Source organism: Hetaerina americana, unplaced genomic scaffold, assembly GCF_022747635.1.
Source record: "Hetaerina americana unplaced genomic scaffold, ioHetAmer1.1.p SCAF_1, whole genome shotgun sequence".
NCBI lineage: Eukaryota > Metazoa > Arthropoda > Insecta > Odonata > Calopterygidae > Hetaerina > Hetaerina americana.
Genome location: NW_027286069.1, coordinates 84432622 through 84566424, shown reverse-complemented (window position 1 = coordinate 84566424; position 133803 = coordinate 84432622). Strand labels below are relative to the sequence as shown.

General features: G+C 37.9%; 1 protein-coding gene and 1 long non-coding RNA gene across 2 annotated transcripts; both read right to left on the bottom strand.

Moving 5' to 3' along the window:
* Positions 1-12145: 12145 nt before the first annotated feature.
* On the bottom strand, positions 12146-104815 carry LOC139687477 (organic cation transporter protein-like). Its single transcript, XM_071584694.1, has 11 exons — positions 104720-104815; positions 103919-104355; positions 33501-33738; positions 29146-29252; positions 26541-26695; positions 21511-21679; positions 19342-19516; positions 16391-16497; positions 15606-15823; positions 14176-14360; positions 12146-13287 (listed from the first exon to the last, which is right to left on the bottom strand). Exons 1-11 carry the CDS (start codon positions 104813-104815, stop codon positions 13120-13122), a joined length of 2055 nt encoding a protein of 684 aa, XP_071440795.1. The 3' UTR covers positions 12146-13119.
* Positions 104816-122430: 17615 nt separating this feature from the next.
* LOC139694153 (uncharacterized) lies at positions 122431-129273 on the bottom strand. The gene is made up of 3 exons (XR_011702093.1): positions 129223-129273; positions 122733-122832; positions 122431-122542 (listed from the first exon to the last, which is right to left on the bottom strand). It is a non-coding gene; the product is annotated as an uncharacterized lncRNA (long non-coding RNA).
* Between the last annotated feature and the right edge of the window lie 4530 nt (positions 129274-133803).

Here is a 133803-nt window from a genome sequence, read left to right as displayed (position 1 = left end):
ATTCCCTCATTGACTCTTTTAAATACCTCAAAAACTTGCGAGGAGGATAAACATTCACTTCCGTTTACATGACATGAGATTCTGTCGCAGAGATCCCCAGTATCACTAGAACCTTAAGGTTAACTCGTTGCTCCATCTGAACACTACATTTTTTCGACAAGACGACGATAGAGGTAGGATTGGAACGGGTGATTGCTACAGCGGGATTAATCGAGGTTTGAAACCGATAGTTAGGACCATTGGAGTAAATTGCTAAAATGCAATAAGGTCCCGCAAAAACCTAACGAAAATACTAATAGATGCGAGCAATCAAGGTTTTAGCACTTTTTGTTAACCCTGAGAGAGAGCAGCGAATCATAAGAATTGTAGTCCTCCGTAGGTCTCATTCAGGGTGTGACACAAAAATAAGTAGTATTTTCCCATTGTCTTCTCCGATTCAAAAGACGTAGGTTTTGAGTGATAGTCATCGAACGCCTGGGGAGGAAGGGTACCACGAGTCAGGAAGGAGATCTTTGCCAACTAGAGGTTGCACTAGGACATCGGGCAGTCCCAGACTGCCTTCCTCGTGCCCGAGCGAGTACTTGGCCAAGTTCAAGGTGGCAAGCTGGACACCAGCCGCCCTACAGCCCCGATATAGCACCGCCGACATTCTTTTTGCTCTCAGGAATGGAAAGAGAGTTCGAAAAACAACCATTTAGGAACGTAAGGTGGGGTGAAATAGACCGTGACGAGGTGCTTGAAGGCAGTTCCCGTCGATGCTTCCAGGAATAGTGCCGCGGCTGGCATCGGTGTGCAGATGCACAGGTATGCTTTTTTGCAAAATTTAAGTAAATTGTACATTAATCTGCAATAATTTTACCCTGATCCATTCTACTTTTTTTGGTAGTTCATGTTTCTCAAAAGTTTCCTGAGAACTAATGCGCTCAACCGTGCGAGTAGTCTGATTTGAATTTTGTAAGAGCCTAATGCTGGTCGTTGCAACTCATAATGTCTTTATTTACTACTTTCGCTGTGAAATTAACAAATCAATTTTTTACTCAATGATTTCTTTCGATAATAATGAAGTTAGAGTAAAGTGTAATAATCATTCCGGTACTAAAAACGACAAGCATATAGCACTTGAAAACGTGCACCATAATTCACAGAGAGCTTGACAAAACATTTCTGAATTTCGAACAGAAAAACGGAGAGGAAAAACAAACTGAATGAGCCTAAAGACATTACTGTGGACTTACAAAATTAGCAATTAGATCCATAGTTGTTTTCAAGGCCGAACACATCAACATCGAAAACAAAATTATGGACTGCAAAAACCACGCATGTGAAATTGCACTTTGAAAACCAATAAGACTACACTTGAGTTCAGTAAAAATTTCAAGGCAATAATTGCGGTGATCAATACACCAAAGATATGGTCCAAAAATAGTAAATGTGACCCTCATGTGCATGAATGAGCATTCTGAAAGTAAGTAAGATGACCCACAAGTGGTTTCAGATACTAAAAGTAAATTACTACATAGACCAGTAATACGAGGGTTGCTAAATTCCAAAGAAACTGCGGGAGATGCCGCAACAGTAACTTTTAACGGAGTCATCCGCTAATGTGCATATCAATGCAACAATTTCAGAGTGTAAAAATCATTCGCCTTGACTGGGATTCGAACCCAGATCCCTCAATATCCGGTCGAGTGCTTTAGCCACTTAAGCTACCGCGGCGTCCTCTTAAACTCTGAAAATTTGGGGCTTTTAAAGGAACTAGATGACATCTACTACATCACTCGACCGGATATTGAGGGATCTGGGTTCGAATCCCAGTCAAGGCGAATGATTTTTACACTCTGAAATTGTTGCATTGAAATGCACATTAGCGGATGACTCCGTTAAAAGCTACTGTTGCGGCATCTCCCGCAGTTTCTTTGGAATTTTTCAAAGTGTAAACACCATAAGTGTTTAAAGTTGGCTTTAACCTCGTGGACAGTGGCGCCTCGCGCACGAATACGAATGCCTGTGACATTGTATGTACGGTATTTCGTCACAACATCTAGTTCCTTTAAAAGCCCCAAAATTTCGGAGTTTAAGAGGATGCCTCGGTAGCTTAAGTGGCTAAAGCACTCGACCGAATATTGAGGGATCTGGGTTCGAATCCCAGTCGAGGCGAATGATTTTTACACTCTGAAATTGTTGCATTGACGAGGGTTGCTATTTATATTTTCAGCCTAATAATTAAACGACAGGTATTTATCGTTTAAAATGGCTTTATTGTTTTTCGAAGTATTCTCTATGATAATCAATACACGTTTTCCTACGCTCAAACCAATTTACGTAACACTTTTTCCACTCCGATTGAGAATACCTCCAAAATATGGTTTTCGAATGCATCAACGTCTTCTTCAGGCGCCAAAAACGCTAGCCACGCAATTTTTTCTCGATTAACGGAAATAAAAAGAAGTCATTTGGTGTTAAATCAGGGCTGTACGAAGGATGACCCATCAATTCGACGTTTCGGCCAGTAAAATAGGTAGTTGTTCCAGCCGATCTATGAGAGCTTGCATTTTCATGATAAAGAATGATCCTTCGTCGCCGCTTCTTTTTCCGTATATCACGAAACACTTGAAAACAAACGCTCGTGTACCATTCAGAATCCACGGTTCTACGTTGCTGTAACGATACGGTGGCCAGGTGCCCAGTAATCCAGTAGAAATAGGCGATCTTTGGCTTCGATGTGCTTCGTGCACGAATCGCTTTTGTCGGATTTGGCTCGTCTTGAACGACCCATACTGTTTCAGATTGCTGTTTTGTTTCATACGCATAGATCCAAGATTCGTCACGTGTGTAGATGTCATACACAGCTTTTGATGCACCGCGACTGTACGATTTGTTGAGCATTTCTTTGCACCGATTAAAATGAACATCTTCTTGATTTTTGGCCAAATTAGGCGGGATCCAACGAGAACAAACAAATTTTTTTCACAGCTAAATGTTCATGCAATACCCTATTGATGCTCGTCATACTAATATCCGAGGAGGCCTCTACGTCACGATAAGTCATATGACAATCTTCCTTTACCAGTTCTTGCACAGCATCAATGTTTTCTGGCACAACAACTGATTTTGGACGCCTTACACGACTTTCGTCGCTGAGCGAACGGCCGTGATGGAAATCGTTTTACCAGCGTTTCACAGTGGCAAAGGATGGGGTTTCATCGCCAATAGTGGAAGTAAGTTGATCGATGCATTCCTGTCTTGATAATCCACGTCGAAGGTGGTAAAATATCATCGCACGAAAGTGTTCACAAGTTAGCTCTATTTTTTCGCTGAGACAAAATTATCGAGTCACTGTAAACAGCAAAAGCTATGATCAAACGACAAAATGTTCTGAAGAAAGTAAGCGATAAAACGGTCAAACAATCAGATTGAAATTTCAGATGGTGCCTAAAACACTTAGTGTTGTCAAGGCTCAAAACAAAAACATTATCCCTCGTATCGCAAACGTTGCTGCCGAATATCTCAAGAAAATCAATGACTGAAGTGAGCTCCTCATCCTCAATACAGGCCAGACCTAGCTGTGGCATTTTATTGCACTTCAATTTGAAGAAACACCTTCAAGAAAATTGTTTTCCGTCATCGGAAGCAGTGGTGAAGGCGATTACAAGGACCTATCAATAAATAACTTCCAGTACGTCAGTGAAGGCTGGAAATAAAAGCAGAAAATGTGCCATGAATTTAAAGGGGGTTACTATGAAGGGGCCCATTAAAATTTTGTGCATGCATCCAGGTATGTTGTTAAAAATATTATTCTTATTTTTTAGTGGCAAGCCGCTATCTAAATTTGAACCCGAAGTCATTATTTATACAAAGCTCCACTATTAATTATACATTCACTGATTTTATGCATACAAATTACTTATTTAGGAAACCATACGAGGACTTAATTACGCAAAAAGTATGAGTTCACTTGGAGTACATGGAAGAAAATAATAAGAAGGCCATATGCGACAGCAAGGGCGTGTATTCGAGTAGCTACAGCGTCAAAACAGCTTATTTTTGACCAAATGAAAATAAGGAATGACGTACCACCTCAACCGGTTTTACTACATGTGCTCGCACATGTATGCTTACTCGACCGGTGGGGAATCCGATCAGGGAAAAACATCTTTCGGTCACAATTTCTAATTGGTCACCACATGCCCTTGAAGGCGTCAAACTAAAATGATACCTCTCGTATGTGCCACAATATTAAGTCAAAATGAATCATAATCAACGAGACCTTAATCTAGCATAGCAGGGTTATGCAACTGGTTGCCCGGGGGACAAGCTCTCTCGGGCAGTTTACATTAAAAGCGCTGCAGAGTCAAATTCCTAGAGAGGAAGCTAGTTTAGTTGAGTTCATGAGATATAATACCTACTGTATAATACAGTTCTCACCCGTTTTACTGAAAACGTGAGCCATCCTTATACATGCATACCTAAAGGTAACGCAATAACAATCATAAATTACGATGGCGGTTCAATAAGTACCCGTTTTTGACGACAAAGGGCGTTCCTGGGGGAATTTTATGTTATCATCGTGTGCTGTCATCTGTCAAACGACGGCGAAACAAATTTCAGACAGATTTAAAGGTTTGTTTGGATTTGGCAGCCCTTCGAAAAATATGTGTTTCGTGATTTTTGCTAAGATGGAAAAAGAGCAGTAACGTTCGTTAATTCGCTTTTTGTTTTTGGAAAGGAAGAAATGCGAGGAGATAAAAGCAAAGTTGGATGCTGTTTATGGGGACACTTCGCCATCTATGACCACATTTAGTTTTGGTTCAACGAATTTAAACGTGGGCGAACATCTGTTTTTGATGAGGAGCGACCAGGACGCCCGGCAGACGTGGTTACCAAGGAAATCATTCGAAAAGTCCACGCCATGATCGACGAACGAAAGTGCGCGAAGTAACAGAGGCCGTGAATGTGTCGACCGGAACGGCAATTAATATTTTACATAATAAGTTGGACAAGGTGAAAAAATTGTCGCTTCGATGGGTGCCGCGATTGGTCACGGTGGACAACAAGCTGATCCGGCTGTCAACTTCGCAGCAGTGTTTGCAGCAATTTAAGCGAGATCCGAAGGTGTTTTTGCGTCGAGTTATCACTGTTGATGAAACCTTGATTCATCATTACACACCATAAACTAAGTAACAGTCAAAGCAATGGATTTCTCCCGGTGAATCTGCTCCAAAGAAGGCGAAGATGGTCCGATCGGCCGGAAAGGTCATGGCGACGGTTTTTTTGGGATTCAAATGGCGTCATCCCCATGGTTATTTTAAAAAATGAAGAAGGAACACTGGGAAATCCTTCCGTGAGTTATTGGACCACTTTGACAAAAATTTGAAGTAGACACGGCCCCATTTGGCGAAAAAGAAGGTGCTGTTTCACCACGATAACGCACCAGCACATTCATCCGGAGTTGTCGCCGCCAAACTGCATGAACTAGGCTATAAATTGCTGCCGCACCCCCCGTATTCACCCGATCTGGCTCCCAGCGACTTTTTCTTATTCCCCAACATTAAGAATTGGCTCGCGGGAGAAAATTTAGCTCAAACGAGGAAGTTATCGCCGAGACAGAAGCGTATTTTGGAATTTTTTTTAAAATGGTTTCTTCATATCTAACACGGGTACTTATTGAACCGCTCTCGCATATCAAATCCTTGTGATGAACTTTCTACGAGTACCATGCATGGCAGTTAACCTGAAATGTTTTGCAGATAAAACGTAATCATGTACTCTATATTGCGCCTTTATTTAACATCATAAAGACCATATATATGCATTCATAAACGCATAAACCTTTCTTCTAATAATATATAGTTGAATTATCTCTTCTCTCCGGTTTCACACACTTAACATTGACAGTGTGGATTTTTTTCTCCACTATTATTACCACAAATGACCTAAATAAAAGTTAATATAGCGAATTCGAGAACAAAACATAAATTGCAGTTGGAATGCAATTAAAGGAGGCTCAAATTTATTTCGGACATAAGATAAATGCACTATAAATATGAATTAAAAAACTTACAAGAAACCATAGCCAACTCGATAAATTAACAGCATAAGAGACTGCACAAAATCACAATTAACTCATCGTTAATGCCTTAACTCACCCAGTAACGTATGATACAGTTATATCAGAGGTTGACAGAAATATACCTGGTGTGTCTTGAATTTAGGCATACGGACGTAGCCAAGGGAGAAATTAAAGTGGCTCCGTTCTAAATATCATTCACATCTTCCACCCCCATGTTTGTGTTGAATATGATACATCAAACATAAGATTATTTGCTAGAGAATTCAAAATTATAAGGGCTATATGCAATTTTTTTACTCCAATAAATTTTAAACTATTAAAATGACAAAAAAATCAATTTATAGAAAGTAAACTAAATAAACAACGGTTTTACAAATTTTACGCAGTATCACGAAATAAGACAAAATACAGACATGAAATTACGGATTAAATTAAACTAATCAAATTTTTTCTTATTTTCATAATTCCATCAAATGCTCTAAGTCATTTAAAATGGATAAGCAAATATCCTCACAGCAAATGGACGGCACCGCATGAGATCGTTATTTTATCTCACTTCCTCTACCACCCTTATATAATACTTTTTTAATGACTCCATTTTGGTGTAATAGAATTAGATTCCCTATAATAGCTCAGTATTTCAATTCGTACCTCAGTAGATCCAGCGGTTCTACACCCAAATCTCCATAACAGTAATGACAACTAATCTAATTTCGGCGTCGTTATCCCTCAACAAGAAAATGGAAATATGTAAACACAGAGTTAGGCAAAATGAAGTACCAAGATTTAAATAATGAATTTCGACGGGCAGCAAATAAACCAAAAGAAGCATGGTGGACACCGCAGTGCGAGGATATGGAAAGTTTGCAGAGGAAGGGTGAAATAAGTGCGCTATAAACCAAGGTTATGTCACTATGGGGAAGTAACAAGGGAAGATCTACGCTAACATTTAGAGTTAAGGCGGGTAAGATTATAATTGACAGAGAAAAGATCCAAGAAAGATGAAAGGAATTTATAGAAGCACTATATGGTAAAGAACTTAGGCCAACAAGGTTAGACAGAAAAGGAACATGACGTAGATGAAGATGGCTTCGGTCCAGACATACTCGACGATGAGAAGGGGTTGCAAGCATTGCTGAGTGAATTGGAAATTCAGTGCGACAGGTATGGGATGAGAATTAATATTAATAAAATAAAGGCAATGCAATTTTCTAGAAAGAAAAACGCTAAGCTAAACATTTAAATAGGACGGCAAAATCTAGAGCAGGTAGAACAGTTTACGTATCTCGGTAGTGTTTTGGACCAACACGGTCAGAGTAGTAAGGACGTTTGGAGAAGAATTGCGCTAGGCAAAGAGGCTTTCACAAGGAGGAGGGAGTTTTTGACGGGGACGTTGAGTAATGATGTTAAGAAAAGACTCGTAAAAACTTCGATATGGAGCGTAGCTACGTACAGCGCGGAAACGTGGTCATTGAAGCAGGAGGATAGACGTAGACTGGAGGCTTTTGAAATGTGGGTGTGGAGAAGAATGGAGAAGGTGAAATGGACAGAGAAGAAAACAAACGAGGAAGTACTTGGTATGGTGGGCGAAGAGAGGGGTTTGTTGGGAGAAATCCTATGGAGGCAGGAGAAGTGGATGAAGGGGGTATTGACCTGCAGCGGGATGTTGAAGGCTGTAATTGAGGGGAGAATGTTAGGCAAACGAGGAAAGGGAAGGAACAGGATAAGGATGTTGGACGGGATGAAGGGAGGAAGAAAGTACTAAGAGCTGAAGATGGACCTGATGTAAAGTAGGATGTTGTGTTTTGCTAGGGGTCGCAAATTATTTAACTAGTAATTATGTCCATCCAAAAACCTACCTTTACCAGTAGATTACCTATTACCTTAAAATAATAATAATTCTCGAACACCGAAAGGGCATGTTTTCAATTGCTAATCATTCCTACAGTAAATACGAAATCACATACCATGCCTTATTTAACCACTCATCTGTAATGTTACGCTTTAACATTAAATAGCTGGATATTTACATGTAATTTCGCATCTTGTTTCGCCATCAAATTCTTGTCTAGGATCATAACAGGTGATGAGTCATGAATTTATGGAGATTTAAACGAGAAACAAGCTCTATCTTCACAATGGATTGGTGAAACATATTCCCGCCCCAAAAGAGCTCGGCAAGTTCGCTCTAATGCCAAGGTGATGTTGACATTTTTTTTCGATGGAGAGGAAATTGTTCATCACGAATACCTACCTGAAGGTCAGAGAGCCAACACGGAGTACTATCTGTAGGTTATGAAACGCTCAAGAGTGAGAATCGGGCGAAAGAGAATCGAACTTGGGGGAGCTGCAAGAGTTTTTTTCACAACGACAACGTACCGGCTCATTTGACTCTCAGAACTCGAGAGTTTTCAGCCAAAAACAAGACCGCTGTGCTTCCCCATCCACCCCGCTCATCAGACCTAGCCTTATTTGACTTTTTCCCATTCGCCAAACTAAAAATCTCGCTCAAAGTGTCTCGTGTCCCATCCCTGTCACATTCCCATTCCCTGTCACAAGCAGTGGCTTTCAAAGTACCATGCATGGATGAGTGAAAACATCATTGAAATCAAGTATTCAGGAAAATTAACCCAGTTAAAAAACAATAGACAGAATTAGTCCTTACAACACCTAATTGTGCGTAAAAGGTTAATCACGGAATTCCAACTGCCTTAAGAATTAATATTTCATGGGAACATTTCCACAAATTGGAAATTTTTCAATCTAACATTGGAGATTTATCTTATGGCATCGGTAAATAATAATAAGGGTGATGACGTCCAGGTTGATGTACTTCTGAATTGAATACGTGTTAATAACAGAAATCAAAGGAAATACAATAATGCACTAGTCTGAACCGAGAAAAAATAATAGAGAAACCGGTAAAAATTAAATTAGCTCAAAAGTTTGTGAACAGTTTCCTCATAGCGCTGGCAAATAAACATTGCAGAATCATACCATTCCAAGAATCCAAGAGGGATCTTACTATTTTAATCACTGTAAATCTGTTATTTGCTCATAAGGGAAACTGGGGAACGTCTGATTTCCCAATTGAAAACGCGCTAATAATTAAATTTCATTGAAAATTAAATATCGGATTGAAGAAATATTATAATACTTGGCATAAGAACAATAATTTTCTTGGTTCGCAAGCTTTTCAAATGTGCTCAAGCAATGTTATCAATTCGTGTGTGAGTTACCTGCAAAATTTCTCCGCTCCTGGCGGCCTTGCTGTAAGCTACACGGTCTTAATCGTGGCATTGAACTAATTCTGAAGACATCTCAGCTTTCTTGCTGAGGTGACTTTATGCTTGAGTAACTCCATCTAAATGAACAGTATTTATATTCTAGCACTGTTAAGGAAAGCCATGGACGAGACAATATCGAGTTCCGTCTTCATTGCTCTGCAGTTACCATTTCCACACTAATAGTATCTTTTAAACAGGACCACCACTATATATCTCTGATTCGTTCTCTATACTAACACGTTCCTTCATTTCACTCTACTATTAACTATTTCCTTTGCATTCATATATTGCTGAATATGATTAAGGAAATCATTCTCGTTTGCCCCTTCAGACGAAGAAAGAGATACGCCACACCCTAGCAACGTACGTACCTACTAAATAACCTGTAAAACAGATTTCCCGGGGATGATAAAACTGTCACTGACTCACAGACTAACGTTTAGTATTACAATTCCGCGATAGGATACTAATGAGTCTCCTGGAAGAGTGAACATGGACAAACATTCAAATAGTCACCCCTATCCATCTATTCAGATTGGTACTCCAATCGCTGTTGACACTGCAAAAAAATGCAACGTGAAAAATTTCGACATCGTTAACAACAATATTAATATATTCATATTTCCTTGATTTTATTCGCATAATTTAGAGACGGTGAAAGGTATTTCAGCAGTACTTAAGGACGAAAAACTTTAAATTTAAACCAATTTCATATAGGCCACAAATTACAGACGTAAATGAAGTAAATCATCGCCAAATCCTTAATTAGTGTTTCGACTCGTTAAGTCTGTCACCTTCCGTCCCCAAGGAGCCTTTTCTATTGAGCAAGCATTCGGCGATTTCGAATGGCTGCAACGAAGGAACTTTAATCAATAGTTTCCTGGGTGTCTGTACCATATGTTTCGACTTAAAATGCATTCGTTCATGTCAAATCTCGCAACACACGGGTTTTGATTCGACAAGTCTATCAGTCTTAAAGGCATAAGGCTAACAACTACCACACCACTCCATTTTACTCATTACCTATCAAAAGAAAAATTCCGTATAGGGACTTTCGGTCTAGTATTTTACAGGTTTAAGAGATTTTCGAAAATAATCCTACTTATAATCACATCGTAGTATATAAAGGTTTCCTCCACCAATCAACAAAGAGCAAGCTCAAACGTCAACTTTCTCGAGAGGTTCGTTTATCTTCGACGGAGCGGGTTAAGTACCAGAGTTTGGAGTAGACGCCCACCAAAAAAACCAACGAGGCTTATTTACAGCACTGAAGTTGTTAGTACGAAAACAAGAATAATATATGATATCACTGACGTCAGAAGCTTCGAAAATATTTTATTTATTCGACTAGGACTACATTAAAAATTACGCGAATAATGCCTAGGCTCGGTTTATTATTTCCTTTCCTTTGTGATCTCCAGAGAGTTTTCGAAGGATGAATTTTCATTCAATATGTTTAATTATTTCCTTTTGAATTTGTTTTCCAATACGCATTCAGTGTGATACAAAGCGAAAATCTTTATCAGTTCAACACTTTGCTAATTAAGGATCAATAAGCATGTGGAACGCAACAGAAATATTATAGATGACGCACTTAATACATCTTGAATAACTTTTCATACGACAAGGTGTCAACTGAATAGATATGAAAATAGTGGAAATGTGACAGGGACAAAAGATGAAAATTGAAACATTGCGTAAATTTGAGGTAAGAGTGAATTTTACAGTTCTTATAAGGGTCCTGAAATATAACAAAGTTTTGGAAAGCTAATATACACATATGAAGAAAATGAGAAATTGAAGATAAATCAATTGGTTAAAAAAAGGTTTTGGATCATTTTTATCTTTGTGAAAGGCCATTAATCTTTATATTAGTTGGAGGGACTTCTCCACTCATTCAACCATTCAGCAATCCTCACCTTGCCTTCAGAGTTGTTCGTTTTCTCGTCTGTCGTTATTTTCTCTGTTCGTAGAGCATATTTTTTAAGTGAAAATTTCTTTCATGTACTCTACCAATTCATACTCCCTCCGTAGCCGCCTATGGCAATAGTAAATGGAACTAGAAGAAATCATAACAACAAATAATATCTATATTCTTACCTAAGAGCTTGAGAAACTGTTCTTTGCGCGCTTGGTGAAATTAGGCGTATTACTAGGAAGGACATTACAATAAACGTTAGCCCAATTTTAGGGTACACATTTCGCTATGAACAGTGGAAAAATTATGCATCGAATTGAATTCAAAAGCGCAATATCATATAATTCGTAATTGGAGGTTATAAGTAATTGGAAATAGTTTTAAAAATAACAGTCTCGAAGAGTAGAAATATTTAAATATTGTAAATGGTACAAATGGTACAAATTAATTAGTACGAGGTAATTGAAATACCTTTCATTTGCACCACTTTGACCTCGTTATCCAAAAAACAAATAAATAAGGTGTTTGAGAATTAATTAACTAAACTAATGAACATATTTGTGTGCTCTACTGTGTGTAAGAGAGGGCAAAAAATCCATCATGCAAAAATCTGGATGAAAATGTGAGAAAACACCACATCAAGTATAAGAACGAATATTTCCTTAGGAAGAAAATTTTGGAAAGAAAATCAGCCGAAGGCAATCTGTCAAAAAAAGAAGGTGAATTGAACCATCTTCATATACGTACATTCAAATTAGGTAATTTAATTATGCGGCAGCATTCCTAATTCGTCATAATACATCTCCATGTACAAAAATTAAAATACAAGTTATGCAATACTAACAACTGTTCAATACAGACTAAAATACATTGCTGTTAATACTTACCGGGCCATAACTTACCCGAATATCACGACCTGTCAACCACCAAGCATAGGGAAAAAGAAGAAAATGACTAAGGGTAATGAATTCCTTTTCCCAACAGAGTGGAAAGGGGAGAAAATACTGGCCGCACTCCTGGATTCATCTGATAATGCTCGCGATGCACTGAGCATGAGACTATGATACGGAGATTTCTGCGTTAGTGTAGATGAAACGTTGTTTAAGGGACGGAATTCAACAATTTTTCATCGTAAAACACAACAGAGGACCATCTAAAAACATCCACATCACCAAAATACTCACAAGTCGCAACTTTTGTTTCGTGCGCAAGTAATTCATATCGAATCTAACCCGACTAACAAAATTCGCCACGAATACATAAATCCATGCGATCTTCATTCAGTAGGTTAGACATTAACGCACCATTGATATGAACTGCTGAAGGAGGTCAGTATTAGGGGGAATCACACTCCTATAGAGAGGGATGCTGTCCAATACTCCCACAGTCATTCCGCTTTCAAATACCGAAGTGTAAAAAGAATTATTCGGATGATGTGCACAAAAAACCAATCGATGAAACGATGATGTCCTCGAGCCAATGGAATATAGATGGGTACACTTCATCTCTTTCTCCAAGAACACGGACAAGTTGTTCACCGATGTTCCATCCCAAGCATCGCGTCTCCCATAACAGGACGTTCAGTGCTGTACGAAGGGAGCACGAAACATGGACCGATCGATTTTCTCTCTCACAGATGGATTTCAAGTACGGCAGGTATGTTAAAGTGCCTGTTATTAAAATAAATAACCGGCAGTTGAGTAAATTAACACGACAGTTCATGAAAATTCACCAGAAATGTTCCACCGAAAGTTCTGAGAATTCGATTGTGGACACCGCCGCCCTCCTGCTGAGGAGGCGGTACGGATCGAAGGAAGACGAAGACGAGAACGGATCTTTCGGCTTCAGATCTGAGGGATGCTTGTCTTCTTCTTCCTCCCCAGGTGCTCCGCTTCCGCCACGGTTTCCGGGAGTTTGGCGTGCAGCGTCTCGGGGAGAACGAGGGACGAGAAACCAGCGAGCATCGCTACGGCACCAAACACTATGTACGGAAGACTCGCACCATACACGGCCTGCGGACGGAATTGAGCTCCATCAGCGCTTGTGATACAGCTGGGAAACCATTAAGCGGAGGGGCATGAAACACCCTAAGAGCCTTCGGCACAATACATTCGGGCCGAAGCTATTCTAAGGGATTTTTCATGAATACATATATTCGCCTGTCAATTCCAATTTACGCCAATTATAGATATACAAGTCCGATATTTTTATCGCCACTTAAGATAGTAAGGTAATGAGAGATAAAGTTTGTTAAAGCAAATGGCTTCTTACAAGGTCATAATATTCTTAGGATCGAAGTTTTTTGAAGTTTGATAGATCCTAATTCCCCACTACCAAAGTCCTTTTATTCGTCTAGGAAAGTAGAAAATTACTTTTTGCCCAAAATGCTCTATAACTAATCCTTGGAAGCCAATTATTATTTATTTCAGCACTGGTTTCCCCATCGTCGGAAGCTATTCAGTTTTCAATAATTCACTCCTTAGCCACGAAAAGTCCACGGACATTAATTTAAATTAGTCTTTTCAAAAAAACCAGACTAAATTTTGGTAACATCATCATGCACCGAATCCTTTTAAGTACGACAGTCAATTTGGTAAATAATAGGCGAAAATGACATGTTACACCGAACTTCGGATGATGTGTGCTTGACTAATCAATACCTACGATATGATCTCATTAAACGTTCAGATGCTGAATTCAATGTTGAATTGGTAACTTACAGAGGAGTGATAAATGCGTGGAGAATTTCCGATTTCTCTTCTTTAATAGTTTCTAGTCAGAATAAAATGGAAAACCAAAACTACCGGCAGTTGAATCAACACGTAGTATCTGACAGGACACCTGTTATCGGGCATTTGCCAACTAGCGCCGATTACATGGAACATGAGACCTCAACTCACCAATAGAGGAGCTTGTGGAGCCAGCATGGATCCAACCCTCCCGAACGTTGAACAAGCGGCGAGCGAGGAACTTCGAAGGCCAGTGGGAAACATTTCTGAGGAATACGTGTACAGCGTGTTAAACGAGCCGGTGATGAAGATCTTTCCCAATAGAAATGCCACAGTAGATAGCCATGATTCTCCACCTGCGAACAGTTGAATTTAAAACCAAGTCAAAATGACATTATAAGAAAGAATTGCGCCAGAATCAGTAAATGAAGGTTAAGCACGAGGGCAGAACCTCATTTTCTAAATACTCCAAGGAAACCATTATAGACTAGTGCATCCATTTGAAAATACTTGGAAACGCAGGATCAAAAATAGGCAATCCGAGACTACTAAAAAAGAAATATCAATCACAATGGCCTTTCACGTGCGGATATCAATGAGAATGCAGTTGAGGGAATTTGCGAGAGGAGGGTTTAGGGATGATTTGGCAGTGTTCAGAGTAATGCCGTATAAGGATGTAACTTATCGCGTCATTTTATTTTGCTTTTCAACTGCCATTGGAAATTTCAAAAAGTACGATTTAAACAATGCAGGTAAGGAGTTTTCAAAGCCAAATAGAAGAAAATTCTTTGATACATTTATCAAGAATTAACATTTATTTGGCTGTCAAATAAAATATTAAATCACTATTTATTAATTTAGCATTAGTCAGAAAACAGCACTTTGCAGCCTTTACGTCGGACTATTAACAAAGATAACAATGGACACCATGACAAACACCCAAAATCTAGGTGGAAGAACACCTACACCGGCGGGAATCGAACCCGCGACCTTTGGGTTGGCAGAAAAGAGTGTAACCCCGCCGCCATCGAGGTCCCGCAAACGGCTACTACAGCATACTTCGCGTGACGTGGTGATGCGTGTTTAACATAAATGTTACTGCCCTTATATGCAAAACTCATTTCACCTGTTAAAAAAACATATGCCACATTTGATATTCCGAAATGCAATTTTGAACAACACGTACTCTTGAATAAATGAGTAACTCCAATAGCCGTAAACAGTTTACCTCTCAAAACAAAATACAAATGACATTATTTGGCTAACGCCACAAGTCAAAGGGTAAATGGTAAATCAGGAAGGGGATAAGAAAGGTGTAACCTAACCAAATAATCTCATTTGTATTTTGTTTTGAAAGGTAAACTGTTAACGGCCATTGGAGGTTTTCATTTATTCAATACTACTAGCCGTAAGAGCTCAATTCTATCAACATGTACTCTTTTGCCTATACCAAAATACATTTTTATGAAGTTTAGAATGGCTTGGGCCACTTACAGCGACGCCAAGTTTTGGTAAAAAACGCCATTTACAATCCGGCTTTGCCAATTTTATTGGCCAAAGGGTCACGTACACACCATTAATTTTTCTATTGACGGTCTCACCTTCATGTGGCAGGAATGGCACGGCGAGACAGGTGATTCCGGACAGAATGAAAGTCAGAGCGGCGGAAGTTCTCCTCCCTAAACGCTCCATCACGGGCAACACGAGGATGTTGCCGGGCATCTCGACCAAGGCCGTCACTGCGAAGTTCACATACCGATTGCCAGACAGGGTCACTGCCCCGAGCGAGAGGCCATAGTAGACCATCGTGACAGCCGTCCTATGAAAGGTAACGAAATGTGAAAAAGATTACCTCTCCCATGCTATAAGGTAAAACATTAAAACACTCAACTCCACTACTCTTGAATGTGGTTTAAGAAATGATTTTCCGAAAGCTGGTTACTATGGTGATAATGTAACAGATGGACTACTTTTGGCTCGTTTCCCGATTTCCTATCAGCCCACTTTTCCTAGGTAAAACAACAGCAAAGCTGAGATGGGATTCGAACTAGAGATTTTGTGTGTTATCAGTTGGGCCAATTCCTCACCAGAACAACCCGGTCTATCCAAAATCAACCATCAAAGGTAAAGTGTAGAAAAATACAATAATAATAATACAAAATTTTACCTAATTTTTTTACGATTTCTGCTGGTGATAAATGTAAAAGAAACTGGAATTTTCAGAAAGATTTGAAAAACAGGCTAAAATATTTTCTACGGTGGGAACTAGTGAATGAATACATTAACCCTTCAAAAACCACAAACAGAAAATATTCTGGGATATTAGTAGAGCTGACACGAGAGTTGATCACTGGATATACTGCCTCCGAATCGTTCCAACACTCACCAGCATAAACAGTTCACGAAGAGACGTAGAAGGAGCGTCTTTGAAGCCACCATTTCTTTCGCCATGTTCTTTCGTAAGGTCTTAGGTATCTCTTCACCCGAATTCACCTTAGAAAACAAAAAAATATTAATTATAAGCAGAAGCGGGAACTAACTCTTCAAAGAAACTATTCGCGTGAGCTGTATACCGAAATATATTAGCGAATTTTTTCCGAATTGGTGGTTACGTAAGGTTAACTGAAGTACTAATGAGATAATATCTCAAAAATAAATCAGAAGTTTAAATTTTGTTTAAATAATGCATCAGACAACACTATCCATTTCAAATTGGGATGCAAACTATTGAAGGGAATTCATGTGAACAATTATTATAGGTAAAGGTACCTAGTCTGCAGGTAATGAGTCAGACAACGAAGAAGAATGCATCAAATACCATCCAAAATTTTCATGTGGTATCCCAGGGATGGAGTTCCTGAAGACTTTCTACGATCAAAAAACACACAAGAGTCGAGAGAAATTTTAGTTCGGGCCTACGTTCGTCAGCAGCATACCTATAGAGGAGCGAACTGAGGGCAGGCATCCCTGTGTAGAGGTCCTTCACTCGGGCTCCAACCCCTTCCAAATAGTCTATGATTTAAGTTCCAGCATCGTACCAAGAGTTTCTGCATTTAATAAGGAGGATCTCAATTAAAATTTCGACGTGCATAACGAATAAACAAAATACATTACGTAAATTACAAATTACGCAACGCAACCTAAATTTTTATATCAGAGTTTATCGAATTTTCTAATACCGTGCTAATCATTTATTGCATGGGTAGTTTGAAAAGCTCTCGAAATCACCACTAGGTGTCAGCATTAGCGCAAAGAGTTTCCCGGGTAGTAATAGGTAATCCTTCATGAGTAAATACGTAACGCGTTGGTGCTCCGGGAAGAGATCTGCGGTGTGGACGCCTCTCCATTGTTGTTCCCATGTAGTGATTCGTGACGATGGAAAACATTGAGATTCGAGCAATGATAAAATACTTCGCAAAGAAAGGTATGAAAGCAAAGAAAATTCATGCCGACTAACAAAACACTCTCGGGGATTCTGCTCCTTCATATTCAACTGCTGCCAAGTGGACAAACGAGTTTAAGTTTGGAGCTTAGATGATGATCCGCGTAGTGATCGGCTAAAATGTGCCACTACCACAGAAATTATTGCATAAGAGCACAAAATGTTCTTGGAGGCATATCACATTTTAGCAACGGAATTGGATATGAGAAAAGTATATTTAAGAAGGGTGCCGCGACTTTTAACGCAGGATAACAAACGCATCAGAATGTAAATTTCCGAACACGGTTTGACCCGTTTTAAGAGCAACCATCAAGGTTATCTGCGTCGATTTGTGACCATACATGAAACTTGGGTCTACTACTATACCCCAGAGACAAAAACAGTAATCGAATCAGCGGAAATATGTTGATTCACCACCACCAAAGGAAGTAAAAACAATACGGTCGGTCGGGAGGGTGATGGCTTCAGTTTTATGAGATATGAAAGGGATACTGCTGATATATTTTCTGCCCACAGGTCAAAAAATTACTGAATAATACTACGCTAACCTCCTCGCCTATCTAGAGCAAAATATAAAGAAAAAAGCCAGGTTTGGCGAGGAAGAAAGACATCTATCATCAAGGCAATGAACGCCCACACACAAGTGGCGTTGCCATGGAAAATATACGCGAATCAGGATACGAATTGTTGCCACACCCGCCTCATTCGCCTGATTTCATTCCATCAGATTTCCATCTCATCTCCAAGCTGAAAAATTTCCTCAGCGGATGGAGATCCTCTTTAAACAAAGAAATAACAGCCGAAGTACACGGGTATTTTGAAGGCCTGATGAAAACTAATTTTCAAGATGGGATCAGGACATTAGAACATCGCTGGACCAAGTGAATTAGCGTATAAGGTTTAATAAAAATAGTTTCACCGAGGTAAGTCGTCTATTTTTAATTCATTGTAACAACTTTTCAAATTACCCCGTTATAAATAGTATTGAAATCCTACATATAGTAAAGCAACTATTTCGTATTATGAATGCGTGAAGCTCACACAAATGATTTAACGAAAGTTTAAAATTTTGTAACAGGTTATACCTAATCGAAATCATTACAAACGATTTGAAACGATTAACAACAACCGATTATTGTAAGACCTTACGAGGGGAAGGCCTTGGGAGAAAGCGTAATCCTCACCGGTAGGCTAAGACAGTCTGTGCAGTTTTGGCGTCCTTATAAAGCAAGATATGTAGCGGGAGGAGAGAATTTTAGTATGCCGCCTACATTCCAGAACGCCAAGGAACATGTCCCTCAAATTTTGGCCGAAATCGTACGATTCCTCGCCAAATGAATCGTAAAAATTGTTTATAAAGGCTCGAGAGCGCTTCACTCACTTTTCAATATTTTTCTGTTTACCTTCTCTATTTCTGAAGTGCCTTTTCAAAAATTCCAGTTTAAGATATCGATGAGCTAAGAGGAAGTGATTGCCCAACTCCTGACCACGCGCTAGTTACTTTATTTGCGGATGACAATAGAGCTGACGCCCCGCGAGATTCCACAATCAAGAAGTAACGGTCGGTATTATTACCTTTCTGCGTCAGCGATAACCATGGCGACACCAGATCTCGCTACTACATTCATACTGTCAGCCAAATCAAATGCGCCACACAAAGCCGATTTCCTCACTATTCGAGCAAATACGAAAATATATTCAATGAAGGAAATATTTCGACATATTTGTGCACCCCAAAGAAGATTTTTTAACCTAGATAAAATCCTTCGGCGCCAACTCGTTTTACCCCTTACTCTCCCGAGCCTTGCAATGCTTTGTGGCTTTGCTTACTAGCAATGCACCATTGTGTAAACACAGGCACAAGAAAATAATAGGAGAAGTCAGTATGTGCTCACCTTCGTACCGCTGCCGGTATCCTCGAAATCTAAGGTATTATTATTATTATTAAAAATGGACATCGCTTCATCCGACAACACAACGCCATTGCGGACAGCAGCTTTCTTAACCACTTCGCAGGCTTCTTCCACTCGACCACGGGAGATCAGCCAGCGCAGCGATTCAGGGATCAACCTTAAATTTAGGTATAGCCGTGAGACGCAGTGCAGGAAAATTTTATGGGCGTCAAACTCAATTTTGAATAGAGGCGAGCAAATACAGCATGACGCTATAATGATTTCACAACTTTATAATTAATTAATAAAATAAATTTATATCTAATATTTTATAATTAATTATATTTACCAGCTTAAATACCCGCTTTACCTCAGTAAGTGCGCTTCCTTTGAACACTGTAAATTAGGTCTAGACATGTGAATATCACAATCTGCAAGAATATTATCAACGCTAAAAAGTTTGGAAATAACATTCCTACGGAAAATCATAAAACAATATGATCCTCCATACTTAAAGTGGAAATTATAATACGGGAGACAAAGGCCTTCCTTCTCAAATCGCCTGATTGTTATTTCAACAATACTTACTATTCATAAATAAAGTAAGGCATATTTATGTTAACATTGAGTACTCTAAGTAGGAATTACGTGGAAAAGGTTCAACAGGGGCGTAGCTTAGTTTTAATTCCTAAATCGACAATCGGCAGCGCCTCCGTCAAATGTCTCAGAAAATGGAAATCATAGCGATTCAACACACTAATAATAAAATCGTCTGCATCGTAAATATACGCCTAATATCACCCACATGCAAAATAATTTTAAGGGTTAACAAAAAAAGAACGAATGATTTTGAATCTAAGATAAAAGAACTTTCAATAAAAATATTCAAGGTCTGCATACAAAAAAGATATGACTGGTCTTTCTACGTGCGAACTGCTCAATGAAACACAATCGGCGATATGAAACCTTATAGCGGCGCCTATGAGAAGTAAAACACTACCTTACTCGTGGTCCTATCACAACTTGTCTACGTACAACAGCCATTCTCGTCTGAGCTTGCTCACGATTGCTGTACACATTCTTGCGTCAGTGAGAAAGAAAGTGGTTCCGCGTCCATTTAATTTTGTTTTAACCTTTATAAAACTGCAACTTAAACTTATGCAATGATTTAAAAAGCATTCGGAAATGAATCTACGACTCTGGCACATTGTAGGCGGCAGGGGGGGGGGGCATCTTTCCCGTGACCCAAAAATATTCGGATGTCGCGATCGAACGTGAAGGACATGTTGATCATTTTCTTCGATTGGGAAGGGATTATTCATTATGAATATGTCCCCGAAGGGCAAGCAGAGAATGGGCAGTACACAGATTTGGAATTCACACAACAAGTTTGGACAGCACGCAAATAATGTGGGATAAAGGTCTTGGTACTTTCATCATGGCAATGCACCGGCACACGCATCATTGATTATTACCAAGTTTCTGGCCGAAAAGAGCACAACTACGATTCCCAACCACCTTATTCTTTAGGTCTTGCACCAGCAAATGTTTTCCTATTCCCTCAGCCTTTGCATATGTATGGAAATTATTTTGGTATCATTTCTACAGCAATTAATAACAAATGTGAAGTGATCATTTTAGTAGTGCATGTACTTAATTTAGATTTACTTTCATTAAAAAGGGCCCAGATCCCTTTTTCAACACTCTCGACTTACATTAAACAAATTTTGTCAGATTTTAGGCCCTGAAAATTCACAATTATTCCACCCTTTATATTCATTGGCGTGGGTCGCAGTAGTCCAGGGGTAGAGTATTGGACCACTGGCGGAAGGGCATGCATTCCATTAGTGGGCATGCCTCTCCGAGGACTCTCAGCTTCACAAGCTTTGTGATATTTAGGACACCAGATCTTCTTGGGAAACCATAAATGGCAAGGGAAAGGAACTGGCCCTTCTACCCTGATTTGTGAATTTCACATGCTGTCGGGCTTAATATTGGGTGAAAACTATCATCACCTACCTAACCGACCTTAGGGTTGATGAACCTGCTTCCAATATAATTCCAATAATAAAAATATATATAAGTTCAAAAATAGATATATGAAAATCACACTCAGAATGAATAATTATGTTACATAATATAAGAGGATTTAAGAAGTGAGAAATCACTCACCACAAATACATAATGGTGATAAGGGCTGGAGAATAAAGGGCAAGCAGCATGTGTCTCCAGTAAGGCAAGGCCCAAGCGATGAGGGGCAAATATGCAGAGCCAACAGAGTATGCCACATTTATACAGACACTACAGAATGCTCGACGTGATGGACCCACTAGCTCCAGGGCTGAAAGCAAAGAAACACATAGATTACAGAGAGAATTTCATTACTGAGAGTTGCCATATTATTACAGTGTCCTACATTAAGAGTGTGTGTGGATGTTATCTCCTCTTTCTTCTATTCTATCGTGCATTAATAGTGCCAACAATTGGGGAAATCAGCAGCAAATGCAATTCCTAAATTAAAGGATGTTCTCATCTGATTTTAGGGATATTGTGCCATGCACAAAAGGGCCTCAGCATATGGGTAATAAATAAAATTAAACCACCACACTCAATACATTTCCTGGCATTGTAAACCTCTGGCACATAATTGAATTGGCATAATATAATTGAAAACTTGGTGCATATTATGTTTGCTAATTAATATATCAAGCTGAAGACCATCACAACAATGCTATGGAATTAACTTGGAATATGAAATAAAATTTAGAAAAATATCAAAATAAAACAATTTCTTCATCTGGAAAATACCTATTTATTTATTTTGCAAACCTTGCACACCCTACCTTTTATTGCCTACTTACCAAGGTCTTCCAAAATCATCAAATGATTTAAGTCATGTGGGATATCAGAGATTATATACGATTAACCCATTAAAAGACAGGCAAGGGAATTCTTGGATAATCAGTCCCTTGAAATGTGACATGGTGGGAAGGAAATATGGAAAATATGCTAAGTGAATGAAATTATTGCAAGAGGATGTGGTCTAAGGAATTCTGTTAAACTAGGGATAAAAAAGGTGATGTTGTTGAAATTAATGTCATAGCATTATGATGAGAGGTTAATGATATAAGGTACAATAGGGTGAAGTCTGATTCTGAGTGTGATGGCTAGGATGCATGGGTTATGAATAATTCAATGGCATAACAGTCTCAGGATGATGGACAATGAGAGATGACATAAAAGAGAAAATAACTAAGTGTAGCCATACATATGAGAGAATAGAAAAGGAAGACTAAACAAGGAATCTTGAATAAAATATAAGGAAAAGCTCAACAAGAAGAAAGAAGGATAACACTCATGAAGGCTGAATAATGAAAAGTGTCATCAGCTATAGCACATAGGCACTTTAATCAATAATTAATATGAAAATTACATTCCTACAGCATTTGAAATTTTTTATTCCTCTTGCATAGGTAATTAAATGCATATTTTGAGTAAAATATACCTTCCTTATATTTTATTAATATTGGTGTTGTACCGGTCAAGGTGTGTTTTGGATGGACAGAGCAATATAATTGTGCAACAACATATTTACTAGCATTTCGTAACTAAAAGAAGAACCCAATATTGGACAATACAGTAGGTCCCTTCTACAAACTTCTTTCCTCCCTTCAATCCATCCAAAATGTCTACGCTATTCTTTCCCTTCCTCATATGCCTAATGTTCTCCCTTCTATCACAGTCTTAGGTATCTCATTCCCAATCCACTCTGAATCCATCTCTCCTGCCCTTTTTTATTTTCTCCCAACAATTCTCTATTCTCCTATTCCATGCCTTGCTCTTCTTTGTTTGTTTTCCTTTCTGTCCATTTCAACTTTTCCATTCTTCTCCCAACTGAAATGTGTTTCCTGGCTTGAATGTTTGCAACAATTTTCCCTATTTATATTTCCCGAGTGTTTTAAGCTTCTTGTACTAGGCGCCAATTTCACCCTTTTATCCATAAACTTTCCATATCTTGACTCTACATCTTTCACCATGCTTTGCCCTATTCTTATGAATCTCAGTTTATTATATAACTCTTTATACTTCCTTCTACCTAACTCAGTATTGACATTCTTCCATTTCCTTCTCTTATCCACCATTCTGTTCATTTTATACGTAATCCATGGTTTCCTTGGACTTTTCCTGTTTCCTATTCCTACAAAGTCTTTTGAATATTTTAAAATGTTCTCATTTTTCCACTACAGTACCCATTTCCCTTTCTGACTGATACTCTTTCCAAATCAGACCAGTTAATGCTTCTATGTTCCATTTCCTAAAACATGTTCCGCTGCTTTTCAATTGGATGCTACACTTGATTATTACTTAATTATGGTAGAGTCCACATCTGCTCCCAGGAAACTGTGTGAATTAATCACTATGTTCCCAAATCTACGCCTAGCCTAAATATAGTCTTACAGACATTATTCGGAATTCCTGAGAATTTTCTATGTATACCTATGCCTTTCATAGTATTTAAATCATGTATTAGTTTTAATTAACCTCTGTCTCCTGCAGAACTCCATTGCTTTCTCTGCATGGCCATTCCTTACTCCTGAATTGTAGTCCCCCACCTATAGGTATCAACCATCTTTTCCTGGGTCTACCATTGTGTTCCAATTCTCCATCAATATCAAATGTTTCCCACCAGTAACACCTGCAATTATATTCTTTGACTGATCATATCAGCGGAGGGGGGCTGGATTTGTCAAAAATTGTTATGACCAACCCAGTAGTGTAACTACTTTGCTAGAAAATTTAGGCTGGGATTCTCTTACACAGCGGCGTTTACAATATAGATTAAACTTATTAAAAACATTTAAAGATGGGTCGTTTTCCGATGACATCAAGAACATAATACGAACCCCAACGTATTACGGGCGGAGGGATCACGAATGTAAGATTAGAGAGATTGACTGCAAGACAGAAAGGTTTAAATGGTCATTTTTTCCAAGAACAATAAGAGACCAGAATGCTTGTAATTGAAATCCCCCAGGAGCCGACTCGACATAATAAGTATTAACCTACAAGGTAGCGACTGCGCATGGTTATACGATCATATTTATATATTTCTTTTTGCAGGCTCCCCTTACCTTTCCCCATCCATTTGAAAAACCCTAACCCCCTCATCCCTCACCCTTTCCTCCTGATGTTGCACCCCCTGCCACACACCTTTTTGGTGGCTTGCAGGGTATTGATGTAGATGTAGATACCCAATTGACCTCTTCCTCCCTATGATTGTTTGGTGGCATGTATACCTGAACAATGACCAATTTTATCGGTTCTGATTTTACTTCCATCTATGCTTACCATACTTCTACTATCTTTTTATTCAATATCATTGTTACTCCTTGCTGGCTCTCTTCCCATCGGATATATATTATTTAATAACTATCAATCCAGTTATTCCTGCTATCCTTCCATCTCACCTCCAAGGACCATACAACATCTATATTTTCTTTCTCCACATTTCGCTTGTTATTTTCTAGTTTTCCTAACCTAAACATCATCCTAACATTTCCAGTCCCTAATCTAATTTATTTGGTTTTCTTTGGTGCTGTTATGGTCCCTTTAGCTTTGCAAGGAGTTCATGAGAAGATAATCACTGAAGCCTAGCCGTACCCACTGCTGAGCATGACACACAGCCAAATGGGCCAAGTTACATAGGTCGATAGGCAGAGGTCATTTTTTCTATAATGCTCATCATTTAATTCTAGGGATAAGTAATTGCAGTGGTTTCCCCTTGCCTCCCCTAATAGTAATTTTAAAGTGACACCATCACTTAATGGTCACCCCACTGGGGTCAAACACTTTACAGCTGCCTCACTGAGGAACAGAGACAGTACGAACTACCTTTTTTTTGACCCCCACCCTTTGGCCAATCTGGCATTGATGCCCTACAAGGACCAAATATCATTGTTTCCACCACCACAACCCTAGGGGCTATTCCACCATTTTAGGATTGTAGTCCATGAGAAGTATTCCTTACGTTGCACTTTCATTTATTACCCAGAAAAGAAATCAGACCAAGGAGATTCAATTTAGATGGAACCGTGGGAAATATTTTTCAATAAATTGAAAATGTTTACAGGTTTGAATTGGTGTCTATTAAGTCATCAAATGAGGCATTAAATATCATTATTACCTTAAAACAAATGCCTTGCAGAAGTAGATTAAGGGGACGCAACTAGCATCTGAGGTCATTAGTGCCATTAGGGATGGATGTGATAAAAGGAAGGGTGGTGCGAAACCTGGCGTCGACATTAGCCTGATCTTGACAAAAGGTGCCAAGGGGTCCACAGCTTGATTTCCAATGCAACAGAAGGAATGCTCACTTAAAGTACTCTCCGCAAAGCAGCTTATAGGGGTCAAATACTCTCCACAAATCACATAGAAGGGATCACGATAACACTGAAAAAGATCTATCTCCTCCAGGATTCAAACCCAGGCCCTCTGGTTTGGAAGGCAGTATGCTAGTGACCACACCAATCCCAAACACAATGCCTTATAAAAGGTGATTTAAAGTAGATAAATAGTGCAATTAAAAAAATCATATTAAAAAATTCTGTAGTGCTATAGAAATAAGAAGAAAATATAGAAAATCCCACAAAATAATTGCACTATAACTCTTTATTATTGGTAAAACTGAAATTGAAGACAAATATTAAAAAAATATTCTATAAAGTATGAATAATTATAAATTTTACTTAATTAATAGCTCAAATATTTTAGAAATAGAAATGTGTTAGAGGAAATTTAATTCAACTCAGGTGGATGGATGGGTGCTAAGGTAGGAGGGAAGTAGGTTTAAGTAACATTTACACATTAGAAAAGCCATTCCACAGGAAGTATCTATTTTGGATATGACCCCAGGAAAGCATATTGTTTAAAGTCTAGTACCTCAGACCCAGTAAGAAAAATCCCAGCAAATGATTGTAGCCATGAGCATTGTATGAAAAATAGGCAGCCATTATAAGGGAAAAATAAAGAGATTGGGAATATTTGTTTAGTCAGATACTTTTACTTATCACATTTCAGTGGCATTAAGGTCTTTGCATTTATCAACTCAAAGAGACTCAAATGATAGTTCATGGTTGATAATGCAGTGCTTCCTGCCATACATGACTTTCAATTAAGCTCAGAAGGAAAAATATTTAGCTCACCAAGAACAAAAAGTGTTGGAAACACAGCACCACCAGAAAATGCCTCCAAGAACTCCAAAGATATGTACACAAAATAATTGGGCGCAAAGGACTTTGATATTCCACATATACTTTGCCCCAACAATGCACCAACCATCACTGTACGCCGTCCAAATCTGTTGGATTGATGAAAATTTTATTGGGATCAGAGAGTGCTCAAAAAAAGGAATTATCATCTGTAAAGTAGTATCATCCTATACTACAGTGACACATTCAACCAGTGTTGATTTGCATGCCCGCTGGCATTACTCTGATAGATATCACATTTCAAATTGAGGAACATAATGCTCCAACACTCAAAAGCCACCTTGGCATCATCCAATACCTGAGAAAGCCTAGCAAACAAGATATTTATTTAGTTTTACACTTCCTAGAGGCTGAACCATCAGAGCCTGCACAACACACGTATACACATTAGACAGAAATATAGTCCTCGACCAAATAATCAGTGAATGAGGCATAAGCCACCAAACTACTCTGAACATTTAAATTGAACTGAAAAGGAAATTCTAAACATCAACTAAATGAACACAAGTGTTGACAAAAGAGCTACAGGAGAGAACCAATTAATGAGTGAGTTTAGCTACGTTGTGTTGGCTATCTATGCAAGAAATAACAAAAATAGAACAGTAAGATATGATATTACATTAATCTAACAGTCAGCATAGACTTTTTGAGAAATCAGGAACACTACTTCACCTTGAAGCACCAGTAAGCAGAACACTAGGCATTATGACATCCTATACTACAGTGACATATTCTTCAACTCCATTTACTTGTACATTCTAACCTATCTCCCAACCAACATGCATATTTATACCTTTCCTCCTTTTAATTCACTAAGGCACACTTTCCCTTCTACCGTGCCATTTTCAATTGCCATTACTCTGCCTTGAATCTTCACTTCCTGCCATCTTTGAATTTCTCCTAACTATCTACACTCCTTGCAAACCACTTATGAAACGTTTTCACTTGTTCTGCTTTTGCATTACTCTCTCAAAACCAAATCTCAAAATCTTCCAAAAATTACCTATTTGTCCCTAATGGGAAAAATATCCTGAGCTATTGGGCACCTCTTCTCATAAATATTGCCACTATGGACAACCCCATTTCAGCCCCAAACCTACCACTGCCCAATTCGATTTACCATCCACTACCCACAGCTCTATAATACGAGACTAGTTCAGGTTTCAAATAAGTTCCCCATTCCTCGAGTCTACTTCTATATTCTGTATAACATTCATCTATGGTACCCTATTTACAATGATTGATGCTTTCTTAAAATCCAAGATGACAATAAATACATCTCGGCAATATTCTATAATTTTTTCTATCAATGATCTCATTACTGCTATGGCATAACCATACCACTCCCCTTTCTAAACCATAACCTATCAGTCCCTAAGTTACGTGTTATTTGCTTTCTTCTGAATCCTTTAATTGATGATCTGAAGTGCTACAGTTGAGGTACTTGGGTAAATAGAATCGAATCTACAGTTCTCATATATTGCTGCTTTAGCCTTTTTAAGATGGGAATTACACCGGTTAAGTGAACTCTTTGGGCCAAATTCCTCTTTCATGAATTCTGTGAATGAGCCCATAAAATATATCCTGATGTTCCTGAACAACTGATAAGTTCTACAGGATTACATCTATCTTCACCATTTTGTTTGATTTCATTTCAATGCTAGAAGACTAATTGAAAGAATTGTGGTAATCAAATGGAAGTAATAGCAAATTTCTACCTAACCATTAGAGTACATGAATTCAAATTTCTCATACATAGCATAAAGTGTGAAGATCAACTTAGTCTCACAAATAGAAATATGAATATTAGATAACTGAAAGAGAAATACTTGAGTTATTCATTTGAAGTTGACAGAGTCCTCTTTTGGATCTGACTGATGAAACTTTATCCAGTTTCAGCAGATACTGTTTCCAGCAATGCATAGCAAAAAACTGAGAAATCATGGAAATGTGGGTTGTGGTTCACTCAGCTTTATTAAGATCATATCCTGGAAATTCATGCAGCACACCAACAAGATGGAGGATTCAATCAAAGCATCAAGCCCAGAGACATCACACAGAGGCTTGCTGAACTGATCCATGACAGTGGTTGAATTTTCACCATGAAAATTGACTAAATAATTATTGCTTGGTGAAAAAAGATCATACATATATGGAAGTCCCATATTTCCCAGATTACTAAAGATTTCGACATAATTAAGAAAGAGTTATCATTTTTACTTTCACTGTTGCAAGCATTTTCAGCTCAAATTCATACACCATATATAAACTGAAATGAAACCTAGAAGATATGCAATCTGAATGTTTTAGCATGTCTGACAAGGGGAGGGCTAAAGGAATGTGAGATGTAAAGCATGATCCATCCCAATAGCATGTCATTTTATACATTCCATATAATAACTCATTAAAATTCAAACCACTGCATATGGAAGGAAACGTCCCAGACCCAATGACTCAGAAAGTATTTATTAGCATAAAACAAAATGAAGTCAATGCTTTCCTCTAAAATCTATATGTTCAACTAAAATAAATAACTTACCTATCTGACAACATACCAGCCAAGGGGAGCCCTACAAATTGCCCCACAAAGTTCATTGTTCCAATTAAAGTTAACTTCCATTTGTTGTCCGGGCAAGTAAGGTGAAACTGTAAATACATTGAGTAGCATGAGACTTATGTGATCTTGTCTTGAGTTGATGTATGGAATCTGGAATGCATAATTGTAAATACTCAATATTCCATCATAACAAACCATCAACACTTGCCATGCTTTCATTAAGCGGCATGATAGTAGTTTTTTTCAAGCAGACAGAAAAAGAAGGAAAGCCGTTGGCCTTAACAATAAAACTAATGCAGATATGTTGAATACCGAATATTCCTTGATTAGTACATCTTTCAATGACTGGTATTTTCAATTCAACAATAAACACCTTTCTAACTTATGCATAGTAATTTTTAAATCAAGTAATGATTGAAAATTTGAGCAATCAAATAAAATATTCAACTTACAAAAACATATTTAAACCAGATAAAGAAAGGCATCTTTTTCGGGAGATTTTAACAGGTGAAGTACGGGCACACATGAAAAGATGTTAATTTATAGTTTATTGAAAAGAAATAAAAAAATTATGACAATCCAAAGAAGCAGATTGGTTCAAATATGGTAGGGAGGGAGGTAAGATATTGAAAATAATCTTTCATAAATAAAATTGTTTTTTTCGTGTAATATGAACATGGAAATAACAATTAATATAAAACAAAAAACATAAAATCATATTAGAATAACATAACCAAAATATCCCATCTTAAAAAAATTTGTCTTGGTATCTGAGAAAACATAAAAAATTGAAAGGTTTTTGCTAAATGCAAGAAGAAATGTTAGAAACATGTTTTAATGTACAAAACAAAACCTAAAAGAGCAATAAAGTCACAGGAACTAAGTGATGCTTTCTTAATACCAATATGAAGTAGGGCTCTTCATTCCAATGATGTTGCATTTTAAAAATGGAATTTTTAATGAATAACTAAAAAGAGCAAAGAATTTGACCACTGTGGTGGTAATAGTAAATACTCATTTTTGGAGACATTTCATGCTCTCATTGTCATCAAATGTAGGCATTCAAATTGGAGGACAGTAATGGTTAATCCAAATATGTTTAAGCTTTTCTCCGCCGGGAAATTATGGAGGGATAAGAATTAAGCATTAGGCTCTACAAATGATGGTAGGTACTACAGGGTACAAAAACAAAGGGGATGTCATATCTTAAAGCAACATTACAATGACAGAATAAAAAACCAAAGACAATTCCAGAAAATAACCTTCTCCATCATCTTTGTAGGCTTTGCTGTCAATGCCCAAGTGATAGTTGGCTAGCCTGATCGCTTTCCATTAAGCAATGATAATATGAATGTAAAATATACTTCAATAGCCTGTACATGGACTAGTTCACTCCTTATAACTTATTGATATATTTTTCAGGCAGCATAATTACAATTCTTAAAAGTTTAGACTAAAGCTAGCCTAAAATCAAAAATATTCTGAACTGTCCACTTAATTCTTTCAAATTCAGGTTAGGCTTGTCCTTTCAAATGACTCAATTGACACTTCTATTGATTCTTTCAAAATAAAAAAATGTCAACTTCTATGTCTTTAGTCTTTTAACAATCTGGCCAAATGTGTCTGAATAAGTCATGGTATGGTCAGCTTGGGATTTTGGTGGAGATCAAATCAGCAAATAATCTTTGGTGCCTTCCAAGATAGGAATTTGACTGGTTTCCAGGCCATTCAGAGAAGCTCCAGGGTTTTGGAACAAGGAGTACCCAGGATAATTCTGGTAATAACTTAATCTACGGGCAATATAAGGTATTTCCCTTTCACTTGATCCATAAAGAACCTCATTTAACAATGATAAAGGGTTTAGCTCTTGATGCATTCACCGCCCCATTTTGAACTTTCATTAAGAATATTACTGCACTGACTTAGTAAGCACAAAGCCACCATAATTCATTACTAATTACTTAAATAAATGAAGTTTCACTGAGGATGAACTGATCTCAAAAATCTACTATTTCTAGTTCAATTTGCAATTTAAAAAAATATTTTACACCTATACATAGCAGGGAGAATGAGCATATGCAAAACAAAACACATTTAAATATGTTTACACTGATATGATTGGGTACGTATCGCATTGCGGAGTTGCAAGTTCAAAAAATTAAAGAGGAGAGAAACAAATTAAAGTACCAGATGCATGTACATTTTCGGCAAGGCATGTTTTCTTCTATTCAGTCAATGATTGATTGACTAACTAAGGCTAGACAAAAATTATTAACAACAATTTACATAGGATTTAAATCATAAAACTTCTACTAATTACTGTAAATGATTCAACTACCAGTATACCATCCATCAGATGATAGTATGATAATAGTTAATTGTGAGGTGATTGACATCTGAAGCCATTCGTGTCAGTTGGGGAAAGGTGATTATTTTGTAGAAGCAGAATTTTCAGGGACTAAGGAAGCATGGAGAAAATCTCAGTGCCGGCATTAGCCTACTCCAACCAAAAGATGCCAATCAGCTTACACTTCAACAACCTTATCTGATGGACGTTGTACACCACCTGAAGGGCTCTCCACAAGACACCCAAGTAGTGATTGGGGGGCCATTACAAACCACACACTGCCAGCAGAGTTCATCCGTCTGTGGTATGATACCATTCGAAATAAGTCTCACCACCCAAGATTACAAAAGACAGGGTGACTCAATCAGGTGGTATTACCCCCCCAGCCAGGTACCTTGACTTTGTCACTCCTCCTGAGTATATTGTCAATGTGGCAGCAGTTTGTTTACATTGGGAGATCTTCACCTTGCATATTACAATCATTAAATTTGAGCTTAGGAATGAGTTAAACGCTATTATTTTGCACAAAAAATAACCAGAGCGGTTGAGTAAAAACAGGTGAAGTGAAATTAGTAATTTCCTTCTTCAAAAAAAGCATCTTGTAAGAACTACGATGAACTTGTCTGTTTCATCAATGCAATGTAATTATTTATTTTCTTCGGTGATACCTGTGCTATATGCTGCATATATTTAGTTAACTTCAGCACTGAAGTCTTAAATGTTTTATTGTAAATACTTCACTTTCATTTGAATTAGAATAAATCCACGAAAGGACATACTTATGAATGAGAGATGCTATTAACCACTTTGAAATAAATAATGATGAATTTGTGAAACATTGTATTCCTGTACATGATTTTTAAGGTAATTTTTTGGGTGTACGCAATCGTTAGTTGCCAATTTCATTTTTTAATATTTTGACATTGTTTGTTCATTATCCAGAGCTACTCCAATTATTACCCTTTCATGTTTATGCTATAATAATTAGCTATAATCCCTTTTTCCATATTAATTGGCTTTATAAACAAGCTCAAAATATTTAAGATGGATTAAATTAACTGTAATCAAGAAAGGTACAACTGTGATATTCCAATTTACTTCAAATATTCCAAAATACTTCAGCAATTTTGGAGGCGATAGAATTAAAGTGGTGATGCCCAAATATTATTAATGCAATGCCAAATCACCAACATGATTAAAGGCATATGGTGAGATATATAAAAAATTAAAGAAGTATGTCCATCAAAGGTAATATCTGATGACTACAAAATGTTCATTTATTTAACCTAAACGACCATAGCATATTCGACTATAATGTGAAAATGTTGCCCAAGTCAAGAGTCCAGCATTTAATATATCAATCTTTGTGAAGAAGGTAGAAATTAGTACCACATAAAGAGTCAATATCTGGCTCAGTAGGACTTCTAACTAGACCAGTAGAGCTTGTGGGTGAAATGCATGATCTCTTTGTCAGGACCTCTCTGGTAAATGTCAGTTCTTTCATATTCAAAATTTAAACAAATATATTTGTTTTTGCCAGATAGGAAGCCTGTACACTAGCCTACAAAACTAACCTGATCCTCACCGCCAGATACATTGATTTTCTTTTGGAGGATGCGAGATAAAATGGAATTGAGTTTCCTGGAGTTTTAGGTACTTTCATTTAGCATTTTCAGTCATATTTGGTGAGCTAGCAGTTTGATGAGCACACCCAATGGCCATGATATTAACCTTAACCGCTAAAATTTGGAACTGAATGGTCATCCTGTGAGATCATTGATGCATGCTTTGTACTAAATGCTTAGTGACTTTTTAAGAAAGCAAACTCCATGAAGTGAATAAAACAGGCTTAAAATCAAGAGGTTGTCAGAACATAACCGATTAATAATGATCTTTAAAAATTATGTACATCAACTTTTGGGTTCTTAAATACTAATTGACATCTAAGAACAAAGAAAATCTTAAACTCCGTTATAAACAGTGTACATACGTCATTGACAATAGTGACCTCTTCTCCCAGAAAAACTAGATTATGACATTTCTGGGTGACATTCTTGAAAAAGCCATCAGCTGGACAGGTTGCATGTGTCCAGTTAGCCCCTCCGTTGACAGCATATCTAGTGCATTCAGTAGGTTTACCATTAGAATCAAAGGGGAGTGCATTCCTCAACCATGGGGGTGCATATGGGGATGATTCTGAGCTGTTTTCACATTCTGGGACCAAGCACCTGCCAAGAGAATGAGTTCATCAGAAACATTAACCTTCCGACATCTTGTTCCATTAAGTTTTAAAACCCAAAATTTCCAAGAGTAATAGGATACCTTGGTAGCTTAACTGGCTAAAGCACTTGATATCGAGGGAACCAGGTTCGAATCCTGGTCAAGGCACATGATTTTTACAATCTTTTTTACATTTTTGACCCTGATATTGTTGCATTGTGGAGCATTAAGCAGTCGACTCTGTTGAGAGTTACTGTCACGGCATCTGCCATAATTTCTTTGAATAATTGCCCTTATTATAAAAGCATTGCTGGGGTTCTCTATAAAAAATTTCACTTCAACAATACCTTTGAATTTATTCCCACATTTAGTATTCCTTATTTGAATTCTCTGAAAATTTTGAAGAAACACAGGGTTGGTGGTGAATAAGTAGTCATTGTAAAGCAGATACACAAAACTCTTCTTGGCAACACATGATGATCCTATGGATGTTCCTAGTTAATTGATAATTCTTATATACTCTCTCAGCACAAATTGCCGTAACACTGAATAGCTTAGCACAGAAAAAAAGTTCACCGAAAAACACTCAAAATACTTATTCAGCAAAGTATTATTAAGAAAGTGTACTTTATGACATAGACACATGTTTTTTATAATTATTCATTCAAATAATTTTTTTTGTCGTCATTCTTCCCTCTAGTTTTACAATTTTGAAATTTGGTCGGCAAGAAATTCACATGAAATGATTTTGAATAAGGTTTGCATTTTATTTTATCTTATGACTAGATTTTTAAATAGTAAATGAAAGTATTAAACCATGATTAATTTGACTCAACTCTACAGAAATTAGAACATGCCTGTTTCATGAAATTTAATTTTCGTTTTTTGAACATTAACCAAGAAATTGTTATCAACTTCATCATATGTTAGTTATGAGGTGAGAGCCCATTGAGACTATGTCCCCCAAGCCACTGGCTATGCTCATGCAAAGTATAAGTCATGCCAACCTACCACATACACAAACAGTAAATAAAAAATAATACTGATTTCGTGGGATTATCTCTGCTTTTAAAAATCACCAGTGCTAATCATTATGATTAAAAGATCCGTTTCTCATCAAGGGCCTTCAGGCTATGTTTTACTTGCCGACTTCATATTTTCAACCTCTCTCTTTCATTGATAAGAATTTCTATTTTCTTTAACACTATCCTTCAAGTAAATTTATCTTCCACCAAGCAAGTCATTTCTTTTAGCAAAGTCATTTTGCATAATAATTATTTTCAAGGATTATAATTAAGGGTTTTTGAATTTTACTAATGGAAAAGTTAAAGGAAAGAAATTTATTAAATTTCCACAATTATTTGTTCCAAAAAAGAATATGAAGTTTAGGGGGATTATTAAACATCATTTTCTAAAATTGGATATGAATGAAATGGTTTAGACCCTTCATGAATTAATGATATATTGGCATTTTAGACGACTTTCTTCAAGGAGCGCTACATACTAAAGATTTACAGGTGCACACTAATGAACAGTCGGATGACCTCAGACATAATGCACAGTTTGTAAGTAAATTTTGTACATGATGAAACCCAGCCAAATCTGGAAGTACAAGGAACATAAAATATATAGAGATTGTTTTGTTAAAAAACCTTTTGCAACACAAGTCTGTAAAAATCAGATGGAATGCATTCAACATGACTTGTATTGCATGTCTACTATATAAGGTTGTATCTCATCAATCTGCTGTATTTTTTATCAGATAAAGGTAAAATAGAGATATCAGTAAATTTTTTTCAACTTCCTGGAATTTTTCAACGCTTTAATACCAATTTCAATTATATAATTCCTCTTTAAATTAATCCAATTTCTATACTTTTCAAATATGCATTATTTAATTATAGTTAGTTATTATATGTTTTCAATTTTTTATTCCCATTGCTTCAACCTGTCCAAGAAGTAAAATCTGTAATTACGGGAAAATTTCGCGATTCCGCTTTCAGTGGGTTTAATTGAATACTTTTTCTCTACTTTTATCAGCGAAATAATTATCGCAAGCTGATACATTATGATGGCACTTATTTATCTCGAAAGGCTACTAAACAGCTTCTTGAAGCGGAGGTGTCTTCCTAATAAGTAACTTTCATTTCCCTTCTCTCAACTGACGGGGTAAGGGTCAGTAGGCTATCATTTCCAACAGTCATTCGATTTCCCAGGCAGAAGTCGGAGATAGTAAGAGTTCTGCCGCGCCTCTCTTTCGTGGTATGTTTTCAAAGGCATATGTCATTTCTCCCAGCTCTCCTCTTTTCTTATTAAGCAGCAGGGATGATAAAGTAGGCAAGGAGTGTATCACTGAAATAAATCAAACAAGAATGCAAACACTTCAACCACTAGCCACAATCGTTAACGTATTCTTTGAAGAAACAATAAAAGAAGCGCAAATATCGTTCGTGAAAGTGAGTGGAGCGAATGTTAGAACATGCTCTACTTCACAGAAGACATCGAATTCACAGCATACAATCAAGCATGATTCTTAGGACTCTTACTTAAAAGATATAGCACAACATGGGGAAGAAAATTAAAAGCCTCTTAAGAGTTAATAAAGATATTGAAAGGGGATGTTGTGCAACGAAGAAATGGAGAGACTAACAGGTGGAATTTTTGAACTACTCAGGAAGCAGATTATCATGCGATTGAAGTTCACGAAACCCGAAGGAACTTGACGTCAAAACAAAATAGCTCAGCAACAGAAGGCATTCAATATGACGAACCAATAGCTATACCAAGAGAGTATACCATTTCAAAATAAAGGAAAAACTTTTTGAGGCGTGAGACATGAATAATGCACACGGAAGGCACAATTGGAATAGGTGAACATAGAGGCCTTCGAGGAAATGACTCTCCGGGAAGAGTGCTTTAAATCAGAAATATATGAAATGAGGATCAGGAAGTACACAGTCGAGTAGAGAAGGATGAAGGTAATGCGGAATGTCCATAAAGCAGAAATGAGCCACAAGGAATGGAGACACTTAAGAAGAATATGGTTTTATTATGAATAAACATTTAAGAACCCGAAAGGTAAAAATCATGGACATAATATTTGATGATGCAAGAAGAGTGCTAGTCTAATGGTTATGATCATGCTAGTGTCAGTGGTTCGCCTATTTTTCGGCCATTCCGGGCCTTCTGCGAGAGGGTTTCCCAGCTAAAGAAGCCGACAGACCTCATCCATGCTGCATAAGGAAGGGGAGGGAAGCGCCTTCCCGGTAAAAGATCCAAGCCCGATTCCAACTGAATCTCGCAAGCTTCGTAAGAAGTTGAGTTTTCTCGGATATTGTTAACCTTGGTTATAATAACTTTTATGTATATGTAATTATTCTTCCGCGTTTTCTGTTTTTCAATCGAATGCTCTCAAGTGAACAACGGGTCAATTTCTGCGTACATAAACTGACATATTATCATAAATAAATCGAGCGGTTAATAGGGAATAATGGTTTGGTGCGGGTATGATTGATAATTTTCAGTGGCCGCCGCCAAAAAACAGCCGTTTCGGAGTTTTACTTGTTTTTAATAAGTTAAGAAATGATGGTGAGGGTGCGTCTGCCGATCTAGGTCAGTGACGTAGCCCTGGAAGCACTGAGAGAAGCCGCAATAACATCTTCATCGAAATCAGCGCGCAGAAGCCTTAGACCTGAAGGTATCGTTAGGCAGCATTAGGTATCGCCTTATGCCGAAATCCCAATTCCTTTATCAACTGGGAGAATAGTCAAAGGCAGAAATGGAAGTGGTTCCCACTAAACCTTCTCCCAGGCCATCAGAGTAATCGTACGTCATCGCTGCGTTATACTGTGTCCGGAAATGTAATTAGTTCGGGCAATAATGATCGGCACACCTTTGTATGAGTAATCGAGTACCCCATTGGCATACATGTAAAAGTTTCCACAAGGTAACCCCATCGTCGATAAAAAGAAACGAAAATCCTCAGTCGATCGCTCGGCTCAAACAATATATATACGCGTATGCGTTCGGCGAAATTTTACTTTTTCGAAAGATTAAAAAATCATTACGTTTTGCAGGAACAGGGAAATGATAACGATATCTCACCGGAAACACCGATACACTTTTCTGATAAAAATTACCTAACAAAAAAAAGAATGACTTTTATCATTAAATTAAATGGTCCTTTAAATGAGAATATATCAATATCACTGGGAACTAACTGGTAGTTAAGTAAAAATGAAATCGTATTGGAATATCCTAAATGCGTCAATTGTTGATAGCCTTGACGGATTGCATTAGAAGATTCTTTGTAATGCGTTCCAAAGTACGTGAAGCAGCTGGTGTCACTATCACCCCTAATCTAATCTGTATGAGCTACTGATGCAATAGCGTGACGTCTTGCCCATTATAATTATCTACAACACCACCGTGTATCATAATACTTAGGGGCAGGCTCTGAAAATTCATAAACAAGGAATCCTATTTGCTTTAATGGGATGGAAGAGTCAGATCTGACCTCTAATGGTTAACCCAAAAAACGCAGTAATCAAACCTAGAGGTTTGTTTTGACGGGCGAGGGTAGAACTCTCTTAAAACTAAGTCCAATGGCGCACCACGGCGGGCAGAATTCACAAATTAGTTCATACGGTGCCCATTGGAAAAATCACACAGCTTGGGTGACTCTGAAGATTTAGGAATCGAACCCAGGCCTTCTATTCACTAGGTCAGCGTGCTACCCACTGGCTTACGAAGTAACTACCACACGATTAATTAGCTGCCCAACTAAATTTTAATTTTGGGATTCCATCATGAACCACATTCGAGGAAATAAACGCTTGCAAATGAAAATGAAGTAGACAAATCAAACGCGAATGGGTTTAAAATGTGATCGTCGTAATCAAAACACAATTCGGAAACGCAGAAAAATAAAAATGATCAGTTTGAAAGCAACTGACAAGGTGGTGCTATTCATTTTGAATTAGGCGGTCGCGTTTTCTGGATTGAAGCAACAAACTCGAGTGTATACGTATAATTTGGCGACAATACGTAGAAGGGTGGACATTCAAAATAAAAAAAGAACGGCGATATCGAAACAAAAATTCCCCGGAAAGTATGTAATACCTCAAGTTTGCCTGGACGAACAAGCCTGAATAATTGTAATGTATTTAAATATTTATATCCACACAACATTTCAAACCTTCCTATGGAGGTACACAAAAATTGCTATACTTATATATTGCCAAAAGCACGGAATCGGTTTACCATTGTTCAAATAGATTTGGACTTCCAACGCTGAGATGTCTTTACTGCTGATTCGTTAGTAAAACGACCTCGCTTAAGTAGTGATAAGGATATCGCCACGAAACAAAGAGCACATACAAATGGAAGCATTTTCCAGAATTGCTCCCACCATGTATTTTATCCACTTCGTGAGAAATGATACAATAAAGTAAAAAAATGCAGAGTATTGCTGCCACCTTAGGCGTGACTAAAAGTCTTGGACATCGTTTTGTCCATGCATCCAAGTAATTAATTTTCGCAATGGATCTAGGAAGAGAATTTCCGCTAAATACCATGGCTTAACGTCGAAATCGAGACGACTGGCTTCAACTTAAACATTTATTGAAGGAGAAAAAGGTCATTGGTTTTGAATTTTACTTTCAATTTCTTTATTTAGCTTAACTTGAATATTGTGATATGAGAGATTAAGTTTAGAAAAGATTTTACTTTTCCCACGAACAACGTGTCCCCACCGCGTAGGGAAAATTATTTTGCGTCAAAAGTAGTCTGGTGTGTAATCACCCCCTATCATACACCCTTGCGGTATCTTTCAAGGTATCATGTAGTAGTAGTAGTATTTAGGGGAGGCGACCGACAGCTGAGGTCATATGCGCCATAGGGGATGGACAGGAAAGGGTGGAGAGAAACCCGGCGTCGGCATTGGCCTACTCTTAACGAAAGGCGCCAAGGGGTCCGCAGCTTAACATCCCATCCGACGTACGGCGTACTCACTCAAAGTGGGGGCTCCACAAAGCATCTCAAGTAGGGATCGAGATACCATATATATATATATATATACAGGGTTCGTCCGGAAAATAAGTGTACTGATTTTTTCCCGCCGCTCCAGGCGCGCCCAGCACCGCTCTGACGGGCTGCGATTGGAGGGGGGTATGTTGGCAAGCGACGCTGAAAAAGGCAGTCGGCTCTGAGCTGTGGTGTAGTGAGGAGCTCTGTTAACGCGAACCTCCACGCTCGACCCACGTCACGGAACGCGATACCGAAGTTTTTGGAGCAGCGTTATTCCATCAAATTTGCGGTAAAGCTTGGGAAATCGTCTACCGAAACTGTCGGTATGATTAACCAGGCTTACGGGGAGTCAGCCATGTCCAGAAACATGATCTTTCGGTGGCACAAGATGTTCGTGGAGGGCAGAGAAGAGGTCGACGACGAACCACGGCCTGGACGCCCATCAACGACACTCACCGACGAAAATGTGCGAAAAGTTCGCGATGTACTGAACTCTGATCGTCGTCTTAGTGTTCGGATGATAGCAGAGCAGTGTAATCTTCGAAAACGAGTCGCCCGCGTCCGGCCAGCGATCAAAAACATCTGGCGGCTGCATCACGACAATGCGCCGTCTCACACCGCGCTTGTCGTGTCGGACTTCTTGGCCAAGCACGGCGTGGCAACGCTGCCGCACCCGCCCTACAGCCCGGACTTGGCACCACCGGACTTCTTTCTGTTCCCGAAGATAAAGAGGAGTTTGAAAGGAACGCGATACGGGACTTTGGACGCCGTCAAAGAGGCCGTGACGACGTGTTTTCGAGAGGTTCCCGATGACGCCTTCGCGGGAGCGTTCCAGGAATGGGAACGCCGCTGGAACAAGTGTATCGACTCACAAGGGTCCTATTTTGAGGAATATTAGCTTAAGATATGTAAAAGTGTAATAAATTTTTTTTCCTGAGCTCAGTACACTTATTTTCCGGACGAACCCTGTATATATATATATATATATATATATATATATATATATATATATATATATATATATATATATATATATATATATATATATATACACACACACATATGTATGCAATGTGTAGATACTTTTGAGGCCCACAATTCCAAAAAATATTCCAGAGACGTAATCATTTTGCAAAAGAAAGAAACTATGTATTCATCACTAATGTTTTCATTTACATCTGTAGGTACTTCGGTAGGTTAAGGTTGAACGAAGAAATTTTTTATTTTATTTCATCCTGTCGAAAAGAAGCAAATTATTTTCCTAATTATCTAGCTGTGGGCGAGAAAACTAAAAAAAATTAGCAAGCATTAGAAATGTAGCCCACGAATGACCCGCCGGCTAAAGATATGGGAATAAATTTATGCATTACTACTGAAAAATTATAAGATGGTAAATACGAGGAGTTTCGCTAGGTAATTTGATTGCTTCATCAAGCTCTTAGTACCCCATGCTTCAAGAAACCTTCGGGAGCTTCAGAAATTAAGCAGGGCAGAGGTTACGATTCATTCCTTCTGCACTAGCGTCATTGAGCAACCATAACCATTATTGATTTCTATTCAGAGAATATCGAGTAAATTCACTTTCAATGTATGAATTCATTTCGCTCCAGCGACATATAATTATTAAAATTCCTGAGTGGGTCAACTTATGGGAAAATCCCAGTTTTTCTGGGAAAATGAAATACTGCGTACCCCGGAACACATGCTAAATGCCATAGGAAGAGAAGTGAACTTAAAGAAAGTTGTGGAGGAAAACGTAAAGGAGAGGGAAAAATATTTAGCAGGACCCAGAGTGAGAAAGTTCAAGAAACTAATAGCTGACAAGATAGCGGAAAAACTAAAGAAATTATGTAGTAAAATAACGGATGAGTTGCGTGTTGAATGTTTCGACTGGACATTGACAGATGTGTCAAACAAATCCTTGAATTGATTATGATATAAGCATCAATGACAAACACAGGGTTACTGGGGCTGTTTAGAATGATACGAATCACCAACAGAATAAATTTCACTTGACCGGGATTTGAACTACGGACCTTCAAATTGCCGAGCCGATGCTCCACTAATTAAACTATTGAGGAAACTTGACAACCACTGAAATCCACGTGGTAGTTAATACGAATAAGGTTACTGATTCTTTTGCCAAGAGATGGCACTTGGAAACTGTTTCATGCACCACCCGAAAAATGGGCGGACACACACAAACGGAAAGGATTGAAGGGAAATCATCACACGATGTCATAAAAAGAAGGTACGCTGCGTTTAAAGGCACGCATAGCCGGTAGAAAGATATTAACCACATTGGTCAAATACACATTTAAAAACGAAAACCAGTCAAATGGCGAACATATTCACACGGATATAAAGGCAATTAGACGAAATACGTAGAAATAAAATACGTCAAATTCATTACACTCTTATTTTCATTCGTTGGAACTGCCTCAGGATCACTTGGTCAAATGATGATGGACTCTGTTCAAAGAATATTGTTTCTACGTTATCCTTGGGATGTTTCCGAAATGTGACATTCATTGATCGTTCCAGGTAATGCAATTTTTACTAGTTAGAATGGCAGTTCCCCGAAAATGTATTGCCATCCATCACTTACGAAAATATTTCCTTTATTTAATACCATTTTTTACATTGTACCCTTCTAGGTAATCCTAGGGTGGGTGGCAGGGGATGATTACTCTTAAGACTACTTTTGACCGATTGTGCTTATCCCCTATGGCGATTGGATAACGTTATTCTGATCCCTTATCGTTCGTGGGAAAAATGGCATCTCAAATATATCTGTTCCACACTTAACCTCACTCATTTTCCTCATATGGTCCTACTGCCGTAGTACTGTGGGGCTAATAATACTTTCTCAACATCATCAGTAAAGAGACAACCTTCCAATTTACGTAAGATATTTAATCTGCGATTAAACCTTCCCTCCCTGAATGACTCCCAACCTATCTCCTTTAATAATTTCGACACGCTGCTCAGTTCGTCATAACAACGTTTCACAATTCTAGCATGTATATTTTATAATCATATGAGATCTCATTCCTTTTGACTCTAGAGATATCATTTCGTACATTTTCATCTTGGCATTCCATTGCCTTCGACGTGATGATGATATTCTAACATACGTGTTGTACCATTTACATTCATCGACCAATATATGTAATTCCTATTCCTATGAATGTGATATGGTTCCTATCTAGCCTTTGGAGTCATAAAGATTTTTTACATCCGCGTTGTACTATGTAGGTTCCGTGTTATCACATATAAATTTACCAGGAAAGAACCTGTTGAATGCTGAGCGCGTGACATCGAGGAAGTGAGTCCACGATCCACAGTATTTCCGTGTTTAATATCTTTCTTAAAATTTGCAGTTTGACTCCGAGACACGCATTTAAAGTCTTAGTCCTCTTTAATAAAAAAGAAACATTTTCTTTTGGGCTTCTTACTTCGGACCCAAGTGGGAAGAACTTAGCATTTACTGTTTTGTAGTCGAAAATATGAAAAGAAGACACGTAACAGGACACTCACTTTATAGAAAGTTAAAGATTTCGGCCTTCTCTTAGGCCTTCTTCAGGTAAGACTGGAAGATAACGGGCGGAGGGAATGCGAGGGCTGGGGCGGGAGAAGGACAGAGGCGTACTGGGAAGGTTGGGAGGAAATCCGTGAGGATCTAGTGGCGACGGTTCAGCCCGGGAAATACAAACGATCGGAATGCTAATAAAACGCGGATTCGCGAGTTCTCACCCCATTATTAATGGCTGAATCGGGTAGGAATTCTGGGATGGTTATGGAGAAACACTGACCGATGGTGCTTCTCCCTGCACTTCCCTCGCCCCAGCCCTCGCATTCCCTCCGCCGGAAACTTACCAGTTTTACCTGAAGAAGGCCGAAAGCTTAACATTTTTTTAAATACGTTCTTTTTCGTGTGCTCTCTTTATATATTTGCGTTCTATTGCACCGTCCAATTTATATATATGGCTATATATATATATATATATATATATATATATATATATATATATATATATATATATATATATACTGAGTTCAGTTCTATCCCTCTCTTCCTTGATGAAGGTGGCTGCTACCACCGAAAATTCGAAATTTAGTGAGTCTCTCTTTTGTGTTTCTGTGTTTTTGTCTGTGTCCACTAGTGCTAAATGTTATACATTATTATTCACAAGTCTAGCATGCATATTTTATAATCATAAGTGATCTCATTCCTTTTGACTCTAGAGATATCATTTCGTACATTTTCATCTTGGCATTCCATTGCCTCAGACGAGATAATAATATTCTAACATACGTGTTGTACCATTTAGATTCATCGACCAATATATGTAATTCCTATTCATATGAATATGATATGGTTCCTATCTAGCCTTTGGAGTCATAAAGATTTTTTACATATATATACAGGTATACTATATATACATCTAAAACTTTTTGAAAGTATATATATATATATATACAGGTATATATATATGTAATTTTGTACATATTAATAAACGGTGGGTTGTGGTAGTCGGGGGTAGAGCGTTGGACCACTGCCCAGATGACCCAGGTTCGATTCCCGGGCAAGCCTCTCTTGACACTCTCGCTCAAGCTATGTGATTTTTCAGGAACCAGATCTTCCTGAGAATCAATTACTGGCACAAGGGAAGGAACTGATCCCATACCCTGATAAGTGAATTTCTCATGCCGTCGGGTGGGGTACTGGGTGAACTCTGCCATCACCTACGAAACCGACCTAAGGGTTCATTACTGTGTTTTATATTATAATCATCAATATGTCCCAGTCACATTATTATGACGTTGAAGAGAGAATAAAAACTTTGGCGTATAGTTTTCCCCCACTAAGGAAATTAGCCCATTCGACAGCGGTATGTCCAATCCACAAATAAAAGAATTTAATTTAGATTACCAACAAAAACACCTCGTCACCTACCAAACTGACCTTCGCGTTGGTTACTGGGTTTATGGTTTTATACACAGGGTGGAGCAGAATAGACTCTCTATTTTCAAAAAATTACTGAAGAGCGCGCAGGTAAATTAGCGGAGTGGGAGTGGTGGCGTAAGCTGGGGGAACCTCTCACCTCTCCGGCTCAGTAAATAAGCTGCATTTTTGTTACTAGGCGACTGACAACCTCGCGAACTTCATCCAAGAACTCTTCACAGCCCTTAAGTGACGGACAGTTTGGTGCGCTTTGTCCTCCATAGGCATTATTGGGCCTTACTTTTTAGAATCTCGAGGTTCCGATGTTGCTGTGAACTCTCTGCGCTACTGTGAGATGCTGGGGAACTTTTTACACCCAAAATTGGAATAGTATGGTGAGGAATATGACATGGGAGCCTTCTGGTTTCAACAGGATGGCGCCATGGCTAATATCGTCCGTCGTCCACGCCAAATCCTGCAAGAACAATTTCCCGGCCGCCTGAACTCCTTACAAGGGGATGTTCCATTGCCCCCTCGCTCCCAAGATTTGAGCCCATGTGAATTATTTCATTGGGGATGTCTCGAACCTGAGGTTTACAAAGTTCGACCAAGGACCTTTGAAGCTCCCTAGGAGGCAATGACAGACGTAATCGCCGAAATAACGCAAGATACACCGAGAAGTTTTTGAAAACCTTTTTGAACGATTCAACATGTGCATCGCTCACCAAGGTCGTCACCTGGATGAAATAATTTTCAAAAGGTAATGAATAAAAAATAACATTGAATGTAGGTTACAGAAATAAGAGTAAAAATCTATTTTAATTATCTTGGTTGGTTTTTCCACAATTAACCTGTCAAATCAGGGAGTCCATTCTGCTCGATAATCGCATGATATTTATCAAGTGGTACTTAATACAACACACAGGGGCATAAAGTGATTGTGACAGTTAACTCATTCATGATAATACTGATGGCACAACAGCAATTAGCTTATATTTTTTCTTAAAGTGATTGACCTTCTGCTTGCATTTAGGCAGTAGAATCTTGCTTTTAATATTTCTATCCTTTGATCAATGTGAAGTCTACATTGGCATCAATGAGAGTAGAAAAGACAGTGTATGTATGTGAATCCACCGAATTCGGCATTAAGTATTTTGTTATCATGACTTGGACTAACTTAAAATTTACCCATGCAAACATACTTGTTTTTGATGAGTTAATGGACCCACTCCATCACATGCATTGCTACTCTGACTCTTAGTGAAAAAATATCACTCAGCTGATTAGACCATATTGTTATTTATGATAGTAAGACTTGATAAAAATGTTTTGCAATATTAATACTGTCCTACCCTGCCATTGGTTAAATATATTGCATTTCTCACCCATATATACTGAAGTGCTTTATTTCCCAAAGCAAAAAAATGGTTAAAATATTATGCAATAATAATAATAATAATAATAATAATAATAATAATAATAATAATAATATTATTATTATTATTATTATTATTATTATTATTATTATTATTATTATTATTATTATTATTATTATTATTATTATTATTATTATTATTATTATTATTATTATTATTATTATTATTATTATTATTATTATTATTATTATTATTATTATTATTATTATTATTATTATTATTATTATTATTATTATTATTATTATTATTATTATTATTATTATATTATTATTAATCTTAAACAAAATAAATTATGCATTATAACCTCAAGATTATACTTTATTAGAAATAAACACTTTAAAATGACACTCTTTAGTTAAAGATATTAAAATGAGTTTTAATCATTGAAAGCTTTTGATTTTTAAAATGAAACAATATATTTTATAGAACCCTTATTTAGACTCCTGCATATTCATTGACTGAATCATGATGATTGCTTTACTATCAATGAGGAATGCAAAAGACAAATTGTAATATGATTTAGGAATACATATAATTGTCTCCATCAATGTTTATTTAGAAGGGGAGACATTTTAGATGTAGCAAACATTTAAAAACAGAACCGCTTGTGTAAATGCTTAACAGCAAAGAATTTGGAGTATAGTGATTTAATGACCTACTATTTCAGGTCAGTGTAAGTGGGGTTGCTGAAACAAATGTCTTAACACGACATTTAATTTATCTTTCTGAATCGTGCCTAAATTAATCATGTTTACTAATTATGCACACTAATTTATGAATTATCTTCTTAAGAATTTGTCTGACACACACCGGGATGTGTAGAACAACCAGCTGATAATGGTGTCAATTAAGGCAAGGCAGTTATTAAGACATTCAGTGGCTTTAACAAATGATATCTCTGGGTTTTCGTTAACTCATTTGGCCAGGATTTTGCTGCTAAAGTGAGTGAGCTTGAATTTCAGGACATAGAACATTAGAATGATCATTTCCAAAATATTCATGGCAAACTTTGGTATTAATTAAAACTCTAATAAACAGATGTTATTGGTTTCTGCACAACTAACATCTGCTGCAGTTTTGGAAGTACCTTTCTTCCCAAAATAGTATCTATTGTTAAAAATGGAACATTGACACAGAAGTATTTAATTTTAATAATAAAGCATTACATTACTGCTTCCAATTTTACATTTTTGTAGAACACTAAAACTTTATCAAAGAACCATGATCCACGACAGTCATATGGCCATGTCATGCATTATTAAATGATTGATATATGCCCAAATTCACCGCTGAGAAATGTAGTTTGGTTGTGGTTATAATTTTATTATTTTTGATAAAATAAATTTTGCATATTCAAAATATGTCATAGTAAAAATTCAGATGATTTCAGTTATCCTGTAAGTCCATCACTTGATAGCTGACATAGCCTTGTAATGAAGCCCAGAGCAAGATTCTAGGAACTACTGTAATTACTACACATTCTGTCTCAAAGAAACTACCTGCATGTGAACAAAATAAATCATCAATAGGATGGTTTGAGGCTCTACTTTGTGAAAATTCATGATAACTGAAAATTTGTGTGAAAAATAACCAAGTTTATTAATTCAGTGGAAAAAATCACGTTTGATTCAATCGCATGCCATGTACTTCAAGGTATATAAAAGCATAGGTAGTAGTGTCTATGACTGAACATTGGGGAGGAGGGATATCCAAAGGAATTGAGGGAAGTGGTGGCTGAAGTAGCCTCAAATACAATGTTCTCTCTGAAGGAAGAGAAAAGAGAAGATGCTATCTAGCATCTTCCATAGTAGATTTTTATCCTTAATTTTAAATTCTGCAGTGGATATCATGTAATATTCATGGAAAAGCTATGAAGATGCATCATCTTCATTGCTATTACATTTGTTTTTCTTTCAGAATCAAGACTGGTTCATGAAAATTTAAGAGTTTTGTTTCTAAACATGTACATGCATTTTACTTTATTAAAGATGTATAAAAAAGAGTTACCATGTTACAAATAGTTTAACTTTACTGCCATATGCATTTAAATGGATGAAGTCATAGCGAAAATGTTGATTATTCGTGTCAATAATGGAAAATTCACCACTCTCTTCATTTCTTCACTCCATCTTATTTGTCCTCAAATTTGTTTCAAGGCAAATATCTGTTCATTTGTCATGTATGAATGGCCATTTGAGAAGTTACCCCCAGCCTAACAATGATTATCAAGTTCAGCTTAAAATGCAGTAGCATAAAACATGTATATGTATATATATATATATATATATATATATATATATATATATATATATATATATGTATATGTATATGTATATATATATATATATATATATATATATTTATATTTATATTTATATTTATATTTATATTTATATTTATATTTATATTTATATTTATATTTATATTTATATATAGGTTAGCATTGGTGATTAAATCTCCTTTGGATAAAATAATGAAAAACCTGTATCAGTGATGCAGAATAATTTCATTACTGGTGTTTACTTACTTTTTGATTAAAAAATAATCAATTTAAATATTTTGAGAAACAAATAAATCACATTCATAATTATTAGCAACACTGATGTCTGATCTTTACTCAGCCATTTGCTAAGCCTACTTAGCTAAGCCATCCTCTGTACTGTTACGTTACTCACAAAATATTCCCTCAGTACATTCAGCTAAACAAACATCTGTATGACCACAGCTATATAATTCATAAACACAGTCATCAACCTGAAATTTAGTTTGATAGGTGAGCATAGAGCTTCAAAAATATCCTATACATATTGGACCCCGATAAAATATTAGAAAGGTCTATTGTACATTTTCAATTATTTAATCAAAGTTATATGAAGCAAGAGTATTGAGTTAATAGTAGTTAAGTCATTATTTCACCATCTTATTTAAATCCTAGGGATGGTTTCTTTTCACTTAGATGACAAAAATCCTACACTACCAGTATGGGTGAGGCAGTTTAATTAATCTTACTCTTATTAGCATATCTAAATCTGATAGGCAAGTCAAAGAAATATTTATCACTCCAAAGTACATTCATCATAAGAGCCATTAACTGCCCGTAATCTAAAATAAATCTAGGAACGTTTCATAAAATCGTATTTTTCGGTTACGAACTTCTATCCTCGATTGTTCAATTTCTCATGGCAGACGCCGCCGAAGCAGTCCGCATGAAAGAACGACAAAATGCACGTCCTGCTTCATTTTATGAGCTGACTGCTCTCCCTAAGAGTCAACGCACTTTCGGAAATACCAAATAGCTCCCCACCACTCTGACCTGTAATCCGGTTCGCCTGCAGCGAAGGCGAAAGTCAGTACGACCGATGTGGACAGGAAGAGGGGGACGAACAGAAGGAGGTAGTTGATCTGCTGGTAGCGGCCGAAGTGCCCGAGCTCATCTAGCATTCCGTCGAAGTCAGTCGTCATCCTGGCGCACGCAATGGAGTGGACGAATTTAGCGGGAGCGGTTCTCTCAATGGGGAGCCATTCAGATACACTCTCGAGGATAATTGCGAGAAGCGCAAGGAAATAGGAATTAAGCGGCGGATAGGAGTTCCGTGGCGCGATTGTTCTTACCGGGGAAGGATAGGCCGTGAATGCTCACCGATCGGATGGAGCGGGTCGGCCCGTGTGAGCTGACGACCTTATCTTTTTCCTCTTTCTATCGCTTACCCCACCCTGTGTCCCTCCTCTCTCGTACTCCTCGATTCTCCACGCACTCACACACTCAGCATTTCCTCCGGAGGGAATGGATAGCGGGATCTCTGGCGAATTGAATGAAGGGAAATTTTGTTCCAAAGATGCCGGGGTAGTCATGTTAACTCTTCGGGATAAACATAAGAGACGGATATCGAAGTATGACATGAGTGGCTTTTCACTGAGGAAATAAGAGTGGCCAATTTCAGGCTATAAATTGTAAGGCGATGTGTCCTCTTTGAACACGTAAGTAATCTTACTGAACAAATGCAATTTTGCCTACACAGAGGCAATGTCATTGCGGAGTGACTGTGTAAATTAAAGGTACATCCCGAAGTTGGCTAAAGACTATGTTTGGGACACTCCTCTCCGACACGATACCATTTACTTCATATTGACAAGGCTGTTGACGGCAAATGAAAATCCATAATATGATGAAAAATATGAACCACATTTTGCACCTGCTCACCGACCGAAGCCTCCATTAAAACCCAAACCTACGTTTAAAATTTCATTATGAATATTTTTTGCTGATGGTTAATAAATGGAAGAAAGTGTTTGGCTAGATGCTTTGAGGCAGAAAACCCATACTTCGGCTGGACAATATAAGCAAGTTAAGATTTTAAGTGGAATATCTTTAATGGATCTCACTCTTCAAAAATTCTTGTTCGATACGCGATTGTTTTCGGAAAATTAATCTCCCCCCTCCCAAAGTCTTTCATTTACTTCTGAAAATTGATAACGACTATGGAAAAACAACGGGAATTTCTCCGACATCTGCTTCAGGCGTAAAAACAGAATTTCTCCGACACAAATCGATTATAATTTACATAAAATAATATCCATTGTCGCGGGAGTACAAACTGTTCTCTCATTCCCTGTATTTAAAAGTTTCTAAGGGAATGCTGCGAAGAATATCAAGTACCAATTCTTTCCTCGGCGTGTTTGGAAAAAAAAGGCAATCACATTTCACAATAATACCGACGCGTTTCGATTATTTATCAAGAATAAAAGAGTATGATATAAATATGCAGTGCTATTTCACATATTTGATACATAAGGAATTGTGTTGAACGTTGCGACCTAAGTTACGGGTGCGAATTAGCTTGGAAGAATTTATGCGACCGTAATTACGAACTAGGCTTCTTACACAAAACTGTTCTACATCCAATACCATTCAAAAAGTTGCTTCGTACTTTCTCTCAACGAGTTCGCTTAAAAAATAAATAGAAACGCAGCTCCTCTACAGTTCATACTCTTAAAGCACTCTTATCCTCTGAGCGAGAATCAAATTTGAAGTCATCCACAATATTTTTGCCAGTGTACGTACTGAATTAAAACTATGCTAAACGTACAATATGTAAATCACGAAGAGGACAATATAACTAGGCTACTACCTCTTTCCTTTCCTTCCTTCTTTTCAACGGTTAGACAAAAAGTACATCAACAAAATAAACCTAGCTTGTGTGTTCATCGATGCTGAGGTTAACAGCTATGGTGTGTAATGTAATAATTTTACATTCATGAGGAGAGAGGTGAGCTGCTGCTATCTACTTGTTTCAAACCTGCCCCGACCTTAATTACTGGCCGTTCCTGTTCTTCCCCGGAGCGAAAAAGTAGAAACTCCAGGTTATGCAAATATATGAAATCCATCCGAATGCCTGCGAAATCGTGAGGTGACAGAGGCAGATCAAAACATGCATAGTATTTGAAACTCCTCCCATTTGTCACATCGAAAAGATAAGAATTTTGGAGTTCGTCTGATGTTAGCCAGCATTAGCGTTCCATACAAGCGATAAGACTCGAATGCCTTTTGGTTCTCTTCCCAAGGCCATGTTCCAAGGTGAATCATTAAACGAACTTGTTTCGAACTTTCTCTCAACAAGACTGCCTAAAAAATTAATTAAAACGCAAATATGGAGTTTGACTCACTATAAGCCCTGCAATGCTTATTGAGAAGAATAAATGTCGAAGTCAACAACAACACATCTCTCAGTATCCTACAGACTAGGACTGGTCCTACAAAACATTTTATTGATAAAAAGATACATGGAAAGTTTATCGCCTTCAATTTTCTCTCCTTGACGATCCCTACAACGTTCCATATATATTTTCGGTTGTCCAAAGCAGTGCTGGAAGCCCGCTTCTGTCAGCTTGTCAATAACCTCCGTTGCTTTTGCTTTCACCGCTCCCACACCGTAAAATATTGGACCCTTAAACTCCAATTTGAAATACAGAAATAAAACAGAAACAGAGGGCCAGGTCGGGTGAGTTCGGTGGATGGTCAAACGCGGTGATGCTGTACTCGTATTTCGGAAAGAACGCCTTCACAGGCGAGGCGGAGTGGGCAGGTGCATAGTCTTGGTGAAGTATACAGGGATGACTCTTCCAGAAATCGTGCCACAAATGGGGTCTTCTCACTCATTCACAGAGGCAGTCCGAACCTAGACGCAACAATGATGTGTGATTGTCTGACCTTTGGGGACCTAGTGAACGTAGACGATTCCGCGCTTGTGAAAAAAAATTATCATGGCTTTGTATTTTGACTAAATCATGAATTTGAAGGGTTTCGCTTTTTTTGCTGAGTTGAGTTTCGGTTCTTCCAATGTATCGCTAGGCGCTTTGTTTTAGGATCATTGGTAAAAAAACATGATTCATCACTAGTACGAGGGCGGTTCAATAAGTACCCGTGTTTGACGACAAAGGGCGTTTCTGAGGGAAGTTTATTTTATTATCGTGAGGTACCATCTATCAAACAAAGTTGAAACAAATTTCAGACTGATTTATAGGTTAGTTTTGATTTGGCAGCCATTCGAGTAAGACGTGTTTCGTGATTTTCGCTAAGATGGAAAACGAGCAGTATCGTTCGGTAATTCGCTTTTTGTTTTTGGATGGGAGGAAATGCGAGGAGATAAAAGCAAAGTTGGATGCTGTTTATGGGGACACTTCGCCATCTATGACCACAGCTAGATATTGGTTCAACGAATTTAAACGTGGGCGAACATCCGTTTTTGATGAAGGGCGACCAGGACGCCCGGCAGACGTAGTTACCAAGGAAATCATTCAAAAAGTCCGAGCCGTGATTCTCGCTGGTCGACGAACGAAAGTGCGCTAAGTAGCAGAGACCGTGGGTGTGTCGACCGGAACGGCAATTAATATTTTACATGATAAGTTGGCGATAAAATAATTGTCAGCCCGATGGGTGCCGCGATTGCTCACGGTGGACAAGCTGATCCGGAGTTGTTGCCGCCAAACTGCATGAACTACGTTATGAATTGTTGCCGCACCCCGCGTATTCACCCGATCTGGCTCCCTGCTACTTTTTCTTATTCCCTAACATGAAGAAATAGTTCGCGTGAAAAAAAATTAGCTCAAACGAGGAAGTTATCGCCGAGACAGGCGTATTTTGGAGAGTTCGACAAATGCTATTTTTTAGAGGGGTTAAAAAATGTTCGGAACGTTGGGAGAAGTGTATCTTAATAAAACGGGACTATGTTGAAAAATAAAAAAAATGTTTCTGAAAAAAGTGTTTCTTTATTTCTAAAACGGGTACTTATTGAACCGCCCACGTAATCATTCTGTCAAACAATTCTGGATCGTAGACAATATTGTTTCGAAGGTCATCACAAATGTTCTTTCTTAATTCCTTTTGCTCTTGAGTTAGCACCGATTTTACACGATATTTGTGAATGTTGAAGGATTCATGCAAAATCCGACGGGAACTTTCTTTTTTAATTCCTGAGATTACAGCAAGAAAATGGAGACTCAGGCGACGATTTTCGCGGGTCAATTTGCCAATTTTCTGGATTTTGTTACCCGTTTTTGATTCTGAGGGTCGCCCGTGGTGCGGATCGTCTTTGGTCATTTCACGTCCCACCTAAACCCTTTTAAACAACTCAAAAACTTGTGTGGACGATTAACATTCACTTCCGTTATCATGGCATGGGCTTCTGTCGCAGGTTTCCCCAGTTTCACGAGAAACTTGAGGTTAAATCGTTGCTCCATCTGAACACTGAATTTTTTGGACAAGACGCTAGAGCAAGGTTCTGAACTGGCGATTGCTACAGCGGGACTGATCGAGGCTTGAAACCGATAGTTGAGAAACATTGGAGCAAATGGCAACTGCAATGAGCTCACTGCAAATTTTAAACACACAAGCCAAAGTACTGGCAGTAGCGAGCAATCAAGGTTTTCGCAAGCTTAGTTAACGCTGAGAGAGCAGCGGATCATAAGAACTGCAGTATTCCCCATAGTCTCATACAGGGTGTGTCACAAAAATAAGTAGTATTTTCCCAATGCCTTGTCCGACTCAAAAGGCGTTATCCACATAGAGTTGGTGCCGCGGGGATTGACTGAACAAAAGGGTTTTGAGAAAAAGTCATTGAAATTATGGTGTGGAAGGATGCAACGAGTCAGGAAGGAGATATTTGCCAACTAGAGGCTACACTAGGACATCGGGCACACAGCCTCCGTAGTGACCGAGCGAGTACTTGGCCAAATACAAGGTGGAAAGCTAGGCCCCAGCCACCCTACAGCCCCGATGTTGCACCACCGAAATCCTTTTTGTTCTCAAAAAAAGAAATGGAGCTTGAAAAACAACCATTTTAGATTGCCACATAAGGTGAAATAGGCCGTGTCGAGGTACTTGAAGACGGTTTTCGTCAATGCCTTCCAGGAATAGTAACGCAGCTGGCAGTGGCGCTGGCATCGGTGTGTCGATGCACAGGTGTGCTTTTTTGAAAATTTTGTTTTTTCTCCTTTGATCTGCAACAATTTTTTCCCTGATTCATTCTACTTATTTTTGGAGATAGCCCCTGTGCATCAAAGTTTCCTGAGAACTAAGGTGTTCAACCGTAGGAGAAGTCCCATGTGAATGCTGTAGCCTAATGCAATTCGTTGTAAGTGAAAATGTCTTTATTTACTACTTTCGCTGTGAAATTGAAAAATTAATTTTTTAATTGATGATTTTGTGCGATGATACTGAAATAAGATTAAAGTGTAATAATCATTCCAGCACTTAAACGTCATGCGTACAAGGTGTGATCAAAAAAAGACCGGACTGATTTTATTCTGTGCAAACCGTTCAACGGATCGAACGAGCGACACATGTGACGATTAAAACGAGAGGTTTCGCGTTTGTTTACGTCAAGTCGTTACGCAGCAGCAGCGGTACATGTGCTAACCTGTTCGTCGCCGGGTACAACAGCAGCGATGAAGGAACTAGAGGAACATTATATATATATATATATATATATATATATATATATATATATATATATATATATATATATATATATATATAAACAAAATAAAACGAAATAAAACAGGTAACACACAACACAGGACATTTACATTGTAGATTGTTGAGCTTTCTGCCTTCTTCAAGTAAGACTGAAAATCTCTAAGTGAAACAGAAACATGGAGTCTGGGGGGGAAAGGGGGGGAAGATGCAGAGAATCCTGGAAGGGTGATTAAAGATGGCGTGTATATAGGTGTGTGTGTGTGTGTGTGTGTTTGGGTCGCGGTAGTCCAAGGGTAGAGCGTTGGACTACTGACGGGGGGCCCGGGCTTGACTCCCGGGCATGCCTCTCCGGGCACCCTCAACTCCACCCAAGCTTTGTGATATTTCGGATGCCTGATCTTCCTGGGAAACCAAAGCCAGCACAGGCATAGGAACCGCCCCCCCCCCTTCCCTGATGTGTGAATTTCGTATGCCGTCGGGCTTAGTACTGGGTGAACTCTACCATCACCAACCAAACCGACCTTGGGATTGATTACTGTATTTAATAATATATTCATCAATAAGACGTCCAAGCCACATTATTGTGACGTTCAAGAGTGAATAAAAACTTTGGCAAATACTTTTCCTCCATTAAAGAAATCATCCCTTTCAACAGTGGTTCTCAGGCCCAGATTCTCTGCTCCAGAAAAAAATACTAAAACATTCCTACACCTCCAAGCCTGCGTCAACCACAGACTCCCACCCTCTCTCAATCTGCACTACCTACTTCCCAGGCATTCAGTCCCACAAATTCATCCTCAAAGACCTGTTCCCCATCCTTAAAAATCACAACTCTTCCTCCAACCTTCTTCCCAAATGCCCCTCTGTCGCCTTCAAACGGCCCGCTAACTTAGCAGATATCCTGAAATCCACCAAGCCGCTCTCAAAATCCTCTCACACCCCCAGAGCCAAACCCACTCCATGTCATCGAGGAAGATGTAAAACCTGCCCTATTTTCACCACTCCACCCCACTCTATCCCACCTTTTAACTCTCTCCCGCCCTTTCCCCACTCCTCCTGCTCTTCCAAGAATGTTGTTTATCTTCTGACCTGTAAACTCTGCCCGGCCTTTTACATATGTCAATGTTCCACACCCCTGAACCTTAGGATTAACAACCACTGCGCCTCGTGCAATTCCTCCTTCCCGTCCGCGGGTCTCCCCATCCCGAAACATGCTTCCCATCATAAAACCCCCTTCAACCAGTGCTACAATGTTTCCGTCCTAGCGTCCCTTCCCACATCCGATTGCCCTATAGAATTAAAAACTCTTGAAATGGCATTCATTTGGATCTGTATGGCCTATCAGCATCCGGGCCTCAATGTCGTTCACTAATGGGAATGGCCTGAATTGTCACTTTGTGGAAGCGATGCATATCGGAGAGTTGAATACTTTGTTTTTCCGTGTGAGTTTTGGTGTCCGTGGCCTTTGTTTCGACTTGCAGGCTTTTGATCACGACTTTGTAAGATGAAACCTGGGTCTCGCTTGTTGCAATAGTTGTGGTGAGCAGATTGTTTTCTTTTACGATTTTGTGCCAATTCTACCTCCTCCCTCTCCCTCCTTCCCTATCTCCGCTCCCCTCTAGCATCACCCCCCCCTTTCCTCTCCCGCAACCATTCCACTCAACCCTTCTCCGCCTCCCGTTCTCCCCTTCCCCGGGGCCCCATTCCCTTTCTCTCGCACCCTTCACCTCTCCTATTCCAGCAGTCATTACTTCTATTTCTTCCGATGAAGACGGAGTTGAATTCCGTCGAAATGATCAAGAAATAACGTGTGAATGATCTTTTTATGAGTTCTTATATTGTTTGTTGCTGTTAAAACTTGTTATTCAACACTTCCGTGTTACTTCGACGAAATCATCTATATATACATATATATACACAAACACACACACACACACACTTATATATATATATACATTCAAACACGAAATCCCGCCATACGGCGAATAAATATATAAATATATATATATATATATATATATATATATATATATATATATATATATATATATATATATATATATATATATATATATATATATATATATATATATATACAGGTCTTCCTGGGAAACCATAACCGGCACGGGGAAAGGAACTGGCCCCCCTACCCTGATGTGTGAATTTTCACACGCCGTATAGGGCTTAGTACTGGGTGATCTCTACCATCACCAACTAAACCGAACTTCGGGTTGATTACTGTGTTTATGGTTTTGTATGTTATATATATATATATATATATATATATATATATATATATATATATATATATATATGGCTACATGATGTGAGGACTACAGGACAATAAGTTTGATATCCCACGCAGCTAAAGTTGTTCTCAGGATCATTAACAAAAGGATAGAGAGTAGGGCAAATGATTACTTAGGGGATGATCAGTTTGGGTTTAGGAAGGGGAGAGGTACGCGTGATGCCATTGCAGTAATGAGATTATTAATCGAGAGGAATATAGAACACAACCAGGAGGTATTTGCCTGTTTCGTAGATTTCGAAAAAGCGTTTGATAGAGTGAATTGGGAAAAACTAATGAGTATATTGCAGAAAATAGGAATAGATTGGAGGGAAAGGAAGCTAATCCGCAACCTGTACATGTCTCAGACTGCTCAGGTACGAGTGGGGAACGAGGAGTCTGGTTGGGCAGTGTTAGGAAGAGGTGTAAGGCAGGGTTGCCCATTATCACCGTTGCTGTTCAACCTGTAAGCAGATGAAATGATTGAAGAGGCATGGGAAGAACTGGAGGTAGGAATGAAAGTGGGCAGGTAATTCGTAAAATCAGTTAGGTTTGCTGATGACCAAGCTTTAGTTTGTCAGTCAGCCAAGGGGCTGCAAGCATTGCTTAGTGAATTGGAAATTCATTGCGACAGGTATGGGATGAGAATCAATATTAATAAAACAAAGGTTATGCGATTTTCTAGAAAGAAAAAGGCTAAGCTAAACATTAAAATAGGAGGGCAAAAACTAGAGTAGGTAGAACAGTTTACGTATCTCGGTAGTGTTTTGGACCAACACGGTCTAAGTAGTAAGGACGTAAGGAGAAGAATTGCGCTAGGCAAAGAGGCTTTCACAGGGAGGAGGGAGTTGATGAGAGGGACGTTGTGTAAGGATTTTAAGAAAAGACTCGTAAAAACTTTGATATGGAGCGTAGCTATGTACGGCGCGGAAACGTGGTCATTGAAGGAGGAGGATAGACGCAGACTGGAGGCTTTTGAAATGTGGGTGTGGAGAACAATGGAGAAGGTGAAATGGACAGAGAAGAAAACAAACGAGGAAGTACTTGGTATGGTGGGCGAAGAGAGGGGTTTGTTGGGAGCAATCCTATGGAGGCAGGAAAAGTGGCTGAAAGGGGTATTGACCGGCAGCGGGATATTGAAGACTGTAATTGAGGGCAGAATGTTAGGCAAACGAGGAAAGGGAAGGAACAGGATAGGGATGTTGGACGGGATGAAGGGAGGAAGAAAGTACTCAGAACTGAAGAGGGACCTGATGTAAAGTAGGATGTTGTGTTTTGCAAGGGGCCACAAATTATTTAATTAGTAATTATGTCCATCCAAAAACCTACCTTAACCGGTAGATTACCTATTTATAATAATAATATATATATGTATATATATGCATATATATATATATATGCATATATATGCATATATATGTATATATGTATATATGTATATATATATATATATATATATATATATATATATATATATATATACACATTCAAACACGAAATCCCGCCAAACGGCGAATAAATACTCATATATACAGAAACAGATATAAGGAAAAGGGATAGGAACACATATAAAGGACGAACAAAATAAAGGTGGGGAAGGCGGAATCGAACGGATCACAAGAGTAAAAATATCTCCTCAACCGGGACTCGAACACCGGATCTTTCCACTTGCCGGGCGGATGCTCTTAACCACTTGAGCTATCGAGGATAGTCAATTTACCCTGAGATCCGTGGGTCTAATATGTCGCCAAGCGCCCCGATTCTTTCAGCCAAGAGATGGCGTCAGGGGGCAGTTTCACCCACCAAAGGAGAAATAGACAATACACAAGGAAAGGAAAGGACAGTGGGTTAGAATTCATACAACATCATACAGGAAAGGAACAGTGCGTTTCGTGGCACGCATAGCCAGAAGAAAGAGATGAGCCACATTGGCCAAATACACATTCAAACACGAAATCCCGCCAAACGGCGAATAAATACTCATATATACAGAAACAGATATAAGGAAAAGGGATAGGAACACATATAAAGGACGAACAAAATAAAGGTGGGGAAGGCGGAATCGAACGGATCACAAGAGTAAAAATATATATGTGTATATATGAGTATATATGATCTGTATATATGAGTATTTATTCGCCGTTTGGCGGGATTTCGTGTTTGAATGTGTATTTGGCCAATGTGGCTCATCTCTTTCTTCTGGCTATGCGTGCCACGAAACGCACTGTTCCTTTCCTGTATGATGTTGTATGAATTCTAACCCACTGTCCTTTCCTTTCCTTGTGTATTGTCTATTTCTCCTTTGGTGGGTGAAACTGCCCCCTGACGCCATCTCTTGGCTGAAAGAATCGGGGCGCTTGGCGACATATTAGACCCACGGATCTCAGGGTAAATTGACTATCCTCGATAGCTCAAGTGGTTAAGAGCATCCGCCCGGCAAGTGGAAAGATCCGGTGTTCGAGTCCCGGTTGAGGAGATATTTTTACTCTTGTGATCCGTTCGATTCCGCCTTCCCCACCTTTATTTTGTTCGTCCTTTATATGTGTTCCTATCCCTTTTCCTTATATCTGTTTCTGTATATATGAGTATTTATTCGCCGTTTGGCGGGATTTCGTGTTTGAATGTGTATTTGGCCAATGTGGCTCATCTCTTTCTTCTGGCTATGCGTGCCACGAAACGCACTGTTCCTTTCCTGTATGATGTTGTATGAATTCTAACCCACTGTCCTTTCCTTTCCTTGTGTATTGTCTATTTCTCCTTTGGTGGGTGAAACTGCCCCCTGACGCCATCTCTTGGCTGAAAGAATCGGGGCGCTTGGCGACATATTAGACCCACGGATCTCAGGGTAAATTGACTATCCTCGATAGCTCAAGTGGTTAAGAGCATCCGCCCGGCAAGTGGAAAGATCCGGTGTTCGAGTCCCGGTTGAGGAGATATTTTTACTCTTGTGATCCGTTCGATTCCGCCTTCCCCACCTTTATTTTGTTCGTCCTTTATATGTGTTCCTATCCCTTTTCCTTATATCTGTTTCTGTATATATGAGTATATATATATATATATATATGTGTGTGTGAGTGTGTGTGTGTGTGAGTGTGCGCCTGAGAGTGTATATATATTTGTATATATGTATACACACATATTTACACATTTCTTCGTTCAAAAGTATTAATGAAATAGTGGCAGATTCTAATAGGGAAATTTGATTTACCTATCTCGCCATATTTACCAATCCCCTTTCGCTACCTTTATCTTTCATACTATCGCAGTCGGTTTTATTATGTCTTTATTTTTTTTCCCAGCGCTTATCCGCACGATGTCATAAGGTTGGTCAGAACTGCTGTCGAAATCAAAGGTAACATCGTCCTCATCGGTAACTTTGAATATCAAGTACCTGAGTGACAAATCTCGAACTAACACCATCTCCCATTTTCCACTTTATGAAGGAAAAACAATTATTTTAAATTTTATTCCCGCCGAGTCCCTGCCCTAATAAAGGAGTTGTTGGCCTTGAAAGCCAGTGGATTAGCCTCATCACCAAATCGCGAGCAGAACGAAAATGAATCGGCCCTCTTCGAAAACGCTTTTAACATCTAATCGAGAATGCAGGTGTCAAAATTATTCAATTTATTTTGCACATTACTGCGCTTACATGACTTCGGAACAAGCGCATGATTCTTGTGGAACACAACACGATAGGAAACCAATCCACTAACCACGATGAGAAACCCAGGGCAGCAAGGGTAATCAGCGTGAATGAATTTTTAATCGAGCTAACTTCCATTGTCCACTCCCGTTTCATGTACTGCCGTATGGTCAATCCCGATTGAAATTAAATAGAGCGCATCAACCCGTCACAACGATTACTTTGATAATAAGTATTTTTTCCTGCGGCTATGGAAAATGAATTTTCGGCAAAAAGCCAACCTATTGCCAAAGAAAGGAGTTTAATTAGGCCTACTGAAAAGATGTTTACGTGGATCGCTTGCCTTATGCGTATTTCCTTAACCTCCAGAGCGGTGCTCATAATATAGTTTTTCCCAGGACGTAAGTTTTGAAATAAAAAGCTGGTCAAAGTTTGAGCAGTTACTCTAAAAAATGAAAATATTCAAGTGGTCCCTAAAATCAGTGAGAATACATATATGGCCAGAAAGGGCATGTTGAGTGTTACCTTAAACTCCGCATCGGACAAAAATGTGTAAGTTTTAATATTTCATCTAAATCTGTGTAGTTACCAAAAACCGCAGGGAATGATGACCATTTTCCTCTTCCGCTTTATAAGAAGTTCATTATATGTTCTATCCTTTGGAACTATTTCCATAAAAAAGAATTCATTCAAGGGTGATACAAACCTATAAAATGCCTTGGGGAAGAATTTGCCTCTCCGTAAGGAAGTTGACCTTAACATTCGCTAGGATTACATAATATTTTTATTGATAATTTTCGCCGATTACCAGGACACTTTGTTCTCCTTTAATTAAAATTTATGATTATACATACTTCATGGAAAGTAATGCAAAAGGAAAAAAAGGTAATTTCAGGTATTTTATTCAAATGTATTGTGTGGTGGATTAAAGCAAGAAATATCACTTCAAGAAAAAAACAGCGTTGTGTTGAGTACACAGTTTTGGCGCAATTTATCGGAATCAAGTCCAAAAGTCTTCATGCGTTGGTTAAAGACCACATAATGAAAGCTAATGAAATTTTTAAAATGAGAATAATGACTTTAGATCTATATATACTATATAACACTTCCGTGACCATGGTTCCACCACTGTGCTCCTCCTGGTGATTTTGTACGGTGGTGAAACCTTGCGGTACACGTGGAAAATAGCATTAGTTTGTGTAATTCCAGGGCTTTTATTATCTATCCGCTAAACAAATATCGCCTTGAAATTAATTATCAACAGAAACCATTGCCTCAGAGATTGCGAAAGATAAAAAAGAAAAGTGGGCACTTTGTCAAGATATGGGAAATATGGCAAGATAAATAGATATATATGATGGTGAGCTGGGTCCCAAATATCTTTGACCTTAGGATATCTTAGCAGTCTGGAAAACCTCAAATGACAGATTAGGAAGTCACAATAAACATATATATATATATATATATATATATAATTATATATACACATATATATATATAATTATATATACACATATATATATATATACTCATTTATATAGAAACAGATATAAGGAAAAGGGATTTTTTTAAATTTTTTATTGATTTGTAAATATATAGTATTTACGATTATTTGCATCAAAATTGCAACCAAGGATGGAGATTATAAGTAACTCGATTATCATACACAGGAGCCATAAAAGTTCCGTGACTGTTGAAGAATGCTATATAATTTCAGAGTAAAAATTCTTTTGCAGAATATACATTCGAAAGCGAGTCATAATACATACGTCCTTTCAGGTCAACATAATTCTTCTCGCTGAGTTTTTTAACCTTCTGAAAATGTTTGTTTATCGGAAAAAAAAGGATTTGTTGAATCCTTCCAGTGACATCCCTACGCAGTGTTTTCCTTAAGAAAAATTCCCGTTTGGTACACGCAACACGATGAGTATTAACAAAAAGTCAGGAAAAATTTCCTCACGCATGGGTTTGAAAATCATCATACTAATAGAGGTACACCGATAAGCGTTGCCCAAACTCTTAAAGAAAATATAGCACTGATCATTATGGTACTGGTACGTGTACCATTTAAGAAAAAGGTAGCTGTTCAGTAAAATGTGGTTTAATCCCTTCAATTAATATGCCATTTAAAGTGCGCTATATTTCGCACTGCAAATTTTTGTACAGGTCCACTACATATACACAGATGTATAAAAGATATACTAAAGGCTGCTTAAACTTTTCCGTTACGAACTAATTTCCACCATTTCGCTTACGGACGTTTGTCGTGAGAATCGACTGTGCGCAAACTGCATGCTACCTTGAAAAAGTAACAATCAATCATATTATACAAGGCTCTCGTTACTCAAACCGATTCTATATTACTGATGACAATGAAATATCTCAAGCACTGAGATAACTGTTCTATAATAAGTCTTTCCTATCTTTATATTACTTTTTCAAATTTCTTATGTTTTCAGATTTTTTCAATGAGGAAACTTATCACGATATCTCACCGTGCGTTTTTACTAACGAATTGCCACAAGGAATCAAAGATCTAATTAGATTTGGAGTGCTGCGCGATAACGGTACTCCAGGCCGCGTTATCTTTATTCTTACCCCTTAGTAGTTGAAGAAAGCAATGCGACGCTTTTTTCAGAATTTTCCCTCCGCAAAATATAAAGAAGATGCCCATTTAGATCAAAAATGAAATCCCAGTGATCTTATATGCACCGTAAAAAGCCACTTCACATAGTAGCTACATGAACACTTCAAGCTTCTCAGTTAATAGAAATGCCCGGCTGAAATAACCAGTCGATCTACCTACTCTTTCAACCAAAAAATATTGAACCACAAATAGTACAAAATGGCTGAGAGACTTGAGAGACTGGAATGAAATCATCGAAGAACGCAAGCTAGAAGGCCGGATGGAAAATATGGATTAGGAAAGTGGAACAAAAGATGAATAAATATTATAGGACCACATGTACAAATGGTAAAGACAGCCACCTACGATTTTGGAGCCAAATACGAGGAAAATACATGCGAGTGATAATTGGGAATACAAAAAGATAAATTAATTCCATCACTAAGAACGAGATATACTGATATCGATTCGTTAATGCCACACCACAGGTTGACCGACGTAGCGTGATAAGACCTTTCCAAACCACCTTCACGGCCCAATGCTCTCCAACCTGGGCCAGCTTCCCATAGCTACAAGTACATTTACAATTCCTTTAAAAACAACCGCTAATGCTAATGAGAGCAATTCTAAGCCATGCGCACTGCGACTAAATATCGCGAGTACTGATACGTATATTTTCATTCTCAACGTGGCAGATTTTGCGTGATTTACGCACAAGGACTTGTTACTAATCTTGGAGCTTAAAAAAGGGCACCTGAAGGTTTTTACGATGAATTAGGGTTGAGTCCACCCGGAAACAAGTCCGACTTCACATTCAGGGTAGCGAGGCCAGTTCCTATAGCTGCCTAGGTGGTTATCCGCTAAGCTCTGCAACTCAGTAAACGCCAATGATTGGTTTTGATTATGTCAACATTCAACACCCAAATTTGTACCCGGGGTCCTCCGGCCATGAGCCGAGCGTCTAAACATTAGACTGCAATTCCAGGCAATGTCGTCAACTTGAAGACTGATAGGTGACGGTAGGGTTCACCTGATACCAAGGCCTGGGGCGCCGCGGTCTATGAAATAAAGGCATTCAAGGTAGAAAGGGGGCCAGATTCTTTCCCTCCGGCATCTGCGGTTTGCCACAAACATCTGGTGCCTAGGAAATCACTCACAGCACCACATTCAGAGACATCACGATAAGTTGAATCTGGGACGATTCGGTCACCAGCCCAACACTCTCTATCATATTCAGTTTATTGATTATGTCAGTTGTGATAGAGGATTGACGCAGCGGCTACTGCACTTGCTTTCCAAGTCATAGGTTTGTGTTTCATTCAGATGGTGGAAAATAATTGCCTTTCCATGATTGCGTTCCGCATGAAGAGCATGTCAAGTGCAAAATCATTCCATCTGTTCCTAGAGAGTAGATTCTCTGACGCTTTGGTCCATTACGCGCCAATGACGACGACTAATTTTCTCATCCTTGCCACATTTTTTATAAACACTCTATTTCTATTCCTCCACCTATATCTCAACACAAATTCCCGTCATCATTGAACTATTTACCCGGAATTATGTGAATGAACAATTAATCGTTCACTACACAGATTTTTGTTCATATGTTCATGTTTCTTTGCATTAGGAGGTATTCCTCTCCTGAAAATATTTCTGCCAATTGCAAAAACCTTTTACGATAGCCTCAGTTTGGACATTTTGCTTTGAAAAATTTAGTAATTCAAAGCTTTGAAGAAAGAGGAGTGTATTTATGATGAAGTTGTGCATTTTCACCTAGATTACATGTACTTTAGATGCTGAAATTTCGAAGTGGAAGAAAAATGCAGTCATTTCAAAGTGTACAAAATTATTCGCCTTGACGAGAATCCCGGTCAAGGCGAATGATGGGACTGAAGAGGGGGAAAAGGCCGAGGGATAAGGGACTGAAGCCAGAGGAATAAAAGGAATGTTTAGAAATCCTAGAAGAAGGAAAATAAGAAGCATTAGGATGGCGTGCATTGAGTAAGCAAAGATGTGAATAATAAATGTGTGTAAACAAATATGAACCCATGTAGCCCAGTACTTTAGTTGCGTTAACATTTTAAAAATATCATAACCTGGTTCTATATTTTCAAGATTAATTCCAACCTGTAATCGGTAGAATCACGAACATTCAATAAAAAATGGCTGAAATAAAACTAGTAATAAGAAGGTAATAATAAAGGAAAATAATAAAATACATAAGTACAAAACATTGATTTTACAATTAACTGGGTCTACAAAGTCCATATTTTGTATTAGTCTCAAAAATGTTATCAGACATGATAAATAAATTGAGTTCATTTTAGGTCTAACTTTGTGGCCTTAAAAATTACTCGAGCAGGGCAATCCCAAGTTTTTATATGTATATGTTTACATGTTTTTAAATTTGCAGTTAAACCGCATAGTCCTAGCATCCTGGGTTCCCTTCTTCCATACAAAGTTATGCTCATTTTTGGGTGCAAGCTGACGGCAATACTACCACTGCCGAAAGAACAAAATAACACTTATTAGAATTTACGAGAACAAATCAGGATAGCTTGAGGGCGCCCTGAAACACAAGGAGAGAATCAAAAACTCCTCACGCGAGTAATTCCCCGGTGAACCCCTTAATTTGTCTATAATGTTTTTGGCTAATGGCTTTGTTCGAATACGCGCGCTGGTTGAATGCGACGAGCAGTTCCTCTTTCTTGCGATAGAGCGGTCCTCGTCTTTTCCCGACACATTTCAATTAAGCGAAACCGCTTGAGGAATTTTGAAACTACTGGCATCTAACGGTAGCGGCCTCAAACAACTTCCTTGATTTCGCCGTTGAGTTGGTTTGATAAAAAACGCACGGGGTATTTTACCGAGGATACCAAAAGCACTTATACTTGAAAAGTAACGTCAAGGGCCCATTTTTTTGGAGACAAGTGATATGCTCTTTTCAAATAGAGTCTGTTTGTGTCAATTTCTTTTGCTGTAGAAGCTTTGATAAGTATAAAAATGGAACTTCAACTTTTAGGAAGGGCAAGTAATGGACACAGGTAAAAAGCTTGGGATTATGGTACCCGAGTCATTTTTAAAACCCCATCAATAGGTGTAATAGTAATATCGAGACTAATAAACCATCCACGGAAGTGATAACAGTAGTTAGATCGGGTTGCGCAAGTATTTCCTATTATACGTATACCATAGGTGTCCTTTCAAAATCATCGGTTTAGTTCGTCAAACTGACTACGAATACATATTGAAATCTAGCTAACTTTGCGACTCAAGCCGCTTTTCCTTATAAACTACGCAGTGCTCCCATTAATAAGCGAATTCAAAAATCAAAGGTTGTATCTAAGCGAACCAAATTTACAGTTCTGGTGAATTGAAAATTCGTTTAAGACAGCGATGACTCATGTTTGGGGAAGTATCATTCAAAGGCAAAAGGTCTGCTTTCTGTTATAACTGCGGGGTACAGAGAACTTGAATTGGTCGGGGTAACTAGAAATATTACGCATGATTTTTGGAACCAAATATTGAAACACATGTAGACATCTTTGGTCCTGTACATAATTCCGGAATATGCCTATAATCAATGAAAACTTGTATTTCATTCATTTGGTAGTTTGTTATTCAAGATAACTTAAACCTTCGTCAATGTAATATTATTGAGAAAAAGGAACTTTGAGAATTATTAGCATCAAGGCAGGAAAAGATGAATTAACATTTATTTTCCTGCTAGTTCATCGCTCGGATAAACTAGCGGAAAACTTCTCTTCCCTAGTTTAACTTCCCTAAAGCAAATGCATCTTCAACTATTTATTTTCTCAATCAGTATATTTCATGAAGCATACCTTATATCTCCTAAGAAGAAATCTACAACGGGTAAAAGAAAAGCGCTGACACGATTAAGGTGAAAAATTATATTTTTAGATGCATAATATTCATGAATGATTCTACGAAATGATAAAATAAGTAGCAACCAAAAATCTGATATTTTCCGCGGATAAACAAACAAGTAATTTGGGCCCTGGTTTTTATGGATGAGTTATATAATAATCAGTAGATGTAAAAACCTGTATCGTAATTAAAAGAATTTTCCAAAGAAACTGCGGGAGATACCGCAACAGTAACTTTTTTAACGGAGTCATCCGCTAATGTGCATTTCAATGCAACAATTTCAGAGGGTTCGAATCCCAGTCAAGGCGAATGATTTTTACACTCTGAAATTGTTAAAAGAATTTTGTTTAGAAGAATTAGCATTTTTTCAAATCTTTGTTAATCATTTATTTTTCAACTAAATTAATAGACCAGGCAGAGGCTCCCCATTTACGATACTCTCAACCTAGTACCAATAATTTACGAAGGGAGAATTTTTAACTACCATAACAGTATTTAAAACCAAGGGCTAAATACGTTATAAAAAAATGATTGATTACCATCGTGAATTTCGCAAGAACCAAATAAAGCGGTGAATGATAACTCGGTTATTGGTATGTAGGTAAAAAAAATTAAAAACTTTCTGTTCTTAGTTGCAATATTCTAGTTTGGTGGTACTCATCTGCGATAGTCTAGAGTGAGCTTAGAATTTGAATTTTACATAAAACTTACCGCACAATTACGTTAGGAAAATAACCAGAACAATTACAGCATTTCATATATTTAACATAATATCCATTTAATTTAGTGTCACCCTGAATGAAAAATTATTTAGTAGGTGCTAACATATAAATTTCACACTCATTTGAATAATCGATGTACATTTTTCACTCATACACGTTAGTTCGCGAATTATAATACTTGACTTTGACTTTTCCTCATGAATTTGAATTAGACTAATTAATTAACAAAAAACTATTTATTCAGTAAGATAGTCTACGGCGGATAAAAGTACAATCATAAATAATGCCTCGAGAACATCTTTTTCTTATGAGTATGTACATATTAATAACATTTGCGGGTGGTGATTGTTTATGCCTTATGCAATACACACTGCGCCATTTTGCCGAAAAAAGGCTTAGTGATTAAGGCATATGCTTAAAAACTATGGCTGATAATTTTATCAAATGAAAAAAAACTAGCTCATCATCATAACGAATTCAACAGGTTATCCTTCAACATTATTTTTCGTAAAATGATGCACATTTGAGAACCTTTTCAGGCATTATTATGAAGCTCGCCACATTAAATATGGCGAACCTGACACATGTAGCAAATGAGAAAAGTAAACGATGGAGACTGTGAGGACGCAGTCGTGAGCACCAGAACAATACAGTCATAAAGAGCAGAGATCTATTCTTGGTCAATGAGCGCCACTCCGTCTTATGTCTCTCACTAAGGGTATTAACACGTAGAAGAGAGCAACAGCTTCACTTCCTTGCATGCGGGTGGACTCCTGGAATACGCAATGCCACCAGGCATACCAAACATGGACAACAATTCAAGGGACAGCACGGAAACGTAATTGACAATCCATACAATAAAGAATGGAAAAATGCATTAGGGAGGCCTATAATGGAGCAAAGAGGGAAAGCCCCAAACAAAAAGTCGCAGCTCACAGAGAAAGTATCGTTGTCGATGAAAGAATGACGAAAGATCTGAGATTTTCAGGGTAACAGGGTAATATAATATTATCTAAACCATTGGGAATCAATCCACATATACCAAATGGAATTAACAAAAGGAGGGAAACGTAAGCGGGGAAGAATTAATGCAAGGGCATGCAGTAATACATACAAAAAAGGAATGTCAGGGCAGACTGTGGAATAATGATCAACTCCTCCAAAATGTAAAATGCCAAATAATGCTGTACGGAAAGCAAATATTTCATTTATACAAAGAAAAACAGATACACGAAAATGTGGGAGAAAAATTAGATAATAACTTAAGGCAGAAGTTCTAGTTTCCATGAGGTATGAGGGAATACAAAGAGAGGACTTTTGTGTTGGCACTTATTTTTTCTGAAGGTGGAATCTTACGAAAGTATTTGTAAACAATTGCATCAGAGCTACTAAGATGAAGTAAAATTAGATAGTTACATTTTTATGCGAAGTAAGAATGACACTACATAGAGAGGAGTGAGTGATTAGAGACATGATCATATAGGATCCGGGCGCAGAATATTAAAGTAATTGCTTCATACATCTTTACTCCAAGCATTCTTAATATTAAATGAACCTGATTAACTAACAAGGCATTACTGTGCCAGCACATTCACAATCGACCTTCAATGCTAATTGAAACCTCCGAACCTCTAACCTTGGACGCCCAGGGCAATATAGACGAGAATACGTCGTATTCTCTCAGCTCTCATTATTGTTTCTATAACACTCAACAGAGTTAATGAAAACAGTGAGAATTTTGAACATTTGTACTACAGCGCGCCACTATGTAGCATGATCGCGTGGTAAAATTCTCAACGAATCTGCAAAGGAGGAGGGATCAGGATCGCTCGATTACACCAAAGGAATAGCACAGATCAAGGCTTGACTTGGCTCATTCTTGGAATTCCACAATAGGAACTGTAACACCGGAGACGAGTTGAATTATGGGAAAGGAAAACTTATGTTCATACATAAAGGGATAAAATGGGAAACAGTGGAGGATAGGAGGCAGGAGAAGCCGCCACTTTCGCTTTATTGATGCTAATTTCATAGAGTTTGAGTTACGAGTAATCTACGCCAACTCAGCAAAAGGTCGCGTTATGGACACCGATGAAGGACGCTCCTGCGGTTCCCATTAAACATCACTCGCTGGGCGTTAGTTGGATCACTTTTTTGTGGGACAACTGTTTCCCCTTGGATGAAACCAACCCATTAAGTGAAAGTATATGAGGAAATCATCCTCTCCTCACATTCGGTGGAGATCCACCACGAATGCAGGGAGGTGTCAGGGCGTAGAACCTCTCGCTTGGGACTTACCTTGCCGATTCTACATGACGCTCAACTGAAGCCTGTGACGCTCAACTGAAGCAATGTGAAGCCTAAAGACGTTGATCGATGATAATTTACAAAAAAGTTAATCCTTTCCCGTTGGCTCACAGATAAATGGATTTCCGATAAATATCTTTTTTCAATACAAAGAAGAAGAATAAAAACGAATTGAAGATATTCGCATTCTTCATTAGACTTCATGGTGAATCAAAGATACTGTAATTACGCGAATCAAAGAAACGATTACGGCAATCACCTTATTTTAGACTTAAAGAAAGGAATAAAAATTGCACGAACACAATCCAGGAAAAAAAGCACACAAGCAAGTCAGCCTGACTTCCAGGATAATAATCACGGCGGGCAATACAGAATTTTTTCGCGTTTCGGTGTAAACGCTATGCAAATTCTTACTCCTCTCGGTGAGCCAAGAGTTGATTGGATACATTTAAAGTCCTCGCAGTTATCTTGCGTCATATCATAAAATTTTACATGGCATAAATCCTACAAAAGTTGTATGCATTCCACGAACTTGGAGAGATTGCGAGCAGCAAATGAAATCACTGGGAAACCTGAACGACAGGTCGAATTGCTGCCGTAATGCATTTCACAATGCATCTGATTCACATGCAGGGAAGAAATCCGAGGCGAGGCTATGTGGCGTGATTTGACTTCAAGCGGTTAACCCATCGGTTTAATATTGATAATAATATGACGGTGGAGCACGATATTTTCTAGTTTATATCACGGAATAATACTTACGCATATGAAATTCTAGCATTTACGTACGCTGATAAATTGGATGCCCTCTAATAGGTGAGTGACGTGGTCTAAATAGGCTATTCTAGGAAACTTTCAATGAGGTAGTCACCTCAAGACTGAATGTTGACCACCCGGGTTACGAAAATTGCCCGAGATATATATAACGTCCTACTTTTGGTCGTGAATAGTACCTTCCGATACAGTGGGGATTTTTAATAGATCTTTTGATCTCAAAGTAAACCTTATTACTCTCCAACTGATTCGCTGCCCTGCTAGTTAGTTCTCCTAAAGACTGAGAGGACTCTCATCCTAACTCGTTGCACTAATAACCTTTTGATACTTCCCTACTTTCTCCTCTTACGCGCCAATTTTAAAAAATCCTCGTGGATCTACTTCTGCCTTTATCTAATTCCTTACTAAACACTTTCCCCGATAGTTTTTCGACCCAAATGGGTGTGGGTAAATACCACAATCCCATTTTGAGAGTAATCACCCTAGTAAACGTTTAAACTTTCGATGATTGCCATATTTTCCAGGTGGTTTTCAGTTTAACGCATAACATTCTTACAGAAGGTAATAACTGGAAAGCCAATGGTTATAGGAAAGAAATGATAATATTCCACTGTAGAGCATTGGGTAGAGATTGATAAAAAATATTGAAACGCGTATAAAATGATAATGACGATGACGCAATTCGAATTATTTCGTCGCAGTGTGAGAAATTTTGGATCAAATAGTAACCTCACTTGCACGCCCACTGGGAAGTGCACATGATCATATCTGCGTAATTTAATCACAGAGTGTAATATTGAATATTTTAAATTGCATATTCATATAATTGAAACGTTTTAATCTACTACGATCGCATATGCCTAAGGTTAAACGTGAATTCTCGGATACGAACACAGGGTCACGAACTACTGCATAAGATGCTATTAAGTTTGCTCTTATAAAAGGTAAATAGTTTAGCAGAAAGTAGAAAAGTCTCTACAGAAAAGTAAAGAGACTCTAGTTTACTTCGTGAAGTGACACCCGAAGGGATTCATTCCATATTAATGATGTAACTTGGAAATAAAAATCCACGTAGTTGGAATATATCATCACAACTCAAATGTGTCGTCAATACATAATCGTATTCCTACATGTAATACGTTTAGATTGGGTTTCAAGGATTTGTATCTACGTGTATTGTTGTTTTGCACAAAAGTATGCAAACGCACTTACTCTATTAGAGCGAGGCCTTATCTAATGCGTCGATGACATGTTCAGAATGTTTGTTTCCATGGTAACTAATAAATATGACCGCAGTAATCAATCAAAATCGCCACATTAATTATCAAATTGTCACTCTGATTGTCAAGTCTAAGTAATTGATACTTAATAAGTAGGGCCAACTTTTTGTGAAATGGCAGTTCCTTTAATTGAGTTGGCAGTTTTTTGGTGCTTTTAGGTGGTTCCTCCCATTAAACTTTTCGATTCACCTCCCATAAACCTTGGAATGCATAAAACGTGACCGTAACGTAATTAATAGGCACGCGAAGAGTTGGAATATGCAGTTTCAATCCGATCTATTTTAATTGTAATGCTATATTTGTCTCCATAATTTCATTCTCGTAAATTTCTTAAGATTTAAAAACAATCTCTTAATAAAGGTCCGAAAAATTGTTAAATCGCGAGACGGTAGCTATTTTTTTTGTACAATACTGTGTGGCCTTCACATAATTTGATGCTGCTAATTGTACGTAAAATCAAGACTATACAGTGACTTACACGTAACTTGATAACGTAATCTACAGAAAGATTTCGCGTTAAAAGGTTAGACTATCAAAGAGTAACCGGACAAAACAACCAGTCTTTATAATACCGCTCCATGACATGACACTGTTTAACCTCCTCTTATTTGTGAGGAAATAAAGAAAATAAGAGAATTTTTTATCTTACCGAGTTTTACTAATGGGTCTCCACTGATTATTTTCACGATTTAAATTTAATGTATCCACTATATTTTTAAATGTTCAATGGCCCATTGTTCCTTATAATTGAAATAATAGGGTAAATTAAGGATTAAGGCTACTTTAAATCCCGAAACTGTCAAAAATAGTTCATTACATGTTCTTAATAATACGTGCAAGTAAGTATCAAACCAGAGACTGGACGGTTCAGTAAGGGTGATGATTGATTGATGAATTTTCAAATCGGATCTAAATATTCAGTTATTTGCCTAAAGTTTATTGTCCCTAATTTATTCGACTTCGATTAACAGATACTTTTCTACATGTTGTTTAGCCTCGTTCACCTTTCCTGTCTCCTTTAGATTTCTCTCAACAATCCTCTCTCCTCCTTCACCATGCCTAGCATTTCCTTGTTTGTTTTTATTTCTGTCCATATCACCTTTTCTATCCTCCTCTTTCACCCACGTTTCAAAAGCCTACAGTTTTCGTATATCAACTGATTTCAACGACCGCGTTTCTATGCCATACAAAACCACGTCCCAAATCGAATTTTCCAATAAAATTTTCTTTGATTGGCAATTGAATGTTGAATACTGTGGCAGAGAGAAGCAATACAGCCAATTGAAGAAGTGATAGGAAAAAATGGGGATATTGGAAGGAAAGAAGGGAGGAAGGATATTAGCAGAATTGTAGGTTTTGTGGTAATTTTAGTTGTCAGGTGGGGGGTCCCTCCAGCTGTTTCGTGAGAGACTAAGAAATGAATCGTTTCTGTTTGTATCCATTCCTACCGTAAAAAGAAGACTACCTGAAAAAACTTATCCTCATTTCATTTATAATTAGTTTTAAAGGGCACAATGTACATCGAATAAATAAGTATTTAATAATTTATTTATGCTCAGTGTCAGTAATCGGATCTCTTAAGTTACAGGGGGAAGTGAAAATGCAACGCTTCACTTTTCGGTGAGGTTTCAACAGACTGTAGACAAGATTGTCTCAACATCCCAAAAACGGTCACTTGAGAATGGCGCAAAGAGTCGACTTCCAGATATAGATGGTCCGGTCCATGCTCGGGGAAAATAAAACTAAAAAAATAAAAAGAAAAGGGCACAGACTTCAAGGTCCAGAGAAAAAAGGAAAATGACCAGTGAAGCCATGGGAGGCTCCAAATAAGAATGTTTCAACAATTACCTACTAGAAAGTAGGGGGTCTCATTTAGAGCAGCTTGGACCGTGAGGCGTTGGATGCCTTGGGCCGGAACGTCGTTTGGTCTGGAAAAGAAATTATAAATGCCACCGCTGACCTACTCGGTGATGTGTAAAGGGGAGGACCGAAACAAGGATGACGTGATTTGAAAATATGTATCGGCCACTCTTACTTTCGAAGGCATCCGAGTTATGGGAAAGCACTTAATCTTGTCGATACATCAACATTAACCTCGCGTAAAACCGTAGACACTGGAAATAATTCTCTTCCTCATAAAAGAGTTTATCAAAGGATAACCTGATAATTACTTCTCGCCGATGGAGCAGACAAGAAGCTGGGTTTCAATAGAAAACAGCAACACGCTCAACACGTAACGGTTCGCTTGAAACAAGTTTTTCGCTGCAGGAAAGTTTCCTTAAGTAAGCACCTTTCAAGAATCGTTTCTATCTGAGTGAGTTCATCACGATGAAATTGCGATTGGTTTACTTAATTTTATAGCGACTCTCGTATTATGAAAGTTACGAAAGAAAAAAATATGCATTGCAAATATAACGTTGGCATGCATTTGGGTGGCACTCGTCCTCTTGTTATTCCGAGGTATTATGACAGAGCTTGTTATATATTTTTAGCCAAACCTACACTACATTTTTCCTAAATGCACCAAATACAATATTATCCGTCATAAAAAGAAATCAATTCATAATTCTTTTTAGAACTTTGGGCAAAGCCTCAGTGAGCATTGGCAGAACCAATATTTCAATACAGCGTTCATTAGTCCTTCAATAACTAATTCCCTTATGATCCTATAGCTTTTTCGACAGACAAACTTCCCCCGGGGGATATTTTTCCGCCCCTATGTTCTTCTTACGGGGATTTTCCTACTATTTACCCTTCATTTACCTAACAAATTCACAGTTAAAGGGTGTCTCCAGTCCATAGGGGTTTCTTTTTCATAAAGTCGTTCATATGCCTTTTTTCCCTGTGTTGACTTCCTCGAACCCGATTTAGCTGTCCATTTGATACAAATGTGCATATTACAAGCATGAAAACCTATAAAAACATCACAGAATGAAGTTTTATTTATCAAATAACCAAATGCTTCTTTTCTTAGTTGACAGTATTTATTTTCTGATATTCCTCACATACCCTAAATTACGTTCCGTGTTTCTATATTTCTGATAATTTCACCATTTTACGCATTGTGAACACCGTCAATCACCTCTACGTTGTATCACTCCACTGTTTTGGGCGTTCTATATTTCAACCTACGTCCTCTACCCCTCTCACACTAACGCTAATTCTGATAAAATGTTCACACTTCCCACCCATTTCTTCAACCTATTACCAACTACCTCCCATTCAACTATCCAAATAAAAAACCGTAAGTCCTATATAAAGTTACACGTTTTTCTTTTAAAAGCAATTCACAATATCTCAATCAATGATCCCTTCTTTCTCCGAAATAGCTATGCATTAATGCTATGAAAAGTCTTTTCTACTTTTCCACATTTCACTTTATATTCTGCCAAGATAAGTTTATTACTAATTCTGTCTAATCACTACTTCCATTTCAATGCTCATCTATACTACATCATCTTTTTAATTTTCTTACCTCTGGAGATTGCCATTGATTCATTTGTCATTGATTTGTAAAAATATTCATCCATATCATTTGAGAAACATTTTATATATATATATATATATATATATATATATATATATATATATATATCCGTACATTTGGGGACATGGTAGTCCAGGGGTAGAGCATTGGTCTACTGACAGGAGATTCAAAGCTAGAGCACGGGTTCTATTCCCAGGCACGTCTCTCTGGACACACTCAGCTTCACCCGAGCTGTGTGAACTTTCAGGTGCCGGAAACCATAGGCGGCACGGAGAGGAACCGACCCCACTACTCGGATAGGTGAATATCACACGGGCTTAATATTGCGTGAACTCAACCGTCACCTACCAAACCGACCTCCGGGTTGATAACGGTGTGCATATAAAACCATTAACACAGTAATCAACCCGAAAGTCGGCTTGGTAGGCGATCGTATAGTTCACCCAGTACTAATCCCGACGGCGTGTGAAATTCACACATCAGGGTAGGGGGGGCAGATCCTTTCCTTGTGCCGGTTATGGCTTCTCAGGAAGATCTGGTACCCGAAAAATCACATAGCTTGGGTGGAGCTGCAGGTGCCCATAGAGGCTTTCCCGGGAATCGAATTCGGGCCCTCCGGTCAATCCTCCTGTCGATTCAAATATGAACACACTCAAGGCCCCAAGCACATTCAAACGCATGAGATATAATCTCTGCAGCAGCAAGATGCATCCATTAAAAGCTCATTTTTTCTTATTTAATTGATATTGTACACATCAATATGCAAATACAGTAATCTTATAGAAGAAATCAGAACTCTAGATTAAATGAGTTACTAGTTTAGAGCATTGACTGAGATTAAAATGAGTAACATTGCTCATGAAACATTCAATCAAATGCCCTGAATATCCCAACATTTCATTACCATCCTTAAACTAAAAAATTTCCCTGGAATCACACGCGGGGAGAGATTAAGAAGCAAACATGCTCGCGAAAATACAGAAAAATGAGGCTCAGTAATCACGTTTTTCCCTTACTCCGTAATCGATCGATTGGAAATTTGATGTACTTCCATGACGGAGTCCAAGGTGCCAACCTTTTTATTTGTTCCCACCACATGCCACACTTCAAATTTCACCGTTTACTCTCGTTCCGCTTTCACTCATTCATCCCAATCTAGCCATAGAAATGACCATCACACACACCTACTCCCTTTCCAATTTCTCCTTTCCCAATTTGTGTTTTAATTTTTCAGTAATTCATTCCTGTTCAGAATTCAAAACAGCAAGCGGTGGATATGGCGTTATTGATCGAGAGCGGAGGTGAACTAACTCCTGAGCAATCAGTGTGGACTTTGAATACCCATTCACAACCGTATGGCGCACTACTTGGCGAACGTCGATGGTATTGTGTTGGTGGCCAGAACAGAAAGAGACCTGCAAGGAGCATTTCATACATAAAGAGAAAATTCTGGGGAAATGGCAATTTGGGGTAATGTCGACAAATCTAAATGCATGCTGGCATCAATACGACGGTGCATTGACGAGGTATAATCAGTCACTACGGAAGGTCTACAGGGTGGTAAAGTGAAGCGAGTTAAGTAACTGGAGTCTCTGGTAATGTACTGCGTCTGAAGAAATAAAAGCAAGAATTGAGGCAGGAAATATAAGCTAATTTTCACTCGAAAAGATCAGCTAAAGAATTTAAGGAAGAACAATAAAATGAACATATATGATGCTCATGGGACCGATTTTCACGCATGAACCTGAAATTTGGACATTGTCAAAAAGAGATGATGACTAACTGAGACGATGGAAGAGGAAAGTTTTAAGAAGAATCTATGGAACTATTGAAGAGAATGGGATGCGGAAAATCGGGACCAATCAATTAGCTGGTCAGCTCACGAACTGGGCACGCCAGATGAGGGGCCCATTAAAAAGTTAATTGGAAAGCCTGGTGGCAAACGCCATAGAGGACGACCGTGGTTACGGTGGAGTGATGATGTGGAGCATGGGGGAATGTGGATGATGACTTAAGATGACTGGAGGGGGGTGATGGAAGAGCAGGACAGAAGTGAGGGGAGAATGGATGGAGACCAGGGCCCTATATATACTGTAGTACCAGGGTAGATTCATTGATGAATACCCATAGGGAAAACAGAAAGTATTTCATGACTAACTGTGCACCATCGACGTAAATATGGGTTTAGAACGGTACATACGTGAAGCATTTAAAACATCCTCAGCCCCTCCGATACAGTCGGCACAATGTTTGCACTCAAAAGTCTTTTCACCCACAATATCACCTTCTTCGCATACTCATGAGTTCCACTAAAATAAATAAAAGTCTGGGCGGCACGAAGGGATTCCCTTTTTCTTTGGAACCTTCCACACCACCATCGGCTTCCATTTCCAGTTTAACTAACACTCTAAACTCCATAACTGTCATCAATACTTAATATCTCCTCCAATAGCTGTTTTCATCGTAGTTCCCCCACTTCCTCCTCTCTCTACCTCTCCTCCCCAAACAAAACTTCTCTTCGTCTGGCAGCCTCGTTGCTCAAGTCCAATCCCCTCCCCCCCTCTCGTTCTCCGCAGTCGAATCCAAAAAGCCTCCAATCTATGCTAACCTTCTTTCATTCAAGAACTAGTTCCATTGAACGATACCAATCCAAGTTTAATTTTACAATCTCGAATAAACGTTTCTTTAAGTCAATTATTCAAAACAAGGAAACCCAGTAATCACCTGAGTCCTATTATTATGACTGTTCCGCCTGTTTTTATTGTCTTTCACTTAAATTTTCAACTTTAATAGCCTCGTTTTTGTGATCTGGTAATTTTGTTTTATTGTAATTCATGATGAAAGGGATATGTTATTACTACCGCATCCCATTCCTCAGAATATTCCCGGTTGTTCTTTTGCAGCTACGTTTTTCCATACCATTATAAAATCAATACTTATTCCCCATAAATATAAATGAATATTTTATTGGTGCTGATACCCAGACTAAGAGAAAAATTTTATGTTCATCACGGTCCACCAACAACCTAAAATAAAGTTTTATACCATACCGAAGCACTTAGGCCCACACTGTTAGCATGCTGCAAACCGATATGCCTGACAGATCAACGGTTCCAAGTACGGATCTTTTCTTGGGCTAAGATGATTTGTCATCCCAATGAGGTACGCTTAAACCCAAAAGGACAGCCATCTAGGAGGTTGTTCAGTATAAAATGACCATAAACATTTTATTTTCTTATTTTATTTCGCAAAAATTTCATATTTTGTCACGCTGTTAGCTTAAAATTTAATGAATACGTAATAAAAGTTTCATCGATTTGACTCGTATTGCGCCAAAGGCAGTCATTGAAAATTGAAAAATATTCAATTCGCCTACAGCAACGATAAGGGAATACTCAATTGGCGATAGGGTGCACTGAAATGTTGATTTCGCCGAAAATTTCAGCAGTCCAGGTCTATGTACGTAATACCACAGGCAACCGCTTGAAGAAGGTTCATGAAGACGCTGTTCTTCCCTATTGCGTACCTATAAGTTGGGTTGAAGGTGGACCCGGGGCTGCAGTCTAACGAAAGTCAGCATTTACGCCGCTGATGCCGTTTTGAGAGAAGATCGCGAAATAAATAAATTTCATTGGTCATGCCATCCATGCATTGGCAACAGAAAAATTGAACGGGAGACGCTTGTGCGCATTGAGTTCCGAGCACACTCATGCTGGAAGAAAAGGGAATTTGCGTGAAGGTTTGTTCGACGTTGACAGTAAAGGAAGATAAAAGGTTAATTTCGAAGGTTGCCATTGCAGATGAAAACATCATTTTGATCCTGAGAGCAAACTTTTTGTGGTAATCTCTGACGTCAAAAAAAATCTAAGTGGTGGCTTTAGTGGGGAAAATTTGGGTCACATCATTTTTTGAGATTCAGGAAATCATGTGTCAGCATGTCGTACTAACACACAACTGTAAATGTAATGGGAATACGATAAGTGTTCTCCAAGGTCACATCAATCGCGAAAGGCCAAATTTCAAGGCAGTAGGTTGGTTGTTGCATCACGACAATGGACGGCCGCACACCACAAATGTTGCTGTTGAAAATATCACGATAATCAGTATGAAGTGTGTTCCTCATCCTCCCTATAGTTCAGACATAGTCCCACGTTACTTGTCTTTGCTCCTCAATGGGAGCAACGCCATCGTGGAAAGAGTTTTCAATCATCATAAGCAGGGATAGGCGAGCTGAGCTTGTTTCAACTTGTAGCGGCTGATGCTAATTGGAGTCAAATCAATGGGACTTGTGCCACTTCCCATTATGATAACAATGTACTATAAAAATATATTATTGAGCTATTAATTATGTCAATGAAGAACTTTTATGATCACCACTGATTGAACATTCATCGTAGTTCCAACAACCAAAATCTCCATATGGCGACTTCCCACGAGAGGAAAAACACAAATCTCAGGTGAATTCCATTAATATTTTGATCCTCAAGGGAGAATCTGGGGGTTCAGTAGCAATATGATCACCATAATGCTGAAAAAATATAATTGAAGGATAAAAATTATGAAAAATGATAAAATTACGAATATTTAGATGGTTTGGCCCTCGTATGGTCTATCAATAGACCATACGAGGCAAGACAAAAAATACGCAGAATCTTTTATTTTCGCTGGGTGTTAAAGTCCAACTGTCACAATACTCTTTAGTTATATTAGCACACTTACCGATGACGTATACTGATGTCGATTGCCATAATGGGTGATTATTTTATTGCCAATTGTTGAGAAAGTTGCACGAAGTCTGAAAAACAACACTAAGTATGTTCAGTAGTAGCATTTAGGGGAGGCGACCGACAGCTGAGGTCATTTGCGCCATTGGGGATGGATAGGAAAGGATGAAGGGTGGAGAGAAACCCGGCGTCGGCATTAGCCTTCTATTTACGACAGGCGCCAAGGGGTCCGCAGCTTAACGTCCCATCTGACGGACGGCGTACTCACTCAAAGGGCCCTCCACAAAGCACCTCAAGTAGGGATCGAGATACCTCTGAAAAATATTTAACACCGTCGGGATTTGGGCCCTCTGGGTGGGAAGCAAGTACGTTAGCTACCGCACCATCGCGATCCCCGTATGTTCAGATGAAAGGTTTACGTATATATAGCATAGAGAGAAACAGTTTTACCTAGCATGCGTAGCTCATTAAACTTACTCGTGTTAACCGGTTGACGGGCTTGCCAGGTGACAGGGAGCCCTCGAGCGCCACGCTTTGCGAGGGGGCACTGTCCTAGGGCATGCACGCTAGGACTTGAGGGAGGGAGGGCGGCACAACCCAAATTCGATTGGGTAACGGAACAGAGAGGGCTCCTTTCCCCACTCCGACCAATTCATGTTTGGGCCAGGCAAATAATCACCCAACCTAATTAATGCGACGGAAAGGAGTTCACTTTTTCAAACATAAGAAATTGTTCTTCTCGCCATGGGAGCAGTGCGTGACGAGGCGGAGGAAAGAGATTGGCGAGGCTGCTGACGAAGGCGACGGAGGGACAAAGGAGGGGGACGCCGACGCGCGGGCAAGGCGGGACCGATAGGCCACGAGGTGGGCGTGGATGAAGGTAGAAGAAATGGGAGAGGCTTTCATGGCGCACGCGAGAATTTCATGGGAGCAAAAGAGACATTGCCCATAACTTAAGGAGTCAATATTGCCCTTTCACTGTGACTAAGGTGGTGGGCTGGGCGCCCAATGTCGAAGCCACTTCTTTCAGAATTAGATGCGAATTATTTTCCAACTTGGCGTGCCCGCAAAATTTCATCTTTCTTGTCCATGCACACATTATTCCCGAACTAAAATAAAACCTAACCCAGGAGAGGAGAATTTGGGTCTTAAGACCACATAGGTCTCGAAATTTGGCTCTTTAAATTAATATTAGTTTCCAGAAGAAATCCTATCATACTGCTTGATTTGACTGTTTCTTATTTCAATTTTAAAATCAACACATTTCAAATACCAAAGAGTTAAAACGATCCTATCAAATCAACGAGTGACGATCGGTGAATGTACATAATTCGAAAGGCATCTAACTGATGTTACTTGAACGCAGTCGTATTACGCTGCAGCCAACTTAATGCAGACTTATAATTTGATAATATTCCCCACACGTATTCTAGACTAGAGAAAATTCGAGTGTGCGACGCCCAATATCGTGAGGCATGAAAAAATATATCCTGAAATACAATTGGTAACAACCACACGCTGTTTAAATTGTCCTCCCGCTGGTGCAATCCGAATTTTTAATACGGTGTATGCAAAATTCTCTTGCTACTTTCGAGTGCCATGGATAATTTATCATTCCATAGCAAGGTCTGGCTACAGAGTAAATTCTTAAATACAGCATTGTACTCAAAAACAGAGAAGCGAGAGCTAGATTATCAAATTTCACTAAAGCTGTAAATAAGAGCACACCAATACGTCTAGTAGTCATTTTCGTGGGATGAGCTGAGATCAGATACCCCAGTGGAGGGGGTGAGTGGTGTCGGCCAAAACAAAAAGGGGAAATAAGGATGGGCAAAGAGAATCCCTTTTATCATACTCTAAAAAATCTGGTCTCATAAAAATACGAGTACGTATGTATGTTCTTATGCAGAATTCAACACTGTTCATATCAATTAAAGAAATATTCATGACCAGCACAGCATTATATCACACCAATGGCAGGCAATGATAGGTGAGGGTTGATATTACTTCCAACAAAGTAAGCCCTGAAGCGCCTGCAATACATTTCGGATTAAGGATTTCCTTTCCCTACGTCACCAATAGATTTACCTAGGAGTTCTTGAAACCAGAAAATTACACCAATTTGCCTTTTCATGGGGCTGTAAAGAAGCACCACCCAAGATATTAACTCGAGACCCTCAGGTGTAGTTCCGGTCAGTATTATAAGGCTCCACCCACTTGACTTCCTACCTATCCGTTCATTGGCTTGTTTGCAATTTTCAAAGCCATCAGAGCCAATATTTTAATAATGGACAGAAACTTGGAATTTCCGCACGAAAATAATGAAACTGTTCATGTAAAAAGCATTTATTAGCACACCCGAAAAGAGTAAAACTGCGACGATAATTGCATATAGAAAATTATTTTTAGGCTCGTCACTACATTTCAAACAGCCTCTATAATATTCGGTTGTTATCATAACCAGAGGAATAATTTTTTAAACTTGTTTTGAAGAACTAATCCCTGTGGTGATAAGGTGCATTTTCACACCCTTTTGGAAAGGCATAGGGGTGGAAAGAGAAAAAAGGAGAGGGGAATTATAAGGACGGGAATGTTTCCACATCATACTGCTCGCTCGTCCCAAACCAATCTTCTCATATTGGACGACACTGCCTCCATTTTAACGTTATTCGTCCATAAACTGTTTTGTAACTAATGACAAATAGTTGATTGAATTCAATTTGACTTTATAACGTGCCCGATTCTTATACTAATGTTATGTTGGAGAAAACAACCCGAGAAAATACCCTTTAACGGGATGTAGAGACTGTGAGAAGAAAAATCTGTATTCTAAGAACAAAACAAATAATAATTTACAAGTCCTCAAATTCAAAACCATAGAAAAAAATATTTAAGAATGTGTATACCCTTAATTATTCCCGCAGCCATTTTCAGTTTCAAAGGAGACACATGAGAAAGTAATCTTGAACGATGATGCCCAAGGGAAACATTTTATCCCGAACTTTCGCGTTCACTGTAGGCAGAAATTCATTGCTCCTCATGATTTGGCCTGTAATGGACGGGAAAGCTCGGAATGAAACGCACCCAGTGACCACTCAACAGCACCCGAAATCCAAAAAAGGAATGCAAAGCTAATGATTACTTGGAGCGAAACTAAATACGAAATGAAACATAATTTTGCATAAAGCCTATGTGATAAATAAAGGGTAAAAGATAAACGCACATTCCAATTGGATCAGTCATGAATTTATGTGATAATATACGTACATATCGACTATAAAAATGCAAATGGCATCAAAAGATTTCGACCACGGAATTCACCTTTAAACGGGGCACTTGATCTTGGCACGTCCACCGGACGAATCGGAATACAACTGAGAATGAAAGCTGAGGCTACCTTCGGATTCGAATCACTTACCCAGAATCGTTAAACTCTAAAAGAAAAAAATAGGGCTACGAGTACTTCGTGAGGTCACAAATGAAAAACAAGCATTTCCGGCGTCAACTGAACTTTTCCAAACTCCTGCCATACATTTCCCTTCTCGATACACTCAAACGGGACCCGAAGAACGACGCCCGATGCGTGCATCCTTGGCAAAAATGGAGGAAAATCCGTTTATGGATCACGTAATCAATCAATATAGCAGTCACTCCTCGTGGAGCTAATATTTTTGACCGGATTTCAGCGATGCGACATTTAAAAATGAAATGCAAATCTTTATTCCACGACGAGAATAAAAGTGAAAGGGTAACTCACTTTTCACGACGAAAATGAAGATTTTTTTAGCCTGAATTCCTGAATGATGCGTGCCAAGAAGCTGCGCTATCTATTTTCCCTTTACCCAAGGAAGAGAAAGTAACCTTCCTTCCGCGGCCATACCATAGGAATACGCACGCATCCGTCACAAGCTCCTCAAGAGACCCACGACTGATCAATTACCTCCTGAGATCACTCACACTCGTAACCTCTAAGTACCCTGCTATGCCCTCCCTCCTTCGCCCTTTGGTCCGAGGGGGGAAAACAAATTAGGTACGCACAACTTAAGCACTAACAGCCTTGAACAATTCATTAGGTTACGACGAATAAAAAGAAGTTACTTTCCCTCCGTTTCAAGTCCAGTTTCAAGTTCAGAGAAACGTGCATGTCCCTTCCGCCGAAACCACAGACGCATGAAAAGCAATCCTATTTTAGAGTGCCGGGTTACCGCCGAGGGATGGCTTTCAAGGTGTCACGGCTGCTGCTAATGCGAGCGTGCGATTATTTCTAAGTCAATGGAGCAAAGCCGTTCTCGAGTTCAAGTCATCTTCCGTTCATTGCCGCGGTCTATTTTGCTACTAAGGTCAGAGCAAATTTTTAAGGGCATGAAGGCCGTGAGGATTCGACGCAGTACCTACAATACTCATTCGGACTGGCTTTTGGTGATGTCGCAAGAACACGAGAAATAAGTTGAGCCAAATGGTTGTGTCTTCGCTAAAAAAATGTAAACACTGGATCATGTCAGTGAAATATGAATTACCATTCATGAAATTGAATGAAAACTCAAAATGAATGGTCAGTTCGTCTTTGTACTAGTGATGCTCTCGCTCATATTTTCGTCAGAACTAAAACCAGCGGGAAGTAAATGATGTTACATGACAAAAACGGTCTAAAGAACTTGATTTACAGATATTTTTTCTGCATTATACAAAAATAAAATGGAATATTGAGGTGCAACTACAACTATTCACGAAGTCCTTGAAGAAAGGCATCCATCAAACGACTTGAATGAAATAACATGCACAAAAAATTCCTTGCACTCGAGAAATTCCTATATCTTCGCCCATCTCAGGAATAACGGTCGGAGCATTTATGATGCATATTCTTCTAGGCGTATCCGACGCCAATCTACTGAGGGACATATTTATCGAGCTTCCGTCAGCCGCCATGAAAACAGCCCACGTTCCATCCGCCTAGCGTGAGAGTGAGAGGAAATTCTTGTCTCTCATGAAATATCGAGGGATAAGGATCCCCGGTCTCATGGTCATGGGTGTAGAAGGAGACCTGTCCGACTTAACCTCGACCCCTTCTTTAGCCACCGAGGCCTTGTTTTCGAGCGGCTCGGCCGCCATTTCTAGACGACTCTGAGACGAGGACGAAAGTGTAAGAGAAGAGATTTGATCCATTTATTCAGCGGTCCTCGAAGTCCGATTTCTGGCTCCATTGATCTAACAAGAGAAGTTAACGGAGCTTGTAGTAGTAATAGTAGCGATGCAAATAAAAAAAATAGAAGCCCTGCTCCGTCGTCCCAAATGATAATTGAACCCAAACCGTGTCAGAAAGAGCGTGCTGGATACGAGAAGAAAAGGAAACTGTGGAAGAAGAAAAAAATGTTTCCCTTGGCTCCATCGGGATATCAATAGCGTTCAAACATTAAAATTTAACGCTTGGTTGAACTCAGGTAATCAGTGGTTCACCAACTCCTAGTTACAATTAATACAAATGAAATTATTGAAACAATAAATACGAATACAACGAAGTAAAATTCTAACCCAATAACTATAAAAAAAACTTGGGAGGGCAATATATCCATAAAGATTTTCAAATGAAATAAAGACGGATGGAAATATTATCTTTATGAGTTTATAGTTTAGTCTCAGTTGTAATGAAAGAGAAAGTGGATTAATTTATGATCTTTGCATCCTCTCCATAACTCAGAACCTCAACGTAAATGATATCATTGATTGCTCATTGCACTAGCATCCAACAACACTTCGGGCTTACTGCTGTGACAATAACTAACCATTTTTTGGGGTTGCCAGCACCAGTGATCTTAGCACCTTTAAGGGGTGGATTAATTTTTTGAGCTATTTAAATATCATTCATTATCTAATGTAGTTGATAAGATATGCGTCATGACACGAAAGCCATTGAGCGATAATTTCTGATCATTTATAATACGTTAAGTCCAAACTTTATTTGACCCCATATACTTCTTATCGTCAACTTAGAGAAGTTTACTTAAAAAACAAAAATGAACGTTAAGCAAGAAGCCATTTGATGCTCATGAAAATCAACTAAAATATTTCTTCTAATGGCGTGAACACTAGCGATGGTTTAAATATCTCAAAATACTTCCCTTACGCAAACATTCCGATTACGAAGGACCCAAAATGCCCACATATTAGGAATTATACAAAAAATAATAAATTTTCTGAGGGCGTAACAAGCAAAGACTAAAAGATGTTTGCATTTTTTTTATGGTAACTAATCCATAGCGCGACGAAGAATTGAACGAATATCACATTAAGTTGTTTGAGATGCAGGCAGTAGGGTGACGACGCCCGGGCAGGGGATTATTTATTCCTCCCAAGTCCCAATTCCCCACGGGTCTTTCAAAGGTGCACTGAACTCTTGTTTTGGGCCGCATTACATTTCTCCAGCCCAGTCTCACGATCGGAACCACGCTACAGCGGGGAATTAATGAAAATCGTGTGACACTTTCGCCTCCTAGATGCGCCTTTTGTTTGTGTGTGACGCCTGCGGAATACGTCCGAGGCGAGTCCGTCCTTCCCTCATCCGCCTCCCTCCCTCTCACCCGCCCGCCCCGCCGCTGCCTTTTGCGCTTCACCCCCGACCAATCCCGGCCGCATCGTCTGGCTCTCCCTCACCCTCTCCGGGAGCTGCCAACACTGTGATTCCCGATATTCACCCGCTTTCACGCGCAGTATATAAAGAGCCCGCGCGGGGAGTAGGGCGTTTCCAAGTTTGAAATTCATCCAGGTGCGCGCAAGAGCGGTGATCAAAGGGACTCCACGACTACACACGCACGCTAAAACCATGGGGCGCACGGCAGTGATAGTGGTGAGTGCGAAATGGCCGCGAATGGATTTATTCCCTCCCCCCCCCCCTCTAGCTCCTGTTCCCACTCCGATTAATCGGCGACGATTTTGCATTTTTTCAACGTTTCCGATTAACGATTGCGTATTTCGCGGCACGTCTCCGGTCCGGAGGGAATTCCGATTCTTTTCTCCACTGAGGATCGTCCTTCGTCTTCCACGCCGCGGTGCACAGGAATGCCAGTGTTAAGGCAGATGTTTAAGTGCTCCACCATTGCTGACGGACAAACAGTTTATTCTAGCAGTTTAATCGCTTTCCCGGAGGAACGACCTACATTTAAAAAAAAAATCGGAATCAAAAAAGGATTGTCTATTCTTTTCTGGCTTTCATTAAAATATTTCCAATTGACTTAGGACCAATGATCTCATCTTCAGTAAAAAGTTCGTCAGGAGGCAATTATTCGCCAAAGTATAATGAAATGAAATTGATTGTGATAAAAAGTGGAATAATAGTGGTTTATTGCATACGGAACTATAAGTCAAGCAAAGATAACAGAGATTCATGGAAACATTTTAAATCGATATCTAAAATAATAAACTATTACGATGAAAACCCTATTAACCAGTTAGAGCGGATCTAGATATGGTTTTCATTTCAACATTCTAAGAAACAAACCAATACAACCGAAGTACCTAGTATTTTCAAGATAGCACGGCACTATCGTTGATACGAATTACGGAGGTTTCAATCAGCGAGATGAAACAAGAAAATTACTAATTGCGTTCGTGATATTTCAGCCCCCGTCATTATTCCTTTATTACGTTTTCAGCCCAGAAGATCAGGAGGAATAATTATAATATGATAATATTTTTTCATAGGATTACAAAGAAACTTTGAAACGAATACCTTCGGTATATTGTAAAAATTTGCTCGGCGCATTTAAGTAATCAGTAACTAGACCTCAGTCATAGACATAGATAGTTACAATTGATTTTACTTAAGAGGAAGCAAACTAAATTCTATAAACAGGCAGACATATGAATAAAATTTCTTCCATGGGATAGCTATTATATTTGGATCAACATCGCGTAAGGAAGAAAAACCTTCTGTAAACTGCGGAGCGATTCCCGAGAGAGAAAGTTGTTCCCCTGCAAAAACAAGTGGCACAGTTTTCATGAGGATCCTCTCACTTTTACACTCCTCGGAATGAAATTATCTAAAAGAGAAAACTTTACGCAACGACTTATTGATCTCCTTATTCGCATATTTGTCGCTCATAAGCTCTTTGCCCTGGTTACTTGCTCAGAAAAATAAAGTTTTTCTCAGTTATCTTTTTCTCATGAATAAGGAGGATTCGGGCCAAAAAAAGGGTAAATACTATTGTTAATTAGAAAAATGGAGTTAACAATATCGGAGGATTATTATCATCGACACCTATTAATAAAATATTCATAAGCGCAAAGCTTCTTGAAAATTCTGCGGCGTCTGACACGCTGAGTCAGATGCAATGGAATTTTACCAGCCAGATCAAGGCAGGAAATTGCTGGGAGGGATTGGCACGAAAGAAATATAACCACATAGAGGGTACAAAAATCACATACAGGGTATTCAAATATTCAGGCAGGGTATACAAATATATTCCCCTGGAAACATTTCAAATCTAATTATTCGGAAAGGAATTTCAATTACATTAGGAAATTTTTTGGCATAAAAACATAATTGATAAACGAGGTATTGATACCCTCGACTTTAGAACGACCGCATGGGAACACACTGGCTTTAACAATATTATTTCAGTACAATGAAAAAATGCATCATACTACTAGAAAAATATTTATTTATTATATTTAACCCGGATAACTATATTAAAGCTAATTTTTAAAAAAATATTAGGAAAATTAAAAAATCTGTAAAAAATCTATCGATTTTTGCACTGAACATAAGGGATTTGGAGACTGTACCAACATTGCTAAATATAGCCCATGAAAAAAGAGATAAACGTGAGATAGGTCTAACGTGAACTGAAATCACGAAAATCGAATTGAAAAAGATGCCAATGCCCAGTACAAATGATCACTACATAAGCTTACGAGTAGGTTCAAGCGTGTAAAATAGTTTAACAGCGTTATTCTTAACCCGCTTAGAGTGCGCAAATAGAATGCCGGAAAAACTTTAATGCTGCATACTGAGTAATAATGCACTTTGCAGCTAACGGTTGTTGCATTATGATTCCTTAAGTCACTCTAGCCAGTCTAGAGAGGCGTGGCCTTGACTGCCAGCACCGACTTTCACCTTGCAAGGAGTATGAGAAGTTAGGGCGGGTCCATGGCGAAGGAAGAAATACCACCAAAGTAAGCTGCCATATGGCACACTGAAACTCGACACACATTTTTATCAGACCTATCATCAAAAGAAATATCTAACAAAACATTTTTGCCACTGATAACAATACGAAATGATTTTTCGGTTGGAAAATTATTTTCTTGGTGATTTACTATTAAATAACGTAAAGTCCTGCGGAAAACTAATTATTTGATTAAAAAAATTATATTGGTGTGCATTCAACAACTAAAGAATTTTTGTTTCCTGATTTTTTTGGTTCTCTTTCTCCCTGAATTTAAATCCCAAGAGAATTCATATTTCGGAATCCTTTGAAAATGGCATGTTAGTTTTTTGGATAACACTTTCAGCCCACTCACGCACGACGAATTTCCACAAACGAATGCGAGAAAATCAGTAGTTTTTTACATCTGGGGAAAACTTCCGGAATGACACAACATCAAGAGCGAGCACTGCGACCAGGTAAATAACTGTGAGTTTCAGTTTCAAAGTTACTACATCTAAGGGATTATCGAGTTGAAAAATGTACTTCATACTAATTAATAATAAAACATTCCTATTTTTGGGGGTCATTCATTGAATTTAGCAGAATTACCTCAATTACACCGACAGGATGAAAAAAATCTAAAACCTGGAGTGCTGCAAAATTAATTCTATTTTGTCTAACATTAATTACTACTGCTTCACCAGTACATTCTTTTGGTCACAATTTTTTACAATACTTAATACTCAGAAAAATGAATGTTCTTCCTTCCAATTCTATCCACGGTCAAACACACAACTATTAAAACGCAGATTCAGGAAATTACAGTATTTACACTTGCAATCAATTTTGAATTATTGACACGTCATGGGGTACCTGCCTACATATTCTATATCCTAATGGTTAAGTCCACACAAGTTCGTTTCTAATCAAGGGTACAAAAATTAACTGTTCACACTCCATTATGTAATTTTATTCACATTATCTTGAACAATAATAATTGATTAATTTATGAAAAATAATATCATACAACTTGAAAGAAAAATAAAATCGAAGCAATAAAATTTAATCTAATAGGTATTAACTTCCGATTTGTCTGTCTTCAATGCAAGACTTTGGGTTGAAAACCATGCTTTCTCTCTATACTGTCTTTTGCTACTAGGAACGGGGGAATATTTTATTTCTTCCCAGCAACAAACATTCTTACACTCTTTGCCTCAACGCCTGGGGTCGAGAAAAGAATGTGCCGAGACTTAGGCGGTAGGCGCGAACGGTTTTCTAAGAACCGGACTGACATTAAGCGGCGGTGACGTGACCGACGTGCTACGACCAATAACGTTACGCCACACTGAACCCATTGAGTACCGACATGCTCCGACGCCGCCGTCGGTGATGGAGGAAAATGCGACATTAGTGTGTGTCTCCGAACCACTTCCCTCCCCCCCCCCCCATAGTACGAGGAGCACCAGAAAAATGTTATCAGAGAAATTGATACAAAAGGCAATCCTGAACCTTATTACAGGGCGACCTATGAAGTGAGAAAGAAGTGGGGAGAACTAAATTACAAGCATCCGAAGTATTCGCGCTGCCTCAGGGCGGTGGAATGCAGGAGGTGTTGAAATTGACTTAGAATGTGTGTTCCCCTTTTCTCTTTCCGTGGGCGAGGCTTTCGAGTCACACACGCTTGAGCTGGGCTGGTCCAGAGCAGAGCAGGGACCATTACGTAAACGCTGAAAATTGTCGTATCGCACCGATCGCGTTTTAATCGAAACGAGGGTCGTTGGGAAATTCATCGTATCATATATATAATATGGTAATATTATATATGTACACACACATTTTTAATATACAAATATATATACACACATAAATATACACATATTTATTTATATCATATTCAATTATTCAAAACGTTACTGAAGAGAAGATGGTTTCAGAAGCTATTTCTTCGTCTCTTTTTCAACAATCAATGTCAAATAAACGAATGTAAGTGGCCTTTTCGGTTAGGTGCCTCTAATGTGTGCGTCTGCATTTCATTATAAGGACGTTTTGATGTTACGGTCTCCGCATTTTTTTTATCTTCAATTCAAAAGGCTCCCGTGGCATCTAAGAAAACTCACTGGAAGGTAGAATGCGCTCTCGTCAACATTAAGAACCCTCTAATAATAGTTTATGATATTCAAGGTGGGCAATGTCCTTGTATTTTATAGCAAATGGCATTCGCCTCACGTACACTTGGCACCCTACTGTAGGAGAAGTCAAAAGGTCCTTTTTTTAGGGCGTGATGTCTCTGAAGGTCGGAAACGTAAGTCGAAATTGGAGCGAAAGTGCAGCCAGGCAAAATAACCGTTAACTTAAGCATCGACCTACCAGCATAATTATCACAAATGACAAATGAGAGAAGGACACCAGGAAATCTTAAGCGAAAAGTAATGAAAGTGTTATTAAGCAAATGCCTTATATATATATATATATATATATATATATATATATATATATATATATATATATATATATATATATATAATTATTATTAGGTAATCTACCGGTTAAAGGTAGGTTTTTGGATGGACATAATTACTAATTAAATAATTTGTGACCCCTAGCAAAACACAACATCCTACTCTATATCAGGTCCCTTTTCATCTCTGAGTATATGTATATATATATATATATACATATGTATATATATATGTATGTACGTGTATGTATATGTATATATATGTATATATATATATATATATATATATATATATATATATACATATGTATATATATGTGTATGTATGTGTATGTATATGTATATATATGTATATATATATATATATATATATATATATATATATATATATATATATATATATACATATGTATATATATGTGTATGTATGTGTATGTATATGTATATATATGTATATATATATATATATATATGCACACACGCGCAAACTTTTTTCGAAATGGATGCGTAAACACCAAAGTAGAAAAAATCCCTGAAATACGGGATTTTAACTCTAGAAATAGGTATCTCAAATCCCCTGAAATAAAATTTGTCGGTAACTTGGATGCGACTACAGAATTAATTCAATTAATATTAGCCTATTTGACGACGCATCGTCATCAAGGTACTAGAGCAAGCTTGAGATTTTTCATACGAGTGAATGATGATATCCCCCGGCAAAGTATGAAATATCATATTCGCCGTACGTTAAGGCAGGATATCAGTCACTGCTTTAAAAGAAGCTGTGGAAAAACTAGCATGAAGCAGCATGACCTTCCAAAGAAATATCACGTGCTGGTCCACGTGGCCTATTAAGGTGCGGAGGTGGATCTCCATCAGGATAAATCGCTGCTGCAAGTCTCTCGCTCTACCCAGCGTGGTAACACTTGGAAAGTCGCCCTGACCACACAAGAAAAGTGAAGCTTAAGGCCATATTGAAACTTAGCAATAAAAAGTTTTGGCTAATGAGACGACACCTTATTCAAATAATAAGACTACTATCCGCGTTTTTCATCTGACTCAAATGCTCGAAGATATGAATTAACCGCACTATTATCATGGATGCGGGATGATTTAATCAGACAAAATTATTTTTCATCTGTATACTTGGCATTCAACAACCGCTAATACATAATTAGCATTAAGAACTTTGCAAGAAATGAGAGAAATTATGGGACTAAAGAGCATGGAGTAGGAAAGAATGGAGATTTTCCATTGAGAGTTAATAGCAAAATGACAAGCCTTGGTTACCAGGCTTCGGGTTAAAAAACTAATAAATGACGTTGCCAGGAGAACGAGAGAGAGTAAGGAACACCCATCACAACTTGGATTCCAGCAGTTATCTGCAAACATTAATATCAACTGTATTATATGATTGGAATGCAACTATCCTACCCTTGTTAAACTCCCTAGTGGCATTCGATCGTCTATCACGCTCCAACCTACTCGGCAATCTAAGCGGGATCCTCGCAGTTTGTGGCATAGCCACCATTTCCGCAACTCAGGAATTACTAGTTTAAGTACAAATCGGCAATCAAATTTCGCCGTCTGACAGGAAAGTTAAGGTAGCAATGTCATTATTTTAAGGCCGCGAACTCAAATTCTACCTAGCAGTGGTTATGTGAGTACTAATAAAGTATAAGTACAGCTGTATAAGCACAGAGAAAGCATGCACTATTCGGCATGATGTTTTACAAAAATGAATAGAGCATACATAGGTTTTTAAGTATCGTGCCCTAAGTGCCACGGGTAGAAAAACGAACACACGATTCGAACCTGTTTGAAACGGAAACTTAATGGGCAGTACAAAATGGTTACGAAAGGCCGAAATTGGAAAATTAGGCATTCGAAATTTCTTCTTTTATTTTCTTTACTTGATGGTTTAATTGAATTATTTAATTCAACATTTTTCATATAATGAACATCACCTAAGGGAAATTTTATTCGCCATGGCTGCAATAAAGTTTCACTCATTAATAATTCACAATTTATGTCGTAAGAAAGCTTGAAAACCACAGAGGGCAGCTGGGATGTTTCTGGGAAACCGAAAAGTTTCGCCCCCCATATTAGGACGGAATGAGATGGATAACCAGAGGTTTGACGATATCTTCTGCCGGTGTACATTTACCTGCGTGGACGAAGAAAATTGGAGGCCTGTTTCAACTGCATTAAAAAGTCGCATTCGACAACTCCGTCTTTCCATTTCCATTCCGAAAACCTACTTTCAAGTCCTCGATGATCCTTCCTCCTTTTACCCACAGATGCGAAGCAATGAACTTGTAAGTAGGCTATAAGGGATTGCAATGAGGAAGAAACATTTGAGATATCGAGGGATTAAGCAATATTGAATGCCACAAGTGAGAGGGAAGTGAATGAGGTTGAGCTACGGAACTAGAACAACAGTTGAATGCCCTTAATTTGACTTGGGAAGCTCTAATTTCAAAATTTCACTAATTGGAAAATATGGAATGCCAATCGAAAGACCTTGCACTGCATTCTTCGCTATTTCATTAACTCTCTGGACTAGAATCTAACATGTCGATGACACTTAACGTGAAATTTTGCAATTTCAAAAGTTTGATTCAAATTAAGTTATCTGGCCAAATAATGACATCCGAAGATCAAAAGAACTGTAAATGTGTCAAGGTCGAGGTTTGTAAATCCAACGCACATCAAACTTCTGTCGTTATGCATCCATTTACCTTGTATTTCTAGTCTTATAAATTGTTGCTGAAATGTACTACAAAAGAACTGCAGTCAAAACGCCTATATTACTATTCAGATTAATTTCTCATTCATTTTAATTAGAACTTGATACAGCAATCACAGATGGAATTCAAAATATTCCAAGCATAGAAAAGAGGGAGTAGCTAAGAAATATTTTATACTCCTTCAAGGTCGTCGTGGTTACCTGCTACTCACGTTTCAAGGCTGACTGTGGTTCAGGCTAATAATTAGGAACCACCACGGTACAATCATTACCTCTCACCTATAATTTCAATGCATACCAGCAACAGCAAGTGAAAATTACTTTTGAGAAAGGAATTAGATCCCTGGATTTTTATCGAAGTTAAATATTTAGCTTTATCATAGATTTTTTTCTTTGGAATTCGTCACATAGATGAATTGCATGTCCTCTAATTACATTGAGCAATATGTAAAGCTATTCACAATCATCGAATAAACAATATTAAGACTTGAAGGCACACAATTCCTCCATATTATGAATTACATAATATTACCATATTCAATAAATTAAGGTGATATTATTACATACAAATAGTGCTAATTTTTTTGGCGAAAACACGATTTGTTCTCAAATTATCAGCCACGAAATATCTTATTCCCTGAACCAACACCTCATCTTTATTAATGCAAAGATGAAAATTTCACATGAATATTCGGAAAATTCCTCTGCTAGTGATGTTAACTGAAAACTTAATGATTCACTGCCTTTTCACCACAATGATTTCATCAGACTACGTTTAACCCGCAACTGCCATGTACATCTACATCTACATCTACATAATACCCCGCAAGCCGCCGCAAGGGCGTGTGGCGGGGGGTGTTAGGTCACCAACCGTAAAAACGAAAAATACCACATGCAAAAAACAACACGGAAAATTACACCCCAGCAGCGCACACACTCATGCAAAACTCCCTCCATCCAATACTCATGCAAACACATACACCGCAAAACAACAAAAAACTGCACCCCAGGATACAGCACGAAAGCCATCCTAAAACACGCAAGCCAGGACACAACAAGCAAGAATGTGAAACATCACTACCACATGAAAATGCACCACAAAACACTCAACCCCCCAAAGAGACAGTAAAAGGAAGGGAATTCGACCCAACGTTGCAGGTAGCAGGAATTTCCCCCCGCCGGGAGGGAAGAGGGACTGAAAGGGAAACTTAAAAACAGATGAACAGAACACGAATGATATCATGCGGAAAGAATGGGTTATTATAACAAAACACATAAGGTTAGTGGAGGAGCATGCATTTAAGTAGAACTAATTATTTTTTAGACACTGAGGGTGGCAAGTGGAATTTTTACTATCTATAATCCTACAGTTGCTATCCCGTATTGTCCGTGGGAAGAAGGAGTCCTTGAGTCGGCTAGTCCTGGCATCTATTTCCCGAATTTTATATGCATGATCCAAGCGACCAATGTATGTAGGAGTACGAATAATCTGCGAGACCTCGGTGCTGAAACATGCGGATCTGAATTTATTTAATAATTTCAGTCTTGCATTGAATCGTCTCTCTTCTAATGATTCCCACCCCAAATCCATGAGCATTTCGGTAACGCTTTGCGTTTTATCGTAGGAATTTTTTACAAAACGGGCTGCCCGGCGTTGAACCTTCTCAATTTCCCGAATGAGACCTTTTTCACTCGGGTCCCACACGCTGCATGCGTATTCTAAATGAGGCCTTACAAGAGCGTGGTAACAACGTTCCTTGACCTTTGAGTCACTTTTGCCGACAATGCGTCTAATGAATCCCAATTTTTTATTTGCTTGACCGCAGACTTTACGTATGTGAGTCCCCCAAGTTAAGTCTTTAGTGAATGTGACACCTAGGTATTTTACCGTATCAACTACTGCTAGGTCACCTCCAGCTAATTTGTAAGCAAATCCCGTTGATCTTTTAAAGAAATTTACCACTGAACATTTATTATAATTTAGAGTCAATCCCCAGTTAGAACACCATTTAGTAATGCAATCTAAATCCTGCGCTAGAATAAAACGATCCTCATCCCCAGATATCTCCCGATAGATCACCGTGTCATCCGCAAACATCCTAATGTTACTTTTCACTTCGCGGTTCAAATCGTTAACAAAAATCAAGAAAAGTAACGGCCCGATCACACTTCCCTGAGGTACCCCCGACGTGACTCGAACGCTGTCGGAACTAGCGCCAGGATGTATCAAAATAAGATGTATTTCATCTTATTTTGATACATCCTGTAATGAAATAACAACAATCAATGCGTTTATCATATCCTTTCACGCGAGGACCAACACAGTATTTCATTATAACATTTGTTTCGTTCATACTAAGATTTCTTTCGACCGTAGTTCATATGGTCTGCAAAAGATAAGAGACCATAGCGTAGGACCAAAACACCGACGAGATCGATTAGCAAAAACAAAATTACGTTTTAGAGATTGAATGCACAGATAATTAGAACGATGAAAGAGGACGTCCAAGAAAGCCTGCAACCCCTCCGTTTGTTCATCGATCACTCTTGACCACTTTTGAAAGTGTCTACAGTCACGGCGTTTTTCATTCGGGTATGTGCGCACTGACGTTTCCCAGATTGAAAAAAATCCACGAAATGCTGCAAAATTCCTCTCTGGAGACAGTGCTCCATGGTGAATTTCCTCAGGAAAAAACACTATTTCATCGTTTAAAATAACGAATTTCGCAGTTATGTGTTGAACGACGAGATAATGTTAAAATAAAGTCGAAATTAATGGGATATTATGTGGCAATATCGAAAATATTTAAATGAAGGGAGATTTTTTCTACACGCACAGAGGACCTAAAATATACTCGCCGAGATTTTTTTTCTCTAAGGCAGGTTTCAGAGATATTTAAGATGACTGCATGCATTCACGGTTCGGTAAATTTAGTTCGCTTATCATAGATCCCTGAATTAAAGAGTAGGAAAAACAAGAAAAAAGAGAAAACAATTGTCCCTTCCGAGGTCAACCACCTGGGGGGATAGAGGATTTATTTTATCTAACGCTTACTTGCTGTGATGCCTTAGCAGTTTCAGCTGTCTCGTAAATAACCCATTCTTCCTGGGACGGTTTTCCTGGTCCCCAACCTTCTCATCTCTCGTCCCGACACACGCGATGAGAAAGTGGCTGATAAAGGTTACTCCCCTGCGATGCCCTTAATATAAAACGTAACTCCGGCACATCAGCACAAGCCCGCGGGGCGATGACAAAGCGAGGATTGGAAAGGGGATATTGGGAAACGGCTTTGACTAGTTTTTAATAGCACGAAATTACCGATGAAATTATCGTAAAAGGATCGATTTTCGGTCTGATTTTGGGCCGAAATCTTCCCCTTTGGTGCAATATCCCCCGAGAGAAGAAAGTTGTCATATTATACATAAAAATACTCCAATTTCCTCTCAGGCTAAACACTAAAAACAATTTAGCCGAGGGCGTTACGAGTAAACTTACGGATAGGCGAAAATTTAAACAAAAATTCCATGCATCCATACTATCAGGAGAATTTTTTCAATTGCAGTAAAAGTTATGTAATTAAATATTAATTATGTGATAAATATTACGAAAGGTTAAAAACAAATATACAATTATGAATTATTTTTTCTGATGGAAGATTGATCTGCTGATATCATTAAGTTTAAACGCTTGTGCAATTTAAGGTTCACAAATTCTTTACCGTTTTTACACCATTCGCATAAAATAAATTTGGATTTAAAAAGATCGATACGATTTCAGAACTGACCGCACAATAATTGTGCGCTTAAGTCGAATGAATACGCTGCCGCGGTGAAGGCTGAGGTTTACAGCCATTCACCGATCAGCTCCAATGCTACCTGGCGAGACCTGTCACGTGTCTAAACGAGAAAAAAATCCTTGGTTTACATGATACATGATGTTTACTTGAATACATTCAGGATTGAAATTATTTCAATCCATCATTAGAATCCAATCAATGCTATTATAGACACTACGATAACGGAGTGAAACAGAAACAAGCCACATTTTTATCGTCTGGAGGTCGCTCTTCTCGCATATTGAGAGCATCCCTCGATGGACGCAGGTAATGATGACCTGGCCTACAAAAATTTCCAATATATTCATCTTAAGTTTTCCATAGCTCCTTCGTCTTTGTAGTTTCATGTTATTATATCCACAATATCAAATCCCCTTTTTGTAGAACACGTGAATTGGAATCGAGATAACTATAATTATATCGTAAAAACATTATATTACCGTATGTTTGACATATAATAACAGGGATTGTGATACATTAATTCCACTAAAATGTGTGAAGTTCTTCTTACAGTTCCTTTCCGCATATTGAAGTTATGCATAATTTTGTGATACTGCAATTATTCTTGGTCCCTGATCATTCAACGAAACTGCTTCTGAATGCACAAACAAAGATCCTAATTACTAATTTTCTAATGCCCATTCTCACCTACACTACTAAATATCATTTAAGCTCGGAATAACCTTAAGGTGTAACTAAGTAAGAAAGGCCCACACCATTATTTCAACCATGCTTAATATAAAATTCAATGGATACTAGTGATGAGCTAGGTGAATAACGGAATTGTTGAAGATAATAATAAAAAAGTACATCATCTGCAACACTTCAATGATGGTGGTCCTGCTTGAATCCACAGTGGAAGCTAATAGCTAATTATTTAGAGTCAATACACCCTCTACTACCTATTATAACCACCGATTATCTCCAACAAGGACAAGACACTGTAAATACTCTCGCATCATTCTTTCACCAAGCATGAAACACTTAGCACATCAACATTTTCGGTGCTTGCGAAATGACTATTCATCCAAGAACGATACAAATAATTTGCCTGAGATTGTGCATAACCTTTCTATAATAGTAGGTTATGATTATAATACGTGTTTTCCCTGGCCAATTCAAACCTTACACAATGATTTCTCTCGATTTCTCTCCGGGTTATTCCCTAAGAGGCTTCTTGAACGAAGCACACATGCTATCACCCAGAATCGAGCGGGAGGCCTAAATGGCGAAAGAAATTTCCATTGTTCGGGACGAGAATTCAACCGCATTGGGGTGGGCTGGCCAGCAAGTGAATTTAGGGCAACTGGCTACTTGTAGAAGGGAAAGCACGGGCCTCGTTTGGCTTCAAACGGACTCTTCTCAGACAGCTCTTCATTCGCGAGGTTTAATCCGAAAGAGAATACAGGTATCATGCATTTCTCCACGTGCAGAGTCGTAGGCTTATCGGATATTTACACGCATACATTACATGCAGAACATGTTTTACGGATCTAAAATTAGTAGTTTGGACGAAAAACCCACAATATTTACATAAATTTAATAGCCTTAAGATTTTATTTCGGATGCATCATCTTATCATTATACATTTAGAATGAAGATACGGAGGAATTTTCTTTAAAAATATTTGTTGGCTATCTCCGAAGTAGTCAATCTTTAAACCGATAATGCATTTATGGAGCAATTTTTCAATTCGCTCCGAAATATTAATTGAACTTACGCAACTATCATTCAAATACATTTATTATTCTAGAATACAACAGGATTCATTTAGACGCAACTTAATATAGTAAGCATTGCATTTAGCGTCTGAATCCCTATTTGACCTAAATAATTGAGCTGGTATTCTTTTGAATTTACGGTATTTGTTCTATAGTTACACGTCTATAGTCATCCGTTTACATTAAAATTCAAAAAACTTAACTGGATCTACACACAAGAGGTTGATAAAACTCAAACAGATAAATCAGGGTGCCCAAAATGTTTGCATCACTTTCGAGGTCACCTAATGAGGTCCAGTTTAATTGAATGGACAATCGAATCAATTTCATCTTCATTTTAAAAAATGGGTTTTAAATTGTGAAATGTATTCAAGAGACTGTTAAATTCGCTAATTATGCTGAGCGAATAAAAAAATATTTCGGTCACCTGAGTATCATTCGAATCGTGCCACTAATTCTTTTGCACACGTATTTTGGAAACGATAAATACGAGTAGGTAACCCATTCATTAGGATTCACCCTTGAGATGGAATTATTCGGTAAATCATTCTATAAACTTGCATGAAGGTGAAACACATGTACATTCCTGTCACGCGTTCGAGAGTGCTCATTTTGAACAGGTTTATGCATTATTTTCTTCGCAAAGGTCGAACGGCACCTACGTATTTAAGTATTTACTGATCCCAATGCCCCAAATTTGAAAGAAACTGGTTTGACGACAAATTTAAAGGGAAGACGAGAGGAGTTTTTGGAGACATTTAAAAACCGGTTTAAAAGTTACTAATGAATGTATGTAACTTAAGCACAGGGTTAGACATAGACAAACATTTAATGCCTAAGTAAAGGCACTACATTATTTGATTTGGGGCCCTGGCGAAAATTTAGACAAACATTTATTTAAACAGCCATTATCGCAGAAGGTCATTGGGTTTATTGGGGCTAATCGACGGTTGCCCGAGGTGACATCATATCCTAAAATAGCGGGAGAAATTCATTACCCAACAACGCAACGACCCTGTCGGAAACTGGATTTGAACCCACGTCCTTCAGTTAAGGCGGCTCAAACCCATCGAATAAAAGCTCAGTATGCTATCATCATGCTCTAGGCTAGTCGCCGATATGCCGCGGTTTGCTATAAAGGTGTAAATGGATCTTAAGGATCTTTCAGTATTTTTAGCTTCCTTTTAAAATCAAACGGCTATTTTCTTTTTTTAATTAATAAATAAAATGCAAATTTTTACTTCAAATTAGGTCCACCACAAAATGGAATCCCTCCACTCCACCACTATTTGAACATCATACTATACTATATAAAAATAAAAAAGAAAGATAAAAGGATAATGATGATCAAGTTCACTGACTCAATAAACGTGGTATTTTTCGCACTAAACTTTATTACACTACCACCGGTTTCGACGCATAGGCAATACGAGGATAATTCTAACGGTGAAGAGAAGTTCTAGTGGTGTAATAATTGTAGTAATGTAATAAATGTAGTAATGTAATAAATGTAGTAGGGTAATAAATGTATGAGTGTAATAAAGGTGGTAGTGTCATAAAGTTATTAGTGTAATTGAGGTAGTAGTGTAATAACATTTAGTGTGAAAAAAAGACAAAGTTTACAAATTGAGTGACCATGATTTTCAAAAAAAGAGCCTGAAATCATTGAATTCAATGTATCAACCATGGGAAAATCTGCAGTCGAAAAGTTAAACAAAAAAAACCATGTCCAATGCAATCCTATCCTTAAATTGTAAAGGGTAAAGGCGTTTTCTTCCCAGCAAGATAGTAAAAATATGCACCGAAACCATGTGCATGACATTTCCCGAGATAAAGAGTCCTGAGTTTTGCCAGAGAACTGTATTAACGGTTTAATTCTACACTATCATGGCAATGTGGGAGAGGTTGGCTTTCCACTCCGGTCTGTAGGATATTTCAGTGGAAATCTGATCGATATAATGACAGTTGAGTTGAGTATGATGTTTGGAGAAATTCTTAACCGCTCCTCCTCCTATAGAACATTCCGCAGTGAAATAATAGGCATCTAGCACAAAGACGAAGACGCGGGGGCTATTCGCAGAAGATGCAGGGGTGAGATCGTCATGAAAGAAATCTCCAAAAGAATTGCCGAAATTTTAATTGTTTAAAAGAAAAAATCTCTTGTGCGCCGAGTAACGCATCCCTCACTCGAGCGTTTTGAAAGTTAACACTGCCATCGCGTTCAAAGGTGAAGGCTTCCCTATTTGAAGCGTGAAATACGCCTATTCCGCTTTCCAACGCAGAACTTTGAAGCCAAATTTCTGAACACCTTAGCATGAGATAGTGGTATTTTCAACCTTATTCTCGCAAGGGAAGGAGCCGGAGGGAAATAATAAGGATAACCACGTAATAACAACACTGGATTTACTTCCCACTCTTCATTACCTGAACATTTTCTAATTTCACCAAATCGTACACATTCAGTGACGCCCGTTAATAGTAACACCTGAACATATCACTCGTCACGCGCGACTCTGCCGTCACGTAGGACATTTTATCAACTCTGCTCAATGTTGTGCAATATTTATCTGTTACTTTTTTTTATTTGTAAATTTTCTACGCATAGAATATACTCTTGCAAATTGTTTCTCTGTCACTAAAATATGGCTAGCATAATAACAGCCCGTGGGCCGCGATAGTCCAGGGGGTGGCGCGTTGGACTACTGACCGGAGGGCTCGGGTTCAATTCCCGAGCACCTCATGGCACCTGCAGTTCCACCCAAGCAATGTGATTTTTCGGGTACCAGATTTTCCTGAGAAACCAAAACCGGCACAGGGAAAGGAACTGACCCCCTTACCCTGATGTGTGAATTTCACAGGCCGTCAGGCTAGTGTGTTTATGGTTTTTTTAATTACAGCCCAAATTATTGTTAATGCTCACACTGAAGTAACTATGATATACTTTGATGCACACATTGAATACTAAGCATGACTCTCATTGAAAAAATCTGCCTTTAATGATGATCGAGGATAGTCTTTCTCTCAAGCACTTCTAATTTCAAACATTTCCAATAATAAAATATGAACTCATTGTCAGTGGATTCAAAAAAAGTGGGCAGTTTTACAACAAACACTTATTAAATTTCAAAATTTAGTGCTACGGAGAAAATAACACCTACCTTCTCCATTTCAGGCTTGCTGCTGCATTTTTGCGGCGCAGGCTTACGCGCAATACCAGGAAGATGAACTTGAGCCGGGGCGGCTGCAGCCGAGGCCCGGTAGGATACGCATCGCTGGACCGGGTCAGCAGGGAGGAGCGATCTTGAGGCAAGGAATTCCGGCTGGTCCAAGGAGCCGTCGCCCGATCCCCATCGGAGCCTTCGCGGTGCCCATCCAGGGTCCCGGGCAGGGCGGCAGGGGAAGGCAGCAGGGTCCTCCCCCCATTCCTGGAGCAATACCGGCGCCACTCCCACCTCAACCGTACTCCGTACAATCGCTGAGGCCGGCGCCTGTGAGGGAAGAACCACCGGCACAGAACGCGATCTCGCAGCCCACGTATTCGTCGCCACTGGAGGATGAAGTCAACGACGATGACGACGAAGTGGTCACCCCTGGACTGTTCTCATCGACTGTGACGCCCGCACAGTACGCTCCAGTCCCTCAGCTGCCCAGGACTACAACACAGGCACCTCTGCCCTACAGGGGCCAGCAGGTTGTGAGGCAGTCCAGACCCCAGCCGGCATTCAGGCCAGAGGGAAGAGCTTCCCTGCAGCCACAGTTCCAAGAGCCCCCAGTCAGGCAAAGTAGACCACAGGTGAGTTCAATACACCTAAAAGAAATATCCCATCACCATAGTTCTCAACCCAAAGCTATAAAGATAAATGAGGCTGGGGATGGTACCAATTGGCAAGGCCTATCAGAGTGAAATACCATGTACCACATGAATATCTACAAAAAAGGTTCTTCCTCTATGGTTTTACATGAACATTCCATGAATGAATATTAATTATGGTTTGGCCATGTTTGAACATGGAGAATCTTGGAGCAGCACCAAAAGTTCCCCGCTTGATTGTCATGTTACAGCAAAATGAATGATGAAGTTACCTTTTAAAAAAATTAGTATAGAGGTCATAGAGCAAGTAAACAATATTCGATGCTATATTTGTACAAATTCACTTCATATATATTATTTTCAACGCTCAGTTAAAATTTTTGATCAATACTATAGTTAAACTAACCAATTCTTACTAGTTGCAAAAATAGTTTTCTTGGAGAATGTATGTCCTTCTGGCATCTCAACTAGCGGTATGGTCCTAAGTGGCAAACAACTGCATGAAAGTTCTGGTCCACAATTGTAATCATTATTAAAAAAATATTCCCCCGAAGCTTAAAACATTCATTCCCAGCTATCCTGAACACCCATATAATTTAACTCAACAAATACAAAATGCCCCATTTTATAATAAAATCCATAAGTAGAAGGGATATTGGCAATATTTCCAATGATGATACATATATGGAGGCTTTGCAATTCAATTTTAAGTACTCATGTATTAGTCCATTTACCCAATATTACTTTTTTCTAAAATAAAATGGCCAGAATGGTAAATCTTAAAAGATTCAATTACCTAGATTAACAAAAAACATGATGAAATTTGAATAAGGTACTCATGAAAGTGTGTTAATTGTTGATTTCAATACAGAATTAGTTTGGGAGCCATGGAATGAAGATCAAACATAACTAAATTTAGGTATTTGTTTAGAGCTTTCCATAGTTTGTAAATGATGAACTCTGCTAATTTCTTTGGTTAACACCATACCTCTTGGCTTGATTAGAAGCAACAATATGCAATTGAGATGGTAAAAAATTCCAATAGAACTTCAACCAAGAAGATGGATACCCACTGCATAATTCATGGTAAAAAGTTCTTCAGCAGCTGAATGATCAGAGGGTAACAATGAAATGGAATGGTCTACATTAAGGTAGCAAAAGCTGCAGCAACCTAACATCAGCCTAAAGGCTCCAACTTAACTTCTGGCCACACTGTTGTATATTCAAGCCAGCAAACATGGTGAAAACCCCTACAATATTTAGAGCACAAATCTTATGTATATTGTAAGATCCTCAAGATGTGTGAATGGTCAGTTAAACATCAAGGATGTTATGTAGGTAAATCAATAGTAACAGGTGGATTACTATATTTGTTGATGAAGTAAATTAACAAAGGTAAAATGGGCATAAAGAGAACAGAATTTGAAAGAGAAGGAATTCATAGTGAAGGACATAATAGTATGTGATCATACATAAATTCAAAGAGCATTGCATTGTATGGTTTCAAAGCCAAATCTTTGAGTAAATGATGTAGATGAGTTGAGGTCGGAAGCATTTAGAAAGGGTGGGAGAACAATGATGGATAAAATGAGCTAGACAGAGAGGCACATAAACAGAGAGACAGGTGACAGATAGAGCAGGATATAAGAAAATGATGCTGGACGAGAAAAAGGAAGAAAAAATTTCGGGGTATTTGGAGGTATTGAGATGATGAATACAATAATGGAAGGATGAATAGAAGAAAGAGAGAAAAAGAGGCATTGAAGACATCATTTGATGGAGGCAACAAAGTAGATGTGAGCTACTAAGGAAAGAAATACATAGTATCAGGTAAAAGCTTGAGGGTGACTCTTTCAAAAAGCTAAGAGGAAAGCATAATGCTGTGTAATTATTCTCAGAATCCATTCAAAACATTTCAGAAAATATCTTTTTGGAAGAAAACAAATTTCCTTGAATTCTGATAGTTTCTTAGCTGCCTTTTTCCATTCCCATATTTAAAGTTATTAGATTTGAATGTTCGTATACTATGAGCTAGATTGGGAGCTATACTTAGACCTCTGCTACCTTTCATTGAATGGGGGAAAATTTAGGGTCTCTATCATCCTACTTTCTCTCCATACTAATTCTTTTTCACTAGTTATTCATTTAAATTCTACTGCAGCAACACATATAGTCACTTAAAATTCGTTTGTCAGAAAAAGCAGGCTGGAATTTGACTGCTTACATTTAGCTTACTCAACTCCAATATAACTCAAAATTCTTACAAGTAATTATGTTAAATTAGAAGGAATATGAGTTTATGAAAAATATCATTTCATGGTTTCAGCAAATATAAAAAATCTAGGGATCTCTACATTGTAAGTAGAGTATAATTTATAAACATTAAAGTTTACCCAATTAAATATAAAAAATGAAAGAAAGAAATGCATATGAATTCATTCAATGTATGCAAATTTTAAAGACTTTAATTTTATATGCCATGGTGAAAAATAATAGGCTATAGTGGGGCATTTGATGATGCAAATGACAGCATCTTAACCATGGAGTTCACCTATTAAATATTACCAAAACTTACTCAATACAGATATAGAAACAGATTGAGTAAATTAAATACTTTATTGCACTGAAAGTGAAAATTATTTCCATAATTAGAGCAGAACTCTAAAAAATAATAGGGGAATCCTGATGAGAGCATGGTCCACTCCTCCTTTTCTTACACTTTCTCTTGTAACATGTTGGACTGAATAAATCAGCAGGCAGTTTGACGATTAACTTTCTCACTTGCTTCTTACATGTTCCTCATTAAACCACTCTCAAGAATTCTTTTGGCTGAGAAAATCGATTGTGTCAATTTTATTATCCACCATCCTAATTTCCATAACTCTACATTTCCTTCCAAGTAGGGACTTGATGTTTACTCCTTTATCCACACATATTAATGTGAAGTAAACTTCATCTAGAATTTTCATTATATTGATCATAGGATGTTACAATTATGCAAACATTTCTCATTATCTGATTTGTATTTCAGCCTCGCCCACTGCCACCCCCAGCTTCTCAGCAGATTCAGCAGAATAACGGTGGCACTCGGGAAAGAGCCCCTGTTTCACTGTCTGTTCGCAGATACCGTGAGGATCGCCCAGATGGGAGTATAGTTTGGGGCTTTGAGAATGATGACGGCTCCTTTAAAGAGGAGGTGATAGGAGCTGATTGCATTGTGAGGGGAAAGTATGGTTACATTGATCCGGATGGTGTGCGACGCGAATACACTTACACTAGTGGCAATCCATGTGAAAGAGATGAGGAGGGCCGTTTGATCCCTGATGAAGGCTCTCTGGATGGAGGCCAATATAATTTGCCCCAAGGAGCAAATGAATTCATCCCTAATGTAAAAGCAAAGTCCAGGCGGCCAAAGCAGTAATCCAACAACCTCTAGTTATTAATTCATCATCATTCTGTAAGAATATCTTATCAGAGAATTGCGCACTTGACTAAATTGCTTTATATTTAAAGCAAAGAATTCCTGCTCTGGAGATTTTAAAAATTACATGTGATATTGTGTGAATCAAGGTATTTAAAAAATCTTTCTATCTGAATTTTTAATATAAGACAACTTTCAATTCATCATGCATCATCCTAGCAAAGTGTAATCGGTAAGAGTTGTGTAAACTACTCTTAAAAGTTTCACAATATCATCTATTCCATAAAATAATTTACATATGTACATGTTTTTTAAAAAATAAATTTTTTTTTTTAAAACAGATAATATTTTATTAAATTTTTTCAGCATGGATAAACAAAACACTGCTGAGTTATACACTTCACAACCATCCCAGATTAAAAATGCAAGCCATTGTTAAATGCATTGAAAAAAGAATTTTGATTTATGTGAAAAATACTTACAATCAAAATTAAAACAAAGTCATTTTTAGCCGAAAGAAGTTAACAAAATATATTTCTTCCTCATAAAACTTTTTTATATCTTCTTAGGTTGACTTTTGTCATGAAACTTTCAATGAAATGTGCAAACAAACTATTTTTCTCTCTATGCAATCATTCTAATGGCAAATGTTAAAAATAATGTTATCTGCCTGGGATACATTCAAATATTGACACTTTCTCCTCACGAATACAAGTAAGTAAATTTGAACTCATATTTAGACCTACTGAAATATGTCAACCACCCTTCCTTAGAACATTTTCCTTAATATCACCCCTACCTTAACACTATTGCCAACACAATAATGTATATATGAATATTAACTGCCTCTAGCTCCTGCATCATTCTGCTTTTTAACTTCTCTTTCCTCAACATCATCATGATATTCAATTTCCATAACTAAAAGTTGTGGTCCTCTCCTGTATCTCGTTTTTTGCTGCTGTCAATTTGGCTAACCAAGGATTTTCTAAAATGTTGGTTTCATAGGTGAGGGTAAAGCTCACCCAATACTAAGTGCAACAAGATGTAAAATTCACACACGAGACAACAAGATGTAAAATTTACACACGAGAGAGTAGGGGGACCAATTTCTATCCCTGCACAATCTCTGACTATACAGGAAGATCTGGTATCCGAAAAACCACACAGCTTGGGTAAAGCTAAGGGCTCCCGAAGGTGTCACCTGGAATGAACCCAGGCCCTCCAGTCAGTAAACCATCAATCTACCTACTGGACTACATTGCCTCTTCAGGTCCATCATCATCAATATCATGGAAAAACATCCTGTTGCTTTCCTCCATATTGTTTTTAACATGTTACCATCACTTATGTGGTAGCCACACTGGGGTCAAACACCTTTGTAACCAATGGAATAAGGAACAGATGGTACATGAAACTCATTTTGTCTTTCTTCTACCTTTTTCTTTATCTGCCATGGGCAGCTCTACCAGGCCTGTCACCACAGCTCTAGAGGTCATCAGAAAATGAAAACTCTTGCAAAGTGTCAAGGTTTGTGGTCCATGGTAATGGGTCTTCAGGGGCTTGGGAAAAGTATACTTACAGAAAACAATATAAAGGGAACTGGAACTGGTTCAACTGGAAAATTCCATAGCTATTTATAATTTTAACGGACAGCAGTGCCTCTGGGTAAAATTATTCACAACTATATACTTATGGGGCAAAAAATCTTATATTTACCCAAAAGAGCATATTTGAGAACTTTTTTTACCTGCAAACTATACAGCTCACCTAATAATAAGCCCAATGACCCATTTTGCCTTACACTGATGCTGTTGAAATACATTTAAGATAATACCATCAAGATCAAGTGGCTGCTCTAATTATGAAGTCAATTGGGAAGGAAATGTTATTTTTTTAAATTAGTTACAAAAGTATTTATTCTTTTCTGGGTACACATTATTAAAAGAAGTATTACAAATGGTTGATTAAGTCTTTCAAACACGATTGAACAGTGAAGTCTAAGAAAGACACTGAAAAGAAGAGAGAAAATATTTAAGAAATTCCAAGAAACAATAGCTCACTCAAGATTAAGATAAGAATGGACAAAAGAAAGGAAGAATACAAGACAAAATAAGGCCAGAATACTATACCACATTAGTGTTTACAAATGCCAGTGAAGTGATCTATTAAGTTGCGAAAATTTTTGTCAGATATATATTAACTTGGATTTTGCTAAAAATTAATCCAAGAAATGATACCATATATGAGTAGATGCATTGATAACTCAGAGTTCATGTACAGGGAGATGTTCTGTCTGAAGCCTCTCTTATCTGCATTTCTTTTAATCTCTAGTGCTTAACTCCTCCTATACCAGGGTAAGGTGAGTATTTCTCAGCCTGACACAGATATGGCACTCCAATCAGCGAATATTTCTGCCTGGGTGCAAGTGTCATTAGGTTGTAAGACAAGTTTTACCATGTTCTATCAAGTAGTCTGTTTACACGTATTGTTGCAGTAGACGTCTTCTGTGTTTTTGGTTGAAATGGAAAAACTTGAATTTCATGCAGTCAAAAAATTCTTTGTTTTAGATGAATAAACCCCTAAGGCAATTCATCCAAAGTAGAAAAAGGTGTATGCGGACTCTGCTCCTTCAATGTCAATCGCTAAAAAGTGGGCAGCTGAATTTCAATGGGGTCGCAAATCCCTCATTGATGACCCACGTGAAGGACAGCCAAAAACTGCATCCACACCGTAAACCATAGAAGAGATGTGAGAGTGAGTGAGACAGCTAAGGCCAAGGGGAGAACAGAAGAAAAAGTGCGAAACATCTTGCACAAAGAATTACGGACGCGAAAGCTCTGTGCAAGGTGGTTGCTGCATTTGCTGAATGCCGATCAAAAGCAAAGGCGCAGACAATTTTCACAGCAATGTTTGGACAGATTCAAGAGGGAATCAACCGACTTTGTGTGGCAGTTTGTCACCATGGATAAGGCATGGGTCTACCACTACACACCAGAAGTGAAACAGCAGTCGAAGTAGTGGGTGAAAGCCGGTGGTTCAGCACCAAGGAAAGCAAAGTGGATCGCATCTGCCAGAAAGGTCACGGTCAGTGTGTTTTGGGATGCGAAAGGGATCCTGTAAATTGATTACCTTGAAAAAGGCAGAATAATTACAGGCAAATATTACTTCAACCTTCTTGACAAGCTGGATGCCAAAATTTGCGAGAAGAGGCCTGAAGAAGAAAAATCATCTTTCACCAACCTGCTGTCACCTGCTCACCAAGGTGCATTAGCAATTGGAAAGCTATGGGTTTTTGGGGTACGATTTGCTCCACAATTCCCCTTAATCTCCTTATTTAGCACCCTCAGACTTCCATCTGTTCCCAAACTTGAAGACTTTGTTTCTGGCTGGCGCTTCACGCCGAATCTCCCTTCTGGGAAGGAATACTGATGTGGAAGAATCGCTGGACCAAGTGGGTTGAAGTCAAGGGATATTATGTAGAAAATACAATCTTTTTTCAACTGAAAATTGCAGTCTTTCATTGCCAGGACAAAAAATTTTTTCCTTACCCTCGTTGAAGCATAACTAAATCTCCTCGAAACAAAATATATACGATGAAGTTGACCAACTCTCTCATTTACATACTACCTGGCAACAAAATCCCACACCAACTCTCAGATACCTTGACTTTCCAATTGTTCCTGCCTTCTTGGCCTTCTCTACATTTACTCATATGTACGTTTCTCTTTGGAAACTTGTAGTAAAATTTTCTTGTCAAGAGCATTTATGGTGAAAGGAATCTGGTGCTCACTCCTCAGAGCACCAAAGCTGTTCCCTGATAAACAAATAAATTGGCGAGCCATACTGCTTATATTCAAGGCCTAATTAACTCCAAAGGACCATATCAGAGCATAGTTTAGTGGTACCAAGTGTTACAAAATTCCACTTCTTTCTACAATTACATTCATAAACTAAATCAAAGAGGAAAACACTAAAGTTTAAGGTCTGACTCCGGACACCACATGACAATAATCAAATTAATTGGTCATTGGGGACCAACCTTTTAGGAATTTATTATCACCAACCATTTCCCATCCCCTGCTGCTAGTGAATCTTTTTATCCCTGATCACCTTTCACAATTAAGGGATTTCCCTACAACACTAATATTGAACATCTGTCAAATGTATAAATGTATGATGGAGTAATCATCTGTATTTCATTCTTGAGTTAGGTTATTTCCTATAGCTAACAATATGAAATTTACAAAGCTCCAATAATGTTATTTTTACCAATCCATGATTGAAATTATATTATTGGAGCCTTCTAAGTTTCTCATTATTGGCTAGAGGAATTAACCTAACTTCACATTTACAACCAATAACTCAAACACCTACTTTCAATCTTAAGACTGGTTTACTGCAGCTATGCATTTTTCTCTGTTCAATGTCAATGCCTTTATTCTTGGATAGTTTTCTATTGTATGTCCTCCTTAATTTGTCCTATGCACTTATCTCTTGGTCTTTGCCTTGACTGATGTTCTCCTACCATTAGTCCCCACCCAGAGGAATACATTTCTGCCATATTTGAATGAAAGCCACGGAGATGTGGTTTATTGCTGGTTAAAATTTGCAAAAAAGGGTAGATGAACAACCTTATGTGGTGTTTTTTTCACTTGAAATGTTAGCAGATTGATCTATATAGATCTAGATAATAGCTACTATAATGTATGGACTGGGAGAATTTGTGATTTTGAAATGTAATAATTTCTTGATACTGATTAAGAATTATTTAAGCAGCCTTTTATAATAGATGACACTCCTGGGCTATCAATTAGTACTCTTCAAACGAGAATATCCTCACTGTTATTCATTAATATTGGGATTCTACCAGTTTAGGTAGGTTTTGGAAGGAGATAGCCTATAGAGTGGTATAATGGTAAATGCATTTGCCTCTCCTCACAATACACAACCTGATATTGGACTATACACCAAGCACCTCTTCAATTCCACATACTTCCTTCCTCCCTTCATTCCATCCATTATCACCTATTTTTTCTACCCTCCCTAATTTGCCTGATATTCTCCCCTCTAGAACAGATTTCAACATCCCACTACCAATCAAAATGCTCTCCATCCATCTTTCTTACCCTCTTTAAATTACTCTCAACAATCCTCTCTCCTCCTTCACCATGCCTAGAACTTCCTCATTTGTTTTCCTTTCTGCCCATTCGACCTATACCATCCTTCTCCACACTCACCATTCAACAACCTCCAATGTACACAACTTTTCTTGCCGAAATGGCTATGTTTTGGTTCCATAAAAGCCGTGCTCGTTTATCCAAGTTTTGACAACCCATTTCTCAATTTCCAACCATCAATTACTTCCTCATGGAAGCTGTTTTGTCTGATACAATTCTCCTTCTTATCACCCTAATGCTGTTAATATTTTGGTCCAAAACACTTTTGAGATTTGTGAATTGTTCCACCTGCTCTAGTATATGAACTCCTCCTAAAATATTGAGCTTTCCTCTTCATCAAAAATCATACAATCTTTCTTTTTCTTTTATTTTTTCTCATCTTCTACCTGTTGCACAGACTTTCCAAAGCACTCAGCAACATTTGCAACTCATTGGCTGACTAGCAAACTAAAGCCTGATAATCCACAAACCTAACTGATTTTATAAATTCCACAGTAATTTTTATTCCTAGCCCCAGTTCTTCCCTTGCTTCTTTTACCATTTCCTCCAAATATATGATAAACATCATAGGTGATTATGGGCATCCCTGCAATGACCCTCATTCTAATACTGCCCATCCAGACTTCATCTACCACTAAACCTGAACAATCTGAGACACATATGTATAGGTTGTGGATAAGACTCCTATTCCTCAAATTTACTCCTGTTTTCTACAGTACAAGTTCTGATAAAAAAAAGGTGAGACTGAATAAATACTTGATTTAATTAGTTACCCTTTAATCATGCTTATCGCCTTCAAAATACACCCTTTGGCTGCCAATATAATGCGCCCAATATTTTTTCCAGCTTTCGAATGTTGCATGGAATGCTTCTTTCTTTAGCCTCTTTAAGTCTGCGGTACTATTTTGTTGGATGTCTTCAATAGTTTCAAATCGGCATCCTCTCAAGGTTGATTTCAAATTAGGAAATAGGAAAAGTCTGCTGGAGCAAGATCTATAGTCTAGGGTGGGTTCCAGATCACTGGTGTGGTTTTTGGCCAAAAACTTGGTAATGATCAATGATGTGTGCACTGGTGCATTGTCATAATGATAGCTCCAAGACTTGTTTTTCCACATTTGTGGTATCTTCTGCAGCATGGCACGTCTTAACCTTCTCATAACCTAAATATAGTAGTGCTGCCCATTCACTTTTTTGTCCTCTGGGGACATATTCATATTGAATAATTCCTTCTCAATGGAAGAAAATGCATCCCCTTACTACATCACCTTCACATTCAATCACAACATCCGAGCTTTTTTGGGTTGCGGAGAATATGGCACCTTCCACTGAAGACCAGACTTTGGTTTCTATATCATAACCATAAACCCACTTTTTACCACCTCTGACAATTATTTTTAAGAAGCATGGGTCGCCGCTTGAATAATGGAGCAGATCCTGGCTTATGTCAAGACGATTTAGCCTCTGTTCATCCATTAACACTTGCTGCTCAAATTTGCGCTGTATGCCCAAAATTTCCGTCAAAATGGTGAAAAATGATCCACACTAATGCCAACTCCATTCACAACCTCCCTAACAGTTAACCTATGGTTTGCAAGAACTAAATCATTGACACTGCTAATGTGGGAATCATTTGTTGATGTTGATGGTTGTCCACCTCTTGGTTTTTCATTCATATGGTTTGGTTTGTCTGGACTGGAAGCGGTTGGACCAATGAAAACACTGTGCCTGACTCATAGATTCATTGCCAAATACCTACCATACAAACCGATTGTATTCCATGTTCCACTCTATTAGTGACTTCATGACTACTCTAGCAACTCATGTGCCTCTCCCCTTACTAAACCCAAAGTGATCATCCCCAAGGTAATCATTTTCCTTGCTCTCCAACTTATTCTGAATGATTCTGCGATCCACCTTTCAAACTTTTTGTTCTGCTATCCTAACAAATGGTTTCCTTCCTTTTTTTCTGGAATAAAAAATAACACCGATCTGATGAAATCTTCTGGCCAAATTCCTCCAATGAATTATTTCATAAAAACTCTTCCTCCCACATTATTCTATGCCTTCAAGTAATTTCTTGGGGATGTAAACTATCTCCATGGCCTTATTTGATGTCAATTCCCTTATGTCCTTTATATTTTGCCATTGAGTATGCCTGGACCTAAGCTATCTTCATCTATGTCATATTATCTTTCTATGCATAAGTTTGCTGGCCCAATGTGTTTGGCTAATAGTTCCTCTATATATTCCCTCCATCTCTCTTGAATTTTCCTGGGCTCAATTAACAATTTTCCTGATTTATATTTGATTTTGTGCTCAGATTTTCCCTTTTTACTTCCTGAAGGGGTTATCACCTTTTTGCATCACACACCAATTCTACTATTCTTTTGTAAACTTTCCATATACTCGCACTGTATTCCACCATGCTTTCTTATTCAACACTTCATGCTTCCTTCTACCAAACTCTGTATTTACATTCATCCATTTCCTTCTCTCATCTATCTTTCTAATTATCTCGTCTGTAATTAATGGCTTCCTTGCCTTTATTCTATTTACATTTGCTATAGTTCTGTCTGCAGCTTTTGACATCCCTTTCTTGATATGCTCTCATTTTTCCTCTATAGCCCCCAGCCCTTTCCTTCACTCATGATTTTTTTTCAGCCTGTATGTACTCCTTTCTTGTCATTTTTGTTAATGCTTCTACATTTCATTTCCTCCACCGTATTCCCTCTTTCATCATTTTGAATTTGATATTACACATCATTATTTCTAAATTATAATCTAAATCTGCATCTGCTCCTGGGAAACTGTGAATTAATCATGCAATTCTTAAATCTGTGCCTAAGCATAATATAATCCATCTGATATCTTTCTATATCCCCAGGTATTTTTCATAGATACCCATGCCTGTTGTGGTGTTTAAACCACCCGTTCATTATGATTCAATGCTGTCTCCCGCAGAACTCTATTGCTTTCTCACCGCATTCAATCCTTGTTTCTAAACTGTAGTCCCCAACCTCAATACTTTCTCTTCATTCACCTACTGCCATGCTCCAATCCACCATACTTATCGAATGTTTCCTACCAGGAACACTCGTAATTATGTCCTCACTGATTGTATAACCTGTAGACTCCCTCCATATAATTGCATGGTGGCATGTAGACCTGAACATTGACCAAGGTAATAGGTTCAGATTTTACTTCTACAAATAATATTCTATCACTAGCTTGCTCCATGTGTATTATGCTTCTTCCTACCTTTTTTAAAAATATTATTGCAACTCCTCAAATGCTGTCTTCCACTCTGCTGTATATTATTCCACAACTATCACTCCAGTAATCCCCGCTATCCTTCTATCTCACCTCGCACAGCCCTAAAATATTACTATTTCTGCTCTATCTCTGCTTACTACTATCTCTCACTTTATAATTTCTACTTTCCTGTCCTTAAAATAATCCTAACATTCCAAGTCCCTATTCTAACATTTTTGATCCTATTCTCTATAGCAGATGTTTCTTTCCCTTCGTAATGTATGTTTATTGTATCAATTAAATAATAAAGAGGTTTATTGTTTAATGCAATGAAACCATGCCTATTAGGGAATGTTTTTGATGATCCTAAGGCCACATTAACAAGACGTAAAATATCCTTTAACTCCATATTAAATGATAACATTACTCATATTTTAACTCTACATATTTTCTACCTACCTTAATTCTATTCAAAAGTCCCATTCTTTCCCCCATCTACCTTGATTTCTCAGCATTCTTTCCTTTAAATTATTGTCTTCAGCATCCCATTGCCTCTCTTCTTTAAATCATTGATCTCCAGCATACTATTATCCTGCCTTCTTCAAATTTCTCCTAACAGCCTCCTCTCTTCTCCTACTCTACCTAGAACTGTTACTCCACATTTCTGCCAATTTATTTTTCCATTCACCTCCACACCCACATCTCAACGGCATCATTGTACTTCTTTTTTAATTCCCCTATTACTGTGCCCACCCTCCTCCAAAACACTTCCCTAATAGGTAAACTATTCTACCTGTTCTAGTTTATGTCTCTAAACTTCAATGTTTATCTCAGCCTTCCTATCACTTCTGAAACATGGCATCTTGTTTTACTTAAATTCTATGAAAATTTAATTAAATATTGGCAATTTTCCACAAAATAAAATTTTATTAATGCGATCTGTTTCAATGTAACTATATCATCATCAGGTGAGGAATTTTTAATTAATTATGATATTCCACCACATGATGCCTGAAACGTCTCTTTTTACTATGAAACGTTGTCATTGTCACCATGGATACAACTAGGATAAGGCAATGGTATCCATGACAGCAAAGGTGTTCTTAATGGAGAAACAGCTCCAATCGAATCACCATCGCATAAATGAATTAGAAATGAAAATTTTGACATTTGAACAAAAATAATTGTATAATATTAAAAAAAAATATGTATCTGAAAATCTCACCAAAATTGAAACTACTCAAGAGCATCCTGCTGTATATAAATTTATGCCTCGAGAAAAAATGCATAAAAGAGTAGTGTTGGGCACATTTGTAATTTGAATTTTGGCACTTTAGTTGCATGGTTTTTACACAAGAGATCATAATGTTTTAATTATGCCTTGTATGCAATTTACACAGAAAATAAGGGGATGGAAATATGAATGTGTTTAATCTGTCTAAAATGAAAATGAGTGGTTTAAATTTTCAAGAAATTGAAAATATAATGAACAAGTCATCGGTGGTGGGTGAGAATCTGTTTTCCCATGCAATTAACTGAGCTTGAATGAGTGGTGGCTTAAAATACCGGGAGAGATGATATATATATATATAATTATATATATATATATATATATATATATATATATATACATATATATATATACATATATATATATACATATATATATATATATACATATATATATATATATATATATATATATATATATATATATATATATATATGTATATATGTGAGTCGCGGTAGTCCAGTGGGTAGAGCGTTGGACTGTTGACCGGAGGGTCCCGGGTTCGATTCCCGTGCAAGGCACTCTGGACACCCACAGCTCCACCCAAGCTTAGTGATTTTTTGGGTACCAGGTCTTCCTGGGAAACCATAACCGGCACAGGGAAAGGAACTGGCCCCCCTACCCTGATGTGTGAATTTTCATACGCCGTATAGGCTTAGTACTGGGTGATCTCTACCATCTCCCTACTAAACCGACCTTCGGGTTGATTACTGTGTTTATGGTTTATATATATATATATCTTACACCCCTTTCTAGCACTACCCATTTTGTCTCTTCATTCACTGTACACACCTGTACTGTCTGAGACTTGTACAGGTTCGAAATAAGTCTTCTAACACTTAAGTCTACTCTAATCTTCTGTAAAAGGTTCATTGATTATGCCTAGTTTACTCAGTCAAGCCCATCTAAAAATCCATGAAGCCATGTATACAACACATAACTGGTTTTACTGGTATCCTCCTTTTACTAGTAACCTCAGTACATCTATGACATAGCACTTGCATATCCCCATTCAAAATTCAAACTTATCATCACCTAAGTACTCTCTTCATCCTACTTTAATCGATGAAGCAAAGTAACTTTACCTTTGCCACATATGAAATCAACCTTATAGTACTATTTATTAGGTAATCTACTGGCTAAGGTAGGTTTTTGGATGGACACAACTACCAAATTAATATTTTAAGACTCCTAAAAAAAAACAAAATCCATTAACCTAGTCTACATCAGGTCCTTCTTCATCTCTGAGTGCTTTCTTCCTCCCTTCATCCCATTCAACATCCCTATCTTGTTCCTGCTCTTTCCTCGTTTGCCTAACATTCTCCCCTCTATTACAGTCTTCAACATCCAACTGCCAATCAATATGCCCTTCATCCACTTTTCCTTACTCTATAGGATTTCTCCCAACAAACCCCTCTCTTCTCCCACCATACCAAGTACTTCCTCATTTGTTTTCTTCTCGGTCCATTTCACATTCTCCATTCTGCTCCACACCCAAATTTAAAAAGCCTCTAACCCACGTCTCCCCTCCTGCTTCAATGACCACGTTTCCGCGCCGTACATAGCTACACTCCATATCAAAGTTTTTACGAGTCTTTTCTTAACATCCTTACTCAACGTCCCCATCATCAACTCCCTCCTCCTTGTGAAAGCCTCTTTACCTAGCGCAATTCTTCTCCTTACGTCCCTACTACTTTGACCGTGTTGGTCCAAAACACTTCCAAGATATGTAAACTCTTCTACCTCCTCTAGTTTTTGCCCTCCTATTTTAATGTTTAGCTTTGCCTTTTTCTTTCTGGAAATCGCATAACCTTTGTTCTATTAATATTGATTTTCATCCCATATCTGTCACACTGAATTTCCAATTCACTTGGCAATGCTTGCAGCCCCTTGGCTGACAGACAAACTAAAGCTTGGTCATCAGCAAACCTAACTGATTTTATGAATTCTCCACTGACTTTCATTCCTACCTTCAGTTCTTCCCATGCCTCTTTAATCATTTCTTCCACATATACGTTGAACAACAACGGTGATAACTTATAGTACTAAAATACTGTTATTTTTCCCTGTTTTTTGATGGTATCAATACTGTACTAAGTCTTCTGGCTTAATTCCTCCCTCATAAATGCTTTGAATGAGCCCATAAAAAGTTTCCTTCCTCATTTTCCCAAATTTTTCATTAGTTCTGTATGGGTATTATCTATTTCCACTGCCTTCTTCAATTTAATTCCCTGTAATGTATTTTCCATCTCATGGTCAAGTATTTCTTCCCCTTAGCTATACTTATGAGCATCATCATCCCTTTCATTCCCCAAACTCACTGACCTATTATCTTTACTAAATAATTATTCTATACCTATATATTCATTTTATCTATTCAAAACCACTTCTGTTTTCTGCCTCTCTAAAGAGCATAAACAGAAATTTTCTTCCTTAAATCCAGAAAGTTCCTTCACCTTTCCTTATAGAGCACCCATTTTGCACAGTCTCAGTAAACTATCCATATTTCCACACTGTGTCTTCCACCAGTTTCCTCAGCCCTATAAGTTTCTCATCTTAATTTATTGTTTAGTTATATGCACTTTCTTTTCCCTGATTATGCGCTCATATTATCCAATCTTCTTCTTTCATCAATCTTCCTAATCATATCTTCTGTAATCCATGGGTTCTTAACCCTTTTCCTATTGTTTCGTTAAACACTTCCTGTATTCCTTGTTTGATATACTACTAAATTTCTTCTATTATACCCATTCCCATAAATTGATCAACTACCTACTGGCCCTTTCCACCCAGTTGTCTTCTACATTCCATTTTCTTATACTCCTTCCCTTCTTCATTTTTTAAAATTTAATACTATACTTCATGAGCATTTATTGTGATCTGAATTCATATTTTCTCTGAGGGAGCTGTAATTTTATCATGCTATTCCTCAAAGTAAGGACCACCACTAAGTAATCTAACTAATATCTCCCTATATCTCACAGTAATTCTCATGTGTATCTATGTCTACTTTGGCATTCAAAAATGTTGTCAGTTATATTTACGCTAATTATAAAGTAACACTCAATAGTTTTCTTCCTTTATTCTTTCAACCTAAACTGTACTCTCCAAACATACTCCAATCTATCCCTTCACAACCATCACAATCCAATCTCCCATATCTATTAAGCATTTTCTTCTAGGTACATTTGCAATAATTTAATCTGAATGTGCTAGGACACTATCCACTTACTCCTCCTTATGACTGTTATGGCATGTACACCTAGATTACCATTAGAATGACTAGATCTACTCTTACATCTACTAATAATATTCTTTTGTTCATCTATTTCAGACTCATTACTTGTCTCCCTAATTTCCTGTTCAATACTACGGCTATGCCAAATTGTCTTTCTGCTCCCCCATTACATCTTGCCCTCGGACTATTATTCTAAGAATCCCCAATGTCTTTCCATCTTACCTTGCAGAGACCCAATAGCCGTATATTTCCTCTCTCCATTTCTCGCTTGAATTTGTTCAACTCACCTGTCCTGAACCATTGTCCAAACATTCCCAGTCCTTATTTTCATCATGTCATTCCTCTCCTGTCTTCCTTTCAACTGCCATCCACTCAGCTGTACTAGGAATTTATGTGTTGATGATCAAGGAGGAGGCCTTGCCTCCTCTTGTTTCTAGGTAAGATGATTTGCCCCATAGGCTGAGACCTAAAAAAATAATTATTTGTTATCCGTAGTCTACCAGTCATTTTTTTGATGGACTTAGACACTCAATTACAGCTCTAAGTCCCAACTAACAGGATGTTTCATACCATAAGATCCCAATTGTAATAAAAAATTTATGAACTACATATAAGCTTCACCTTTGTTCATGTTGTCAAAATGCCTTTTCTTTTCCTCCCTCCACATCACTTACCCAACAATTTTGCCTCTACAACTGCCTTCAATATACTGCCTACCATTTTTTATTTGTTTTCCATTTCTTTTTGCCCACCCTTATATACACTGAGACCTCAAAAATCTCAATCTAAACTTTTCCCCTGGCTTCAAAGACTAAGTTTCAGAGTCATGAATATGATAATTTGAAAATGGGAACCTACTTGGTTTTCAATAACTCATATTAATACACCTATTTACATCAAATGGGAGATTTCTGAGTTCTATTTTTTTAGATTCTATTTTACCCTTGCATTAAACAGAGGCACCTGATGATAAAAGTTTCTGATAACTGATCTTAACAATGCTTCTCCCCTAAACTTCCGTGCCCTCCTTAATGAATATTTTGAATATCATGCTGCACACAAGAATAACCTATCTTACTTCTTCAGAGCCTTCAGATACTATCTAAGAAGGCTGAGGTTCAATTTCCAGTGATTTTGGACATAATCAGCTACACCCAACTTGGGAAGTTTTTTGGGGACAATTCTGGAAAATTACTAAAAAAAGGGACTGGCCCTCCTCAGCATGGTGTGAATGGATTTTGAATGACATATGGCTCATTATGCAGCGATTTTCACCCTTACTTATCAAACTGATATTTAGCTTGATTACTGTGATTTCCATTTTTTGTAAATTGGATATTTTTCATCCTTCACATTAATAATGAATGCATGCATTATTATTAATGGCTGTGTGTGTACTGACTTGCAAATACAGGGGATATTGCATATTGAGGGGATACTTTTAAGGAATTCAATTTTATAAAACTCACTAGTGCTTTGAGTGAAATAATTTCATTTAGATGAAACTATGCTGTTTTCTACAACTCTCGCCCTGAATATCTTTGTTGAAACTATTACCTGCTTGGCTGCCAACCATATTTTGGTAGTATACCCTGCAAAAAATGTAAGTAGCATGAGTGGAGTGATGACTTAGAATTCAAGCCTAAATTCTTAGGAGCATGCACTATGTTTAATAAACCATACGCAGGAGCTTCAACATAACTTTGACGTTGAAATTCATTTAAGAGGTAAACACAATTCCTCCTTTATCTTCCTGATAATGTAGTCTATATGGTTATGTACCTTAGGTTAGGTTAAATCTCAAATCAATTTTAATATATCTTTGAGTTTGTTTCTCCATGGCTGCTATCGATTTCTTTCCAATGGAAATGGCTGTTGTGTTCTAAGGAAAGACAAAAGAGGATGATTGCTTTTGAAAATATAGGAATGAAATTAAACTATTAACAGAATACTGTAGTGAAGAAAGTGTCACTCATTTATTGATCACTTTACTCAGCAACTGATTTTGTCAAGAGCCCCCTACCACCTTAAAGCTTTTAATTTCTTCTGCTTAGCACAATACACAAATCATTTTTCAAATAAGTCACAGCTTTTATCCACAAATTAATATTTTGAAATATAAAGAGTAAATTGGTACAATTAAAGATAATGAACTTACTCTCATTACATTTTCTCCAATCCTTTTCACTAGTGAATATTGATCTCTCAATAAAGTGGCATTTTGACCTATGTCTTACTGAGGGGATGATTTGATGTTTATTGAGAGGGTTGGAAAACTTGAGAACAACTCTGGGTTTCAAAAACTCTAGCTATGACACTTTTCAGAACAGGAGATTTAAAGTGATTTGCTAAAACTAGAGACCATTGCTCACAACACCTTATACATAACTTTTTCAATTCTTCATTACACTATCTTTTACTCTTTAGTTCAATCACAGACTGAGTCGTTTTCCATGTCATAATACAAACAGGCTAAGACTTAGCTGATGCTTAGATGAGACAATGTAAACCAATCTCCTAAGAAGAGCTCAAAGTTGGCCAGGGTATTTGAAAAATTTTCTACTGAATTTCAAATTTCTTTTTGGATGCATATGTGCTTCTTCATTGCAACCACCTTCTTCTTTTGAGTTGTGGAAACATCATGGGTTGGCAAATTTTTGCAATGCACTGGTTGGGTTTCCTCGCAGGCCATATACTTCCATCAAATTTAAAAACTTAAAGAGCATCTTAATGGTGGCAGTATAAATGTTTTCTTTAAATTTGCTTTCTTTCTTAAAATTTATTAGTCTTATTATATTATTTATTTTACTTGTTAAAATGCTCATTCCAATCAGTATATTTGTTGTGAACTCAATTTTTACTTTCTCAAACTTTTGATCATTTTATTTCTGTGAAGAAATTCTTACTACCCAAAAAAAGTCTTCAGTCTTCTCAAATCCATGCTAGGCATGCAAAATCTGATACATGCAGAATTTTGACATTAGCTTGAATTGAAAAAACTGCTGGAAATGATATGACAGTTACTTTTACAGAGCCATCTGCTAATAGCACCGAAGTTCAAGAATTTCACATGGAGCTGTGTGGTGCAAAGCCCTAGGCAATTCACAGTGTAAGGGGACACCTTGGCCGATTAACTGGTTTATGCCTTCAGCCAGATATCAAGGGATGAAGATTCAAATAGCATCAAAGCAAACGATTTTTACAATGTGAAATTATTGAATTCTTATACAATGGTAGAGTTTGCAAAATCTAAATTATTTTTTTTTAAATCTAATCACTACACACTTAAGGATTCATATTATGTCTTAATTAATTAATAATACCACTTTACTGGTTAAGGTAAGTTTTGTATTAACACAAATAACCCAACACAATATTTCTAATTCTCACCTAACAGGAAACTAGGCCAGAACTTAAGAGTTTAGTCCTGGGGAACATGTAGTATTATGTACTTTAAATTTACGTACCTTCTACCTTCCTTCCAACATGTCCATTCTCCTCCAGCCCCAAGACTACTTGCCTAAAATTCTCCCCTTTAATAGTATTCAACCCTCCACAGCCAAGAAAAATATCCTTAATCTAATTTTCCTACTCCATCTGAATTTCTTCCGGAAACTATTTTCCCTCCCACATCATACCTAGTCCTGCATTTCAATTCCTTTTCCTTTATTTAAGTCTTCCAGCCATACAAAACTATGTTACATATCCAAGTTTTAACAAGTATCTTTTGCATGCACGTATCTTTTCTTTAGATCTTTGACCAATTTCCATGCCATCAACTCTCTTCTCTTTGTGATTGCTACTTTACCTAATGCCATTCTTCTTTTTGTCCCCATTACTTTGTCCATATTCATTCAAAACTCTCCCCAAATAGGTTTACTGTTCTACCAGATCTAATTGTATAGCTTTCAATTTAATGTTTAAATTACATAGCCTTCCTATTTCCAAATGATCTCATGACCTTTATTTAATTGGCATTGGATTTCATTCTATAGCTACCCACAACATTTCGGAACAAATTGAGAAATAATAGCTGATTTGTAAACCTAGCAATTTTCCAATAAATAAAGATTTATTATCAACTAGTTTCAATGTACAACATAATTTTCAACTTGAAAATGATGCAGTACATCGAAACTAGTTGATAATAAATTTTTAGTTAGTGGAAAACTGCAAGAGTTTTCCTCTCTGTTATTGTGGAATGGTTCCACTAAATCACACTTGACTCTGTAATTTATATGTTAAAAATAACTGCAATCCTTTTCTGACTGGCTTCTTTTATGGTTTTCTTCAACAAATCAAACTGGTTTTATAAAAATCCCTGCTACTTTCATTCCTATCCCCAGATATTTCTATTACCCTTTTTCCATTTCCTCTGGGTTTATGTAGAAAATTATGAAAAATAAGGGATGGCCTTGTCTTACTCCGCTACCTAACACTTCTTATCCTCGCTTTCAATACTCTAATTACTTAGACCTGTACAACCCAAGATGTACGATTGGTCACCTACCCCCATCCAGTCTACTCTTCCGCAATACATTCATTAATTTAGATTAAATTAATTTAATCTTTTGTGATACATTAATTAATTCTTCTCCATTAACTCAGATGATATGACTTAATGGAGGTGGAAAATCATCATAAGTATAGGACCAACAAAATTATGCCAGGGTGAAATTATTAATGATTTTCATTTCTACATTGCACTCTGATTAAGATATGCCGGATGTACGTACATTAACAAGAGGTGGTTTGACCAAAACATCTGATATAGGAGTGTGATGTTTTGATGATTCCACTGCAAAAAGCAATACTGAATGCCTAAGATTCTATTGATTAACTGGTTTTCACCACAATTCTAAAAACCATTTCCTCATTATATTTCATCCCAAGTCTGAATGCAACATCACACTCCATCCCTATTGTCTTGTTAACATTTCTTCTATTCAATCCAAAACACCTTTTTGGATTATTAGATGTGTGTTTGGAAATTCTACAATTTTTCCATCAAAACATAAAATTTTGAATCATCCTTTATCCTTCAGATGAAATGATGCAAAATTTACCAGATGGATTCAATATGCTCCAGCACAATTTTCAACCAGGCAGACCATTTCATGATATTTATTTTGGATCAGTACACTCAGCTTATAGAGGGTTATAGCAACCCTACTTTCATTAGCTACCTAACAACATACAAATATACATTTTTCTGCAGCTCAAAAGGCACATCCATTGATACCATAATTAAATATGGAAAAACAGCATCTATGACATTGAGAGGTCTAAATGAACAAAACATACTGGATCTGGGTCCAGTCTGTATAAGGCCAGTATAGAAGGTACTGGGCCAGTGTAGGCAAATGATATTAGGACAATATCTTGGCACATACCTTAGCAAATCTTATCACCTTCAAAAACTTGATGTAGTTGAACCAATTCATAACGATGATGAAAAGACTTAGTTGTTAAACATGTACATATTTTTAATTTAACCATGCTGGTTTCAATGTACAATGCCATCACTAAATACACACAAGAGAAGACAATGCTTATATACTAAAAGGGTGACACATAATTGGTGTTGGAGGAGGGGTTATGAGAATGAAATCAGTAGAGAACTACACATATGAAGGAATGTAAGGGAGGTGGGAGGCAAGGGGTTCTGGTGTGGATATATTAAAGTTAGCAAGAAAGAGAAAGGCTGAGGAGGGTTTAGAGGGAGGAATACAAAATATTGATGACAATTCCAAATTTGAATCTAAATTTATTAAAAAAGCTAACTGGTCAAGAGCATCCAATTAAATTCACAGTGGCATCTATCAAAAATGCAGTCACTTTCGTTGCATTTGTCAAATAATTGTTTCACAACTAGGGAATCTACATATATATTTTTAACTGGAACATTGTCATTTAATCTTTTCCTATTAACTTACTTCACACTCGCTCAATGTATGCAGCCAAGGACTAGCATTTAAGCTTATTAAAACCACTTTTTTCCACTTTGTGAATGAAATTATCTTTTTAAACTTGATTAATTGTAAAAAAGCTCTCTCATGCTATTTCATGGAATCTATTTGAAGACCTGCACCATCCTCCAGTTCATTCTCCTACAAAAAGGAATTTTTATCAACTGGTTACAGCAACTATGGTGAACTTTTTTGCACACAGGAAAAGTAAGTATAAGATCACACTTGGTGTGATTCTTTTGACTTACAGTTTGTTCTAAAGATATTTTTAGAAAAGCGTTAGTATGATGTTTACTTTAGAATCTGTATCAGTACTTTAACTAGTATGATGCATCTATGAAGCTCCTCCATCAAACAATGTTTTGCTATTATCAAGCAAAAGGCAATTGTAGGCTTCTGAAGTTGGAAATTTACTGTCGGAAATATCTTATGAACATGTGTTAGGTAACTATCAATCGTAATTAAATGAAGAATACAATGTATCTTTCCATTGTCCTTTATTCATGTACAACCAGTTTCAATGCTCAAGCGTCATCATCAGGTACCTGATGATCAGGCTTGAACACCGGGTACTTGATGAAGACAGTGGAAAGATACATTGCATTCTTCATTTAATTAACATGAATTTCCACAAAGTTCAGCCAGGAATAATTGGATAACTATCACTCAGCATCGACAAACTACTGAAACAAAATTATAAAAAATCATTAAATGAAAAACAGAAAAAGATTAAGTGTTATAGGCACAGTTGAGGGAAGAGAGGTTGTTCCAAAAAATTTAAATAAGACAGGAAGAATGGTTGGATAAAAATGACTAGTGAAAAATGTAAGCAAAAAAAATATGAAAAAAAGCAATGTAAGAAAAGCAAAAGTTTTACCACATGAACAGGTGTCTGCCTTTCTTATTGCATTTAATGAAAAACATATTTAACAGTATATAGACTGTTCATTATAACCAATTCAAATACTTTACCCTCGACAAAAAGAAAGAAATATTGGTGTTTCTAGCAAATGATGAAAAATTGTTTGGACTATATATTTACCTCATATTTTACAATGAATATTGGAGATAAATATTCAGGAATAAACATCAATACTAACACACAAAAAACTTCACCTATAGGAACTGCTGAGGAGCATAATTTTTTAAGATAACCTTATATATTTAAGGACATAAAAATTTGAAGCAATATTAAAACTGGATTAAAGAAGTGAATCAGGATATAAACCACAAAATCTAAACAAAGACCCTGTAAATGGAATATATTTAATTATTTCTACATTTATCAAATTACCTAGGAAAATTTGGAATAAAATTTCATATAGCCATGGTATTAAGTCTACAAAACCAAATGGTGCCACTGTGCATTTGCCTCAGTAACTTAGAGGGCCATTAATTATTTTAACAGTGGACCCTGGAAGAAAGTTCCACTTTTAGATGGAGGGAAGACATTCATTCCAAGTATTCATTCCAAGAGTTTTCCACAGGCTCACCGAGGAACAAATGTGGAACTGCCCAAAGAATTTGATGTAACTGCCGAGCAACATCAACCTTATCGTAATAACTTACGCTTAATATTTGCTCACGGCTCAATACAACTTATTAAGGTATGCAAAACCAATTTAAAAAAAAAACGGACTGGGTATATTCTATGTATTTTTAAAGAAAGGAGTAATAAACAATGCCATGCCGCAGGTACATCTAACACAACGACTTTTAACAACACCAACATAACTTGACTTTTAATCACTGAAAATAATTTGAAATTGCAGAATATGCTTGACATAATATTCAGCCAATTTTGAGTGAAGTCGTGAAAACAGTTAATACAGACGAACTGACATTGTGTGAAATTGATAAGGTGCTTGCCTAATCCTTTGAGATAATTATTTCAAAGCATACACGTAAACAAATATCTAAACAAGACAACCATGACATCAAGGGATCCAAGTTAAAAATACCTGTGGTTTCGTCTATAGATACAATCTCAGGGTTGCAACTTATTTATAGTATTAGACAGTCCACAATTTACAGCAAAATAGCGTCTTCATCTAGAAGTTTTGTTTAACGAGCAATTAAAAGTTAACATTGCCATCTAAGAAACTGTTCAAGTTCACTCAATCACAAAAAAATAAATAAATGCGCAGTATGATCGAAGTTAGGTATTAGTTACAGTTCATCATAGAAAATCAAATGAAATATACGTTTAACAAACAGTACTTTAGCTTGAAATTAGATTCAAGCAATATTTGCAATGGCCACCAATATTATCCAGGTAATATATTAATAGTGTCATTACTGACTTGCTTGTCCAACGAGTTAGTATTATTACACTATCTTCGGCAGCCTTCGTGAATTCATTTGTTGGTGAGCAGTAAGTGGCTGACCGGCTCAATCCTTACGATGCAGATCATAGCAATGATTACACGAGATTAATGATCCGAGATCATCGACCACGGATCATTACGCTCTTCATGGTCATCATCATGGATCTTCATGATCCGTGCAGTTAGCCCGGCTTTATTGTGGGTGTCCGTTGATGGAAGGTGAGGGTTCATCATGTATTCAGAAAAGCGGCAAAGATCTCAGGCACATCAAAAATGTAAGTATACAAAATGTCTTTCGATATAAATATTTACGCTCAGCGATGCAATGCAAGTGGTTAACGAACTCATCTTTCTTTCAATTTTCTCGGGGTGGTTCTCGTCGAGTAATTTTGTGGTATCCACGAAGATAAATCCTCATTTTTTCTCAGTTTGGCATAATTTGGCTAATGCACATTTGCAGTTCATAGGAAATATGATTAAAACTCAAATTGAGGACACACTGAGTTATTTATCTTCTTAAAATCTTCCCTGTTATCTATTTATTCAACCAACATTGTTTTCACCAATTAAGACTCCACATGCTTATTTACACGGTAAAATCTTTTTATTTCTCTGTCGCCGTTGGTATATTGTTAGTTATTGCAACCGAAACTCAAGTTATTTTAAAGCATTGAATTATTCATACTCTAGACGGACTGGAGTCCCAAACTTAATTAAGCCAACGGGTTCTAACCTTCAACTTACAAGGTTAGACGGATTCCTTTAAATTGATTCATTAGCATTTATGAAAAGAATGATTTAGTGGTTGACGTTGAATCATTCTATAGTAGTTTAACTATGCATGCATGCGTCCATTGCGGAAGGATTTATTTTTTGCGGAGAAATAAGGAGATAGGCTGGTCTCTGAAACAGCTTTAAACATTTTGGAGGATTGGGCATAAAAAGAAGACGTTATTTGAGCTTTTGGTGCATGCCTCGCCCATTGGTGCGGACAGACATTACGAATGCTGGTGGGTTGAAAACTAAGGGAGCGGGCGAAAGTAAAGTGAAGCTTCCTCATTAATCAATAGCATCATTATCTTCCCTTTCCCCTGCGTCCTTTCCCTTCCTTATAAGAAATTTTATTTTCATCCAGTGCTTAACAAACTAAAAGTTCTCCCCTTCACGCTAAGTGCGCGATGGCGTATGATAAATGAGTGACATTCTTAAAATAATGTGAAGATTTCTGAAAAAAAAAATACTTTTGGACTATCAAGAATCGAAAGAACTCTGAAAATCACTAGGCTGAGGCCTGAGGCACTCACGCAGAATAGGCAAATGCTTAAGGCCAGTCTTTCCTATGCTTACGTCTGTGGATTTGCTTGCCTTCTGCTACAAACGGTATCGCGGTAACTTTGAATCGTCGAAATTCTCGAGCAGGATTCTCTTTGGGATTCTATTGTTGTACGTGTATTATATTGGTGCAATTATTAATAATTTGCTACCTTCATTCTAATATATGCTTATGAACGTTCTTTTTCAATATCCCTTCGGAGGCATAGGTTAAATTTACTCTAGGGGTTACTTATTTTACTTATCTATTCGCCATTGTTGACGTGATTTGCCAGAATTTAAAATGACGTAACATGATCACTAATTGTAAGCCTGGCTCACCCGCGATATCAGCTTTCGGGTAGATTTTGCAATATTTGTGTTGGTTCCTGAATCTCTACTGCGGTGAAACATATTGCTGTAAAATCCTCGTCTCATTTTATTTTTTACATCTCTCTTCTTTTTTAAATCGTAGTATTTTTTAAATATTAATTTATATTGCGTACGGAATTTCAGGAATAGGCTCTATTCGCTTATTGTATCGTATGTTCTAGCTAAAGAATGGGAATGAATGTGATTCTTGTAATTTGTTACTCTAGAAACGGTTTACGAATTGATCCATCTGAGGTCTAGTTAACATTTTTGAATTTGTTGGTCTTTTAATTAAGGTAGGTTCTGGATAAGCAATCAGACGAACCACTGCTTCGTATTTGAGTCTCACCTAACAGGACCTGCAATGAAAAATCCTGCACAATGAACCCTTCTTCAATATTGCGTACTTTCTTCTTCACTTCTTTTCGTTCAATACACTTATTCTGTTCCTCCGTCAACCTCTCCTGATTAAAATTCTCCCCTCAATCACCGCCTTCAACATTCAATTGCCAATTAAAATGCCCTGCGCCCACAATTCCTGCTTCCTTTTGGATTTCTCCCAAGAAACCCCTCTCCTCCCCTATCATATCCTGTATTTCGTTTGTTTTCCTTTCCGTGGATTTTATTACTTCCATTCTTTCCAACACCCATAGCGTAAAAATCTTCGAGCAGCGCTTATCCTTATTCCTCAGTGGTCAAGTTTTCTCAACTTGCAGAACTATTGACTTTTAAAATGGCTACACTCTTAAATAGAAAGGCGTTTAAATTAATTATGTTAACCAATATATTTGACTAATGTAGGTATTTCAGTCAAAACAGTGCCTCTTTTTCTCGCAGTCTTCATGGAACTCGCGATTTTGAATCACTGGTCCGATCGCTGGCATGGATGATTATAATCTACTAGAATTTTGGACGGTATGGAAGAGCGATTTGGAGGTGGAGTTTGGCAAAGTAGGTATAACCTTCGACTAATGAGGATAATCTGAGGATCTGTGGCCTTATGCGCGAATCATCAGCTTCAATCCGAGAGTTGTGGTTTGCTGTCAGCATTAGAACTAAGGACTCTAGGATGATAAGTTAAATTTCACCTGCAAGAAAGATAGTTATAAGAACCATGAATAGAAGGCTATAAAGTATGTGCAAATAATTACCTTGGCGAAGATCAGTTTGACTTCAGAAAGTGGGGAGGAACGTGTTACGCCATCGCAGAGATGAGAACATTAGTAGAAAGGAACACCAAATATAATGGATCTGTAATCATGATGTGTTTCTATGGTTCGTGGATTTTGAGAAGGCGTTCCACCGTGGGGAGAAGGCAAAGTTAATGGAGATATTGCGGAATATGAGAGTGGACTGGAGAGATAGGTGGCATATCCGAAACTTGTGCATAAAACAGACGGCATCGTTAGGTTAGCAGAGAGAGAATCGGGATGGGCAGTGATTGGCAGGAAATTGAGACAGTGTTGCTCATTATCGTTGGTACTTTTCAACATATATGCTGACGAAATATAAATGGTGACATGGGTAGGGCTTGAGTTGGAAAGAAAACTGGGCAGTAAGATGATTACCTGTGTATACATGCACACAAGGGATTGCACATATATGAACGTATATACATATATATGTATACATAAACATGTATACTTATCGTAACCATATATTTCACGCGAATAAAGAGTCCATAATTTTTAATGGAAGAAAAGTGAGTGTAACCAAATATGGCCGTATGAAATACTGATGCCTCAGAGCGACGATTGTTTCTTCGGTTTTAAAATATACAAAATGCGACGTTCAATTATGTAGATTCATTCCTGGGCCTACGATTAACAGTTCTTGTGAATTATCTTTTGCGGTGTATTCATAATACCTGGAAGGCATTGATTTGCTGCTCCTTTATTTAAAGATATAAATATTCCCGTTTATATGGACTACAACCTCAACACTGTGGAAGGGCTTGTACGTTCCGATAACCCCTAGAGCTGTGCTGGCGGGAGTAATAATAATTGCTCCTGGTAGGGTCACCCATGCCAGATAGGTCGAAGGTTAGGAGCCAGACGAAAGGTAGTCCACGCAGCGTCTGTTCCTCAGTGAGGCGGCTGCAATGGCGTCTGACCCCAGTGGGGCGGCCAGTAAGTGATGGTGTCACGTTAAAAACACTATTGAGGAAGGCAACGGGAAACCACCTCAATTATCATTCCAAAGATTTACATGATGGACTATACAGATATTTTGAGTCCTGGCAACTACGGGGCTCGGCCCAATCGGCCGTGTGTCGTGCCCGGTAGCGGGGTAAGCAAGGCTTCCGAGGTCGTCATCCCACGAAACCCTTGTAAGGGAAAACCGAAAGCAGTAGGACAGAAGACGCAGGAGAATACCGAATTAGTTGGAATAGCAACTTGGAATGTTTGGACAATGTTAAGGAAGGGAAAATTAGAGAATATACAGCTAGAGATGGGAAGAGGAAATAGAAACTTTAAGTATGTGCAAGGTAAGATGGAAGGATAGCAGGGATTACTGGAGTGATAGTTGTAGAGTAATATACAGCGGAGGGAACGAAAGCCAACGAGGGGTTGCTAAAATATTGAGTAAAAAGGTAGGAAGAAGCATAGTCAGCATAGATCAAGCAACAGATAGAATTTTACTAGTAAAAATAAAAACATAACCGATTAACTTGGTGATTTTTCAAGTATACATACCACCAAGCAATCATAAGGAAGAAGTCAATAGAACGTAAGATCAGTTAGAGCTCATAATCGCCTGTTTTCCTGCAGGAAAACATTTTATGGTAATGGGGGATTGGAATGCGACGGTAGGCAAAGGAAGAGATGATGATGAGGTGGGGGACTACGGTTATTTACGAGGAATGACTGAGGG

Bases quoted from the DNA above. Each gene is read 5' to 3' on its own strand.
- LOC139687477 (XM_071584694.1), bottom strand. From the start codon at position 104,815: ATGACAATCAAGCGGGGAACTTTTGGTGCTGCTCCAAGATTCTCCATG. The intron at 29,253-33,500 runs GTATGTACACTG...ATGTATTTACAG, and splicing joins AGGTCACTATTGTCAATGAC to TTTCACCTTACTTGCCCGGA. The intron at 26,696-29,145 runs GTAAGTTATTTA...TCAATCCAACAG, and splicing joins GCTGGTATGTTGTCAGATAG to ATTTGGACGGCGTACAGTGA.